This window comes from Cyprinus carpio, chromosome B19 (assembly GCF_018340385.1).
Source record: "Cyprinus carpio isolate SPL01 chromosome B19, ASM1834038v1, whole genome shotgun sequence".
Lineage (NCBI taxonomy): Eukaryota > Metazoa > Chordata > Actinopteri > Cypriniformes > Cyprinidae > Cyprinus > Cyprinus carpio.
Genome location: NC_056615.1, coordinates 4,867,959 through 5,012,137, shown reverse-complemented (window position 1 = coordinate 5,012,137; position 144,179 = coordinate 4,867,959). Strand labels below are relative to the sequence as shown.

Below are 144,179 nucleotides of genomic sequence, written 5' to 3'. Positions count from 1 at the left end.
CACTGAGGAGGAAACACTGAATTTGACAAGGCTGCAGAGGTCAGAGTTCACCCTCACTGACCTGGTAGCGAGTCATGCGGTCCTGCTTCATCTGTTCAAATTTGCGCTTGAGCTCAGTTTGCCGCTCCACTTTCTTCTGAGCACGACCCACATAGATGAGCTTCCCGTTCAGTTCTTTGCCGTTCATCTCATCCACAGCCTGTCAGAAGAGAGCAGAACTATTGTACATGTGCATCCTATGGTCAAGTTTCCGTCAGGAAGTCAGTTACATTAGTTTGACTACATTAAGTCGAACTGACCCTCTGGGCGTCTTCGTGCCTCTCAAAACTCACGAATCCAAAGCCTCTGGACTTTCCATTTTCATCAGTCATGACACGGATGCTCATGGCAGAACCATCAAATAAGGGAAAAAGGTTTGGTAATGTGTACGTTGCTAGAGAATAACAGTGTATAAATTGCAGTACTACAAAGAACTTACCATATTTGCTGAAGATGTCCTTGAGTTTGTCATCATCCATGTCTTCCCCAAAGTTTTTGATGTACACGTTGGTGAATTCTTTGGCTCTTGCGCCGAGCTCAGCCTCCCTCTCCTTGCGAGATTTGAAGCGCCCTACAAACCTGATAGAAATTAGGATTGTTTAATAGAAGAATCTAAAGGATCTCAAAGTAGTTATTTCAAGAGGCTGGTTGACGTAGTTTACATTTTAACAAGACATTTAGGATTTTTCAACAATATACCATTTATCTTTGTAATTAGTCATTAAAAGCCAAACCAAGCCGAAAAAATTTTCTTTAATCGAAATGAACAAGGAAAGCTTTCCACAGTTTATTACTCAAATAACTAGGAAGAATTATTTAACTTGTATAAATCAGGTTTGTTTAGTATATACACTACCATTGAAAAGTCTAGGTAAGATTTTTGAAAGAAATACTTTATTCAGCATGGACATATTAAATTGAATTTGACAGTAAAGACTATAATCTTAAAAAAGATTTTTATTTCAAAAACTTATTTTGAAAAACAATCTATTCATCAAATACTGTTTTTTATATATTTTTTTTGATGATGATGAATAATAAAAAAACAATAACATAATAAAAATTAACCATAAAAAAACTAAACATCACAACCATTTCCAAAATATAACATTACACTTAATACAGGAGATATCAGAATGATTTCTGAAGGATCATGTGACACTGAAGACAGGAGTAATGATGCTGAAAATTCAGCTTTGCATCACAGGAATAAATATATTCAAACAGAAAACATTTTAAAATGCAATAATATTTCACAATATTACTGTTTTTACTGCATTTTTTATACATTTATGCAGCACTGGTGAGTGCACTACATTTAATCATCTTACAGACGTCAAACTTTTGAATGGAAGTGTATATTTTAAATGCACTTCTGTGAACATTTTAGTGATGACAAATTATTGAAATTATTAAATTATTGACAGTGGAGCACAATTTCATACCTAGGATTGTAGACTGTCTGTCATAATGCAGTAATACTTGCATGCAATCTTTAAACAAACGTATATTAGGTGATATAAAAATGGACACCAAAATGTTTTTCAGAATGTCGCTTTAAGGAATCGTTCACCCAAAAATGAAAATTTGCTAAAAACAAACAAAAAAAGAATACTTACCATCAGTGTAATTTTTCAGAAAATTTTTATTCCTGGTTGAACTATTCCTTTAACTTTTATGTTACAACATTTTAATAAAAACACTTTAATGTCACTTAGTCCAACCCTTCCACACACTTCAATTCCAAACCAAGTCTGTTAGTCAAAGCCACTCCTCATGTTAGCTGACAAGGTCTTTTAGCAATTTTCCTTCAACCTAATGCTCAGGTTTGGGACAAAGCTAAAAATCTCACTTACACTTTTCTGTCATTCAGCAACATGCCGTTCATTTTCTCAATGGCTCTTTCAGCGGCCTCCTGGGTCTCAAAGTGCACAAAGCCGTAGCCCTTTGAGCCATTCTCGTCACAAACCACTAAGAAAGGATATCAGGCATAAAATCATGCACCCACTGACCAAAAGAAGCACTCATGCACAAAAAAATCCAACACTCAATCATCAAATCAATGCAAAGCACACTCAAAAGCGTGTATGCGCATTACCTTGCAGGACAGGATGTTGCCAAATGCAGAGAAGGTATCATAAAGTGCTTTATTATCAATAGACTTGTCCAGGTTCTTGATGAAGATGTTCCCAACGCCGCTCTTCCTCAGCGAGGGGTCGCGCTGAGACCACATGATGCGGACCGGTCTACCCTTGATCACGTCAAAGTTCATTGTGTCTAGAGCTCGTTCAGCTGGAAGCAAAAACAATTATGAGGCTACTAAAAAGATCAGCACTTAAGGCAAGGCACTATTGGCAAAACCATTGTCTTTTTATTTCACGCACTCAACAGTTTGAATATTTCTGGATTTTGTTCATCCACGTCTTTTTGTACTACTAGAAAGAAAACCTCCAAAATACATATTTAAATGTTTGTTTTATTACACTACCTATTTGTGTCTATTTATTTAGGATTTAATGCCATATCAGCGGCTATATTCAAGTCAACAGTATTATGATTACAATATTTCAACAAATTGTTTAGAATAATTTAACAACTTTATCTTAAAAACAATCAACATACAAATATAATTAAATTAACAATTATAACAATAGGAACAATAACAAATACATACAATTCCAGAAAAGTTGGGACGTTTTGTGAAATGCCATAAATATCAAGAATATTTTATCTGGTGTTCCTCTTTAACTTTTATTTAATTGACAAAGAAAAAAATATTTTTTTTCACTGACCAACTTAATTTTATTTTGTAAACAGACAAATTTTGATTTGGATGGCTGCAACACACTCCAAAAGAGTTGGGACAGAGGCATGTTTCACCTCAACTTACCTTTTAATTACAATGTTTCATTGTTTGGGAATTGAGGATACTAATTGTTTCAGTTTTGCGAACAAAATTTTTGTCCAATCTCGCTTGATACAAGACTTCAGAAGCTCTGCAGTCTGTGATCGGCGTTGTCTGATTCTCCTTTGCATGACTGGTCAAACATTTTCAATAAGAGTCAGATCTGGACAGCAGGCAGGCCAGTCTAACACATTCACTGTCTCTACGAAACCACGCTGTTGCAGCACATGCAGAATGAGAGCTGGCATCGTCTTGATCTAATAACCATGGACTGCCCATAAAAGACTTCAACTTGGTGGAAGTGTATATCTCTGTATTTGCCTCCATGTCAATAGTATCTTCACACATTTGTCAGTCACCCATGCCGTTTGCACTGATGCAATCATATACCATGACAGATGTTTTCTTTTGCATCAGTCGCTGATGAAAGTCCGGATGGTCCCTTTGATCTTTGGCACTGAGAACTCAACATCATTTTTCTCAGAAACACACTGAAATGTGGACTCATCTGAGCAAAGCACACATTTGCACTGTCTTTTTGTCTATCTGAGATGAGCTCTGGCCCAGAAGCTGATGTATAGCTTTCTCCTCCAGTAACAGAGATTCAAGTTGCATTTCTTGACGCAGTGGCGGACTGTAAAGTGACAGGGGTTTTCCGAAGTACTCCTGAGCCCATGCGGCTATATTTAACATCGCAGCATGACGGTTTCTAAAAGTTAAAAATTATACAAGTTAAAGAGAATTAACAGATCACAGATTCTGGATTTTATTGCATTTTACAAAACGTCCCAACTTTTCTGGAACTGGGGTTGTAGAATGTATGACACTGTATAATAAAACTCTAAAATTATTCCAGGAGAAACCTTTTCAAAAATCTGTTTCTTTAAAATTGTCTCATCGTTCTCATCTCATCAAAGTTCTCATCATTAGTGTTTTCTATTTGAGATTTATATGGACATTTCTATTCATATATTATTTAATTTCATAAAAATATGGCATAAAAAGTTCCAAAAAACCCTCTGTAAAACATTCAACTCTATTGTCGATAAGATTTAACAATGAATTTCAGACCTGTCTTCATCCAATAATCACACTTCTGTTCTGATACAGATACAAACAAGTTCATATTTAATTAGACAGTCGAAATATTTAAAAACATTTCAGAAAACTTAATTCAAAACATCTGTCTTTATGTACGGTTATTAATCAACTAGGGAAGCATCTGCTCAGATCTATTAATTAATATTGTCACCAGTAGTGTTTTGCCTTAAATTTGCAAAAGATGATCCTGACACTGACTGAAAGTGAAGCGAATATTTTTCTCTCATCATAAAAGTGTCCATCTGAATAACCAGATCATAACTACTCCGTGATACATACATTACACAGACACTGCTTAGTCCCTACACTAATTTTTTAGTGCATTTTTTAATGGTTTAATGTCTGAACCATTTTGTGCAACCACCAAAATCCACATATGATATATGCAACCTGAATCCAAAAAAAAAAAAGATAGAAATCTCTGAATGCAAACTGAACATTGACCTAAATTCGAGGAGCTGCACACGTGACACCCCCAAGACCATGTTTAAACCCACAGCATGATATAGCTTCACAATAAAGCAGGGATAATAAACCGCAATAATCAATGCGATCAAGGCATTTTCCGGATAGGGTTATCTGTGCTGCACACTCTCCGCCCACCCACGCCCTAAATATGACAGGCACGCCATGCAGCTCTCATCCTCAACGCTTTATAATTCATAACCAGACGCTTGCGCTGCATGTGGAGGAGATGCATAAGCACGCAACTGACGCGCTACATTTACAATATGTCTTTAGCGTCAATGCCATCATTTACCGTCTGCAGGCTGCTGAAAGTTGACATAGGCATAGCCCAGCGACCGGCGCGTGATCATGTCCCTGCACACCCGGATGGACAGGATGGCACCGGCCGGGCTGAACTTCTCGTAGAGCATGGCTTCAGTCACGTCCTGGTGCAGGTCTCCAACATACAGGGAGGCCATGGGGTAACTGGGAGCGCTGGGGTTCATTTTCTCTTCCCTCGCAGCTGTGAACTCGCGGAATCGAACGCGTTTGGAGGCGCTAGCGCGTGAGCTCAACTACGTCAGAATGTAGCTAATAACGGTAACTGTCAAATTAACCTCAACAGGCTAGTTTTAAAACTGAAAACCGTCGACTAAAAGATGACTTCGCCTGGACGATTAAAGCGTTTCGTTTAAAAATGACGAATATTTAGGGCAACTTAAAAGTTCAAATGCGAAAAATCCAAACCGACGAATCGAGCAAACCGCTAACGGTTAACGGTTAACGGCAGGCCTTCGCGAGCTCGCACACTGTCGTTATCTTTCGGGGTTGTTGAGATGTTTCAAGGCCTCCAGCTCCCACTTCACCGATTTTTAATTAAAATGAAAGAAAAAAAAAAGAAAGAAAATGATTTTTTGGAGTTTTTAAAAGTTTTTAATTTTTTTTTGTATTTTTTTTTATTTTTTATATAATGTGTGCCGAGGCGAGCTCCGGAGCACACGCGCACTCTCACAGCACTAACAGCCGGGGATCGGGAGAGAAGGGGCGGGGCGAGCCATCCCATATATACCTGCCACGACGTCATCCACCGACGCAATGTGACGCAATCAGTTTGGATGGTGATTGGATGAGACGTGTTAGAGCCCGCAGATCTGGCCAATAAGCTTTTAGAATGATGAATAGTTGATTTTTGTAACGCATGTATAAAAGTGAAAATAAATTACTCAGCTTATATATATATTTTTTAACGTTTATTCATTTAATTTAGATTAGGTTATTCACTTAAATATTTAATATGTATACAGTGGTGTCCAAAATTAATAGAGCACTAGTATTTTCACCAGCTACAAATGGTTTTAAGTCAGTTATTTCTATCTTTTGCTGTCTGTGTCAGTAGGAAATATCAGTTTATGTTTCCAAACATTCATTTAGCCATTAATTGTAATAATCCAGTGAGATTTTTGTTTGCTGCACACAGAGATCTGATGAAGAAACAGAGCAAACTGAGACAGACTCAATCCAGAAGAACTGTGGCAGCGTCAGAAGTTGAAAAAAAAAAAATATATATTTTCTGACATTATTTTTGACAGCATCCTCATTTTACAGCATTTAATTTTATAGCTATCATTTGGAAATTACACAGCAACAATAGTTGTTTTATTAATCATGTCAATCAATGTCATATCAATCATGTTCTTTACTGACACTGTTTTCTATTTCACTCAATAATTAATATTTTTTATTATGGATTTTCCTTGGGTCTGGCACAAAGGTACAAGAAACAAAAAACAAGATCAAATCTATAACAGCTATTTGAAAAGTCAACATTTTTCCAATACAGACAGTTTTAATGTGACCTTTATATCACAAAAATATCTTAAATTAATAAATGTTGAATAATAACAAGTCAAAGAACTGTCGATTTCCAAATGTAATTTATCAATAACTGCACTTGGGTCTTTGTAGCCTATATTAGTGATAAATAACCTAATTGCTTTGATCACACAGGATGCTGAGGGGAACCAATACAGTCTGTGATCAGTGTTGTGTTTATTCTCTGTAACAGTCCTCACTGTTCAGTTTCACAACACATGATTAAAACTCATAGTTGATAAACAGCACAGATGTCTGTACTGAAGATCACCAGCAGGGGGAGTCACAGACCTGGAAGAACTGGAAGCTGTCGAAGTCAAGCCAATTAAATAGCAGGGCCATATTTCTGTGACTATTTTCCAGAAAAAAGCACACTGATAGTGGGGCATGTGGTCATAAACTATCTGGATTCTCATTTCTATTGCTATCTAAAACTAGTATAATTGAAAAAAAAAAAATTGAAATAAAATTCTAAAACTAGTGAAAATGTCAAAAAGCACATAAAATTACAGTGAAAATGGAATATATATATATATATAAAGCAACCTCAAAATATGATATTATGCCGGGGTGTGTTGTCACATTCTGCTGTTTATTGCAGTGCTGTAATTGTTAACGAAAATTATTAAACATATTTTTATTTTTGGTAATTGAAATAAAATAAAAAGATTAGATTTAAAAACTGAGGTAAAGAGAGGTATGATTTCTAAGATAAATAGAAATAAAAACTAAAAATGACAAAGCAATATTATATTATGTATTATAATACAACAGAGATAGTTTCAAAGCAGCTTCAGTGTTAAACAGGAAAGGATCAGAATGATTTCACACATGAGGCTATAAAGCAGCTAGACACAATAGTGTCATTATTCAGTTCGGCTCAAGAACTCTGTAAAGTTCATTTATTATAAAACCAGTTCAATTCAGCTATAAGCAGCTCTACTGAAGCTCAATATTGATTCAGTTGAGCTCAATAACAGTGTCAGTGTGCAAAATTCATCAGTTTGATTCAGTAGGGCTATAACGTAGAAGACAATAATGCTGTTATCATCTCAATTCAGTTCAAGTTCTTATTCTCATAGTCTCAACTCAATACTGTCAAATTCATGATTTTCCTAAATATTAAATATAGGTCAAAAGTACTCTGAAAGTAGTCTGATTTGCTTTTGGCTGTGTGTTATAATGCACATGTATTGTCTTTGTCGTTCAACTCAGAGGAGTCTCTCTCTCCCGTCCCTTCCCGCTGATTACTCATCCTCTCTCCACATAAGTACTGTTGTTCAGAGCCGTCTGCCCGTCTCCATGGCAACAGGGCCCATCCCACAGCCTTAGCCCGAGGCCTTCACTGACACACCCCAGCTGAGAGCCTTCCAGAGCTGCTCCACTTCACTTTAAAATACAGGATCGGGTGGACAAAACATGATTCCTGTTTAAATAGGCCTGCAAATCACAATATTAAAATTCAAACATATTTCCAGGGGTATGTATATATATATATATATATATATATATATATATATATATATATATACACACACACAAATATATATATATATATATATTTATTTTACATTTACTAATGCATTGACTAATAGAAGTTGTGCTTGTTAACATTAGTTAATGCACTGTGAGCTAACATGAACGACTGGATTTTCATTAATGTTAACAAAGATGAATAAATACTGTAATCAATGTATTCTTCATCGTTTGTTTATATAAGTTAATACATTAATGGAACCATATTGTAAAGTGTTACCGATTTTCTTAATCCTTATAAATCCTTAAGAATTAAAATCACAATTTTAAAAATCCCTGAAGTTCTCAGGTTTCATTATTATATATATTATCCTTCACATTTTAACCATTAAATTACAATACACTTACTGAACCTGGTTTTTTAAAAGTTATTTCAGTTTTAAAAAGGCAATTTTAATCACATTTGAAGAATTTATTATTTTACATAAATTGTCAGGGACTCACACTTCACAATTTTAAAACGGTCCAGGTCTGTTATTTTACTGTTACTGATGTACTTTTATAGTTTTCTGAGCTTCTCAGCATCTGCCTCAGTCACCTGTCCTTCTCTCCTCGCTCCAGTGAATCTGGTGCAGGACTCAGATGAGTGATACGACCCGGTTCCTGCTCTGCCTGTAAAACAGGTCTGAGAAGACAACCACTTGACCACCAACCCGCTCGAAGCCCAAGCAGCATTAAATCACACGGTTCAGATTGAGAATCTTAACCGACCCTCGTGTTGCTCTAAACTTCATTTTTTCTTTTTTACATTTAGCAGACACTTTAATTCAAATTGACTTGAGGAAGCAATCAAAACCAACAAAAGAGGAATGATATCAAAGTGTTATGACACAGTACACAAGGTTTTTTTTAAAATTTTTTATATAATAAATAAAAAGAACACAAGTAGAATGGAAAAGGAATAGAGGACACAGTGTTGAGAGGGTCTCAACGGCCAGGTTTGAAAAACACCAGAGACCGAACGCAAGGCAAAAAGACCAAGAGATCATGTGGTTTGTGTTTTATCCGTTTTAATTCCACTAACATGAGATCCAGATCCCTCCGCCCACCCTCCATAACAAATAACAATAATGCTGAGTGTTCCGTATGAAAGTTCTAAGACAGTTTCTAGGCAACCCAATCAGCCAACTCCAGTCACCCTGATTAACTACAGCCACATGCAGTTTAGGCAAGTATCAAAAGATTAAACAAAACCAACTAAAAACAGATCGAGTAAGTAGTAGTACAAATAAAACAAAACCAAAACTCCTAATAGAAAACAGTATTAATCAGATAAGCACATGAAATGCATTACTTACTGCTCCGGTAACAAGACTTTTATATCAAAGTTACAGTATAAGCCATGTGTCAAGTCTTTTTGATCTTAGGTCTGTGGTCGACAAAGAGAGATTGTACGCGATATTCACCAATGAGCAATCAAACACTTGACAAGTGAAGTAGAATGTCTTTGCACGAGCCCAATCTGACACAAGTATTCATTCATACTGACTTTTGGTTTATTTCCCATGATTCTTTAGGAAAATGAAGAATTCAGTCTAAGCCACAAGAAACCCATCACTAAATGCTCCCCTAGCAGACTCAGAAAAGGGTTCATACTCTCTCTCTCTCACACATATGCACCTAGAGCAAAGCTGATGTTGGCTTGATGGTGACTGGCATCCCATGAGCACACATCAAGCAAACAAACTACACTGCATTCGCCAATCCACAATTAACACATGTTGAAGACAAACAACCGCTGTTTGCCCTCCAAACAAACACACGTACACAACAACAGTCTCTCCTCCTCTCAAATCCAAACACACACATACATGACGGGCTGGTGAGTATGAAGCTGGAACTGTAAAAGCGTCAGCGTGGTCTCTCGCTGTGCTGACTGAAAAGGTTCTTTGTGGAGTTGGCTTTAGTTTTCCCGGCCCTCCTCTGTGTCCTCACCGTCGGCCTGATTGTCCGAGGTCCACAGCTGAAAACATCAAAGCGGGGGACGTTAAAGCGTGCACATCCATATCTGTCCACTGAAATGTCTATGTATTTTTTTTAAATATGGACAATTCACTAAAATATGTGACCCTGGAGCACAAAACCAGTCTTAAGTCACGGGTATATTTGTAGCAATAGCCAAAAATACATTGTATGGGTCAAAATTATCGATTTTTCTTTTATGCCAAAAATCATTAGAATATCAAGTAAAGATCATGTTCCATGAAGATTTTTTGTAAATTTCCTACCGTAAATATATCAAAACCTATTTTTTAATTAGTTATATGCATGGCCAAGAACTTCATTTGGACAACTTTAAAGGTGATTTTCTCAGTATCTTTTTTTTTGCACCCTCAGATTCAAGATTTTAATATAGTTGTATCTCAGACAAATATTGTCCTAACAAACCATACATCAATGGAAAGCGTATTTATTCAGCTTTCAGATAATGTATAAATCTCAATTTCGAGAAATTGATTCTTATTATTTTTGTTTTGTGGTCCAGGGTCACATATTACTATCCCACAGTTTCTGAACATATCGCGCATATCATGTATGAACGTCTCCGAACGTGTTCATTTAAGGATTTTAACATCTGAATACCTCCTATAGTTTGCTGTATTCCACTAAAGAGCTTTCCAATGACTGTTCAATCTTTACAAGACTCCTATTATGATTCTGACGATATTTTAGTGAGTGTTTTTTAATTAGGAAAGAGTTACAGCGCTAGTAAAATCAGTTGCTTGTATGATAACTGGCAGTGAAAATCTCAGCTGGTTACAAGAACTCACTGTCAGATTGTCTCTAAGTAGCTGCATGATGAGTGTGCTGTCTTTATACGAGTCTTCGGTTAACTGGTCCAGCTCAGCAATGGCATCATCAAAAGCCTACAAAGGAACAAATACACGGATAAATAAATAATACCAAGCTTAATTCTGTGTATGAGCTTTGAGCCCCATGAGCACCCATTCTTACCTTCTTGGCAAGTTCACAGGCCTGCTCTGGAGAGTTCAGGATCTCGTAGTAAAAGACTGAAAAGTTGAGAGCCAGGCCCAGGCGGATGGGATGAGTGGGCTGCATGTTGTCTTTGCTGATGTCAAAGGCGGCCTGGTACCCTTCCTGAGACTTCTGGATGATTTCTGTGTACAAACACACAACATTATTTATGCAAGAATTACTACATACTTTCCCACAGAATAGCACAGATTAAGGCTGACAATATACACTACTGTTAAAAAGCTTGGGGTCAGCAAGCGGGGTTTTTTTTACTTCAGAAAGGATGCATGAAATTGGTCAATAGAAACAGTAAAGATTTCTGTTTCAAATAAATAGATCCTTTGAAACAACACAACTGTTTTCAACACTGGTAGTAATTATACTTATTTCTTGAGCAGCAAATCAGCATCTCAGATTGATTTCTGAAGGATCATGTGACACTAAAGACTGGAGTTATGATGATGGAAATTCAGCTTTCCATTACAAAAATAAATTACATTTTAAAATATATTCAGATAGAAAACAGTTATTTTATTTCTTTTTTTATCAAATAAATGCAGCCCTGGTAAGCATCAGAGACTTTTTAAATCTTACTGACCCCAATCTTTCGAACAGTTGAGCACATAAAACATTTACAATATTTAACTGAAGTTTTGCAACCCATAAAATATTAAATTCTAGAAATCTGATCTTAATGTGCTTTGATATGGCCAGTTAAGTGTCCTAAAGCCTTCATGCGCCTCCTGCCTTGTGTATGACCAATTCAGCATTTCGTTTGAGTCCCTCAAGTTCTGCGAGGCGTGTTACATAAATGAAGAAACATTCCTCCTCACGATTATTTTGAGAAAACTGCCTGTGGAAAATATGCTGTTACTTGAACTAGATTTTTACGCTTTTAAATCCGACATTAAACACTTTAAATGTTTACTGCAGTGGAAAAAATGAAAATAAAGCCATTTCAAAACATGCATTTTACGTTTTTTTTTTTTTTTTTTTTTTTTCTTCTCCACATGGTTGAAATGAGATATAATTTTCTTAGTACTTTGGAGAGCTGTTAGTAATGCTCAATATCATGGTGCATCAAGAGCTTGCGGTTGCCCGCATTGATCCGTGCTCAGAGAGAAACACATAAATATTTGAAAAAGACAGCAGCTCTGTAAAGAGCGTTTGACGAGAGCGCTGTGCCTGATGAGCAGTAATTGTTCATCTGAAGAGCTTCAAGAGCACTGCATATATTACAGCCACCCGCAGGGGCTTCAGCCCAAACCCAGCTGGACGATACACATCATCCAGATGCTGTTACCATGGCGATGATCACGCAGCCAATCACACTGACAGTACAGTAGTAGGTCAGCAGATGCTTACGCTGAAACCGACGAGCAGTGTTCTTTCCCCTTCAGAAATAATCGATGAAACCTGCAGCTTATTTATAATACTACACAAACAGACTGATCTAGGATCTGTGGCACAGCCCGGTCCTGTCCTTTCCACAGATGGCAGCTTCAGTCAGATCATTCGCTCCTGTGCTGCCATAGAAACACACCAGGCTCTTAAAAATTCATCAAACCCTGCAGGGAGAAGCAGCAGCCCTAATAACCTCATGCATCTATCGGAAAGAGTGAGTTATTACTTCCACAGACGGACTTAGACCACATGTGGAGGGAAATCACTCATTAGCCTCGTTAATGTAACCGAGCGATGTGGAGCAGGATAGACTGAACTGCGTGCTGCAGTGCTTCCTGCAAAAACACTCCATCTGCAGCCGAGATGTACGCTTGTGATGAGACAAAGACTGGATGGTGGAAAATAAAGCCACAACATTTCCATTGTGCTCACTGGATGCACACAAACACAACCAAACAGGGATGGGCAATTTTCCCGATTTTATCGATTAATTCAAATGTAATGTTAAAATCAAGGAATCACGATTTTGAATAGAAATACTGCCAAATGTCAGAATTAGACACTTTGACAATATGCCAATGCTACTGTGCAATGATTCAACCACTCACGTGTGACACGCTCATATCACTCAGAATGCGCTTTTGTGTTGACGAAGATGCGACGCGGCAGTGGAATAGGAAAAAAATGCAAGAAGATGGGAGTGTACTTCTTTAAACTTGAGCGCCGTGTTTTTAGAAAACCGTTTCATGCATGAGACAAACGCGTCCATGTTTACATAAATAGAAACTGTGAAAAAGCAGCGCAATCAAATAAAAAAACCTGTAAAAAACTATTACTGTATGTCTGACAGGCTCAAAGCTGCTGTTCACTGTTTTTACAGAATATTTACAGTTGATAAGTCTACTGGTGTTATACCTTCAGTCAATGAGAATTTGAATTACCTTCACTTTTGAGAATCTTTTAAAGCATTTCCCTCGTATTATTTCAGGACATAAAATACGTATCAGACAAGTTTGTACAAGATGTAGTTATAGTAAATAATGTAAAGTTATTTAACAAGTGATTTGTTCAACATTCACATCATGTGTGGTGCAGTTGGAATAAAATTTTCTTTAACTAGAGGGTTAATTTAAAAAAACCCAACCCAAACATAAAATATAAAAATCATCAAAAATAAAATATAAAAAGTGCATTAAAAAAAAAAAAAAATCAAGATTTTTTTTTTTTTTTGCCATATCGCCCTGCCCTACAACCAAATCATTTGATTGAAATTGGTTCTTTGAAATAAAGCAGAGATATGAGCTACGGTGTGGATATTACATGCGGCCATGAAACCGTAACACTGGACGTGCTTAAATTAATCTGCAAGCTGCTTGTGTCTCAAGAGCTTCATGAACTAGGACACAAGACCTTCAGATCTAAACCTCCATCCCTCATCTCCAGATGTATAATTAATGAAAACTCTGAGTCTGTGGCTACTTCACGAGGTTTCTAACTTTATTAAGAGGGTTAATTGATTGAGCTCTTGAGTTCAGAAGTGTCAGCACAGTCAGGTGGTGCTTTTAGGAAACTCTTTTCCAAAATGCTGCCCGCTATTCTAATAGGTGCACAAAGATAAAGAGCATTTTTAATAAGATGGAGCTATTTTCAATCAGTTCTTTGAAGGACTTGATAAAGTATTTATGAAGGAGGATTCCCCTGATGCTTATGGCAATGCATTCTGAGACTGTCTTGTCCATAAGATGCTGTCATATGTTGGCTAAAACGAGGCATCATTCTGCCGCATACTGTTTGGATCAGTGTTTGTGTTGGCGTGCGTGAGAGAGAGCTTCTAGGTAGGCAGCAAGAGCGTTTGGAGCAGGGCCAGTGTACTAGTTCAAGGACAAACAAATGAGTAAAACAACATTACAACCACCACATGAGTTATATTTGCAGTTATGTAAGATTATTCATGTGGACATTATTGTTCTGTTCCAAAACCTAGCGGGCTGTTAATCTGGCCAGCATTTCAAGCATTACTGGCATGCTTTTTAAAATGTAGCCAAAATCTGAGACATAAAAAAAAAAAAAAAAAAAAAAAAAAAAATCACAAAATTAATTATATGCATTTCATTCGACACTGAAAAGTATTGAGTGTTTTACGCAACACTGTGTGCCATGTATTCTATGCTGCATTATTTATGCTTGGAAATGTAAGACTATGTTCTGCGGAAGTACTTTTGACTTAAAGTAATAACAATAATAATTACATTTTAAAATATTTATTAAATTGTTAATGTTTTATGCCATCATTTGATTACCACCAATAGAATTTGGTGAATAAATAAAACATTTAAAGGATCCAAAAAATGTATTTTTTGTTGAACCTATTGTTAAAATTGTTATTAATCTGTAACCGTTTCACGATTAATTAATTAATTAGACATACTTTTTAGTTATCAAAATTTTATTTAACCATTAAGACAATGAAGAGAGAGAGAAAAAAATGTTTTTAGGGAAAAAAATAAAACAGACTTTGGGGGAAAGATGTATAGCTGCAGGTGTGGCTTACATTCTGAACCATAAACCATGTCTGTTTTAAAAGAGAATTTGTGCAACATTCCCTCAATAATCAGCCATTAAGGGTGTGGAAGCACAAGTAAAGACCTGCACCACTGGTAGCTATCACACCAAAAAATACTCTGCATGTGTGTGATGGAGGTGTGGCTGCACAGCCTCCAGCTCAGAGGCACCACGCTGAACACCTAAGACCTGCTAACATTCAGATCTGTTTCTCAAATCAAAATAAAGGATATTAAGAAAAGACAAATAAATCTAATTTAAATGTCTTTTGGGAGACGCTCACCGGTTTTCTCGTCTCCGGTGGCGACCTCAGCCAGGTAGCGGTAATAGTCTCCCTTCATCTTCAGGTAGAACACCTGGCTCTCTGCTGGAGAAGTGGTGCGGATCAGAAACTTGTCCAGGAGATGCTGCGGAAGAGACACACATGAATGTAAACACACACAGTACAAAACAGTAATGTTTTGCACACACTACTGTATGCCCACAAATTTCCATGACTTTTCTATAAAGATTTCCATTTTTATGGAAACGCATCAAACCTCAAGCGGCTCAGAAAACTTGATGTTAAACACCGGCCAATCAAGTTTTGTTCTACACTTTTTGTATAATTTCTTGCCTTATTTTATTTAATTTTTTTAAGTGCTGAACAAGTGACTGGCCTGTAGTATATTCACAGAAAATATTTTTTCTTTATAAATTGATTCATAACCAACATTTATGTAACAGCTTTACTCCCTTGTCTTCCGCCTGTTTTATGGCATTCATTCATATATTGTTGGACTTTCTTCAAGCATACATTCACACTTGATGTGAATAGCATTTAGTTTTGCAATTCACTCGGTTTCATTTCATTTGGATGTGAATCGTCATTTCTCTCTCGTCAGCTTAATTTGGTGAGGAACATCGGGAATACTGGCGAATGCATCTCAAACCTCATGACTTCAACATGCTGCTTTATTGCATCATCTTTTGGGCTTGAAATATTGTCCATGTCAAAGGTTGCTGAGAGGATGTAAGATGTAACATGCAGCTGGTTCTTTCTTTGCAGAAGCCAACTTCAACCCATTACCCTCCTAATGCCAGATTAATCATCACATTCTTCTGGATTCAGTCTAAATAACATCTGGAAAATTTAAGGAATGTCATCAATGCAAAGCATAACATTCCACATGCCACTGTTTAAGACGTCTCAGGCACCAATCCAACTAAAACGGCCCAGTACAAGGAGAGGCAATGGCCTTATCCAGCTGCACACAGTAAGTCTCACCTCCAGTTTCCTGGAAGAAAAAAAACTGTATCCAAAACCACTCCAGAGGAAGAGCTGATATGGTGACCGCTCAAACAAAGGACTCCATTGTTTTGCTTATCTAGATACAAACCAATGACCACTAGCTACTGACTGGCTGAAGCCCTGCGACATTATCTTACAAGAGGACAGCGCTTCAGTAATTAATTATGAAAATCAGTTGGTTCCAGATTTTGTACAAATTGGAACTAGTTCTGAATGAAAACCAGGGGCCGGATTCAGGAAAATTAACTGGAAAAAGAGAAAGAAATTAAGAAATGCCCTACATTTCTGTCTCATTCGAGAAACTCTTCACTCGTATATACGTCGCAATAGAGAAGGAAATGTGATTGATACTTTTGTTTCATGCTGAAATACATAAATTCCAAAAAGATTGTACAAATGTTTCTAAGTGCAACTCTTAAATTCCTAAGAATTTCTCATATTTTTTGACTGTACAGCAATTCGACTTAACTCAATCACTTCAAAGGCCAAAAATAATAAGAAAATAACAGTTCATTCTTAAGAACGTTTCATGAATCTGGTTCCTGCTCTTTATTCCTGACCCTAGGTCTGGGTAAAAACAAAAATAAACACCTTGCCGACAGGACATTTTTCACCATGTCCCATTTAAAACGTCAAGCTCTGCCATGGTTATGACCCCTATCAGTGGTTCTTTCCCTTTCGGAGCTCACCAGAACGTCTTTGCAGATGGCCTTCAGCTCAGACTCGATCTTCTCACGGTACTCTTTAGCCATCTGCTGTTTGTCACTGCCCTCGGTCTTCTGCTCGATGCTGGACACCACCCTCCAGGCGGACCGGCGGGCGCCCACAACATTCTTGTAGGCCACAGAGAGCAGGTTTCTCTCCTCGTCGGTCAGCTCCTCTCCAAGCTCGGTCACTTTCTTCATGGAGTCGGCCATGTCATCGTAGCGCTCGGCCTGCTCCGCCAGTTTGGCCCTCTGCACCTGTTGGCTCTTGTCCATGGCTGCTAGGTTCTACAGGAGAGACAAAATTTCAGTTGCATCATCTTAGAAAGATTAATTAATATGCAAATGTATAATACGTGGTGTACTAAATGCATTGCTAAGTAGAGATCTCAATTAGACCATTAAGTCTAGCTAAAGATCAATCAAATGGCAGCAAAAATGTGCTGAAAACATAGAAAACTCATATTGAATCTGTAATGGGTTTTGAACTAAAGAAAGAGATGACCACTCAAATTTGCTTTACAGTTCAACAGATTTCCCCAGTGCATAACTTATATCTTACTACAGTTACAGCCGCATCTGTAGATGTTGGAAAGTCACACAAAGATTTGTTTTGCATAAAGGCTTGTCCCGAGAGCAAGCGAGTCTCTGTTAAACTTCACTAAATGATTGCACGAGTACAACAAAATAAGAGGGCATAGTTCGTAACATTAAATGTGTTTTATTCTATGTATTAAATGCAAGTTTGAAGTACTACATATAACACTAGGGTTTTTACTTTATTAAAGCTATAAATGTTAATGGACTGTTGTAATGGCGTATAAATGTAAATTTAAATGTATATTTATTTTCATAGCCTTCAAGTTAGTCTGTGGCTAAAGTAAACATGGTAAAATGGCTCCACTTTCTCAACTCTCATTGGCAATAGCCACAATGCATCACTGTTCATCCGCATAAAGTTAAACTCAACTTTGTTAAATCACACATTCTCATACTCTTATCAACTCTCACTAAAAAAAAAATAAATTATTTCACTCAAAAAAAAAAACACAACACAACACAATACAACAAAACAAAAACTACTAATAAATATACAAAAAACAACAAAAAAAAATATTTATTAAATATTTATGTATTTAAAATATTTTTTTTTTTTAAACAGCGCACTGCAGTTTTGTTGTCTGCCACTTCAAATGCTCAATGTCTCCAAAGTCTGGTGGATTCTGTGATTTATTGTATCTATCATTCACCAGCTGGAAAAAACAACAACTATATTTCAACTAGGGGTGTAAGAAAATATCAATACACGTGAGTATCGCAATATTTTGTTTGGCGATACTGTATTGATTCTCAAAAACGAAATATTGATATAAAAAAAAAAAACATAAAAAATCATATTCATGGCAGAAGATTCATCGCAGTTTTTTAGTTCATATCCCAAACCCCAACCGCTAGATAGCAGTTTCTTTGGGCAGTCTTCATCTCTGAACTTAAACAGTCAGTGACAGGAAATCCTAGCATTAGGGTACGCCACTAATGTTAGCATTAATATAGTCTCATGTAGACTGACGGCTGAAGGTCTGGAATCCATGGCAGCTTTCTTTGGCCAAGGCCCATGATGCTGTTTGACTGACATGTCAAACAACCAATCACAGTTCGTTTCATTCAGCGTCACGTTTTGGGGCGTGGAAATGTCACCACAATAACAGAACAGTGTGTAAAACTCTCAGATGTATACAGTTGTAAACACTACGGCTTTCTTCTTTCGTGAAGGGGTTTGGAGCCACGGTATCTTTGTTTCCAGACAGAACATTAAAGAACGCGACACACACGTCTCCCGGAAACCCTGTAGAATTCAACCAATCCGATCACGACTTCGAAACTCCCTAAGTGTTTCCACTTTTGTGTGCCGTATGCATCAGACATCAGTTCAACCAACGGTCCGTGGGCATGACGTCTGAGGCCGAGACTAGTATGGCTGGGTTTTGACACAAATTTCACAATTTGATTCGATTCTCATTCACAAGCTTGTGATTCGATGACCAATTTGATTAGATTCAATATTGATTATTTTGGATATATATCAGGTACAGCTCATGCCAAATTTTCTCAAGGAAAAAACAAATGTCTCAACTAATGCTGTAAAATATACACGAGAGTCAGTTGGTACTGCATTACAATAATACTGAGGGTTAAAATTGACTGATTTGTTAAAACTACAATTACATTTTAAAATAATAAAGTTACAATTACATAATATTTCTACTTCAATTTGTTTTTTTTATAAAAAAAATGGTGGCTGTCAAAGAAACTTGATGGATTTATTCAAACAAATTCAACATTGAAGAACAGTCAAATTTATAATGAATATGTTTTATGATGCATATATTTAGCTGAATGCCCCTCTCTACAGTTTATTATTCTGACTAATGAGTTTATGGTCACCTAATATGTTTGTTTCTGAGGTAAATGTGACGTTATGTGGCATTGTTTACAAGACGTTATATTGATTGTTTATATACGTTATACGTCTCTGCGTGGCTGAAACACTGATTGAGAGATTACATGAGACAGGATACGGATTATAAAGTTGATAAACATGTTTGGTCATGTTTATTGTGCGCTGAAACTGGTATTAATGTGGAGGAGATGATCAGTTCACGTGCGCCTCGCGCTGCAGCGTCTGCTGAACTGAGGCGCTACAGATGTCACTCCATATTAAACAGCGCCAAAACGGCATTTATTGTTTGAATACTGCAATACAATGGATAGAATTTGAAATCTTAGACTTTGTTTCATATTAAAAGTACCAAAGCACAATGCTTATTGCGATATATTGGATGGGAGGTGCCCTTAAATGAAAACAGGCTAGACTAATCGATTCTTGGGATTTAAGAATCAATATCGTTCCATAAAAATGAGAATCGATTAATATTATGATATCTATATTTTTTACCCAGCCCTAGAGACAAGCGTTAATATAGATGAAATAATTGTTCCAGTTCCCGTTTCCGTGTACAAAGCTGAAGTGTGACGTCATTTGGGCTTTTGTAGTGACGTCCGCCCCGGGACCATGGAGCGGGTGGCACCTCGGTTCTGCTGCTTTCTCTCGTAATGGGGACGTTTTGCGCAGTTGGGGCGGTGCTCGCATCGTGGTCTCAGTGATTTTATTTTATTGTTTTACAATTGTTTTACTTTCTTAAGGAATCCTGCAAGCACTTTATTTTTCATTGATATTAAGCAGATGTAATTCTTTTGTTCAGATCAAAATGTTATGACATTGTATGTCACAATTGTAAACTTAAACTGTATATTAAACTGTATATAAACTTAAAATATACATGGTCTAGGCTTGATTGTGTTTATGGGGTGCAGTCTAACATGTGTTCATGCGTCGTTTTTTTAAAAAACGCATTATTTTTCACATAATTTACCTTTATTCCACAACGATCTGTCCTCGATTATTTGCTGTTTTTATGAAGCCCCTCCCTCAGAAATATGTGATGGGCTGAGATTGGTCAGCTGGTTCAGTGTGTTGTGATTCGCTAAACCGCCTCCAGAGCGTGTCTGAACATCCCGTCCCTCAAGCTCAGAATGTGCTCCGGTTGTGTTGTAAATAATGACGTCCTCTATATTGCTTATCAATTTGATCCTGATTGAGATGCAGAGAATAGTAATAAAGAGGATCGTGCAGAACCTGTGCAAGCAAGGCTCTTAATGGTGTGTTTGTTTGTCTCATAATTTTAGATACACTGTTGTTTGTAAATGCTACTGCTTCTGTTAGCTTTTAATATACGGTTTTATTCTGATTAAAGCTTCAATACAGCACAGCAACTGTACGCGCATCCATGTATACCGCTTCTCATTGCTATGTGAAAATAAATGTATAAATGGAACAGTTTGTTTGAGCTGATCTGAGAGAGAGAGAGAGAGAGAGAGAGAGAGAGAGAGAGAGAGAGAGAGAGAGAGAGAGAGAGAGAGAGAGAGAGAGAGAGAGAAAGAGAGCGAGAGAGAGAGAGATGCAGAGCAGGGCGATGCAGGATTGAGAACCACTGATTTAGAACATTGGTTTTCAATCTTATGTATCCATTAGAATCGTTAGAAGACAGAATCACGATTCATATATGAACAGATTTTTACGTGCACCTAGTTTTCTCTTCCTCTTCTCTAAAGCAGCACACCATGGCCTCGCCCCCTTTGTTGCATTTTCATGGGGGGGCGGGGTTTATCTGGGTTTGTGATGTAATGGACCTGGGAAGAAGCTTGTTGTAGTCCTTACCAGCCATTTTTGTAGGCATTTTACTGCCAGAATTTTAAAAGACGATATCTCTGTTTGCATTGAACTTTCAGTGCTGCAACTTAGCAGATATTGTTAATGCTCAAACAGCAACATTACACACTAACGTTAAAAAATGAAATCGCAATCAACCACCCCTTTAACTAAAGAACCCTGCAAGCCCTTGAATTTTCCCCTCTTTACTCGTACTGCACAAATGGATGTTACAGGGACTGGTTATGACAAATGCAGATCCCACTGTGTTCTGGGTAAATAATTTTTATTTATTTATTTTTTTGCTAAGGTATTCTTATGGTTGTGTTTTCTTAATGACAGCTTTCCTAAAAATATATCACTTTCCTAAAATAAGAAAGATCCAAATATATCGCCTTGCTTACGGTATCGCAACCCCATGTATCGTGATTCGTATCGTATCGCCAGATTCTTGCCAATACACAGCCCTAATATCGACTATATTGTTTCTCAGTCTTGTTACTGTTATAGTCGTGGTGTGGACTTCACTATTCTCACAGAATTAGATTATTAAAAGTGAACAGCTATCATTCTTGGTGTGAACAGGCCTTTTACCTAGTAGCCATTTAACTACTAGGATTTAATTACTAAATCAAATCTTAATCCTACCATTTTAACTTAACACAACACAAAACAAGTTTATATATATATATATATATATATTATAGATATATATATATATATATATATATATATATATATATATATACCCGGTATATAGAAAATTTGCAAGTTCACATGCAACCAAGTTTGTGCCAAACCAACCTACATTTTAATTATAGCAAATATGATGTTGGCACATATGCTAATGTGTTTCACATTTGATGTTTTTTTCGTTGAAATAACTACATTTCCTCTAAGTTTTTTTCTAATCAGTTGTGCACATTAGGGTTGTGTGTTACATCTAATGTTTTTTTAAATGGATGTTCATTGCATTATTTCAGTTTCATGCAAGTTACACCATGCCGGTGTGTAGTGTTTGTGTGAATGACACTGTGCACCTTCTATAAACATAGGTATTTTCCTTCTCAGCTTGTGATGAGCTTTGGTTCATCTTGTGACTTTCTCATCACCACCTGACTTTCTGGTGGACACCAGTGTATTACAGAGGGACTACACAGATGTCAGAGCTTCAAAAGGTTGGTGTTTTAACATTATATCAGCTAATGAAATACGGTTTTTAAATGTAAATGTAAGTTAAATCCGTAAAACCTAAAATGTTGCTACGGTACAACTCTGGCAACCACAGCTGCCATTTCTTTCTTAATTTTTTTTTTTTTTTTTACAGTGTTCACACGTGATATGACAGAAAAGCAGTGAAAATGGCCAAAAATGCGGACATGCCTTCGCCGAGACACCGACCACGCCCTGTCCACACAGCAAGCAGCGAACAATGTTCAAACAAGACACCCCATATATCAAAAAAGGGCTGATCTCCTGTCTGATGTCTGTCCGAAATCGCGGTCCATCCGGGAATTTGTGCGTGCGAGCTCCCCCCGCCCTGCGCTCGCGCGTTCCGCTCTTCACCTGACGTTACCTTTTCTAGCGTCCGCTTTGTCTCAATACGAAACCACGCTAAACTGGGTAGCCCGTTTGCCCCCATTTAATCCAACAACAGCCTTTTACACAATGAGAACATATCACATTGTGCTGACAAAGACCAAAACACCTATTCATTTCCATAAGCAAATTCATAATGACACACACACAAGTGACAGGAACTTCACAGTAGCGCTAGGAGAGCAGTGAGGTAAACGCCCTACTCTTTGCCTAATGTTCCCGACATGATCTGGCTTGCCAGATATCATCCAAGACCGAGCCTGAATGCGATAAATCACATTTTCACACTTATATTCTCTCTAACACACGATTAAAGACAGGCGAGGCGATATCTGCGCGCGGAGGAGGAGGACTCATCCTTCCGTTGTCTGGAAAGCTGCAACGGTTGAAGGAGCTAAAACGCGGAAAACAGCGTTTATTAAGTCAAATAACAGCCTAAGCTTCGTTTTAGTAACGTTAGTGAAACTTATCATTCTTGTATCATCCGTGCTGAACCCGCAATCGAGCTATTTTTTAAGAAAAGCGTTGAAGCATCCCTGTGGCAAGCGCTTATTACGAACAAGTTCGAAAGATATAAACAGTTTCGTTGAAACGAGCAGACACGGAACAAAGAAATACTGTTCTTAAGTGTGCAACGGCGCACTGAAGAGCTGAATGAAACGAAAGTGAGCTAACCTGTGAATGAGAGCGGTGTCCTTCTGTACGGCTCAGCTGCCACTCTGCGACTGAGGCGCGCGGCGCAGCGTTCCTCCGCGAGCCACGGGGTCTCCCTCCCACTCACGCTCTGCCGGAGCAGGGGCCGTGACGTCAACCGCTGCCTAGGCAACCGGGTTTTTGATTGGCGTGCGCTGCGTGGATAGCGCGTTCGATTCCCAGGAATCTAATGAGAATGATTGGAACCCTTTAAAGCCCAGAACACTCTATTTATAAAACCCCTAGAGTCTAGAATAGAGTGTAATAGAGTGAGAATATGGCGCTCATGCGCGAGGAGGAATAAAACACGTCACTTTTATTCTGAGGTGCAGAGGCCAAAGAGTAAGATTGATTGCTTGTGTAAAATAATGAAAATCACTCTATACATCTCAGTAATGTCTTAGTAAGATGTTTTATGATCGAAGCTCTTTAGTATTTATTATGAGTGGGAAAACATATGACTGAGAGATGAACAAATAGACATTTCCTCAAAATGATTTTTCAAAAAAAAAAAAAAAAAAAATGACATGGATATGGATAATCAAGTAAGTCCAGTAAGTGTTCATCTTGAAATATTGCTAATAATATAAAATATATTCATACTTTTACTTTATGTGAACCAGTAAAGGCACTTTTTTTTTTTTTTTTTTTTGAATGACACTAAAATGCCTTTTGTTTGCTAATAATTTATGAATTATTAAACAATCAGAAGGCATGTACTGGATTGCATACATGATTTTCAGCAAAGTTTGGATCATGTTGATAGTTTAGGCCTTTGTGTATTCGCATATTAAAAATGATACAGTCAGTGGGCTTCATAGGGTTAATGTAATTTATGCCTTTGACACATTAGATCAAAATGAAAATATTTAATTTTATTAATTAATAAAAATATTTATTTTTTAGTATAAATACTATCTTTTATATTATTTTTTAATTAAAATTAAATTAAAAAAATATATTAATTCCTATTATTATTATTTTTCTTTACTTTATTATGATTTTTTTCCACCTCAGCAGGTTACACCATACAATTACAGATACAGAACTGAAGAATGATAGAATGATTGATAACATGTATATGTACTTATTATACACAAATAAACAACAACAACCACAAAAAATGGCAGTGAATAATAATATAACAACATAATGATAGTAAAATAAAGTTAAATAAATAAATACAAAACCATACCATTATTTTGTGTTGGTATATTATATCTTACTTTTATTTTCTCCCTCCGTTTCTATATTTTTCACACTGATTATTTGCATAAAAAGTGGATGTCGTGCATCAAAGTGTTAATGGAACGGATGCATTGCTCCGTTTAGATTTATTTAACTTTCATCATATGTTGCTTAATTATCTTACTTATACATCCTCAGTTTCACTACAATGGGGTTTGTCATAATGTAGCACAATAGTTGACAATGATACATCAGTGTGTCATACTTCATGCTTTTTGTATAGATGTTGTCACCAAAACAAAAATTAAAAAGCATTACTCATAAAGACAATGAAAGAGCAAGGAAGACAATATTGTCTGCTCAGCTGCATGGTCTGAACACACAGCATCAGAGAGCAGCTCGGCCTCTAAACTGGAGCAGAGGAACCAGATACTAATAAAAGCAGAATCTCAATTATCTCCCATCGAGGTCCATAAAAAGAGAACATGTGCTATTTTTGAACAGGGTCACATTTTCTCGTTGGAACGGCGTGTTAAGATGTTACAACCCAATTTATGGGTACAGTCACACCAGCTTTGTAAGATCTTGATCCTGTTGGCATGGTTTTCGATGCTAAATCGTTTATGTAATTGTTATAATGTGACTCTCTAGAGATAATTGTTGTTGCTCAATAAGCTATACTTTCTCAAACGTAAGATTTTGACTCGTAAAGAGGGATTTTTACCCCACCCGCAGCCACACCTACCTCAACATACTCACCATCACTGTCATCGGTGAGTCACTGATGACACACACTAGGTCATTCACACACATCAGCTCAGTCCAGGCACAATTCATTACAATATGCTGTTACACACAGCCAACAAAGAAACAGAAAAACTGCATTTGAGAAACTAAGTACATGATTAATGAAAAAAAATTACATGATTATGCAGAAGATGCACAAATCCCGAGTTGTTTGTTTTGACAACTACAGTACATTTGATAAACCATTACTTAACCTAGTTTAATTTAAACAGAACATTAAGTCCCGTCTTTAAAATGGTAATTTTGACCTGTCACACCTTAAAGATTTTGACCTTTTCAGGATTATGTCACAATAATCTTGTGAATTTATATTCATTTCATTCTTATAAAAAGCTGTTTTTAATTACAAACTGTTTTAAGAGTTTCAGGTCGTTTTTTTTTTTACCATATTTTTGGGGTAATCATTTCTGGTGAGTGATCTTAAGTATTTTGTATGGTCCTATTTGTTGTAATAGTCTCTCCATCAGAATGCTTTATTGGAGGGTGTGTCAGCAGTCCCGACTCGTCTCAACCTGCAGGGCAACTTCCTGTTGGTCCACTGACTGTCTGCATTCTCCCGAGTGAGACTGGGACAAACAGGGATTGGCTCTGGGAAAAGTAGTGGCATTGTTATCTAGATGTGATACAAGCACCCTGTGGTTAAATGCCAGAGTTCAGGGCGGAAGCGATTATGACAAACTGATAAATAAAATTACCAAGTAAAGCACAAAATCATTTCCTGTAGTGATTGAGCAGTATTCCTTTTAACTACTTTTTTCTTTCCTCTTAATTCATAATAAAACATTCAAATTATTACTCAAAGATACTAGTTACAAAGTGGTTTAGATTTAAATCTGAAAAGGTCTAGTGTTATTTTAGTACTTTCTAGTATTTATTAATATATGTTGAATTAGCTTTTATATATATATATATATATATATATATATATATACACACATATATATATATATATATATATATATATATACATATATACATACATACATACATACACACACAGTTTCAGTCATGTGACCCTTTAAGTTTCAGTCATGTGACCCGGAAAGGATTTCCCTTTTGCTGAAAATGCTAGTTAATGTTGTCACATTGGACTGAATTTGCTCATGCAGGGTATAACAACTTCCCCAAAAAATCTTGAAAGTTTTTTTAGACTTTCAACTGATAATTTTTGTACTTTTGGGGTTTTTTCCTCCTCCACCTTCTTACACACTTGTGGTCAAAAATTACCAGCCTACAAAAACCTATACATTTCTGCACCTTAAAACACATCCCAAAAATTATCCACACAATAAGCTTGGTCTACAACCAATCAGCTCCCAAAAAGAGTTACAACATTTGTGCTAATTAAAAGAAAACAAGTTGGCAAAAAAAGATTAAATCGAAAATTTGGCCAATAACATAGCATATTGAGAGATTAACAAGTCATTTTTAAAAGGTCAATCATTTTTGACAAGGAACACCAAAATAGGTGAAGGATTTTCAGCACAAGGGTTAAACTTAATTATTTCAGTTAGTTGCCAATCCAACAGTTCTAATTTTTAAGTTAACATTTTCCATCTAATATTTATGTTATTTCAGCTTTATTCCAATTTTGAAATATCAGATGACATGGCCGGAGCTCCAGACATGTATAGGTCAAACAGACACAGTCTGATTCTGTCTGCTTCTGCTGTGATTAATGACCTGCTGTGTTGTTGCCAAGGTAATGATGCATAAGCACTGCCCTAGAAACACTGTTCCTAGTTGCCACTGTCAATTCTTTTTCCATTTACACATTGATCCAAGTTTTTAGACTCGTGTTTCTTACCAGATGTGTTGAAGACATGCCTCACAACATCTTAAAGTTCAATTTTATTAAAGAGATATATTACAGTGGTGTGGAAACCAGGCGGCTTGAGCAGGAATATCAAACACTGAGGCGATATTGTTTGAGATCATTCCAAAGAGAAATTACTTTTGCAGCAACATTAAATTAAGAATACAGTAACCTCAGGCACATCCAGTGATTCACAGAAACGCATCAGATTCCAGTTTCAGTGTACAGAACCAGTTTGTTTTGTACTACAAGAGATTGATCGATGGAAAGCAAAATTAGTAAATGAGAAAATCTCAAGTAGTGGGAAGCCACTCCCGTGTCCATTTGCACTCATCTATGACTTATCTACCAAGCAAAAGCAGACAAATATGTCTGTAACTTCCACATTTATGACACTTAGGATCAATTGACGATCACTGGTAGTGTTCTTATTTCTCTCAATCTATTAAATGACACAAGAAAGATGAGAAAAGAAAGCGTGTGAGCGCAGGTTGAGGTATTACACTGATCTGATCGCAGCCAAGGCAAGTGCTCTGAAACAGTGTTGAGAAGGAAGCTAAACGTCATCAGTCTTTGATCCACGGGATTCATGTCTGCAGTGATGGGGAAGATGCCTGTATAAAACTCAGGTAAGAGCGCTGATCGTGTCCTGCTGAATAAAATTTAAGATCAGGACTCTTATTGTGATGTTTTATACAATCATCAACCTCTGGTGTCCGGGCCGTTCACGCCTCCACGCCCTCCAGCTCTGGGGGAAGAGGGCTCTTGGGGTGCTTGCTCTCAAAATGCTGCTTGAAGGTCTTGGGATCTGGCATTTGCGACTGTAAAACAGAAAGGTTTCATGGTTTAGTTCACCATGCTATGGCTCAAGGAATCCAGGTCTGGCTTCATTCTGGTATGAAACAAACACTCTGTGCAATAAACTAATTAACTCCTGAATGATTTTGAGTAACCAAAATCACATTAGGGTTGTCACAGTTTCTGCTTCTCTTGTTTAATTAAGAATAATCATTTTCCATATTGTTATTTTATCCTGCAAGCATTCTGTTCATTTGACATTTCTGTTGTCTTGCATTGCTTGGGGTTGCCAGATCCACCAATCAGATGTTTTTCAATGAATACATTTTTACTAACATATACACACACACACACACACCCACACAGAGTATAACTTCAGTAAAACCAACTCGTTGTTTATTAGTACTTATAAAGCACATATTAATATCTTATTCTGCATTACCATAATTTAGATCCCTTAAACCTACCCCACACCTAAACATCCCAACTACCTTACTAACTATTAATAAGCAGCAAATTAGAAGTTTATTTAGGCAAAAGTCATATTTAATAGTTAATTAATAGTGAAAATCGTTCCCCAAACTAATAGCAGCTGTGGCCTAAATGTTAGAGAGTTGGACTTGTAACCAGATGGTCGCAGGTTCGAGTCTCGGTGCTGGCAGGAGTTGTAGGTGGGAGGGAGTTAATGAACAGCGCTCTCTTCCACTCTCAATACCCATGGCTGAAGTGCCCCTGAGCAAGGCACTGAACCCCCAGTTGCTCCCCGGGCGCTGGATATAGCTGCCCACTGCTCCCGGTGTGTGTTTCACAGTGTGTTCACTTCTCACTGCTGTGTGTGTGCACTTGGATGGGTTAAATGCAGAGCACCAATTCCTAGTATGGGTTACCATACTTGGCAAATGTCACGACTTTCACTTTCATTATATATATATATATATATATATATAGTATAGTAAAATGATTAATCGCAATTAACTGCATCCAAAATAAAAAAAAATTTTTTATATAATGTGTGTGTACTGTTTATTTATTATGTATATATATATATATATATATATATATATATATATATATATATATATATATATATATACACACACACACACACGCCTGTATACATTTAAGCAAATTTTTACATTTAAATATTAAATATTACTTATATATGATATCATTTAGAGCAATATAAATATATACATGGAAATACATGTAAATATTTTCAAAATATATGCTGTATGTGTGTGTATTTACATATACATAATAAATAAACATAGTAGGGGTGCACAATAAATATCGGCCGATAATTAATGCGCAAATATATATATAGATTGTTTCAAATCAGCTCTAAAATTATGAAACGAATTAAATGTAAGCTGTAATGCAGCTCTACAGAAGACAGTGTCATTAATCAGCTCTTTGCAAAGGTCCATAAAACTATGAAAAGCATCGTCAGAATACTCCATCTGCCATCAGTGATTCAACCGTAACGTTATGAAGCGACGAGAATAGTTTTTGTACATGAAGAAAACAAAAATAATGACTTCGTGTACAAAAAGTATTCTCGTCGCTTCATAATGTTACGGTTGAATCACTGATGGCAGATGGAGTATTCTGACGATGCTTTCCTGGACCTTCACACTGTTATTTATTTGGCAGTCTATGGGACAGTCACAAGCCTCTCGGTTTTCATCCAAAATATCTTAATTGTGTTCTGAAGACAAACAAAGCTTTTTTTCGGGTTTGGAACGACATGGGGGTAAGTGATTAATGACAACATTTCCATTTTGGGATGGAGTATCCCTTTAATATTAAACCCTAACTTAACAAGTGAATACTGACAGCAGCGGAGAGAAAAATCTTCCTATTTTAACGAACTCCACTAAGAGATTCTGCTCAAATAAAAGGGTGACAGCCAGTCTGTGTTCCTTCACGAAACCGCTTGTGCTACAATATAAATTCTTTTATCATTTTAATAGAAACAAATGCTAACAATTTGGAGTCATTGCAATCAAGTTCAGGAATTTCACTGTGAATACTTCTTTGAGAGAAGTATTTCATAATGTAGAGAGTGTGTTAATTGTATATAATAAATCAGGAAACTAGACGAGGTCAAACAAACCCTGACATTCTAGTGCAATGTAAAGATTAATTTTTCAAATGAGGACAATCCTAATTAATAACTGTGATCATAGGTCAAATAAGCCTGATTATTTGTTTAGTCATTAATGTGAAGCCCTAAAATACACATACACTGTTATAAAGGTCACATTTACCACTGTCTGGCCACTTTCCAAAGGGATAAACTATTATTTCAACAGGAATCCAGGAGGTGAGGAATGTCACTAAAGATTTCCCCACACAGATTTCACAACAGGTTCAAGTTGGTCATGTCAATTCACCAAATTACCCAATAGAAAGCTGCCTGCTCTGATGATGATTCTCTGTGAGCTATGCTTCGTACATCACCACTCGCTTGACAAAAGACAATGGACTTTTCGTAGGTTCAAGAAACTGAATGCAATGTCTTTTCTGGGAGTGAGTGGACTGGTTTATAAACAGCAACAAATGCATGTGTACAGCTATACATTGTAATTATGAAAGTGATATATTCACAACTTTTGCAAATTTCATTCACTGAACAGTATGTGGCTCCGCAGTCATAAAAACACACAAAACTACAGGTAAAATGGGTTGCCAACATCATTTGATGTTTTGTGCCCATGAATCTCATGTGTGGCTCTCAGTTACTGGTAACTGGTTGAAGGTGTACTGACAAGTCAGATTTGTTACCTGCAGTGAATAACTTTCAGAGTCAGAAACAAGTTACAGCTTGAGAACGTAATTTCCCAACACATTCATTGTCTACACACACCCATATATAAAATCAGCTTTATATCTACAGCATGCACAGGTTCTTTTCTTTGGGCCGTGTTCAGAAAATGTCCAAAGTGTACGCAATTAAGTTCAAAAAGCATAAAAAGTGCAATCTGTCATAAGTGGGTATTGAAATTTAGTTGAAAAAGAACCTTTAGGGATGATCAGTCGGGGTAAAAATAACCGGCTATAATTACCACTGACCCTGCAGACGGCACACGTGAACACCAGCGCCGCTTTCGCCGCGGTCTTCTGATCGTGGCCTTTGGATTTCTTGATCTCTGCCTGCTTCTTGGCGTTCTTCTGCTGGGACTGGATTTTCTGGTGTCCACGAGCCATGCTGCTGGATGGAAGACAAACTGACGTCAGCAACAGTGAAGTATGAGTCACACAGACTATGGATTTACATACTCGGCTATCAAGAACAAACAAGGCACAGGATCAACTGCAAAACAGCACCATTATATCTGAGTGTGTGTGTGTGTGTGACATTTATCTAGCAATGAACCAAACTCCACATCATTTACTGTGCTAATAAACATTCAGTCAGATAAAACTCCGCCAGGATGTGTCTCGTCTCCTATAGAGGACATCTGAGGCTTATCTAACACTTAGTGTGTAGACCATGTTCTGCCTTTGGCTCAGTTTAAAACAGTAACAGTGTGAGGCAGCTGATGTTGCTGCTGGATACAGAAACCACAGAGTGATCAGGAGACACAAGCTGCTGCTCATTAATATCACAGTAGAATAAAGCTATTCCAGTATGTCATACTTCCCAAGTAAAGAATAATATATTAGCACACAATAAGGGCGAGTTTTAATGTTCAGTGTTAGCTGTCAATGCTCATTAAGGTTCGTTAGCACATTAGCTCGACAGTTAGCACTATTTCACATCACAGCGTCCGCGTATGTCGATAACCAAAGGTTAAAAAGACGTCCAGGAGCTGAAAACGAAAGATCAAATATTTAAAACCTCGCACGACTTAAGAGTTTATGTAGATTAGCGAGTAAACACACTGGGCTTAGTTAACAACATATGGTTAGCCAGCTAGCATGCTAAGCGCACTAACAAACCCAGACCTGTCGATAACACCGACATTCCCGCAAACCGCGTGAATACGGGTTGATGAAACAGGACTAAATGTTATTTTCTATCTAGAGCTAGGTATTTTGGGCATACCTGGCGAACAGATGAGATCCGTTGGCGGCTCTGAGCTTGTTCAGTGTGCTCCCGCGGGCTTCTGACAGCTGCGCGCTCCTGTAGTTCCTGCACTGACCGCAGCGACGCCGAGCGCTAGAGAGCCGCAGTATTGTGCTCTGAATGAAAAAGTCTTGCTGATTCCTTGTGTAAATTAAAATAAGATCATGACTCATCTGTGAACAAGGGATACAGTGTTTAGATGAGGTTTCCTACCCCCCACTTGATTCAAAACGAAAAGTAAACATTTTTATTTTTGATCTATTTATGTATTATCATTATTTAGTTTTTATATAATTATTATTTATATGTATTTTTTTATGTTTATCTTGTTAACACTCTAAATCCCTCGCATCAGGTTGTTTGTTCTCACTGTTAAATCTGATTGTTACTGTAGCTTAACAGTCTGTTTTCTAATTTCAAATGTTACCTGCAAAATGTTAATAAAAAGGTACTTTTTTTTTTTTTTTTGCAGTTTTAGAACAAAGCACATACAAGGGCAATAACATATAAATGACATCAAAACAAATACAATAATAAATGAAAACAATAAAAAAATTAAATAAATGAAATAGGAAAAGCAATAAGAAAATCAGATGTCCGTAAACTAGTACAAATAATTACAAATTATTAAAAATAATTTAAGTTTTTTTCCCGCTTTGTTATTTCTTGTTTATTTTAACGTATACAGGTAGTGACCTTTTTTTATTTTAAAATGAGTAAAAAAAAAAAATTTTTACAGAATGTGTATTGATTAACACTTTGATATTATTTTATTTTATTATAACTCTAACTCCCATATTCAATATATTGTTAATCTTTTTATTATACTTGCCAAATGTTATGTTATGTACTTAATTTTTTTGTTTTTTTATTTTAATTTCTTCCTTGTATTATTTTTGAGATATTTTGTCCCCTATTGTTCTTGATATTGTGTAGTCTTGTAGGCTACTTGTTAGAAAATATTTTGGCATTAATTGAAAAACAAACAGAGGGAGCAGCCAGCCAGAAACACTCTCTAGCTGACAAAAATTTTTTTTATGTTGTAGTACAAAACTTTAAAGTTACCAAGCGTGTTAACAGCAGACCAGACCTTAGATTGAAAACCTACTTTTCTAAAAAAACAAAACAAAAAAAAACAGGAAATGTAAAATCCAATCATCAGAGACGACTCTGATAGAATAATTATTTAAACCCATTCTCCCCAGTCATTTTCCACATTTATAGAATCTCATATTTAATTCCATAACTGCAATTTCAAGCTGCCTATTTCAGTATTTATTCTATTTCCAGAAAGCAATCACTTGTGATCTCTTCTGCCACACACTGGAATTAATTATTATTGCACTGCTTATGATTATTGCACTAATAATCATCCAAAACGCATGCCCGGCCAGAGACTTTTTTTCTAGTAAAGGTTAAATTGAAGCATTAATGTAAAAATAATGTAATTTTTACAAACAGCATCTTGACAAAACTTAAAAACGAGACCGTTTAGTCCATAACACAGAGAAAAAGCATGCATAAACTAGTCCCCCCCCCCCATGTTTTATCTGACGTGCTTTTGTATCTAGATTTTACAGTCCAATAAAACAAATTAACATTAAACCATATTCTTAAATCATTATTGTAATAACAATTCTGTTAAAAGTAAATCAAATTAAACCACAAAAACCAGCATCCCGTTGCTTTTATTGTGTTTTAATAGCTGGTTCAGTTCCATGTAAGATTTGTTTCTCCCCTCTGTCACGATACTTTTGACAGATGAAGTCTATTTTTTGGCTCCACCAGTAGGTGGCAGTATTAATCTTCAATAACCCTTTTGGCCTCACCTCACTGTCAACTAAATAAGGGGAAATAAACACACAGCTTAATTTGGAAGCATTCATTCAATAGATTTATTTGTAGACTGACAAGATAATATTCTCCTTGTACAGTTATAAGTTAAATGCGAATGTTTATGCATAGATTGAATTCAAAGGAATAGTATTGAATAGGAAATTCTTCTTATTTTTTTGCCATGTAGTATATAGTGAATGGGGTCTAAAGATTTCAAGCTTCAACAAGGACACAAATCAATACCTGTGTGCAAATCTTTAGTGGCATGAAGGCATGTGATGACACGACTTTTATTTTTGGGTAAACTATTCCTTTATTTTCCCCTCTGGTACAAATCTGTCCACAAATACTGACATAAAAACCACATTTCTACTTGAAGTTAATGAAACTGAAATCAGCCGTTAGCACAAATATAACTTGTGCATCAACCAGTGGATAAACACAAACCTTTTCAGTTCCAGCTCAAAGAAAGAAAATGTTGAGAAGGAAATTCGTTAGCCTTCCGTGCTACTGCACGTCTGAATATGCAAAACACTCTCACTCAACTATAGCTCAAGGCTATGACTGCAAAATGTAAGTAAACATATACATGTCATGTTTTATTCTTTCTATGGGAAACTGTGAGAAACATATCCTGTAAATGGTGTTATGATTCTGAACACTAAACATTCTCCATGAGGACATATGTCTGGTATGAGACTTTGAGGAAATCATTCTCTAAATCAGCCCAGCTGTCGTTCTTTAAACAAATATACATATATATAGAGTTTATCAGTTTTGTATCAAACACCAAACATCATAATTTTGCATGAAGTTTGGCTGCAGTTTCGACCGTGCTTGGGTGGAGATGTCCTGCCTGAGGGTTTCTGAAAGGAAATCTCTCAAGTGTCAGACCCTCAATAGCAACAGGAGAATTATAACAGTCTGTCCTTTGTCCTTTTCCACAGACATCCCAGAGAATTTCCATCTTAGACACTGCGTTTCTTTATTAAGCCATTCAGGGGATATAAAAAGCATTTGTCACTTCACTAAACAAACATAGCATTGCCAAATTATTTTTGTTTTCTGAACAAAATGTGTTATTGCTATGCAAAAAGTTATTGCTATGTCTGTGTTTTTTTTTTTTTTTTTAGTGTGCTTGTTGCTAGGGTGTTTTGTGTGGTTTACCTCTAGTGCAGTATATTAATTTGTCTATGGAAAAGAAATATACTTTTAAAAATAAAGGTTCTTCTTTGGAACTTTTAACATTTATGGAAACTTTGTAACGCACAAAAGGCTCTTTGTAGTGAAAAAAAATGTTCTTTAGATTATTAATAGATGTCTTATAGTTCTTTCTTCATCATGGAAACATTATGAGTACGTTCTTTCTTTAAGTAAAGTTTCTATATTGTCATCTGTGGTTCCATGCAGAACCTTTAATAATCAAGGAGACTTTCCATTCATAAAACGCTCTTCATAGTGGAAAAATGTTCCCTGCAATCATGCTCCATGCTGGCTTTTTGCGGGCACAGTGGGTTAGGGCCAGCCCACACCAAACCTAAACAGGCCCAGTGCAGGCTTGCCCAGGCGAGGCCTACAGCTTTGGGCTCACCATGGGCTCTCTGTGAGCAGCTCACACTATGGCAGTGGTTCCCAACCCTGGTCCTTGAGGCACCCCAAAACTGCACATTTTGAGTGCATCCTTAATCAAACACACCTGATTCAGGTCATCAGCTCATTAGTGGAGACTCCAATCCTGCGTTTCATTCGGAAGGGCTCATCCAATTCCTGGAGGGCCACAGCTGCAGAGTTTAGCTCCAAATCACACCTGCAAGGAAGCTTCTAGTGATCCTGAAGACCTTGATTTGCTGGATCAGGTGCGTTTGATTAGGGTTGGAGCAAAACTTCTAAGACTAAATGATGACAGAAATGCTTTTCACTTGAATGTGGGTGTAGCATGAGTTGTAATAAGTAGCTATAATATCTTCTCTGCTCTTAAGAACTTTGATCAAGTCTCGACAAAGCTGTGTTGAAATTCTTGTGTGTAAATGTGTTTTAATGCACACTAATTGCGTCTCTCAACATGAACGTCGATCAGTACATTAAAACATTCTCAGATGTGGGGGAGGAACCCGAGCTTGACACAAGAGGAAGTTGTTTTGATCCATCCTGTCAGTCACTTCCTCTGTTTTCCACTGATATCCAACCATGCTGAAAGAAAATTAGTGTCAACGGACAGGTTCCATGTTCACCACAATGGCAGAAGTACCGACAAATGCACCAGTGACCCCTGTGACAAAAAAAATAAAAAATACTTACCTGCATTGAAAGCACACTTGTGTACTTCAAATCTTAGAATTATATTTAAAAAAACATATATTTGCAGATGATATAATATCAATGAAATAAAAGGCCACTTAAAGAAAGATACTTTCATGACTGTTTCTTTACACACTTAAGTACTCTTTTAAAAAGAGCACTTTGTAATAATGTCAAATGTCAAACTTTATGTTTTAATAATCTTTTGTTGTGCTTTAAAGAAGTGCACTTATGTTGACTAACATACTAAAGCACATCTAAAGTACATGATTATGATTTGAACTGTAGTGTGCTTTTCAGTGTTTAAAGTTAATATCTTGTATTTAAATGACTAAACTGCAACTTCATCTTTAAAAATGTGCAAAAGCAAATATATTTAAATACAATTTCCAATAGAAATTACATTACAGTATAGTTTAGTTTATCATAAATGCTTGTCAGTACATTCAGCATATATTTAAAAAAACAATAGAAGTAATTCTGAAATTACATGTGAAGATTAAGTCCTGCTTAAGTGGGTCCAAAAACACTAAAATTCAGCTAATTGCATTTAATATAAATTTAAACTATAATAGGCCTACATTTAATTTGATTGCAATTAACAAGAAATTAACTGTCTGAAAAAATTACATTGTTATATCCATAATGTACTATTTTTCAAAAGTTTGCACAAGTGCACTTCTTTGTTTATAAGGTCTGTCAAAGCCAAAAAAACAAAACAAACAAACGTTATTGACTCATTTCATTCTCCTGAGAGCTTCCTATGAAGTACAACTGAAGCATGACATGCTTCTGCCAATGCAAATGCCTGCGAACAGTGTTGTGTAATACAGATTCATCATTGTTGACTGCAGAGCCGCAGAGACAGGTTTATGGTGCTGATGCAAAGAGAATCATCCCCTTCACCCAACCTGTTCAGCAGCTTCCCACAGGACAAGTTTGGAGTCAAGACATCCTGGCATGTGAAGAGAAAACGCTGCTGTCCCTTTAAGTGCCACTGGAATGTGCATGTCCCCTTCACCACCCCCTAAAAAGCTGGCGGAGCGCTGATTGCACACCTGTGCAAGAGCTGTCCGGGGCCTCCACCTACTGCATTCCTGCCCCTACAGACCCACAGTCCCACTGCATGCTGGGACGTACCTGCCAAACAAGAACACAGCAGCAGTCTGGCAGGTCCTAACAGGCATCCTATTCCCATCTCAGAAATCCCTGGTATGTGGCATACCTCCCTGTCTTTCTCATGTGCTTTCAGAGGAATGCGATGGACAGAAAAAATCGTAACACCCTGCACACTTCATGCCTGAACCTGCCTCACACTGTCAGGTTACCACTTCAGCTGTCAAAGCAATGTAGACACCAACAGCAAAAAGATATAGGCCTACACTTTAAGATACTTTTAAAAAGAGTACATATTAAGAAAATAATACACTCAATACACTCAATTGAATGCATTGTTTTTAGTTACTTAACTGCATGTTATTTACAATGCAGTAAAAAATTATTATAGTTTTTACATTTATCATTATAGATACCCCCCCACACACATATATATATATATATATATATATATATATATATATATATGTGTGTGTTGTCCAATGATTAATCGCGATTGATTGCATCAAAATGAAAGTTTTTGTTTACATAATATACGTGTGTGTACTGTGCAGACATCCCAAGTCTCCCGGAAGTCCCGGGAGTCTCCCGCATATTGATAGCGGCTCCCTGATGCCCGCAAATTAGTTAAAATCTCCCGGAATCTAGAGCGAGCGAGCAAGAGCGCGCAAAGAAGAGACTGTGTTTTCAAAATCGTGTAGCGCGCGCACGGCAGAGAGGGAGAGGGAGCGAGAGACCTTGCGTGTGTGTGCTAGTGTGCGTGTGTGCGAAGCGCACGTAAGACAGAGAGCATCCTGATTGGCCTGTTTCGGCAAATCAACCAATCAATTGTCAGTGTGGGCGGGCTTTTAACTCTTCTCCCGAACCAAATTAATCAGTTATGTCTATCTAGAAACAGGAGCACCATGGCAGAGGGAGAGTGCAACGGAAAATAAATAAAAGCAGTTTACATAAATAGTATAAGCAGCTTATATAAATAGTAAAAGTAATCTACATATTTAAAACATAATTAACGAATAATTGCACAGGCCTATAGCTTATAGAAATAATATTTTATGCTTTTATATTTTTTAGTAAAGTCATGTTCTGTGGTGAAATGTCATATCCTTGTCCTCCTTCCCCCTTTTTTTTTTTGGGGGGGGGGGGGGGTTGGCTTCGGGATACCTCCCTGAAATGACTTTTTGCAGGTTGGGATGTCTGACTGTGTATATTTATTATGTATATATAAAGACACACACATACAGCATATACTTAAAAAAAATTACATGTATTTATATGTATATATTTATATTCATAAAAATTATATAATATATAAATGTATGAAATATATAAACGTAAAATCTTTCTTAAAAATATACATGCATACGTCTGTATTTAGGAAGCTAGTGTAATAGGAAGCTAGTGTAAGTTAAAAAAAATAAATAGATAAAGTAGAATTAAAATAGAATAGAAAGTGCTAGAGTTAGAGGGTCAAATAAAGATGGAACAGATGTGTTTAAACAATAATGGCTTGAATTTTATGCGAGCAACTGTTGGTAGCCAGTGCAAATTGATAAACAGCGGTGTGAAGTGTGTTCTGTTCGGCTCATTACAGATTAATCTTGCAGCGGCATTTTGGATTAATTGTAGAGGTTTGATAGAATTGGCTGGAAGACCTGCCAAGAGAGTGTTGCAATAGTCCAGTCTGGACAGAACAAGAGCTTGAACAAGGAGTTGTGTTGCATGTCCTGAAAGAAAGGGCCTGATCTTCCTAATGCTGTATAAAGCAAATCTGCAGGACCGGGTAGTCTTAGCAATGTGGTCTGAGAAATTCAGCTTATCATCAATCACAACTCCAAGGTTTCTAGCTGTTTTTGAAGGAGTTATGGTTGATGAGCCTAATTGGATGGTGAAATTTTGATAAAGTGATGGGTTTGTTTGAACCACAAGCAGTCTGTCTTGGCAAGGTTGAGTAGAAAGTGATGGTCCTTCATTCAGCAAGAAATGTCTGTTAGACAAGCTGAGATGCGAGCAGCTACTGTCAGATCATCAGGATGGAATGAGAGGTAGAGTTGAGTGTCATCAGCCTAGCAGTGGTATGAAAAGCCATGTTTCTGAATGACAGAACCTAGTGATGCCATGTAGACAGAGAAGAGAAGTGGTCCAAGAACTGAGCCCTGAGGCACCCCAGTAGCTATAAATGTATAAATGTTAAGGGGAAAACACTAGTGTGAAGTGGACTGTTAACCATGTGAGTGCAGGTATAACTCCAGGAGAAATGACTTGAAGGAGATTAGATGGAATAGGATCAAGTGGACAAGTAGTATGATGATTGGAAAGAATGCGTTTAGAGACTTCTGCCTCTTAAAAAATTAAGTTGTTTTAAGTAATGATTAATGCAGTTGTGACCCTGGAACCAGTTTATATTATCTTTTATTTTCATATATTATATTAATTATATTATATTATATTAATCAAACTTAAGATTGTTTTTGACCCACTTAGGACTTAAGTATATCTTAAGTTATTTATTTATTTATTTTTTAAATTTCAGAATTGCTTTTGATGTCATTCAAACATGGTTAAAGCACTGCTGAATGCACTGACAAGCATTTATGGTAAACTAAAATATATTTTAATGGCGTTTAATAAACTTGTATGTCATGGATTTATATATGTCTGTAATGATAAAGTTGCAATTTAGTACTTTTAAAATATTAACTTTAAATCTAATATTGAATTACACATTACAGTTAAAATTATAATCAAGCACTTTACATGTTCTTTAATATGTTAGTCAACACATCAAAATAAGTATACTTTAAAGCACAACAAAAGATTATTAAAACTGATTTAAAATGTATTTCAAAAAACTTTTAATTTGACTTTATCACTAAGTGCACTTATTAAAAGTTGACTTAAGTGTGTTAACAAACAGCTATGAAAGTATCTCTCTTTAAGTACACTTAAGTGGCCTTTTATTTCATTTCAGTTTAAAAATATACTTTTAACATTCAAAGTCACTTCTATTGCAATACTTCTTTTTTACAAGGGTTGGCTGGGGACGTTTAGATTTATTAAGAACAAGCTAAATAGTACCCTGATTTAAACTAGCAGAAGTTTCAATAGAGGGCCTTGACTTTTGTTATGGGTTTCAAAAGTTTGCGTAAGTAATCATAAAGGAGCCCTGGCTGCTATAGGTTTCTCTTGTGTGTACATACAGTCTATAATCCAGTCCTATTGTTGCGTTCTGGCTCTCTGTACATCCTGTCCTTTTACTGTGGGCAGTCCAGGCATGGTGAGACAGGCTTATTCGCAATGTTGCGGTTTTTCTGCATTAGCCATAAGACTTTCGGCAAAGCTCGGAGAATATCATTTTGAGACCCCACCTGTATTTATTTAGCCTCTTCATTTGCACGCAGTAGTGAAAACACCAGGTGCTCTCTAAGTGAGATTAGAAAAGATGGGCTGTAATCATGAAGACATGCTAAACACTCATATCAAGACCAAAACATGGTCTAAGTGGATCTACAGTACTGTGATGCTTGATCTAACATTTTATCTATTTAGTCCATGCTAATGTTGCCAACAGCCATTTCATTAGTGGTGTTTGCCAAGCCAAGGATCACTGTTATTATTGCTTATACACTTAAGGTTAGTGATTTGAACCACTAAACCTATTCAACTTTGGCACATGACTCATCTCTTACCTTTGCGCTACGGACATGAATGATAAATAATGTTTAAAAAAGCACAATTTAACAGTTAGCATTTAGCATAGCAAAAGCCCTGGCAACTTTTGCATGGACCAAATGTTCTTACAAATGTAAAATTTAGGCTATATTGCAGTGTAGTTACTGTTACCTGAAAAACTAAAGCTGTTCGGTCTGAAAATACTAAATCATTTTTCGTCATTGAAATGAAATAGAATATAAGTGAAATTTAGAAAGTGAAAAGTTTAAGTTACTAAAATACCATTTGTCCATATCCTGTAATTTTTATTTAAGTTTTCATAATTTTGTTGTGTGCTTTTGTTATTTTTATTCGTTTTTTTTAAATATTAATTTAGCTTTAATACATTTATTTCAATTGAAATTTTTATGATTTTAGGGTGACCAAAAGTCCTCTTTTTACCAGACATTTCCTGGACATTTGTCCATGTCCTGTAATTTTAGTTACAAGTTTGAATAATTTTGTCATGTGCTTTTGTCATTTTTAGTATTTTTTATTTTTTTTGTATTTATTTAGCTTTAATATATATTTTTTTTAATTTATTTTAGTTTTCGTTTTAGTATATATTAATAAAGCTTTAATTAATTTTTTATTCAATTTTTTTTTATTTTTTTATTTAGGGTGACCATAAGTCCTCTTTTTACTAGATATTTCCTGGACATTTGTCCATGTCCATGACCTGTAATTTTAGTTTAAATTTGAGTAATTTTGTCATGTGCTTTTGTCATTTTTATAAGTTTTTTATTTATTTATTTATTTAGCTTTAATAAAAAACAAAATTATTTTAGTTTTTGTTTTAGTAATTTCAAGGTGACCATACGTCCTAATTTTCCTGGACATATCCTGGACATTTGACCATGTCCTGTAATTTTAGTTTTAGTTTTAGTAATTTTGTCATGTGCTTTTCTTTTCGGTTTTTTTTTAAAAAAATTTTTTTACATTTATTTAGCTTTAATTAAATTTTTATTTTAGTTTTCATTTCAGTAATTTTAAGGTGACCATATGTGCTCGTTTTCCTGGACATATCCTGGACTATTGTCCATGTCCTGTAGTTTTAGTTTAAGTTTAAGTCATTTTGTCATGTGCTTTTGTCATTTTTATTCTTTTTTTTTAATATTTATTTAGCTTTAACTTTTTATTTCAGCTTTTGTTTTAGTAATTTTAAGGTGATGATACATCCTCTTTTTCCTGGACATATCCTGGACATTTGTCCATATCCTGTAATTTAAGTTTACGTTTCATTAATTTTGTCATGTGCTGTTGACATTTTTTTTTTTTACTTTTGATTTTTTTCCCATATTTATTTAGCTTTAATACATTTTTTTTTCTTTTTTACATCCATACATCCTCTTTTTCCCTGCCAAGGATTTCTAAATTACCTAAAATGTCCAGGAATTCAATACAGTCCTCATACATTATATATATATATATATATATAATATATATATATATATATAGATATATATATATATATATATATATAGATTGTCTTTTAATTGAAAAATAATTTTCTTATGTATATGTGTGTGTGTTTGTGTGTATATATAAAAAGCACATAACAAATTACAACTTTAACTAAAATGAAACTATAAAAACCTATAAAACTATAAAAGAAAATATAAAAATAATTCAAAATCAAAATATTAGTGAAATAATAGTATAGAACTAATACTAAAATATCACTTATACACTGTAAATATGCCTCCTGTTTACTTTCATACGGTTCAGTCTAATAACAGCTCAGAAATACCATTATCACATCTCTTTGAGAGAGTCTTGCATTTAAATGACATAGAAGCCAAACTTTGCTTCATTGTCCTAATGTACAGTTAGGAGTCTGAGTGGTCCTTTGTGAGCAGCCAGAGAGCATGAGGTCAGGTCAGGGGTCTTCAGAGAGGGCAGAGCGTGGAGGAGATGTTATCAGACTCACTCCAGTACCCTTCACTATCTGACCCCCTCTCCTTAAAGCAGGGAGCCCTTGTCTCTGACCCAGGCTTTTTATTGCTTCTCTTGAATGGCTGAGCTATGCTCAAAACAAAGGCCTGTTTGCTTGCCCAAGGTGTCAAGGTGTCTTCAAACTCCATCTCAGTGGATGCCCAGTGTTTACACTTCAGTGAACTGAGGTTTACCAAAGCTGCCGCAAATTGGTTTGTTTAGAAGGGGTAATGGCAAACATTACATTTTCTCACAATAGGGTCATTAATGTGACAATAACCTTAGGTAAACAAGTTATTATGCTCTCCCTATAGTGCCCCACTATCATGATCTCTCTGTATAGTCTCAGAAACATTGAGCAGGCTATATTGTGCATTTCAATAAAGAAAAGGTACACTAGTGGCCAAACGTTTGGAATAATTAAGATTTTTGAATGTTTTTAAAAGAAGTATGCTGTGCACACCAAGGCTTCATTCAAAAAAATTCAGTATAAACAGTAATATTGTGAAATATTATTGCAATTTAAATGAACTGTTTTCTATGTAAAAATATTTCAAAATGTAATTTATTCCTGTGATCAAAGCTGAATTTTCAGCATCATTACTCCAGTCTTCAGTGTCACATGATCCTTTAGAAATCATTCTAATATTCTGATTTACTGCTCAAGAAACATTTCTGATTATTATCAATGTTGAAAACAGTTGTGCTGTGTAGAAACTGTGATACACTACTGTTCAAAAGTTTGGGGTGAGTTTGAAAAGAAAGAGAAACAAAGGTAAGAATGCATGAAATGGTTTAAAAGTGACAGTAAATACATTTATGATGTTACACGAATCAAAAATATGAAAAATATACAAAAATATGAAGCAGCACAACTGTTTTCAACATTAGAAATAATGAAAAATGTTTTTGAGCAGCAGTCATCTTATTATTATCAATGTTTTTAGCATTGATTATAATAAGAAATGTTTCTTGAGTAAAAGTAATATCACTCCTTTCCTCAAAAATCTGCGCAGTTTGATGTATTATTTATGTCCATATCACAAACATGTAGGATGATACTACACTTTTGCAATAAAGTTTTATGTCAGAAAATATAATAGTAGCATAATAAAAGTAAGAGCAATAGTGACCAGTACTAATAATATTCGGGTAATACCATATCCCTCCTCACATCATCTTTGGTATCAGTGTTGCAAACTCTCTGTTGTGTTTTCAGGTTGTATGAGTAGTTTCTTATTTCCCATGTTTTGTCATCGAGTGATGTCACTGTGTATCTACATGTTCACACCTGACACTTTGGAACAAAAGTGTCCATTTTCCAGGGCCTGGAGACCACAAAATTGCAACTAACTTTTTAAGGAACTAATATCGACCGACTACTATTTGACTTCTGCGCATGTCAGGTCTTGATGATTTGAATTTGTGAAGAATCAACATAGGATGTGTATTATTTCTTGTGGTATTACCCAACTGTACACCACTCTTTATAATATTAACACGTAAGTCAAAGTAAAATTCATTTTATTGTGAACTGAAAACCTTTTTGATTTCCAGCTTCTCTGGGAGAGTCCATTACCATTGCACCTGAATAATAATAATCAGGCCTTTTGTGGTTAAGAAAAGAGCCACAACTAACACTTCAATCAGTATTTCACAATAAAGGTGCTTCAGAAGGTTCTTCACAGCGATGCCATAGAAGAACCATCTCTTTCTTACCTTTTCATACTCTGAAGAACCTTCTTTCGACACAAAGAAACAGAAAGGTTCTTCAGATGTTAAACGTTCTTTATGGAACCATTCAGACAGAAAGGTTCTTCTAAGGCATCGTGAACCACATTTATTTTTTAAGAGTGTATTTGCATTCGGTCCCTCTCTGTTCTAAATATTTCGTTACAGACTTGTACCAAACACCAAGGTTTTAGTTTCCACTGAGAAAAAAAAGGATAAATAACAAATAACTCGTTTCCAGAGATCACACAAAGGCTTTCTCCATTCTCCCCTTCATTTCTAATGCAAAGTCTATGGCTACAGGTGAGGTGGGTCTTCTAACCTGTCTTCTGACGCGCCAGCCAATCAGCGAGCGACATTTTCGCCCCCCGACCAATCAGAGCGCCGACCCGCCCCTACTTGAACCCAAATACTTTACACAGAAAAAAAGCCGTCAAAGTTTACCTATAGGTCTATACGCAAACAATAAAAATAATAAAAGTAGATATGACATGTTTTGAATTTTTTTTTTTTTTTTAAATATATAGATTTTTTATTTATTTATAAAGCACAGGTTTAAATCTTCGGGAAGGACGGCACGGGCGTGCTCAGGTGTTTCCTACCTGCTCCTTCAGCCCTTGACAATAATCCGAGAGGGAAAAGTCGATTTACCTGTAGCCCGGGTTCTGGCATCTCTCACTCGCGCGCTGTCTTCTGTTACCTGCACCGACTTGAAAGTCCAGTTTCACAAGGAAGAATTAACGCGGAGGAAGAGGAATATGTCACAGGAGACAGACAGGTAAGAGTCAGGACTGCGACACAGTCCTCCGTGACCTCAGCACGAGTATCTGAACGCCACCGAGTGCCATTCTGCATTTTTACTTTCAGAAATGTTTCATGTTTTACTCATACAAAACCTTATTTCATGGTTGCATTTATCACGTTAACGGCGTATAATGTTATACAGGTTTAGTGTGGTTTTTATTCATAAATACCACCGCATGAGGAAAGCTGTTTTTGCGGTCAAAACGCCATTTTTCACGCAGGAAACACCTCGAATATAAGCTGCCTGGAATTCATTCCTATTCATTTACACCTCAGAGGAAAGGTTTATTTGCTACATGGCATGTTTTTACTAAAAATATAGATTTTGTTTATTTGTTTGTTTATTTTTGGGCTGTGTTATTTCGTTATTGTTTACAGCGTAGAAGCGTCACAATACTACGTTTTTGTTTTAGTTTTAAAACACAGTGTGTGTCTTATGCAAGGTTTGAAAAGATTGTTTTAGGTCGATTGTTTTAATCTATGCTGTTTTCAGATCGACTGTGTCCTTCACAGTAACAACCAGTTTATTAACGTGTGTGGTAATTAAACCACATTTTTGTTTATTAAATAGAAAAGGTACTGTACATGGACTGAATTGCTGTCTCTTAAGGGTTGTTGGTCATAATAAGGGTCTTGCACCTCTCAGACATCTAATTTCTATTTGTCAAAGAATTACATGGTACTTAATTCATGTGCTATTCCAATTAAATAGGGTGAATGCATTTTTAAGATGATTTAGCTATAGTAAATACTTAATCACCTACACTGTACAGAAATATTAAATACAAAAAGTGTCAGAATACATCACAAATTATTTTGCTCCTTTGTGACCTCAACATGAATATGTACCTTGTTTTACACTGCATTCCAAATAACAAAAATGATGTCTAAGGACACTATTTAATGTCATCACATATCCTGATTTTTTTTTAATAATGCTAAAGATGGATAAACTCAATTGTCTCACTTTACCTGTATTATACCCATTCTTTCCAGTGAAAGAGCCCACAGGAGCACATGCTCTGTGTTCACTGCTTGTGTGTACGTCTCGTGTGTTTACCAACGAATGACTGTTGTGTTGTGAAGTCACTACTAGGACAAGTACATTTCTAGAACATTCTCAGTAAACTAAAGTGAACCCAACTCAGATTCTGTGAATATATTTATACCGCAAAATTTAAAATCGTGCATTTCTCGCACACTACTGAGGTAAAGAAAGTTCGACAGCTTACTTTGTAACTGAACACTAACAGACAAATTGAAACAACAGAATCTGAATTTCATTACGGATCTTCTGAATTGAATTTGCACAAATTTAAACATTAAATAAAATAAATTACAATCACAGTAAACAATTAAGACAATAGACAAGAAACATCTTATATGAAATAAAAATAAATAAAACTCAGAACTGTTCAGATGAAAATTCAGTATTAATTTAAAAAGTATAGTGCATAGCTATTCACTAAATATGTTTAGTGACATCATTTGTTATAATGCTTGTGTTATTACATTTTTATTGTGGCCTCGATTTTATTTCTTTTTAGGTGTGGCAATAAAACATTTTTTGGCCACTGTATGTTGCTGAAAGCAGCCAGATATAGATTCGATATCGTGTGATATGAGATAGGGGCACTAGAGCCAGCAGTGGCACTTCCTCATGTCACGTGTCACTGCATTGTAGCTGAAGTTGTCTGTCAGGCTGTAGAATGCAGAAGGACTTCTGTCAGCGTTTGGTTGGTTAGATATGTATCACACTCACAAAAGGCGCAGTGTGCAGGTTTGTTTTCATCAGTATGCAAAATAGAGCTTTTACATGAAGCTTTATCATTTGTGTCTGTGTTTCTGTTTGCTAGTGTGCTGATATACTGTTTTGTGTGTGTGTCCCAGTAAGAGGCTGGTTGTAGTGGTGCCCAATGAGCCGTCCTTCCACCCGCGCCGGGCCTACACCAGTGAGGACGAGGCCTGGAGGTCTTACCTGGAGAATCCTCTTACTGCGGCTACAAAGGCCATGATGAGCATCAATGGAGACGAAGACAGTGCTGCCGCCCTGGGGCTCCTTTATGAGTACTACAAGGTCAGGGACATCAGCCGAGTCTCTCACCGTCTTCTCATTAATCATGTTTTCATGTCACATCATCATTCATTCACCTTAAAGGTGTTCAAAACTTTTCTTTCTTGGATGGAACACAAAAAGAGAAGTTTAGCAGAATGTTCAAGCCGCTCTTTTCCATACAGTGAAAGCGGATAGTAACTGGGGCTACAGTGTCAAGCTCCCAAAATAACCATTAAAGCACTATATAGTCAAAAAGATTTATGCATTTTAACTACAAAATTTCCATCCATTTGGATTAGAGTTTTAACATAATAAACATATAAACTATAAAATGTGACCCTGGACCACAAAACCAGTCGTTAAGTGTCAGTTTTTCAAAATTAAGATTTATACATCATCTGATTCAGCTGAATAAATAAGCTCTCCATTGATGTGTGGTTTGTTAGGACAGTATTTGGCTGAGATACAACTATTTGAAAATCTGGAATCTGAGGGTGCAAAAAAAATAAAAATATTGAGAAAATCACCTTTAAAGTTGTCCAAATGAAGTTCTTAGCAATGCATATTACTAACTAAAAATTAAGTTTTGATATATTTACGGTAAGAAAGTTACAAAATATCTTCATGCAACATGATCTTTACTTAATATCCTAATGATTTTTGGCATAAAAGAAAAATCAATAATGTTGACCCATACAATGTATTTTTGGCTATTGCTACAAATATACCCCAGCGACTTGAGACTGGTTTGTGCTCAAGGGTCACAAATATTAGTCACGCATAATCGAGTTGCATAAGAATGAGAATTAAGTAATAGTACTAATAACCATGTTTGTGTATTTTTCATCAATAACCCAATTTATTACATGTAAACCAGTCTGAATCATTTTAACTAATTGAATTTTGCTTGTTCCACAGTTCCTACTTTTTCATTTGAATTTGAATGAATACATTTTGAAATGCATTTGAATACATTTTGAAAACATGATTAAATAAAATCAAACGAATGCAAAAATGTATATATATATCCATAATAAACTATGCCATGATTCATCCTTATAATGATTTATTTTTGATTAAGATGCAAGTTTTTGATAATGATAGCAGTTTTCAGTACATTTATGTCCCAGTGAAATTATTCCTTTTGGTATTTTGGCTAAAATGAATGTAGCAGCATTTAGAGATGTCAACATGCCACATGGTTACTTTTACAATTATATTTTCCAAAGTTTTTCATCCACAGTTTCTTGACTAATGAACAAAAACATAATTATATAATTGCCAGTGCAACCAAGATACAACTTTATAGTTTAAACCTCATTAGCCAAAACATACAAGCACAGTAAGGACATGATGAAATTATGCTTCTTCGCTGATCCGATATGAAAGTTACATGGCGGAAGACAATCAGGAAGTTTTCAGTTTATCTCTACGTAGTGCTAAATCTCCATTCAAGCAATTATGAGTGAAACAGTGCCTATGCTGCTATCAGTGCTGCTGTATTTTGATGTATTATATTCTACAGGTGCCCAAAGATAAGAGAGTTTTGCCCATCAGTAAAGTGGTTGAAATGTCAGAGGAACCAGAAAAGAGGTCAGCGAAATGATTAAAGCAATGGTGAATATGGAGTTGAATAAATGGACTTATTTCAGCTTTCATCTCTTATGCTTTCATACTGCCTCAGAAACACTCCAGTGGGAAACAGCAGTCAGATGGAGCCGGAGACCGTGGATAATCACGTCCAGGTCCTGAAATCAGTGCCTGTTAATCTGTCGCTCAACACGGATCACCAGGACAGCAAACGGGAGCAGTACAGCGTGTCTGCGGGAGAGAGCGGGAACGCTGCGGTGGTGAAGGCTGAGGTGTACACTCCTGTTTTCATGGCTTCGGGGGTTCACTACAGGACAGAAGGAGAGGAACCGATGAGTGTCATCTGTGAGCAGACCCACTCGTTCGACACCTCGGCCGTGTGTCACAGTGGATACGGGAAGGATGACCATCGGAGTAGCCCAGATAGCACCTATGAGGAAGACAGCAATGAAGTGAGAGCAGACTGATTTTTGGTGCTTATGAAACATTCGTTATAAAACTTGGATTTAATCGATGGCTGATTGTTTCTTTGATGCAGAAGTACCGACCATCATCGCTCGGAGCTGATGACTTCATATTTGACCAGTCGGAGATGTTGTAAGTGCTTGTTTGTTTGTTTGTTTGTTTGTTTGTTTGTTTGTTGTTTCCAAGTGAGCTATATGGAAATAACATACACTACCAGCCAAATGTTTCTGAACAGTAAGATTTTTAATGTTTTCTGAAGAAGCCTCTTCTGCTCACCAAGCCTGCATTTATTTGATCCAAAGTACAGCAAAGGCAGTAACATTTTGAAATATCTTTTACTGTTTAAAATAACTGTTTTCTATTTGAATAAATATCACAAAATACAACATAAACCATTCAAATAAAATCATAATCTTCACAAAAAACACTCAATACTTCAGTGTCACATGATCCTTCAGAAATCATTCTAATATGCTGATTTGCTGCTCAAAAAACATTTATTATTATTATTATTATTATGTTGAAAACATCTGAGTAGAATTGTTTCACGTTTCTTCGATGAATAGAAAGTTCAGAAAAAACAGCATTTATCTGAAATAGAAATCTTTTTTAACATTATAAATGTCTTTATCATCACTTTTGATCAATTTAAATCATCCTTGATAAGTAAAAGTATTAATTTCTATACCCCCCCCCCCCAAAAAAAAAAATATTTTACTGACTACAAGCTTTTGAATGGTACAGTGTATAATGTTATAAAAATATTTTTATTTCAGATTAAATGATGATCTTTGGATCTTTCTATTCATTAAAGAATCCTGAAAGAAAAAAATTACTCAGCTGTTTTAAATATTGATAATAATAATAATAATAGTCTCTTGAGCAGTAAATCAGTATATTAGAATGATTTCTGAAGAATCATGTGACACTGACGACTGGAGTAATGATGCTGAAAATTCAACTTTGATCATTGGAATAAATGACATTTTAAATAGTAAAAATATTTCACAATATTACTGCTTTTGCTGCTTTTGCTGTATTTTGGATCAAATCAACGCAGCCTTGAGTAGAAGACAATTCTTTAAAAAAACATCTCTTGTTCAAAATCTATTGACTGGTAGTGTACACCATTAGGCTTGTATGTTATGATGAATCAGCTCTCACATACAGTACCTGAAAAACACGCTGTTCAACAGAGACACCTTCCAGTACACACTCGAGGCCAGCAGGTCGTTGCGGCAGAAGCAGAGTGAAGGGCCTATGACCTACCTGAACAAAGGCCAGTTCTATGCTATTACACTGAACGAGACAAGTGCCAATAAACGCCTCCGACATCCCATCAGCAAAGTGAGGGTGAGTGTGTAGGCCTGCCTTCTTCTATCAAACCGGAAAATCGAAGGAGCTTGACATTGTATAATTGAATTTGGGAGCTTTGATGACTAATTGGCATATGTAATTCATTTTTATCAAATATTTTAAGTGATTTTTAACTCTAAATGAATTTGTAGATTAAACTATGATAGTTCAAAAGTTTGGTGTCAGTATGATTTTGTTACAAAATGAATGATTTTATTCAGCAAGACAAGAACATTCAATTACTCGAAAGGAACAGTAAAGACATCTATAATGTAAAAGATTTCTATGTAAAACAAATGCTGTTCTTTTGAATTTCCTATTCATCAAATAATCTGGAAAAAATGCATCAGGAATAAATTACTTTTTAAAATATATTAAACAAGAAAAGATATGTTAATCTGTAATAATATATTTCACAATAATACTGTTTTTACTATGTTTTTGATCAAATTAATGCAGCTTTGGTGAAGACCTTGAGACTTTTCATCAAAACACTTCCAGACTTTTGAACAGCAAGGCCATATGTCCAACAAAGTGTATTTTTTCCAAAGCTAGCATATTAAAAAAAAATTGTTTTCAATGTTTTTTTTTTTTTAAATGCCAGCAGCGTGACGAGCGCTGAGTGTATTTTTCATGCTGAATGCTCGGGTGCTTTTCTCTCGGTGCGGTGAGTTGAAGAATGTTCAACTTTGGATAAACTGTAATCACTGTCACTTTTTAGTCAGCCGTCCAATCACAGTGGAGGAGGGGCGGGACTAATTGCACACTGACCAACTGTCACACATTACTACAACTATACAACAGTGGAGGAGACATTAATATTTCTTGTCTCTAAAGATTCATGTCTGTACCAGATTCCCAGACTATTGTGAATATTGATAAAAAAAAAAAATAATGTTTGTAACATTTAATTCACGATGCATCTGCCACATTACTTCTGTGAATATTCCATATCATAGCAAGAGTGCCTGGTGTTTTCAGCTGGCTTAAAACGCTTTGGTGGACACACAGCCTAATGCATGACTACATCTTCCATTCTTGTTATGGTAATAACAATGCTAGTCAGCTCTTGATGTTTTGGAACAGGCATGAAGTAATTGAGTGGACTGTGATAACCTCAGTTAACCTCCTTTCTCTTATTTCCTCTATCAGAGTGTCATCATGGTTGTATTCAGTGAAGATAAGAACCCTGATGAGCAGCTCAAGTACTGGAAGTATTGGCACTCTCGCCAGCACACGGCAAAGCAGAGGGTTCTGGACATCGGTGAGGTTTCCTCTCCATTACTGAGGTCAAAGTTCAGGCTTGATCTTGGATCAGGCATTGCCAATTTACTCTAGTTCATTTAACCCAGGGGTGTCTAATCCTGCATAAGAACTATAAGAAAATAACACACTTGCCTGGAAGTTTCTAGTAATCCTTGATTAGCTAGTTTGGGTGTGTTTGATAAGGACTGGAGCTAAACTCTGCAGGACAGTGGCAACCAGGTGAAGGATTGGACAGCCCTGCATTAAACAGAACAGGTTGCTATAGCTAAAAGTATATTAGCAGCAAGATTATCTTCAGAGGCGATGCGTAAGATTGAGTTTGCATAGATAAAAGCATTTGTGTTCTTGTGCTTATGTAGATTATGTATCATTTCTTCCCCAAAAATCATTAACCAAGCTACTACTCAACACACTGTGGTCTGAATCAATTTATGTTGAAAGTACTTCTTGTCTTTAAAATTGTTCATTGTGCATCCACTGCTAGTTTGAAGACTGGTGGTGCCTTGCATCCCAGAAGCCCTCAGGGCTCTCAGGAGATTGGTTCCTCTTGGTTTCCCTCCGCTCAGCTAATGGGTACTAGGTTGTTAATGGCTATACATAATTTAACTAGAGAGTCTGCCCTGAGATTTTTTTTTTCAGATAGATACAGGGGCCAGCTGCATAAACATAGTCAACATAGTAACTAGCAGTTTACCAAGCGGTAATCAGTCTAACTTTTCAGATTCAAATTAGACCAACCTGTGTTTTTATCCAAACTGACTTTAAAAAGTTATGACCACTAAACTGATATACTTAAAGTCTGCTAAATTGTAACAACTAATTTTGTACTTTATGCACTTTAATTGTGCGGAAGTAGTGCTGAGGTCCAACTAAAGAAATACGGAAGTATATTTGATTGTGCTAAAGTGAAACTATTGCAAGTATACTTGAGGTACACTTTAAAGACCAATTCAAGATCATACAGTCCTCATCAATAGTGACATTAAAATACATTTTAGGCTTAATATTAAGAAATCTACATTGTGCACAGGTAGTTTTCTAAATAATAATTATTTTTATATCAGTAAGCCTCAAGCGATATGTCAGTAAATAGATTTAAACTATACTTAGTATGAAATAAACTTTTCAAATATATATATATATATATATATATATATATATATATATATATATATATATATATATATATATATATATATATATATATATATATATTTTTTTTTTTTTTTTGTCTAGAGTAATCTTGAAGAAAAAATAATTAGATGACTAACTTTCAAGACTAAACATGCAACCAGCCACAGATCTCTTTACAGAGGTTTTTTTTGACATTTGGACAGATTCCTTTCCTTACTGAATCTGTGGTGTTAGTAAGTTATTAATTAGTTAATAGTTTCTTATCCCTTGAGAACCCAAACTTTTTACTTTCCTTTTTTTTTTTTTACTTTTTACTTTAAAATTCTAAAACAGTATGCTATCTTCATGTGCAATGAGTCAGAAAATAATTGGCTTTTTTTTATATAAATTAAAGTTCTTGACCATTACTGTGTTCTGGGTTGCGTTTTTATTTAACACATTAACAAAATAATCTTCAAACTTGAAAACTGGACTGTAATAAATATATTCTTATGAGTCTCTTTGTGACACTGGGTTTCACAGTTTTTACTCAAGGGACTTCTTTGAGCACACACAAATGCATGCATGCATCCTCCTCCCATGTTTTTATCAAAAATGATCCCAATCTCCTCTTTTGCTGTATACTCCTTCTTCGGCATGTCCATGTGTTTGTTTTTCTAATGATTTTTTTTTGCGTTCCAAACTCCATCCTGTTGCGTTCTGTAATTCTTTGTTAAAATTCTTCCTTTTATGCACTTACTGTGGGAAATCAGGGCATAACCGTAAAAAGCCATATATTGCTAAAAAGCGCATGTTGTCCTACTGTCAGGAGCAATTTTTAAAGATATTTTCATGGTGCAAATGGTTGAAGAGTTATGGTAACATGAATACAGCTTGGTTGGATGTGTTGACGATGGCACAGCTACTTTAAGAAGGTTATCCACAGCTGCACGCTTTTTTACAAGTTGGTGTTAAGTAAGGTGCAATAGTGTTAGTAGATCCCAATTATTCTTCAGCTGCATGAGTCACCCCACCTGGGATTTGTACTTGCCCAGCTTCTGATTCAAGTTAAATGAAAGAAGAAAAAAAAAACCTTAAGACCCAAAATTGTTAGAGTCCACCTGATGTGGGGCAGCTATGAGTCCAAACAATTCACGTCTTATTCTCGGTCTTGTCACACCTTGAGAGAACAGTCATCCTGAGCTTGTTGCTTCTTGTCCTCCCCTCATCTCCAGTAATCAGACGCTCTGCTATGCCCTTTGTCGAGATTTGGCCCCAAGACTTTCACAGCCTGGGAGCACCCTGAGGGAATATCTGAGTCTTGATGGCAGCTATCCTTGTCTTAAACCCTGCTCTCTTAGATGGGGCAAAAATAGAGGAATGTTTTGTTGATGCACATCAAGGAGAGCTTTGCGAAGATATTGATGGGAGATTGGTGAAGTGGAGAGACCTTTGGGCCCATGGTATATGGCAGTATGCTGAAGCCAGGTAGAGGAGACAGTGACTGAAACCTGACACCTGCACAGTTGGGATTTGAATAGCAGTTGAGGCTGAGAATTGTTCCTCAGGCTTGGGGCCATGTCACTAGAGCTGGGATTTGAATGGGGCTATTTAACGGGGGCATCGTTGGGAGTGCTTGGTAAACCACCCAAAGGAGACCCATTGGGAAGGGTTTTGGCCTTCTTAATCCCCAAGTTACCCCAAAGTAAGACAGGTGTTGGGTTTACTTCACATAGACATAACAGCCCCTGTAATGACAGCTTATTAAATTACAAAGAACTTTGGAACTGAAGAAAGAAAGAAAGAATAATTAACATAGGAAATCACCACTAAAAACTACCACTCATACCTAGGGTTAAGGATTTGGACAGATTTTGTTTTGAGTCACAACAGTCTATTAAAAATTGAAAATGCAGTTGACGAGCACACCTTTTCTATGATGAGCATGTGTGTTACCTGTTGTATGACAATGAATGACACCTTAAATCATGTGGCTAGTTTGATTTCTAAGTAAACTAATACTTTAGTAGGGCTACCCCCCAATAGTCGACTAGGTTAGTTGACGAAAAAAGGCTTAGTTGACAAAAATTGTATTAGGTTAGTCGCAGAAAAAAATGGTCTGTGTCTGTGATGGACTGATCGTTAATGACTGGTCCTTCAGGTAATTACAGTATATTCAAAATGTTTGCTATTGAAACATCATTGATACAAGTAGTAGCAACTTGCCACTGCTGCTCACTTTAACTTAGATAAATGTGTGTTATTAGGTGCATATCCAAGTGTTTGTGTGGAGTGTGGATGATGTTAGTGAGCTACTGCATGACATGGAGGCGCTGGTGGAAACAACTTAAGATACGCTGTCATTTTTGTTCATGCAGACAAGAGTAATACATCATTCAAAACTGTAAAGGTTTTTACTTTTATATCAATATCAATAAAGGTTGTGCTTTTGTAAAATAAAGAAGACAAACAGGATGCACTTTCTGCCGTCTCGGTCTCTGTGAACTGGAGCATGTCACAAAAATGAACTGAAACTCAGTGTATGGGCTTCTTGCCTCACAGACATGAGAAATATATCTATAGAAAGCTTGAAATGTCTACTTTTAAACAAACCAATTCAAAATTAGAAAACAAATATTCTCTCATTATGTAATCCGTATGAAAGGTGCATTTCTTTCTGAAGGCACGTCACTGTATATCTTCATCTTTGCCGCCGACACACTGACTCAGAAAACACTAGTATAGTAATAAACAATTAAAATATCTCCTTGCTATTTTTTACAGACACATTCATGTCATTACTTTTGCAGGAGCTTTGTAGCAAGCTTTATATGTCCGCTTGAAAGCGGAACAGGCTATAGCCCTTATTAAAGGCCTTCTAAGTATATATTTAAGTAATTAAAGTAATAAACATTTGATTAGTCGACTAATGGCTTAAATCTGGGGCATAACCATCATTTCAGAAGTAAGGGGGACGGAAATGTCAAATGTATGTATTTTTTTCTTTCTTTTTTGTCTAAATGACAGTTTATATTTTATCTCTTTTATTCTATAATAATTTTTCCTATATTTTTCTAATGACAATTTTATAATTGGCGTACATACTACAAACATTTTTTTCCCCATAAAAAAGAAAAATATATTTTATAGTTTTAATCCAGCTTTTTTACCCATAAGTGTGTTCCCTGAAATCCGGCCATTTGCAAATATTATGGGTCTGGCTTCCGGTGTCATTGACGTCCAGCTATTTTTAGCTGTACAAAACAGCTCGTTTTGCTGCTTGATATTGCAAATTGGTGTCTTACCATATTATTTTAACGTATTATTGTAATCATGAACACACTGGTTTGTAGTGCAAACAGTTTTACCATTTACTGCACATTGTTATTTTTTTAATTATTTTCCTACAGCGACTAATGAACCGAAAGTCTTGTCTATAGGCTTACTTCAGTGTTGAAGAGTAAGGTAGATAGGCTTCTGTAATGGCACTGCATTTTTCATATACTTTATTTATTTATTACCTGGAGATGACTTGAAAAACACACATAAACCATATATTGTTGCAATCATAAAAACGTTTCTGCTTTCTGCTTTTTATTCAACTTCGCAACAGTGACAGCTGTATGCCTTTGTTTGGATTTTTAGTTGTTACTTCTATGAGTCTGTTTTGGACTGTGCGAGAGCGGCCTCTGGCTTCGAGTAAGAATGAAACATGGGAGTGTTTAGAGCTCTGTGATGTTCACATTACCTCATTTTTGATATGAATAAAACATGAGGTCATGCATAGACTATCTTGTCTCTTTGCATTAAAATCTAGATTTATACACACTGACTATTAAAAACCTCAATGTGAACACACTTGCATGAAAACATGTGAGGGTTAGATTTATGTTTTATTAAAAGCACGTATTCTATGCCCATGTCTTAAATGAACTACTATTAATTGACTAGAAAAATCTTTACTAAGGGGCAACCCAGACTTTTACCCTGGTGGACATCAAAACAGACACTTAGAAAGTGCCAGTAAAGAATTTAAAGTTAACAGCCGTAGCTAAACTAGCATAGACAGGCTGACTCCAGCCATCAAAACTGTTATGAGATCACCCATCCTTAACGTAAATCTATAAAGTAATGACGTTTAGGCAGAATCACAGACATGCTTAAAGTATGAGTGGTCATAAATGGCCTATCAAGCGGCTACTAAAAAAGCTAGTGTTTGTTTACATAAACAGATAAGCGTTATCTAATGTGGAAGGGTGCTGTTTTATGTACACTCAGCTTATCAGTCTTAAAACCACTTGCACTGGCAGACACTGTTTTAATTTCGCCATTCCCAGACACTCGCCAGAGCAGTTCGTACATTACTCCCAAAATGTAATCGTACACCATATAAATTGTACATGTCTCTACTGCTGCAAGCATCAGTCTGTAGGTGAATTGCATGCTGGTCTGGACTGGTTTACACAGTTGTGGTCTAGTGCTATTGGTGCATAGTTGAAAACTTAGTATCTTTAAAGTATCTGGTTTGCTTTGTTTTTATTTCCACCAAGTTCGAGAACTGACTTTTCCTGTTTTCTCTACAGCTGACTACAAAGAGAGCTATAACACAATTGGGAATATTGAAGAAATCGCTTACAATGCCGTGTCCTTCACCTGGGACGTGAATGAGGAGGCCAAGGTAAGTCATCCAGCACTAAGACTGTGTGCTCATAGTTTTGATGTGGCACTGCCAATTCACAATCAGTACCTCCTCCAGTGTGTGTTTTGGGTTTATGGACATCCTGCTTGCATTAATGGTCATCGTGGATGATGAAGTGGCAGGTGTAGTTGTTTAACTCCGACTACCGACTACATCAGTGCATCTATGATTTTTTTTCTCTCATTTAGGTGCACTACCACCATTGTGTGTGATACACAAAATGTTATTGAGACACAGGGTGGAGTGTTACGATATCTGATATGTGTATTTTACACGCCTGTTGTTGAACACGCCCCAAGAGCCTTGTATAGCCTGATGTTTGATTCACAATACCCTGGTGCATCTTCCCCAGTCCCATCTATTAATTTAAACCTCTATTTTCTCCTGGGTTTTGGGTTTCATCTGTATACTACTGAAAGTAGTAAATAGCCCAGGTCTGTGTACCAAATGCACACAAACCCGTGTCCAGATCCTCCCAGCCTCACAGGCAAAGTCCTGTTCTCCTATTGTGGCTCTTCTGTTGCAATACAGCTCAGTTCAAACACTCGCCTCTGGAGTATATTCAACTAAAGCTCTCTGCGCAAACATTTGCTTTTTATCGGGCCAACTCACTCTGGTAAAACCTATTAATGTGGACTATGTGATGTCTCAATGCAGCCGCCCTTGAAAGGATGTTTAAGTGTTTTTTTTTTTTTTTTTAAGCATGCATTGGGGTGTGAAATGCTCTCGGTTTGATCTGATAAGCATCTGATTCTCTGACCTAACATACTCTTGACTTTTATTACAAGTCCCTTCAAAGCTCTTCTCATCAGGCTGGAGTGAGGGAAGCCATAAACTGAGTCTCCATGAGCCATTGATCTGTGAGGTGGAAATTACGTCTTGTTGCAATGTTGAAGGGCTCAGTTTATTTTATGAGAGGTCCACAGCTGTACAAATCATTTTGGCTTTGAGCCTACAATGTGTGTACACTATCTTTTAAAACTTTCTAAAAGACTCTTATGCTGCCTGAGGAAAAACAGTAATATTGTGAAATATTATTACAATTTCAAAAAAGTGTTTTCTATTTGAATATTTTTTTAAAAGTAATTTATTCCTGTGATCAAAGCTGAATTTTCAGCATCATTACTCCAGTCTTCAGTGTCACAGGATCCTTCAGAAATCATTCTAATATATTGATTTGCTGCTCAAGAAAATTTTTTATTATCAATGCTGAAAACAGTTTCAGACATGCTTCATATTTTTGTGTAAACCATATATTTTTTCAGTATTCTTTGACGAATTTAAAATTTAATTTACAGTATTATTTGACTCAGAAATCTGTTATGTATTTACTGACTACTAATCAATTTAATCCATTCTTGCTAGATAAAAGTATTAATAAAAAAATATAAAATTAAAAAAAATTAATCGGACTGTCCCAAACATTTCAACAGCAGTGACAGCGCAGTGAATGCCAAATCTAAACCAATCAGAATGAGCCCAGTTAGATTTCTAGCAGTGTTAAATGTTTTGCACAAAAAATTAATTTACGCTTTGCATGATTAGTCATTGCTACTTAGAAAGTTCTCTGGTGGCATCTTAGAAATTAAAGGGTTTCCTATGCCTTGTGAGAGTATTATTCATATAAAGTGCTCCAATTTAGTTTACATGCATGCTTCACCTAACGATGGCCTCCTCCTTGTCCTCTGGCATTGGTAATGGTTGATTATACGAAACTGTTAATAACAAACCACATAAATATTTAGGGAGCAAGACTCAGAGTCAGAGGCTGAAAACTGACTTGGACTTGAAAATAAAAGATGACATTTAAGATTAAAACTTGGTCTTACATTAATATAAAACTATTTCCTTTAACGGGAACATTTAGTGTTCTGTGCAGATAAAACTGTGTAGTTGTTAGTGTGCAGTCTGAGCATTGCTTTCTGTAGAAGTCAGTGGCACAGACAGACGTGTCGAGGCAGGCACCTGTTTTGCGTGTGTAGGTGGGTGGTGGGTGAAAAACAAGGTGCACTTTCAACGGTCAGGAGGAATGCGTAGGTCAAACCGGAACAAGCTTATAGAAAATATGAATAGGGCCGTTCTTATGCAACATGTGCATCTAGATAGCTATATTATCATAACAATCTCCCACAGCACCCCAGTGGCAGAGTTTCGCTCTGACAGACACCACTATAACATGCTTGTTTTCTTTACGGGAATCTTCATGTGGAGCTGTTTTTGTCTTGTTCTCTGATTTGTAGATCTTCATCACGGTGAACTGTCTGAGCACAGATTTCTCCTCTCAGAAGGGGGTGAAGGGTCTTCCTCTGATGATACAGATCGACACCTTCAGCTACAACAACCGCAGCAACAAACCCCTGCACAGAGCCTACTGTCAGATCAAGGTCTTCTGTGATAAGGTGAACCTTGACCTTTAACCTTTGAACCAATGCATGTAGTATTCCAACATATGTGGTGCGTCCGAAATCGCATACTGAGAAGGTACTACATTTGAACCTGAATTTACTTCGTTATTTTATTTTTTTTATATATAATATGAATATGGGTAGTAAGAATAAATTCGGATGTACTGCACCCACCATGTTGTTACTGTCACATGACCAACCCACATCAGTTGCGTAGCTTCACAGTCATTCATAAATCCTCTCCCGTGGCCTCATGGGATAGTAAAGTATCCGCTGAATACACACTTAAGATTTAAGGCGGAAGAAGTAGGTCACCCAGTACTTTTCGCCTGCTGTTTTTCGAATACTATGAATTTGGACATACTACTCTCCTCTCCTTTTAAAAAATTTGTAAACATTACAAGGGGTATTACTGATGTATTTTCTGTCTTACAATAAAACCGTTTTTCTCTAGACCTTAAAACCCATTGAAAATCCCATTGACTTCAGGCCGATGTAACCAGTAGAGCTAAAATGATTGAATGATAAAATGTTTCTGGGTTTTGGCCTACAAAAATGCATCATCCCTGCAGCACTCTATATGCATTATCACTTATTGTTATAAGCAGTGAAGGGCTGTTAGTGGGCTATTATGCATTTCTGGTCTGCAAACCCAGTAACTGTAGCGCCACCTTGTGGTTATTCATTATTGTTACTTTTCACAGTCCTCAGACTTTCTTTAGTGTTTCTAATTTCTCTTTTCCCTGTTTCCCTGTCTGTGTTTGTGCGGCTCAGGGAGCGGAGAGGAAGATCAGAGATGAGGAGAGGAAACAGAACCGCAAGAAGACAAAAGGTCTGACTGAAGCACCGAAAGTGTCTCCAATTCATAAAAATAAGATGGTGTGATTGCTAGTGGCAAGTGGTATTGGGTAGCATTTGATTGGACAGAAACCAGCATGAGTCACCTTTATTATCATCAATAACAGTAATTCTTACATGTGCAACTGACATCATCTCATCAGGAAAGGATGGAGGCGTCGGGGCGGTCTCTGTCCCGAAAAAATGTGACGCCACCCTCTTTAAAAGGATGACTGATCTGGATGCCCAGCCGGTTCTCTTCATCCCGGATGTGCACTTTGGGAACTTACAGAGGGCAGGCCAGGTATGAGTCAGTCTGAAACACTCTCAGTGACCAGATCACAAGCTGGATCACGCCTGTAATTGCGGTCACATAGCGTTTGCTTCCTCAAATCTCAAAAAGGCTGTAGAGGCTCATTAAAGAACTGTCATGAAGACCTTAGAGGTCCATTGAGTGTCTAACAAGACTGAAACTTATTCGAGAGCGACTGACCTTTCAGAACCCGACAGGAAAGGTCACGCTTGCCTTCCTGGGTGACATTTGTTTATCAGGAGGGATATCTGCTGAACTGGTCACTGGAGTGTTTATTTTTAAGCTCGTTCTGAATGTTACAGAGATGTTCGATTATGAAATAAAACTACAGACTTTTGTGCACAACTCTTCGCAGGTGTTTGCATTTAATACAGAGGAGATGGAACGCGAAGGGTGAGTTTGAGCTCTCTTATTAATATTAATAAGATAATCTTATAACTAACATCACCACATAATTAAGTACTATCACTGATGGGATCCTCAAGAATATTTCTTATTAAAAGTTACAATCAACACTCATGTCTGATTAAAAAAAAAAGATTAATTGTAAAATTGTAGTGGTATTACCTCCATAACACGAATCCTGTTTAATTGCTGGTAATTATACTTATATACTTATAATAATTATAATTTAAAATATTTTGAGATACTGTTGATTCAGTGTTTTTGGCTGAAAACAAAACTTTTATGCACTTTGGCCATTCATTTACATGACAGCCCTGTTTTGGGGATTTGTAAATGCAAACTTTTGTAAACGGGTTTCAAAGTGCACTTTTTAAAAAATGCTAAAGTGAACTAGTTCATGTAAGTGCGTTCAGGTGTAGCTGGGCTGCTGAGAGGGATCTGATCATGTGATTGGTCAGTTGTCGCTGTGTTTGTGGTAGGAGTGTGCTGGTGAAGAGGATGTTCCGGTCGTCTGAGGAGGACTTCTGTCCACCGCCCCATAAACAGCTCCGAGAGGAGACACAGAAGAGAGGTCAGACACATCTATAGCTGAAGAGTGTGTTCCCCAACCCCGTCTCACAGGAGAATATAACTCTTTCACAAGGTGGCCATTTGTTATGAATCTGTACGATGAGAATTTTACGAAACATTTTTAGACAAAAAGTAAACATGAACATAATGTTCACATGAGATTGTACAGATTCATATGAATTAGCCACCAATAGCTGAGATTATTAAAGGATTTTCAGCTCTATTTCACAGAACTGAAAAAAATAAGAACAGTTTCAAGACAAGTCATACATAATTCTTGAGAAAGCAAGAAATTGTTTTCCAAAAAATTATAAAAATAATATATATATAATATATTATATATATATATATATATATATATATATATATATATATATATATATATTATTTTTTTTTTTTTTTTTTTTTTTTTTTTTTTAACGAAAAACCAAATTTGCCTTGATCTTTTGGAATATATGAGTTAAAGGGGTCATGAAATGAGAAACCAAATTTGCCTTGATCTTTTGGAATATATGAGGTCTTTGTACCATTAAAACGTCCTGCAAGTTTCATAGCTTAAGACGCCCTCCCCATTATAAACGAGCCATTTATTTAATCAAGCTCTAAATACAGTTCGTTCTGGATCCATGGTAAGAAGTGACGTCACGGTGCGAAGTGACGTTCCAACCATTTGCATATGACCGCCTCCAGCACAAGACAACTACGCTCATTTCGTATCGTTGTCGCGCCGCGCGCCTCACAAGTGTTCAGTCGACGGACAGCGAGTGGGTCTGTGTACAGGAAAATTACAATGCCACGCAGATGTGCTCAAACATATAAGGTTTTATCATTGCAAGAGCCATCGCTTCGAATGCATCACCCGCTACTAAACAGTTACGCTCAATCCACAAATGTTCTGGCTGGGGGTGTTAATAATTGATCCATAGGCACTGTCGTTAGCCAATCATAACAGCGGGCATTAACACTGAACTCTTAAAGGGGAAACAACCCAAAAACAGACTGTTTGAATCAAAGGATGAGAAACAGGGTGGGAAAATGTCATAATTCACTACATTTAAAAAGATTTTAAAAAAAAAAACTGATAGTAATACTATAATTGCACCTAGGGGACCATAATAATAAAATAAAAAAACCCATGTCATGACCCCTTTAAAAATTTGGTCTATTTGGTGCTGGTTGTAGCTAAATAAATAAATAAATAATTATATATACAAATTCTCAGTTTCTTTGGATTAACGATTTATATTTATGTATTTGAATAAAACGTAATTTTTTTATTCTGTAAACTACCGATGACAGTTCTTCCAAATTTTAAATCAAAATGTCATTTAGAGCATTTTTCTTTTGCATAAAATGTCAATTAATTGAAATACTAAAAAATATGTCATGTTTTCAGACATGTTTATATTCATCTTTAGACAACACAATAACAATGTTTTAACTTCAGAAGAGTTAAGAAATCAATATTTGGTGGAATAACCCTGATTTACAATCACAACAAATATATATATATATATATATATATATATATATATATATATATATATATATATATTTTATTTCATAAAAAATATTTACAATATTTCAAACTATTTGTGAACTATATTTTAAATAAATACAGCTATGGAAAAAAAATAAGAGGCCACTTGAAAATTCTCAGTTTCTTTGGATTTATGATTTATATTCATGTTTTTGAATAAAAAAGTATTTTTTTATTTTGTAAACTACTGATGACATTTAGAGCATTTTTTTTTTTTGCATAAAATGACAATTAATTAAAATAAGAAAAAAAAAGTATATTCATCTTCAGACAACACAATAACAAAGTTTGAGCTTCAGAAGAGTTAATAAATCAATATTTGGTGGAATAACCCTGATTCTCAGTCACAACAAATGAAAACATTTGTTTATTTTTTATTTTTTGACCAATTGTCATTTTCTGCAAAATTAAAAAAAAAAGCTCCAATATTTTTATTTGAAATTGGGAAGAAATGTTAACAGACCTTTAGAGAATAAAACAAATATGAAGATTTTACTCAAACCCATACCTAGTAAATCCAGTAAATCCAGAAAAACTGAGAATCCTCTTCATTTTTTCCAAAGCTGTATCAGGTGATTTATTTTCATGTGCAGCAGCTCTGAATTCCCACTGCTGATCACATCCTAAAGACTTCATAGAATTTGAACACAGTGTGGAATTAAATTAAAACAAACTATGACCTAGTTAAATCCAGCTGCTTTGACACTAAGCAGAGGTTGTGTTTCCAGTGCTCCTGTATGTGAGGAAGGAGTCGGACGAGGTGTTTGACGCTCTGATGCTGCGGTCGCCCACTCTCACAGGACTCATGGATGCAGTGAGTATCTGCCGCTAAATTACTGACTAATAGAGGTGTAAAATGAAATTACAGTTCAGATGTAAAAATAAAATCAAAATGGATTTCAAATGATTAGCACCAAAGTAATGAAATCTAAGTGAATACTGAACACATTTCCAAAGATTTTTAGATTTATTGTATATAAGCACAATCAAATCATTGCTAATGTGATGACTGATGTATGATTTCTTTTATATCAACAGATTTCAGAGAAGTACGGTGTTCCTATTGACAGAATGGCCAAGATTTACAAGAAGAGCAAGAAAGGGTAAGTGATTTCTTGAAAAAAAAAAAAAAAAAAAAAATATTTACATCATGAGAGGGCATGTTAGATTCAGCTAATAAGCCTGTTTATTCTCTCCGTTGCAGGATCCTGGTGAACATGGACGACAATATCATCGAGCACTACTCTAACGAGGACACGTTTATCCTGAGTATCGAGAGCTACGCAGATGCTTACAAAATCACATTAACGGAAATATGAACGCCAGCACATGCCTTTCTACATTCAGTATGTTTAAGCTAAAAGACTTCAGCCTGGTCAGATTCAACATCAGCTGTCCAGAAATTGAATTGACATCAGCTAAAGCTGACATACCTCATTTTTAAGAGACCTTAAGTATGATTTTTAACGGTCAATAGAGTTTCAGTGCATCCCAAACATGTTCACATGTGGATGGAAAGACTTTTGCTATCATCAGCTTCACTTTTAAGGACCAAAGTACAGACTATTTCACATTTCACTTGATTTTGGAGACCACCGTCGGATTCCTGCCTGAAATTTCAACTGTTTCTTCCAAAGGATTTCACTGGAGCGGAGTGAGATGAATTACATGATCTCTTCATCACATCAAAATGCTGTGAATACAGTATGTATATTCATCAAAAGCAAGCATATTTTGGAATTATAATGCTAAGATATATTTGCTTGCATCAAAAATATGAATTTTGGACTTTTCTCTAGAGTTTAGGACTCTGCAGAGCGACTTATCTGTGAAAAGTGTCCAATACTGTCAATGTTATTTGTGTGTGTGTGTGTGTATTATGTTGCCATTAATATTATTGTTAATGTTAGCTTGGTAGATATGATTCAGCTTCTTACTGACTTTTTTCCTGATGCGAAAAGAAAGCTATTTTTATGAGACTGTGCCATTTCAAGTTTTTTTGTATGCTTAATAGAGCAAAGCAGGAAATATGTATAAATACTGTAATGTTTAACTGTACAGTACCGAGTTTGATAAAAGTTCCATTGGATTCAAATGCAAAAGATTGCATGACCTTTTGGAGATCTAAACATGTATCTTCACATCAAAACATGAGCGTCTCTCACAGTTTTTGTCATTATTTTTGAAATAACTATGCAGTCTTAAAGCCTGGTTGATTTCTAGTGTTTGTGTATAACATTAACTGTGTAGTGCAGATTCAGTTTATCAGCACCATTGAAAATCATTGTCTTCCAAACCAAATAATGTAAAAGGGCACTTCAGAAATAATCATTTGTATGTAAATAAATGCATTTTTATCAAGATTTTATTGTTTTTTTTCACACTACAATTAAAGGGATTGTTCACCCCAAATTTGCTGAAAATTTACATTATATCACATACATAGATATTTACATAAATATCCATTACTTTCAGCTAAAATATGAGTCCATAATCCATAATAACACTGCCTCCAGTGAAAAAGTTCATCCATTGTTGTAGTTCTCTCACATCAAAATCAACAAACATATTTGTTTAGAGCTGTTAGGGCTTGTAAATGGTGTTTGACCTGTGCAGATTTCTCTCCCGATTCAGACGAGACCATATTTTAAGCAATATTAAGAATAGAGTACTAATTTTTATTTAGTTTTAAGTTAAAAATGTGTTAAAGATGGATTTGCTTCCCACAAACATGCAGCTTTTCACTTTGCAAGACTTTAATTGATGGACTGGAGTGGTGTGGATTATTGTGACTCTCATTCTGACGGCACCCATTCACTCCAATGGAACCATTACTCCAAATCTTTTCAGATGAAGAAATAAACCCAACTACATCTTGGATGGCCTGAGGGAGAGGACTTTTCCAGCAAAGTTTCATTTTTGGGTGAACTATTCCTTTATCCCTCAGTTATGATTGACCCTGGATTAATAACTTCTTATATTCACATAAATTCACTTTTAATATTCATGTAAGACCATCAGACTCCAAAACAGTTTTCTTTCTTAAGATTTTTATTTATGATATAACCAAAACAGATGCCTGCGTTCATAATATCTACACTCACACAATGTACAGGTTACCATATAAAATCTACAAAATGATAATGACATATAGTTTGACAGATAACAGTTGTACAGCAAACACTGATAGAACACTGTTTGTTTTGCCATTTATATTAATCTGTGTTTGGCACTTGACCACATGCTGCTGTCTCTTCTGTGGTTCAGAAATGAAATGCCAGATGCTAAATTGTTTTCATGAAGGAGAATCTACAAATCGAAATGATCAGTTTTGAATTCAAGCTCCTTCATGAGCTGGTCTTATCAGCATGTGGCTGAGGAAAGTTTGATCATTACAACATTGACTTCACTGAAAATAAAACCGCAGAGAGTTTCCGATGGCTATCCATCTCTCATGTGGCCTCAGATATGATGTGGTTTGCATGTGAGCGAGTGTTTGTGCATTTATAAATGGACTACAGATAAAAAGCATATGCTGTCCATTTACACAGTCCCTTGCATTTAAAACCCTGAGGTTGTGTAGAAATCTTCTTACACATTAACAAGTGCTGACCCAAACGTACAGTATGCATAGACAAACGCTGAATAAACACACAAGTACTCAAAAAGCATCACATACACACATATTCATCCTGAAATGTACAGAATGTCCCAGTAGATGCAGAGAATACATTCAGTTTGAGGTGTACAACGTGCAAAATTATTTGAGACGGATATAAAAATAAAGACCTGAACCGAATACTAAGGCTAAGATTCAGTCAGATATGAATAGTAGTTGAACTAGTCGCTCGTGCTAAGCTGTAGTATTGGTTCACAGCTGACGGTGTGGGCAGAAGATGGATTGAATCGAGGTCTGGAGTGAGTAGAAGGTGTCTGGAAGCTGAGGTGAATGTGTTGGATGGTGTCTGGCAGTAATGGTCCGTCGTGCATGTGCAGTCCTACATACATATGCTTTTACTGTACAAATGATTATTTGAATCAAAAGAAAATGTCATATTTCAAAAATAACAGACATTTAGAAGAAAAACTTTTTTTTTTTTTTTTGTGGTGTGATAAATTTTCACTTAGCCATCAAGTTAAACCATAAATTATATCTACAATTTTTTTTTTGTCTAATACTTTTTAATGTTTCTTCTCTTTTGAAGCAGCAAGATCAATATTATTGTTGTCCCTATGCAAATATTTCTTTGTTTTATGAAATTTTCCAACTATTTGGTTACTGTCAGTCCTATGCAGCGAGTATTAATGTTTAAATTAAATGTTTTTTTTTTTTTCATCACGATAAAACTTAACCCCAACCGCCCTTTTAAGAATCTAGCACAGGCTCTGACATCATAATGCAATAAAAAAAAAAAAAAAATTCACGTAAAAAAACTGATATGTCGCCTAAGTGACTCTCTTTTAAATAGATGTATGTGATGAATGGAATTGAAATACTAGGAACACTAGGAATAACGTTTGTCAAAGTTTGTGTAAAATTATTGAATTTATTAAATTCTTAAAAATAATTCTTAAATAAACTATATTTAGCTGTTTCTTAAGTTTGACAAAGTGTCACATTATCTGGTGCATTTTGCACACTTGGAAAATTTTGCTTCGACTCCCTCTCTATTATTATTTAAAGCTCTTTTCGAAGGGGTTTATTTCAGTACCAAAAGCTTACAACAGGATGTGATGTCACCCGTTGTGTTAAATTGCAAATAGCCTTATATGAGGAATTCAAAATCCAGAGAGACATGGACACAAGCTTCTTGTGTATGATCTCTGTATGTCCGGTGCTCACCGTTACCTGATCTGTGTCTGTGGGGAAATAATGTTCTCATGCGTGGTGTTCAGCGGGAAACCCACAGACACTGAGATAGGCCTGTGGTTTTGGAGTCCATGCTCTGCTGATATTTGAAGGAGAGCAAACACAGAAAGACTTGAGGAAGAGAGGTTATGACTGCTGATTCACTGTCCCGCACTGCTGGGGTCGCACTGCAACAGTCGCACGATGGATGGGTCGCTCTTTGCACCCTCTACAAACTCTTCGAGTGACAGCTTACCTGAGGGACAACAAAGAGTCAAAGGTCAAAAATGACCAGGATTTGGCTGATTAGCATGGATTAGCCATTTGAAAGCACTTGCATATTTAAAGCAGTTTTTTTTCGCGAAATGCAAACATTTATTTATTTATTTTTTTTACCAATGCATAAAGTTTAGGAGGCCTCTTAAACTTAAATGTCAATATAATTATCCTTGTAGAAGTACACTGTAACATACTTTTAAAAAGAGTACTTATTATTTTGTAACATTCAATAGAATCAATTAAATGAAAAGTATTATAGTTTAAATTTATATTAAATGCAATTAGTGTTTTCTGACCCACTTATATAGGGCTTAAGTACATATTTATATCATTTCATAATTAATTTTATTGTCTTAGAAATATGGTACTGACATATCTCATGGCAGTTCGTACATATTTTACGCAGTGGCTAATTCGTACGAATTTGTACAAATTCATACAAATTTTGCTAAATTGTACGTATTTTACAAGTTGCACAATTCGTATGAATTTGTACGAATGACCTACACCTAACCCCGCCCCTTAACCTAGGTGTAGACAAATCGTACAAAATCTTACGAGTGAGATTGTACGAATTTGCCACCTCATAAAATATGTACGAATTGGTCATTGGCATATCTGTGTGTTGTACAAAACAAATTTAATTAAACACATGGAATGATGAATTCGCAATATAGTGCATTTAAAATACTGTATAGAAACCTTAAATGTAATTATATCAAATAACTCACTACAGTGAAAATGATAGTTTATATGTACTTTAGTATGCTAGCCAACACATCAAAATAAGTGTTTCTTTAAAACATATTCTAAAAGTAAAACCTTTAATTTGATATTATGACAAAGTGCACTTTTTAAAAGACTATTCGAGTGTGTTAAAAACATGGAAGTGTCTCTCTTTAAGTACACTTAAGTGAATTATTTCATTAATATTAAATTATCTGCAAGAACAGTTTTTTCTTTAAGTGCACATTCTATACAGTTAAGCACAGTTCTTTTTCACAAGAGTAAAGGAAGCTCACCATCACGATTGGTGTCCATCTGGCGGAAGATCTTATCCGTGCGCTTCTCAGGTGTAGACTCGTCCTCTGGCATCTTCATCACTGAAGAAACCATTTTATAGATGGCCTGAGGAAGACAACATCAAAGATCAGCTTTAGAAAAGGTATTACCTCGCAAAAAACACAATTTTACTCATACAGAATAAGATTCTCTGTTCCACAACCTAGTGAGGCTTCCTTCTTGTTTACTGCTGTGAGCTTTTGAACAAGAGATTCGACTCTTGGTTTATTTCATTTGGCTTTAGCATGTCGCTAAGCTAACAACACACAGTACTTTAAGCATAACTACAAACTGAAAATAATGCATGCAGTGCTGCTTTAGAATCTTCTAGCAGTTGGGTTTTAGAATTCTGGTTTAGAACTTTTGGTTTGGGAGTGCAGCTAAGATGCTGTTAAGGTCTAAGCAGGCGGTAAATCTTATTAGAGAAAATTAGAGGACTCTGGGTATGATTTGGAATTGGAGCTGTCACTTCCTAACTATTTCAAAGTAACCATAGCAACTGCTCTTCCAAGAGAACTGAATGAACTGAAAAGAAAATTACAGCCATTTGCTTGCTCTCAGCTGTCAGATTCAGAGAGTGCACTTGGGAAGTTGACGCATTTCACCAATTACTCCAAGAGCGTGAAATTTACCTAAATATGAGCAAAAGGTAATTGCCTGCTGCACTCAGCTCTCCCTAATTGAGCCAAAACATCATGCACAACTGAAAACTGATCATTTTCTGGTCTAAAAAACACGATAATAAGGCACAAGCCTAAAACCAGACATTTCCTGGAAGCATTTCGATAGTATTGATTTGCCATATTATTCACTGAAATATATTAATATACACTATAAGGTTGGAAATATCTTCTCTATAAGTATAAAGTCAAAAGAAATGTGTTTTTGTACACAATGGTTGATTGATAGCGATATGATTTCAGGTTTGGAACTTCTTTTTAGGTACTATTTCAACAAGCTTGTGGTATAACATTGAAAGTTAGTTTATTTAAACCGGCATAATCTACACTTGTATTCAAAACATTAAACATCTAAACATGATCTAACCAAGCAGAAAGTTTTTGTTTCCAGTGTTACATTTTTAAACCAATCAGAGAGCTGGATTTTGAACCAATCAGATTTGTGTGTGGGAGAAACTACAATCAAAATAGACTTTGGATGGTTTGGACATAACCACAGATTAACACTAAATTACGGCGCAGCCTCTGTGTTGCCAGATCCAGCTATTATAAGCGTTTATGGACTTGTTTGTTCCACTTAATTTGGCACTTTAGAAACTTAATAAAGTTTTTACGATATAATCCATGAATGATTCCCTGGAATGCACCAAGAATCATTCATCTTTTCATCCTCAAATCCTCATGTCTCTTTCCAGGTTTGTTTTCACACGGATGCTGTAAAATGTAATTGCTACGATATATAGACATATATTACTACAATGATATTTAACACATCCTTAATATTGCTGCGGACAGAAGGAGGATCTTTGTTAATGCTTTTACCCTTTTACATTTCCTTTTAATGAAAATGCTTATTATTGCATTCATAGAACGAACCATTTGCTAATTGTTTACAGTGTAAACGGAAGTTAATTTAATCCATAATTTGTGTGGAAAATGGTGGATAGTAGTTACATTTTCACAAAGTCATGCTAAAATTATTCATAAGAGCGCTAGACAAAGTTATAATCTATATAGCAATGGTTATTAACGAAAACTATAACACTAATATATATTGTTGCATGAATAATAAACAACTGTTAAAACGATCCACCCCTAACCTATTGTATAACATATATCTGTGCTGTAACCGAGAGAGACACACTCACACACCTGTACGATCTCCAGCATCTCCGCCTTGCTTATGTATCCGTTGCCATCCAGATCGTACATACTGAAGGCCCACTTCAGCTTCTGATCCAGACGGCCACGTGACGTGACGCTCAGGGCGATAATGAACTCTCTGAAATCTATTGTTCCGTCTCCGTTGGCGTCGAAGGTTCGGAAGACGTGCTCCGCAAACTTTGATGCATCTCCATAGGGGAAGAAGTTGCCGTAGATCTTCTTGAATTCCTCCATGCTGAGCGCGCCGCTGGGACAGTCCCGCAGGAAGCCCTTGTACCACTCCTGGATCTCATGCTCAGTGAAGTCTGTGTTCTCCAACAGGTCCTGTATCACCTCGGGACGGAGCTTGCTGTTCTGCTTTCCCATGCTGATGGTGTGGTTTCAACTAGAGGTGAAGGAGAAGAAGAGAAGAACTCTTAGTTAAAGGTCTCAATAGCCTACTCTTATTTGAACTCACTCATAGTAAATATGAAATAGGTTTAACTCGATCACATTTAATGCAAGATTAAAATCAGAATTCATAGCAAAGAAATAACCTACACGCACTTAAAAACTAATTAGCTGATTGAGTTTCCCAAAAGAAGCTTTTGGTGAACGAAGAACCATTTTTTTAACACTTTTACTACCATTTTTTACATCCTACTAGTCTTAAGAACATTTTTCGAAGCCAAGTCCATGTCTAAAAATCAAACTTTTAAAATTAGGCTACCTTGCACATCCAAGACCGTGGAAATCCTGTTTCTTCCGAAACAAATGGGTGTTGAGGAGGTAAAATAAAATGAGAAATAAATGGATTTTTAGTAGCTCATTTTAGTACTTATTTTGTCTTAAGTCATCTTAAAGCTTGCCAAAACCCTGACGGGACGAGTCCCTCACTCTGAACGTACTATTATGAATGCAAAGCACACATATCTGCCACGTTTCTTAAATTTCTCTTCCTTTTCCCATCTGTAAACTAAACTTTCCATTGGTAGACCACAGCGATGCTCTCACCTGCTGCAGTGTGTGTGTGTGTGTGTGTGCAGCTGCACCCGAATCATTTCCTGATGCAAATCTCTCATAAATTCCCACGTGCTTGCAGCCCTACACACATATGATCTCGAGAGCGTATATTAAGGTAATTCTATAAAATGGGTGCTTTTCCTGGTTGACTTTAACACAGCAAGGAGAAACTAAAAATTGCATTAAATATTCATAATAAAAGTAATTTTTATATGCATTATAAATATAGACACAAATGTTAAATTGACTCTTTATTCTCAACCATATCCACTGAAAGTGATGGGGGACACAAAATAACATTGGGGAGATTAAGAGATGGAGAAACTGAACTCCTCTTGTAAACAGGAAGCAGTCCATCAATTTGCCGTTCACTGCTCCTCACGTAGCGCATGTGTCCATCCAGCTCCACGCTATTTATACAGCGTGCTTATTTAACAAAATGATGTGAAAGGAGTCAAATAATAAAAAGAAGAAAAAAAATATACATATATAAAAAAATCTTTAAAGTTCGTCTCACATTTCCGTCATCCGTGCCACATCTGTTTCACTGTCAGTATGTGCTTGTAGTAAATGATTTTTGCTATAAAAGAAAAATCTATAATTTTGACCCTTGTTGGCTATTTCTACAAATATACCCGTGCTACCTATGACTGGTTTTGTATTCCAGGGTCACATATGTAAATAATATAACTACAAATAATGACCTTAGCTTGACATTCATTGTGGTCACTTGCATGATTAAACACTGCTGTTTAAAAGTTTGGTGTTCAGGCAGTTTTCTCCTATTCATACTTTTATTCAGTAAATAAGTATTTTTTAGATCAAAAGTAGCAGTAAAGACATTAATAATGTTACGAGACAATTCTATTTCAAATAAATTCTGTTCTTTTGAATGTTTAAGAATTATATTTAAAAAAAACTGTATCATGGTTTCCACAAAAATGTGAAGCAGCACAATTGTTCTAAGCATTGATAATAAACAGAAATGTTTCTTGAGCAGCAAATCAGAATATTAGAATGGTTTCTGAAGAATCATGTGACACTGAAGACTGGAGTAATGATGCTGAAAATACAGCTTTGATCACAGGAATAAATTATATTTTAAAATACAGGTCCTTCTCAAAAAATTAGCATATTGTGAAAAAGTTCATTATTTTCCATAATGTAATGATAAAAATTAAACTTTCATATATTTTAGATTCATTGCACACCAACTGAAATATTTCAGGTCTTTTATTGTTTTAATACTGATGATTTTGGCATACAGCTCATGAAAACCCAAAATTCCTATCTCAAAAAAATTAGCATATTTCATCCGACCAATAAAAGAAAAGTGTTTTTTTGATACAAAAAAAGTCAACCTTCAAATAATTATGTTCAGTTATGCACTCAATACTTGGTCGGGAATCCTTTTGCAGAAATGACTGCTTCAATGCGGCGTGGCATGGAGGCAATCAGCCTGTGGCACTGCTGAGGTGTTATGGAGGCCCAGGATGCTTCGATAGCGGCCTTAAGCTCATCCAGAGTGTTGGGTCTTGCGTCTCTCAACTTTCTCTTCACAATATCCCACAGATTCTCTATGGGGTTCAGGTCAGGAGAGTTGGCAGGCCAATTGAGCACAGTAATACCATGGTCAGTAAACCATTTACCAGTGGTTTTGGCACTGAGAGCAGGTGCCAGGTCGTGCTGAAAAACGAAATCTTCATCTCCATAAAACTTTTCAGCAGATGGAAGCATGAAGTGCTCCAAAAAATCTCCTGATAGCTAGCTGCATTGACCCTGCCCTTGATAAAACACAGTGGACCAACACCAGCAGCTGACATGGCACCCCAGACCATCACTGACTGTGGGTACTTGACACTGGACTTCAGGCATTTTGGCATTTCCTTCTCCCCAGTCTTCCTCCAGACTCTGGCACCTTGATTTCCGAATGACATGCAAAATTTGCTTTCATCCGAAAAAAGTACTTTGGACCACTGAGCAACAGTCCAGTGCTGCTTCTCTGTAGCCCAGGTCAGGCGCTTCTGCCGCTGTTTCTGGTTCAAAAGCACACGCCTGTGCACGGTGGCTCTGGATGTTTCTACTCCAGACTCAGTCCACTGCTTCCGCAGGTCCCCCAAGGTCTGGAATCGGTCCTTCTCCACAATCTTCCTCAGGGTCCGGTCACCTCTTCTCGTTGTGCAGCGTTTTTTGCCACACTTTTCCTTCCCACAGACTTCCCACTGAGGTGCCTTGATACAGCACTCTGGGAACAGCCTATTCGTTCAGAAATTTCTTTCTGTGTCTTACCCTCTCGCTTGAGGGTGTCAATGATGGCCTTCTGGACAGCAGTCAGGTCGGCAGTCTTACTCATGACCGCGGTTTTTTGAGTAATGAACCAGGCTGGGAGTTTTTAAAAGCCTCAGGAATCTTTTGCAGGTGTTTAGAGTTAATTAGTTGATTCAGATGATTAGGTTAATAGCTCGTTTTGAGAACCTTTTCATGATATGCTAATTTTTTTGAGATAGGAATTTTGGGTTTTCATGAGCTGTATGCCAAAATCATCAGTATTAAAACACTAAAAGACCTGAAATATTTCAGTTGGTGTGCAATGAATCTAAAATATATGAAAGTTTAATTTTTATCATTACATTATGGAAAATAATGAACTTTTTCACAATATGCTAATTTTTTGAGAAGGACCTGTATATATAATATTGCACAATATTACTGTTTCCACAGAATTTTCTGATGAAATAAATACATCCTTCCCGAGCATAATATACTATTTTCAAAAAGGAAGAAAAAAGAAGAAAAAAGTAGTGTACAGTAGTGTGTATTAAAAAAATAAGTTAAAATAAAACATTTAATTATATGGCCCTGCATGGGAACCTGAAAGAAAATTGTATTGCTCAGTGCTTCTTATTTTTCTAACTTATTTAATGGAAATATCAGCTTTCTCATAGATGTTTCTCCAAACAAAATTTGACCATTTATGTTGAACACCTTCTCTGAACAATTGCTGTATTCTCCCATGATCCTCTGAGGCCTGATCAAGCCCAGTGCTCATCCTCATCAGCCCCTGCTGACTACTGTATCCCCTTTCTACAAACCAGCACACACACACACACACACACACACACACACACACACACACACACACACACACACACACACAAACACACACACACACACACACACACACACACACACACTTCCTCCACCCATCCAGTCTGAGCACCAAAGCACAACAGAGCAATCTGTCCACAGCAGACTTTTGTGTCGTACCTGTGGATAAAAGCACTGTGATCAATCAGAGTTTAATTGCTTAATGGATATGCATCATTTGTATTACATTCCACCCGTTGCCACGGTGACAGACAGCCTAATCTCACTGTTAGTGAAGCACAAAACAGTCGCATTTGAAGCGACTTTGCATTAAAAACATGCCTTCAACAATGGGATTTATATATGAATCAAACGATAGGATGTTTCTTTTGGAAGAGAAATGAACAAAATACATTATCTGAAGTTAAAGTCGTCACATTGCCTAAAGTTGAATGCTCATGTCAGGGTTTGGTCCAGAGACGTGTCTGTCAGTGACATCACTTCTGATCCTCCTCAGGACGGGCCGTGTTATGGCGCCCCTGAGCTTAGCCTGTGTTTTTAAAGCAGAGCCGCTGGCTCACAGATCTCTGATGTTCTTGGACTCCAGGGTCAACAGCTCAAAGATCTCTTTCTCAAATTAACCCTAAGACTCTTAGAGCCTCCAATCGCCCTGCAGAGACGTCACGCTTATATAACGCCAGACACAGACACAGGTGAACACAAGGCACTGATGTCCCGGGACAATCAACAATCTGTTTTCATCAGCACAACTATGTTTAGAGAATAATACTTCTCAAACAAGAATATCAAACAAGATGAGACTGGTTAAAAATAACCAGTTGAACTATATATATATATATATATATATATATATATATATATATATATATATATATGTATACACACACACACTCATACAGTAGTGTTTATTGTATTAAACAGTGGTATTTGAAATTAAGCTGAAATAATATATATAGCCTATATATATATTTAATATATATATAACTAAAAATAAAAGGTAATTAAAAATATAAATAAATACTACTGTGGAAATAATACTAAAAGAATACTTTCTGCCAGTGGTATAAAAAAATTAAATCATGATATACTATCCGAAAATGTCACAGAATACACTAATTAGTTATTTTAGTTTTAGTATATACAGTAGTCAACATTTGAAGTGGATCAAAAAAATTAATCTAAATTGTTCTAAAACAAAAACGGGAATTGTTTTGGTGAAACTTTGATGAAAGGTTTTGATCCACTTCAAATATTGACTATTGTATATAGTCAGTATAATTATTTTAATGAACAACTCAAATAATAAAAAAGAAAAAATAAATAAATTCATTCATTTGGTCATTGCATAAATAAATAAATAAATAAATAAATAAATAAATAAATAAATAAATGGACAAAATTGTTAGAGGTTGAGAAAATCCTTTTAAAATTATTCGAGGAACAAACAAACAAACAAACAGAGAAAAGGGATTAAATGTTGCAAGCTGAAATCAAACTCTGTCAACAAATCAATCAAAAATGAGCATTAGAGCTCAGCTATTTTCATTTTCACCTTTGATGCATTCAGCAATGAACCGAATGACTTGTGCATGTGACTTGTGTTGACAGACTTACAGAAGCATGAGCCATCAAAAAGATAGAAATGATTATTTCACTCGAGTGGCAATGGAACAAGGCACAGGAAGGTGCAGGTCATGTGATACAAAAGTTGATACCTCCCCTCCATTTCCTCCACCCTTCAAAACCACAGAGGCCAAATAAAACCACACGCTCCGAAACTGAAGTATGACTGTGGAAAATGGCAGTGCTGTGTTCGTCTTTGTGAGGGGGCTACGAAATTCAAACTCATCAAATGCTCTCAAAGTTTTCTTGTTCTTTCCCAGGCTCACCAAAATAAACATACAGCGCTGTGTAAGAACAGCATTTCTGTTATCACGGGCACATCTAGTGACATTAGTCAATGCGGAAATTTCCTTCACATCAGCAGTCATCGAAAATTTACACTGCTGTGTTCAATAAGTGTATGCTAAAATTACAATCAAGGGGAAAAATCAAGTGAGCATTAGCAGACTGTTGGTTGATAGCTAGCATGCGCACTATGAAAACGAATCAAAAAACATCTAAAGACTCTTTTTTTTCACCAGCACTTGACCGACTAATACTAGCACTTACCTTTTCTTTTCTTGTCTATCCTATTCGTGAAAAAAAAAAGAAAAACCTTGCTATAAGTTCTGTGCTAGACTAACTGAGGCTTGTCATGGCACTTGTATACTGTTGTTGTTCTCTCCTTGGTCTGATTGCTTCTATTGTTCTCGTTTGTAAGTCGCTTTGGATAAAAGCGTCTGCTAAATGATTAAATGTAAATGTAAATGTAAATGAATCAGTGATTAATGTTTAGTTGTGAATTTCATGTACCTCACACATAGGTATTTACAGTATGCCAACCCTTGCACTACTGTCGGTTTCTGTGGCTCATTGCTGGCAACTTTTCACCTCAATCTGCACTTGACATCTGTGCTCTGCTATCACCTAATTCATGCCACATCAATATCAATTTATGTCTCATTTATAAACATTTAATTTTGGTTTCAACTGTGTTTCCAGTGTTAGGACATGATTTCACAGGTTTTAAAATGTAAACTTAAGAATAACTTTGGAAAAAATTAAATATTAGCATGAAACAATAAATAATAAATTAAATAAATTATTAAAACAGTCTCTGTACATTAAGCTTTTGATCTTGTTTTAAGAATTTATATACAACAAAATGCTGATTAAGAAAAGGATAAATTATTAATTTTTACAGTGCTCAGTTTGCATAATCAGATGATCGCTCATGATTTGTTTCACGCTGGGCCTCTATGAGTTCAATTAAGACTGTAATGCTGTCACACATAGGGCCAGAAATGAATAAGCAATTAGGGTAAATAAATCACACCAAGACGAATAAAAGTGTCTCGGAAATTCAAGAAATGGGGCAAAAATGCTTTTTTTTTTAGTTTTTGTTTTTTATATTTATAACCATATCACATAAAGAGGAGGAATGCTGGTTTTCCTGAATATGATATTTCATGTAACAGTTATTAAACAAAAAAAGCATAAAAGTTATTTATATTCTAGACACAATATTTTCAATATTGCCTCTTTTTGTTCTGTTTCTCCAACAAAAATAATTTAATACAAAGCTACAGCTAAACCAAGCGACAGAGTGGTGTTTCATTCCTGAATCTGGATTTTTTTTTAAAATGAATCGGTTGAGTGACCAATTCAATGACACGTTCATAAAAACAATCACGCATTCAAGAGATTTGTTGACGGAAAAAATAACATTGGTTGATAACCATAAACATTCACCGCACTAGATTCTGGAATTTCGGTCAGATACAGGCTTATTTCACTCTTCATAATACATACAATATGCTTCAAATGATTGTAGGCATCACTTTAACAACAAGACAAGGTGATGCAGTTGTCGTGGAAAAAAGCTTATAAAGAATAGCATCGGCAGCTGCAATCATTGTCCCCTCCACAATGCATAAAGTTTCATCTTAAATCTCTGAATTTCCCAGTAGTAAATATGACTTGAGAGGCTGTTCATGTCCAATGTCTGATTAGAAAACTAATCTTTACGATAATTCCAATAGCACTTGAAGGCAGCATAAAGCGTGCACTTTAAAACGTAAAGTGCAGTGTGAGTGCACCCTAAATCTAAAGATGCAATCACTTTTCTGTGAAATCTATTGGGTTCATTGTCTATTGTTAATAGTGTACTGATGTATGAAACACTAAAGCCACTTTCAAACCAAGCATCTTTCTGGTGGTCAACACGGCAAATTAGTGTGAACAACATGAACCCGTTGTGAAATCTGCATGGGGAAATTCCTATTGAAGTTACTGAAAATTCACCAACCAACAGCAAAAGTGAAACACACCACAAGAATTCCACACATTCAAATTCATTTTATAAGGTTGGAGAAAAAAATGTTTTTATTAAAGGAACAAATTCCCTATAGTGGGCAAATCACATTTAGCAAAACCTGCCCATAAGTGATAAAGCCAATAAATACTAATATTGAAATATTAAATCTGAAATCTAATTAAATTTAGGTATTATGTGGGATAAGGGATTTAAAATATTGTCAGAATAAATGTGCTTTGTAATACTAAAAAACACCCAATTTGCAAGTAATATGCATGCTAATAAACAACTTGTTAACAGTGTGAATTGGTCCCTAAACTAAAGTGGTACTCTAAAATCTGATTGCACAAAATGCATCAAAAACTTTCCTTTAATTTCACATGTTTAATTTCCTTTAGCTAACTAGCTGACAAATCTGCTTTCCCTCACAATCTCTCTCTCTGTGTGTGTCTTTGTACCTGCAGGATTAACTCGATGTTCTGCAGGGCTAATCTGAAGCAGTAGGGTATAAATATAGACTCGTGTCTGTTATGTAAGGGCCACTAAATATCTTATACCAGGTCTTGGTGATAAAGAATACAGCAGGTATACTGATTCCACTGGAAATGCCTAAAACACAACAGTGTGCTTTTGTAAGTTAAAATCACAAATGCTTTGAGACATTCATTACTGTGCATAAATCTGCAACCTCAACACCACCCAATGGTGCACATATGAAATAAAATATGCATTGTAAAATGAACCTTTTATAATTAAAAGTATAAAAGTATTATTTATAAAATAAGCTGGAATTCTGCATGCATGTACTATAGAAAGTCTGTGATTGTTATATGAGGTTTTAAATGGTGACCTTTTCTCTTGGAGTGACTTCTGCTGAGATCTTTGCCTTTACCAAATGTTTCAAAAACTAATGTATGGAACTTGAAATAAGAGAAACATGTCAGATTAACATTTGTGCAGTCGAAAGCTAAAGGAAAGTGACCTCCTAAATGTTTCGCTTGTATGAGAAAAATTCAGTGAATGTACTTGAAAGTAGTTATAAATATCACACACTCTCGGCTGACAGTACTGAGGTCGTTAAAGGTCCATATTTCCTGTCTGAAGAAACAGCAACTCTATATTAATACCCAGAGTTTTGACGTAAAGCATTTTTGTCTAGTTCAAATGTAAACGTCCAGCCATCAATCTAAAATTGTTAACTGCTTGTAAACTATCCTTGCTTGACCTCGACACAACCCTCCATCCATCTGTGAGAACAGCATCAGACGCCATTGCCAGCCGCGCTCGACAATTCCCGCACATGCTCTTAGTCTAAATATTTGCAGAGGCCCTATTTCTGGAAACATTTTTTCGTAGCGTTTACAGTTTGAAATCACGGTCAATTACAGCAATAGAGGCTTCACATGATGAACACAAACAGGAAATGCCTTTACATGACAGCCTCAATGCACACAAATTGAATGTAGAGGAACTCAAGTGTAAAATCACTATCGCTCGACACCACGGCTCATTACAAAGTGCCATTACCATTCTGTCATCGTGAATGTGCGTGCTTGAGCTGAACATTACAGTCATAACTGTACACTCAGTATCATTAAAATACACCGCCACATTCACATGCTCCATCATGCTCCACTGAGACTCATAACGTTCTCTGGGTCTAATGAAGCATTTTATCAGTGAGACAAGTCACAGTGTATGCTTTTACCACCTTTATACTGAAGCTGAAACTCAGAGAAGTGGATGCTTCATATTTACACTCTTAAACATAAGACATTAATGGACAGCATCAGTCATAACACTCTGATCCAACTCTCTGCAACCAGCCTACATGATTTAGACATCTAATACAAAAATAATATGTCCTTGATTTTTTTATTTAATTTAATTTTAAAATCTAGATAAGAAGGCGGCATAGATATATTCAGTATACGTCAGATTTCCATAATATGTCAAATAATAGGCTATGTTGTTGGATTGTTAACATCAAGATATAGTAATTATATATATATATATATATATATATATATATATATATATATATATATATATATATATAAAAATTTTATAAGATTGACAGACAAACAGAAATAAATATAGATATTGATATTTGATGACTCTTTTTGCTGTTTACTTCAATATTTAATTTTTACAAAACACTAAGCTAATATCAAGTCTCAGATAGTATATTATACAATAAGTTATACAATAAATTATACAATAAATTTAAATCAAGCACAGTACATCACAATACATGACATGACTCTATTGTTACACTCTTAAAGGTAAAGGTTGTTTTTTTATCATCTATACTTCCTTGAAGAAGCGTTAACATCCTTGGAACCTTCCCATTCCATTTCCTGGTTCTCTACAGTGGAATAAAGATGGTTCTTCACACTAAGAGAACATGGTTCTTTCTGTTCACTGAAAGGTTTTTTTAAAGGTTCTTTTCCCAAATGATTCTTCAATGGAATTGCTATGAAAACTCCTTTTTGGAACGTTTATTTTTAACAGTGTACTGTCTGAAATGTCATGCCAACTACCCACAAACTGTTTGAATTGAATAGATTTACGTAGCTTTTTCATTATACATACTGTTCCAAGGCAGCTTTACAGAAAAGTGCCCTACGAGCCAAACAGAGCCAAAGCTGACAGTAGCAAGAAAAACATTCACCTTCTGACCTACCTTGATGTAAATGATGCACTTCAGTTTCACCTGTAGGACCTTGTGATGTCGCCAGCTTTCTTTCCTCCTCTCTTCCCTCTCTATATCAGCTCTGTATGTCTGCAGCTCTTCACAGGAAACTCTCAGAACAGACACTCCCCTCTCCCTTTCTACATTTCCTTCTCGATCTCTCTTTATTTCTCTCCCTCTCTCTGGGGCTTTACTAAACTCTCTCACAAAGCCGAGCGTCTCTGTTTCCACATCCCCGCAGACCGTCACATTTTTCCAAGCGCCCACTTGAGTCTTCTCACAAACCCTCTCGGAGAAGTACGTGTGCTTTCTGAACAGCCTGTCAGATCTCAAACATGAACGTCACCGTGTAACCTACATGCATGCCACAACAATGCAAAAGAGAAAAAAAGAGCGCCACAACAACTTCCTGCAACCTGAGATGTTTTCTTAAGTGTTCTGAGAGCAAGTTCGCTTCTTCTTAGCCCGAGTTCCCAACTGCCTTTATCTGATTCCTCTTCTATTTTTCAGTGTACCAGTGACCAACCACTCAATAACGAGAATTAAGTCATTTAGAGCAAAAGGCTTATTTCCTCTTTCACACAAATCCATGTGACTTTGACACAATAGAGTTGTTATAACTGCAGTGTGACGACTTCACACATGCATTAAAAGGAAACACTTTAGTATAGGGGCCAATTCTCACTATTAACTAGTTGTTAATTAGCATGTCTATTGCTGCTTCTACACCATTATTTCCCCAGTGTATGTGTCAAAGCTATTTCTCTAAAAAAACTATACATTAGTAGTATATATATATATACACTAGTAGTATATACTACTGTCTACATGGCACTTTAAAGTGCATGCAATGTAGCTCAGAACTCAGATCTGGTCTTGTTCAGGTGATCAGATGTTCCTCTTGTGAAATCAGGTAGTGTCCCTCCTCTAAGCCTTATGTTCCAGGATTTATCCAAAGCCAAATGGTCTGAAATCCACTCAGGTCAGTCACCTTCCGGCACTCTTGTCAGTTCCAGGGTGGATAAAGGAGGGATAAAACCGAACCTTCATTCTCCACACAGAGATGTCTTCATCCTAACAGTTCATATAGCTGCATCCTGTTCACGTAACCTCACAGGATACAGAGAAACTCGGCTGTCTCTTTTCAATTTCACGTCCACTAACAGTGCATCTGTGCATGGCCAGCACATACCAGACTTCACCTGCAAGAAAAACAGCAAAACAATAGCACAAAAATGACAGAACTCACCTCAGGTGGTTGTTCTGGTGCTGTGCCGTGAGATTTTAGATGGCCATAACCCGGGGAGCTCGGCAGGGAAGAGGCGTTGTGTGGCCTCAGTGCTGATATGCAGCCACAGGTATCAGGAACAAGCTTTGATGCAACCGGCAGCTCCAACGAGAAACTCCACAAGACTCACCCGCAGCTTAGTTCAGAGCATCAACCTGCCTCCCACAGTGACGTCAAAGCTGCTGGTCACATGACCTGCCTAAAAAGCCTATGAGAGCCACCGTTGCCCTGGCAACAAGAACACAGCATTGACTCTTGCTGTCACTATTTGAGTACTTCTTAAAAAGTCAGAAAATACTACTACACTGAAAAATGATTCATTGAATTTACTACATTTTTTGAAAGGTTTAAAATTTTAGCTACATTTAAATTATAAATGTATAAAAAAATATATTATTTGCAACCCCTCACCTTAAAAGATTTGGTATCATTATTTTTCAGTGAATATAGATAAAATAAAAATAATATGAAGGAACCAAATGAATATATATATATATATATATACTGAAAAATTATTCATTGAATTTACTAAATTTTTTAAGATAAGTGGTTGCAATCAATTTAATCTAAATAAAATTAAATAAACAAATTTAGCTGACAGACTTTCAACATGTTTTTTTTAAATGTAGCTAAAATAAATCGTTTGCAACCACTTACCTTAAAAAATAATTATTTTCAGCGTGTGTATATATATATATATATATATATATATATATATATATATATATATATATATATATATATATATATATATATATACAATATACTGTATATGCATACATATGAAGAATTATAGAGCTATTTCATGCAGAAACACATGCACTTGTTGCATGTATGAAAGTGTATGTGTTTGGTTATCAAGGAACAATTTTCTTTTCTGCAAGGACTTTGTTGTCATGATCACATTGTGATGCACAGGACAGGAGGAGAGGGTTAGCGTTAAGAGCAGACGTCCCTCACATTGGAGGCCATGCTTTACTTAAGCTGATTAAAGGGAAGTCAAAGCCTCCTCACATTAGCCTTAATGTACAGACACTTTTTAAGGCTACTTGCTGAGTCAGTCATCTGCATGGCACTCGAACGCATTATAACAAAACACGGGTGCACATGCAAAATACAGGCGATTGCATCTCACGCAGACATCCGCAGTGTGATTTGCATTCGCAATCTGTGAAACATAATATGTCATAAAACTTGCATAACCAGCGCATGTGCATGATCATATCCTGGTGCTGATACAGTATATGGAAAAGGATTGTATTGCTCAGAGGATGCTCTTTCATAGCTCAGAAGACTTAATAATTGAGTTCTGTTGTTTCATATAAGAATCAGCTTTGATTGATGTCAGATGTTTGAAATGATGAAGAATATAATGAGAAATAGTTTAGGTCATAGTAAAATTCTTGCATGGCAGACTTTCTTGGCACAATGTTGAGGGTTTTTTTCATTGGGAGAAAAATCTGAGAAACAGGAGGCTTATTGTAAGCAAAAGTCTCCATTTGATTTCCATTGCATCTCTTGCAAGAAAAACAAATGAGAAACGAGATCAGTAAAAAAGATCTGATTTGTGATTTTTGCTTTTCTATGGGTTTGAATGACTTTGAAAAGTCATTTGACTTCATATTGAGCTCTTTGACTTTTGATTGCAGACTTTGGGGTCAAGACAAATCTAAGCCCCATTTGAGAGCTTGCTGAGATCTGTTATGATACTCTAGAGCAGCTTCTTTCGTATGAGTAGATGGTTCTCCAGCTAACAGGTTGATGTTCGCTTGGCTCTGAGCCGCAGCTCCATCAGCCGGTCCATGCACATCCACGGGCTCTTATCTTTAGATTACGTCAGCTTTAGCATGGATAATGAGAGCTGTATGGGATGATTATCTGTTACCTAACCCCACAGGCATGCTCCGGAGGAGCTGCTATTTCAGTCAGAGGTGAAGAGTAGTCCAGGCTGCTCTCCTGCTGCCATTGCTCTGTGTGTGTGCAGGTTTGTCCTTTACTCGCTTTCCTCCAAAGACAAGGCTTTAGGGTTTATCCTGTCAACACATTGGAAGACTTCAGTTCATGTGAGTTTTGCAATGTCAGCAAAAAGGTTATGGTGAGATGGTTTCCTCTTAATATCAAACTTATTAATATCACAATGAACTCAGAATGTGGTTTTCATTTATAGATGGTCAGCAGTTCCTAAATATTACATTTAGGCTACAAATAATAGCCTAGTCTACAGTAAATAGAGTGCTGTAGGCATAGAGCAAAAGTTAAGGTTTTTTGAATGGGTTTTGGTTAAATGTCTAAAATAAGGGTCTGTGGTGAACACAAGCTCAAGATATTTTCGTTTTATTCTGTGTTAACTAGCCTATAATTAGACTTCAAAATGTATAAAAGTCGTGCTCATCTGTGAAGATTATCATGATGAACACAGCACTTTTTTTTTGGGCAAAAATCCAAAAGCCAATGGAAGATTGAGTTTTTGTTGAAGGTGATGTGAACTTTCAGGATGGCCTACGGAAATACATCACTGCAGGACTCTATTAAAGTCAAAAGTAGCAAAGTGGAACATGCTAGAAACAGGAATGATACCTCAGATCACGTGGCCTACTGAGGACATCTGTGCTATTATTTTTCTAAACAGTTGGTTTGAAGCTATCACCAAAAACTTGCCACACCTTAAAAGTCCACAAGCACTAGTGCCTAAACCATAATAATCCAATTTCTTACATTTATTTGCACATTTCTGTGAAAGCAACCCCCCACATTATCAGAAAATAGTAGTTTCAAGGTGTCTAAACACACCTCTAATGCCTCAAAATGTGTTTCTCACAAATGCAGCTCTGTTCATGATCACACTTTTGTAGAAATAAGGTGATTCAGTAAAAAGAACAATGTCCTGCAGTCGAAGGTCACTGCTGCTGCGTGCTGAGAGTTAAGGCTGATAGTCAGAGAGAGCGAGAAGCTGCCAAAAAAAAAAAAAAAGTGCTCACAAGTGTGCAGGATTAGATTGAGTGAGCTAAGAGATGCTTGCAGGTGTGTGTGTGTGTGTGTGAGCAGACAGGTGGAGCTATTAGAAACACATCTTGGCCTCTGTGTGCACAGGCTACTTCAAACCTTATAATAAATAGTAATAATAACATTAAAAAAGCAGATTAAGTTTTTTTTTTTTTTTGTCATGTTTTCAGTAAGTACACTTATTCTAATGTGTTGACTAACACACTAAATCACATGTGAAGTACTTGATTATAATTTTACCAATAGTGTAATTAGATTTTTTCTTTAGAATAGACATATAATTTATTTTCAATGTGCTAAACGTTTAGTATAATTCGTCTGTCTATGGAAATAAAAAGATTTTGAATGTACATGTAATGAGTAATTTCATAAAATTTTCCACAGGCACTCAACAGTTTTCATAATTTCCACTCTCATTTCAACAACCCCATTCAACACATTGTGCACATGATATGATTATATTTCACTGTATGCATGCAAATTTACATTTCATTTACATTTCTGACATATTACAGCAGAAATTATTTGGATGTGTGTGTTTGTGGTCTGTTAACACTGATTGAATTATTGTGTTGGTACATTGTGACTGATGTAAGGAAATAATCAAATGTGGCGTTACAGCGCTGGTGAATGTGAACAGAGGGGTTTTGTTCTTACCTCTGAAGTCAGGCCATTATCTAATGCTCTATAGATAGCACACAGGTGAAGTCTGGCTAATAAAGTCCCTTTGATTCTTCTTCAGACACACACACACACACACACACACACACACACACACACACACACACACACACACACACACACACACACACACACACACACACACTCCAGGACAGCAGCAGACTCTGAATGCAAATGCACAAGCAGAGAACGTTTTAAATCATTAAACTGAACATTTGTGAGAACAAATGTTTGTAGCGTGACTCTGATCCAGAACTGGACTACAATCAATGATGTTAACTGGCACATAATCAGCTCTAATGTTCGTGACCCTTGGAGATACAGTACATGCACCATTTCACATCCTAAAAACATCTTTGCTTTAGTTTAATAAACAGATTGCCTTGTGGAAAACCAGTCTTTATGAAACTCATAGATTTGTGTTGATTGGTACAACTTTCTAAAATAAATTTAATAAAAAACTAAATAAATAAACAAATATTATTTAAACTAAAACCATAAAACAGATAAAATATTAACTACAATACAATTTAGCTGACAAAACAACACTTTCTTTTATTTTAACTTGATGTGAGCCTACTAAAATTACTAAGACTAAACCCGAAATAAAAACGGATAAAAAAACAATATCTAATAAAAATAGCACAACACACACTGAAATGACTGAAACTGATAAAAAAAGTAATTCAAAATCTTAAAAAAAGTATTATATGTAACAACAATAGTATCTTATTGACACTAAAATAACACTGCAAAATACTAGGTAAAACATTAATATAAAAACATTCATGTTAAATGTATTCGACTTTCACAAAGAGTTTCACTCGAAACATTTCAAAGTGTTTTGCTTGTAGCTCTTACTGACTGAGAGCTTTATGAGAGCGCTTGGATGAAGCCGATGAGTTGATTGATTTCTTGCATTCAGTGATAATTATATTGTCATGAGTATCATCTTCAGACTGATGTTTATACTGAGTTGAAATATCTCAAGATATTTAGACAGATAACAAAGACAGGTTGTATTTTTGTGGATAATTCTCTGTAAAGAAGATATATTTGAGCACTTCACTTACAGAGTGGAGAGGTAATATGAAATAGAGAAGAAAAAAGAACCACTGGAACTGTTTGGTTTGTATTATATATATGTATGCATACACACACACACACACACACACACACACACACACACAAAACTGAAAGACTAAGCACATGATTTTCAATATATATATATATATATATATATATATATATGGGGTGCCAAAGGTTCAGTATCACACTGAAAGACTAAGCACATGATTTTCATTCATTTTTTATATCTAGCGTCATCTTGTGGTCATTCATGTAATCAGTGAATTGAGCTTTAGCAGCGAGTTTCTAATTAAACTATTTTATTATGAATTTTTGTTGGTTTGTTTTAGGTAAGGTTATTTTAACAAAATGACTATCACTATTTAAGCATATTGGCATTTAGCCTAAGTGTATTTCAATATATTTGAAAAGAAAATCACAAAGTGTTACAAAGCGTAAAGTGTACATCAGTATTTAATAATAACAATAAACGTCGTGATTTTATTATTATTATTATTATTATTATTATTATTATTATTATTATTATTATTATTATTATAATTATTATTAGCTTAAAACGTTAAATTTGCTTGAGAAAGGGCTTTTATTTTGACACCTGTGACACCTAACACAATAAATTATTTCTTAGGTCAATTAAGGTTTGATAAAGATAATGTTATCTTTAAATATGCTACCATGCTTTGCTTCTGATTAACTGATTAATGTAGACATCACAAATTAATAGTTTTGTTTGTTTTTGGTCAGGCATTAGGGTGTCCCGGTGAGGCGTGACGCAGTAATGTCAGGTCCTTTTCCCACAGCGAGGGACATTTTGAAAGTAAAAATCACTACGGATCCACTGCAATTCATCTAGATTTACTTTAAATCCGACATAAACCGTATTAAAAATGTTCACTGCGTCGGGAGATGTCGTCCCTTCTTTTAAAGGCTTTCTCTTACTCTGTCTTACCTTAAAGCACGTTCTATGGCATCGTGAAGCACCTTTATTTTTAAGAGTGTAGTGGTCGACCGAAATGGATTTATTTTTATCTTAGAGCAGGGTTTTTAAAATCCTTTAGATGCCGTGAACCCCCAAATATGTTCATCTTCATGCATGGGACCCCATCCTAAAATTTAAAAGGCGGCTATTTATTTTTTTTCCCCGTTAATAATACTATATATATGGTCCCCAGTTTGAAAACCCCCTCAGGTGGCCGATATGAAGGCGATAAATGGACCATTTCATTAAAATATAATTTAATTTAAACATTAATATTTACTAAAATTTATTTTAATCTGATTTTGAAAATGAATCAATATGAAAAATACTTGATAAAAAAATTACTTGTAATACTTTTTCATATACCATTTACTTAATTTGTTTAACATTTCTTTCTAATAGTTGATTTGTCAAATAATAATAATAACAAAAAATAAAAACACTAATGCCAATTGAGAACCAGAGCTCCTGTGCATTCTCAGGAAAAATGAATTGTTACGACCCATGAGGTCTGTGTGTGTGTTTTGTGTGTTGTTGTGGGTGTTTTCTGTCTCTCTTATGCAGGTGTCCAGTATTTTGATATTGGCGAGGTGAGAATCCCGCAGCTGAAGCAGATCAGTGGCAATTAGTGGGGGTGTATAAAGTGAGCCAGTGAAGTGCTCTCAATGGTTTTTTTCCCCTTCCTTCCTTCCTTTCCCTTTTCTCCCTGAGCAGCTCGCGGCAGACTGTGTGAACTACAGGTCATCCTCACAAAATTAGCATATAGTGAAAAAGTTCATTCTATTTTCCATAATCTAATGATAAAAATTAAACTTTCATATATTTTAGATTCATTGCACACCAACTGAAATATTTCAGGTCTTTTATTGTTTTAATACTGATGATTTTGGCATACAGCTCATGAAAACCCAAATTCCTATTCCTATCTACCAGGGTTCCTGATCAGCTGGAAGTCAGCGTGGTGAGCGGCAGGCAATCTCTGCGTGCGTTTCAGTAACGCGGTGGGAGCCGTGGAGACTACATATTGTGTTGCACTTTTTCACTGAGTTTTTTTTTTCTTTTTGTAGTTTACTGTATATAAGGCTGAAATAAATAAATTAACTTGACACATGTTTTGAGTTATCCTTGGTTTTTCCACCCTGGGTATATATTTGTTTGTTAGTCCCACACCCCTAGACAAGCCGGGGACCTAACAAAATAAATAATTAAACCAAAGTCCTGGTACAGTCAAAATAAAAGCTGCTTCTGATGCTTATCGGTCTGCGATGATTATTTTTAAAAATCTAAACTTCGGCTGTTATATCAGTTGCCCACTTAAACAGTTTCTTTATTTCAGTTGCACATGACTCTTTGCTATTTCCTGCTCATGGGTAATCAAATACTGAGGACAGAGAAGATACATGTACATAAATGCCATGTATTTCTGCTACACAAAAGTATTTGGACATGCAAGCCACACACTAAAATTGTATAAATGTCAATGGGTAGCACATTTTTCAACCGATACATTTAATGTAAATATGTTTTAAAGCATAAAACAATTTAATAATCAAAATCAAAAAGTGTTGTGCCACTTACGAACCTACAGTAAGTGGATGATAACTGATGTGATTCTTTGCGCTGGTGGTTCCTCTGTTAGGACACCTGTGTAAAGATGAGAACTTCATACGTCCACTAAAAATCACCCAATAATACCTAGTGGTTTAAGTATTTTAGTGTTACTAGCATTTTGGGGATAAGGCATTACAAGTAACGCAAGTTACATAATTAGATTACTTTTTTGAAGTAACTAGTAAAGTAATGCATTTCTTTTAAATTTACCACTAAATATCTGAGTTACTTTTTCAAATAAGTAATGCAAGTTACTTTGTTTTCCCATTTATTCACTGGCACCTCTCTTTTGGTGAAATCAGGAGTGAGGTGAAGAGGCACTTCCTTCAGCCTGAGGCTACGTTTACACGACAACGATGTAGTCAAAAACAGAAAAGTTTTTCCCTTGCGTTTTTAACATTTTTTTATGTATACACGACAACATTTTCAAAACGATTCACGCTTGCACATATCTGCGAAAATGGCCAGAAATGCTGTATTATGTATGCTAGGCCAGTAGATGGTGCTGTCACCTTGTTAGTAAAAACAGTACCTGTAGGGAAGTGATGATTATATGTTGTATATGATGCGTCTCCGCTGTTGGTTGTAATATTGGTGAAGTAAATCGACACTTTGCTGATGAAGCGTTAGCAAACTCTTGAGCAGCAACAACAGTACCATGTACTCTGCAATTGTTGTGTATGTTTGTTCGCACTTGCTTTTAAAATCGACATGTACTGCGCATGTCTACATACCGAACACGTACTACGCACAAGCATGACGTCACTGTTTTCAAAGATTCCAGTATTGGTTGTTACACTGAAATGATAACGGTGGCGTTTTCAAAAACTTGCACCTTGCACAAATTATGCGCTTTCAGTTCTCAAAATGCTGTTGTCATATATATAAAACAAAACAACAAGCCCAGTCAAGGGAACAAAAAGTAACACAAAGGTAATGTAACGCATTACTTTCCACAAAGCATAACTAAGTAATGCAATTAGTTCTTTTTTTTTTAAGGAGTAATGCAATATTCTAATGCATATTTTAATTCCCTTTACACAGACTGATAAACCGGCATAAATCAATCAGTTCTGTCAAATCTATAATTGTGAATCCGGCCAGTGGAGTTTTTTTGTCTGGTCAGCTGCACAGAGGACATCTCTATGGCAGTAATGCTGATGTTCTGCTCAGAAGGAGACAACATCCCTGATGCGTTTGCTCTCGTTTACCCTCTCAACGACTGGCTCCATCTGCTGGAAAAACCTGCAAGTGTGAGGAAATCTGAATAATGATTTGAAACTGAGCTTTCAGAACTGGTTTGTCCAGAATGGCACGTTACCTTAGAAGTATGTGGTTACAGAATTTCAGAAGTGAACGTTTTTCTGTCTAGACTGAACGTTGTTGTTTTCTTTCAGATGCAGGGTTCGGTGCAGTGGCGGGTTCCTCCCTCGTGGATGCTGCTGTTTGGCAGCGGTCTCCCACCTCTTCTCTTCTGAAGCATCATGCTTGCATATGGATATGCCTGATCCATCTCTGCAGATGTGACAGTTTTAAACATGAATGAGAAATCATTAAAGGACTGATGGTTGAGCGGTCAAACTGCACAAAGCGCTGAATTCACATTTTGCTTGTAAATAAGTGAAATAGTACAGAAATAATAAGCTGTAGCATTATTTTTGCCAAATCGTGTGTCCCGTGTCGTTTTTTCTTTATAACGCTAGTCATGCTGATAGTTCAGTTTTCATCTCTCTCCACCCAGCTGTGGATGTCTCTGGCTCTCTGCCACATGAGTTTCCCAGCAGAGTAGCACTTCTTGTAATGTGACGTAGCTCTGAACCTGCTGGGACCAGTTGTGTGTGACGTTCTTGTGGGAAGAAAGTGAAAACATTTAAAGCCTCTTCTGCATAGCTTGGCCATTTTTTCCATTGTTGGTGCACCAAAAATGACTATGTTAGCAGTGTCAACTCATGTCCCATCACGGCTGTCTGAAATCTTCACAGCACAGAGTGACACAAATGAAATATCAAGCGCTGAATCAAACAAAAACAACCAAGAAATGTCCACATCATATACCACCTTTTGGGGTTAGTAAGATTTTAAGGGGTTCTAGCGTGTAGCTTGTTAGAATGGCAAAGGATCAGCAATCTCTCCACATAAAACTGATGATGCAGATCAAACCATAAGTCGTCGAGACTTGAAACTTGGAGGGATGGTAGTAATCACACCGTCTACAACATGACCAAGGCTCGTCCCAATCGGCCTGATGGGGGCGCTACAGCGATCAAAAGTACAAAATCACTCATTAACTCCTAATACTTTAGTTGTAGTTTAAAGGACAAAAATCACACGTATTTTGGATTTTTTTTTTTTAAACCTAGGTTTTTCGCCTGTTCACAACCAAACCAGTGCAGAGAGATTGTCTGGAGAGTGACCATCAATAATTATCAAACAAGTTGAACTTTTGACTCACCTCGCAAAGGGATGCCAAAATATTTGAAATGGGCCGGACCACTTTTACTATCATGGCTATCATTTACAAGCCCAAGCCGTTTCATGCTGAAGTCAACATGAAACATTAGCATATTGCGCTTCCACTAGTTGGTCTTTTTGCATTGGTCTGAATGAAAATGCAAATTCATTCTTTGCCACTAGGTGCCGCTTTTGGAGCAGAAAAAATAACGGTTTCCCCAGTGCGCTGTACACAAAGCACCACTGCGCTCAAAAACGTGCTTTATCAGGCATCACAGGCTCAAGATGAAATGAAAATGAGACCAGTTGGACCAATCACAGCAGATTAGCATCACGCAAAGGAGCAGTTTGGAAAAATTTATCATTCAGCGAATCGTTTGGGAGTCGTTGAGCAAGTAAGGTAAAAAACAAATGCATATTATAAGACAATAAAAGTGTTTTTTGACCTTGCATGCATGTCAACCTGTTGTTGGGGACTCCCAAAACCAAAATATGAACTTTTCATTACCTAAAATAGGGGCACTTTAAACATTTACAATAGCCCAAGCATTCCTATATACAGTGCCTAAAGAATGTTGCATCAAACAAATCTGAATTTGAATGTAAATAATAAACCAACTCCATACTGGATTCTGAGTGATCAAGGGCAAAGGATGTTCAGGTTCAGCCCATTGCAAGGGTTCTTTTAGTAGTGGGCACTCCTGCAACTTTATCAATGACGTTCATCTGAGTAAATGAGACGGAGGGAAGTTAGCGAGTGAAGGGCATAAAAACATGGACTGAAACACAGCCCTAATCCATATGATTATATAATCATCCTCATTCAAAACAACTTTGCCTCTAGTACATCTAATAATCCCAAAAGAAATGTATTGCGGTTTCCACCAAAATCCAGAAAAAAACTTTTCAACATCGGTAATAATCAGAAATATTTTTTTTGAGCAGCAAATCAGCATATTAGAATGATTTCTGAAATATCATGTGACATTGAAGACTGGAGTAATGATGCTGAAAATTCATCTTCACATCACAGGAATAAATTATTAAAAAAATGTAAATCAAATAAATGTAGCCTTGGTGAGCAGAAGCGAATTTTCATTAAAAATATTTCCAACCCAAAATTTTTGAACGGTAGTACATTTCACTCCTAAACAAGAACTATTCTTCATGATAAAATCTATTCATGGTAGTATTTTACAAAATTTGTGGGTTATAGTAAAAAAAAAAAAAAAATAATAATATATATATATATATATATATATATATATATATATATATATATATATATATATATATATATATATATATATATATATATATAATAATCTGTGCATGTATTACAGTAAATGTGCTTAACTGTAATGAAAATAGCCAAAAAGTGCATAAAGCTCTCAACCATGGTCTTATTTTGTGGTGAATTATGAACTGGACATGTCTCGTGAGATTTAAATTGTAATATTATACAGTATGACTAGTTTAGTCTGCAGAGACATTTAAATTAGTCATCTTTTAGCCTGGCGTGTGACTGTTCGGAAGAAGTGAATGAAACAACACATTGTTACAGAAACTAAATGATAGCGGTTTTATTCATGGATCCTACTCTTGGATAAAGAAAAGTAAGACTCTTCAGCACTCAGACACTGCTGCTTTGTTCAGTGGGTCTCAACCAAATGCAATGTCTTCATCATTTTTGTACAAGCACATTTTTTTTTTTTTACATCTCAAAGTACACTATGTACACAATGTGAGCACTCTAAGATGTCATCTAACAATCTCACAAACTGGATTTGAGCCTAAAGCCCTGTAGATATGATAGGAAATTTCAAGTAATTTCATATAAAAATAGAGCATTTCATTTTGCCTCTGAAAAAAAGTTGTCTAAAAATACAATGTGTTAACAGCATTAGAAATGCATAGACCTACTTCAGATCCTGCTGCTTTTTCCAACAAAACAAAAAGCAAAATAAAAAAAGACAAAAAATAGGTCCAACGAAATTAAAACCAATCCAAACCATGGCGATGTGCTGTTCTGGTGATATTACGGCATTTCATCCACAGATACAGTGCTGGTGTGTGCCGTTGTTCGGAGTGGAGAAACCTTCTCGAGGAGTTCATACTGTAAACGACTTCTGAAAACACAGGGGTGGATGGGAGAGCATTATGGGATGAAGATCTCTTGCTGAGGTTGCCATGGAGTTAGGAGTCACTGGTTGTTCTCGCTCTGTCAATACAATCACAAATCACAGTCAGATATCTAATATTACAATCACAATGTTAAAGGGCTACCTCACACAAAAAACATTCACTTGCCCTCATTTGGTTCTAAACCTGCAGGACTGACACTCTTCTATGAACACGCAGCAGAATTGCTGACGTTCCCTAATAGAGACATGGGCTGTTGAGCTCCAAAACACAAGTGGGAACTGAAGCAATTCTTGCTGGTACCTCGTGAACAGCTGTGTTAAACATAACAGACAATGAAGGCATTTTTTGAGAGGCCTAGGAATGAGGCTGAATATCGCCAACCCCCTCATGATTCAAAAATGCACAATGCAATTCGATTCTCAGTTTATGCCACTTCAAAGCCATGCTAAAATACATCTACTCTGACTCATCAATAGAAATAGAACAAGCAGGTTTAATATCCCAGTATTAGAGGTAACTTTGCATTCTCATTTGCATGCATTTAACTTTAATGCATCCTGTGCAAATACATTTCTCCTGCATCTGTGCTGCATGAATGTTAACTTTTTGGGTGATCCCTTTAAGTGGCACATTTGCACAGTTTTTCTTTTATTATTAGGGATAATAGGTAGTTAATGTCCCACCATGCAGCAGGGACATTAACGACCAATACGGACCAAGCTCTTATGATTACTGTGGCAAAATGGCATTCAGTATTGGTATATTGTTCTCTACCCCTTATTCGCTCCTTTGCCTTCAGTGGTTAAAATGTTGGGTTAAAAACTATGAGTGAGTTTAGAGCAGTGGTTCTCAACCTTTTTGATCCCCTTTGTCTGAGAATGCATCGAAAGGCTTTCCTATCTGGGCTGATGTATACTTCTGTTGTAATAAAAATAAAATCTATGATGTCAGTTTAATGTTGTACTTTTTTTTTTTTAAGTTGCTTTTGTTGAGAAGCACTTGTTTAGATTATTTTGTCCATCTTTATTCACCTGACTGATACAAATATTTATCCATCCGCATTTCTGAGTTGCAAACATGAAATAATAACAAAAGTACTGGGATAAGTGTTTATATAGACTCTGATGTTGCGGCAGCCGCAATCAATGGGTGTTTGAAAGTAATGATACACTGCAAATAATGATCGTATATGTTGCTTTATGCCAGTAGGTGGCGAACAGTGACTGTTAAATGTATTTGATGTCTGAATCATTCATTCAAGAGATTCAAAATGAAACAAGTCTTCATTTATTTATTTCAAATGATTTTTTCTCTCTCACATATTAAGGCTAATCCGTTTAAACTAATACAATTTTTTTAAATAAACTTTGTCAGAAACTCAAGTAAATTACATATTTTGTTTGGTTGTCTGTTTTGTTTTCAGAATCATGGGTGAATCATAGCTTAAAAATACATAGGCTAATATATCTGGCATCTAACTAATACCTAAAAACTAGTACTGTTTCTAATATTAAAATTAGTTCTGCAACCCCCACCCAACCAACATACCTCCCAGGACCCCCCCCCTTTTGTGTTCGTTCCACGATCCTTGCACACACACACACACACACACACACACACACACACACACACACACACACACACACACACACACACACACACACACACACACACACACACACACACACACACACACACACACACAAAAACACAAACACAAACACAGAGACACAATTCAAGTATTACTGCTGAGGCTGTGCCAAGAGCTAAAAATTTCTGCCATCATCAGGTTTAAGCTCAGCACAAATCTACACCCCTACACTTAGCTTTTTTGTTTAAATTAGTCATTGTGATCACGATTTAATCTCATTCAATTAGAGAGAGCAAATTTCTACATCTGTGGGGGAAAAAAAGAAGCAAAACAGCACACCATGCTGAAGCTTAGTCTTAAAACGCCAACAGCCACGGTCATGAGAACAGCAGCAAGCTCCAAAGCAGCACATCATCACAGCACACAAGGCCCGTGTCTGACTCTCACGTACAGCCTGAGGATTTTGAGAAGCCCGGACAAGCTCGTCTTTACAAAAACCCCGCAGATGTGCCTTTGCTGCCTCAATGGGTTTCCCAACAGGGCAGCACTCGCTGTGTCACGTACAGCAAATACAGCCCAGACTGCAACCACAACACAAGACACAATTACACAGACCCTCAACACAAGGCTGACCTGACACAACTCACTGACCAAATGTAACATGACCTCCGTTTTCAAAATCACTGAAGGATCGATCTCATAAAAATGGCTGGCTCATAGATAAAAATAAGACATCACATAGGCCCAAAAACTAAAGAAAATTAGGATTATTTTTAAAACAATTTCCCCCCAAAATTCTCATTAGTGTAATGTAAAAATAAAACTCACTGTAACAAGCAAGTAATGACATTTAAATTAACATCATTTGTAAAGTACAATTGTACAGAACAGCAGTATTTGCTTTACTGAAATTATTATCATTATTATTTTTTTTTTTTAAGAAATCACCGTATACAGCAATGAGCATAAAGGGGAAAAATAAGCTTTTCATGAAAATGTCACAATGCAAAAAATCTTCTAAAAAGCTCTGAAATAGGCCATCAAAGCGATGATCACCCTTACTATCATCCCACTAACCAACTCAAAGCAACTTGATTTAGATCAGGGGTGTCACACCTACGGACCGTTTTCTCAAATCTGCCCTCTGTCTGTCACATGCACCAGTTAAGATCACTTGTGATGGGGGATACTGTAAGCATATCCAAAATAATTATTTGCCATTGTACTGGACAAAAACATTTAAACAAAGTTTATTTAATAATCAATTAATCAAGTTTAATAGTCAACAAATAATTAATATATATATATATATATATATATATATATATATATATATATATATATATATATATATATATATATATATATATATATACACACACATAAAATATATATAGCAAAATGCTCCTCTGATATAACTGACTCACAATGCAACAGTCCGAGCAAAGCAAGAAACACTAGTATAGTGGTTGGACAAAATAATGTGAAGAAGATCCAATTATTATAGGGCTTAATATCATTTGTGCAGGCTACAGTAAAAAGACTGTATATTCTCAAGGTTGTAAAATAAGCTGTGTTGAGACAACAGTCTATACAATTATGACTGCGTACACAAAGTATGACAAGACTTCATCAGCAAAGTGATAGCAAACCTTAATAATATCCACTTTGAAGACCCCGTTTCCACCAAAACTGATGACAGAGAACTTCGCAAAGCCAACATCCGTGAAAGAGCTGCAACTGCTCATACTTATTCACAGACACCACTGATAAAATGCAAATAATATGGAGTCATGAATAAAACCTACACTGTTTTGTAGCACAAAGATGAACTTCAATATCTGCTATAAACAGACAAATCACCTGACAATCAGCTAACTTAAATATCATCAAACCCACTGTGGATTAGTTTTGGAGAGTGGAGTGAGAAGCCCATTCCCTCTTTCAACAGCGGGAAGATGTTTTTATAGACAACATTCAAATGGAGACTATTCAGAATTTTTTTTAAAGTTGTATTACGTGCAAATGGCAGAAAAACCCTTTAATAAAGAAATATTGCCTGTTTTCCAAGTGTACACATTATTTTATCCAACCCCTGTATACCCTGACGACACGAGTCCGCAAATGGCTTGATCTCTAAATAACCCAAAGACTAAATAGTAACTATACAGTAGTGAGGCACGGGCATCTTAGATACTAAATGCCAAGTGGCATTATGAGAACTGAGTGGGTTGAGGCATCTGTGGCATTGTACGACACTACACACACATGAACAGACATGTTGAAATGATTCACTGCGTCAATGAGGAGTAGAACACAATAAAAAAACAACACATTCCATCCACACAGACCAGACAGTTTCACCTTTTTCTTTTCTTATCAGGGTCGTTGATCCTGGGTTTTGTCTGCTTCTGAGTCTTCTGTGTGGGGTTGGACATTTTCTCATCTCGGTGTCTTTTGCGAGCACTGGAGAAAAAGAAAATAAAAAAAGTGTATATAAGCTGAAAATCGAATACTCTAACACATAGTTCTAACAAGGTCTCATTTCCAGTAAAAAGTTATTTTCCTATATGTCATCACTAAATGCAAAACTCTGCCCAAACGGAAATAAAAAAAAAAATGAAGCAAAGTGACAGAAACAAAAAATAAAACAAAGCGAGTGACAGAATGTCTTGTTGCATATTGCTTCTGTGGTTTGTTGGGACAAAACCTCAGATGAACATGGAAGAGATAAGACTTCAGGGTGCAGATGGTTAGAACATGGTGTTAGCCTTGATAAGCAGACACCATGGAAAATGTTTTGATCTATTAATGACACAAATTGGGTAAATCTAATTGCAACATATAACCCCAAAAGCAAATCAAAAGCAAATAACAAAACAATAAGAAAAAATATTTTGCATTAAAAAAAAATCAAGGTCTTTTGCATGGTGACATTATTTTCTTGTCAGTTAAGCACATTTCTTCCCAAACTTTCATGATCATAATGCCTCTAGATATTGTAGCTTTTATTCTAAAAAATATTGTTTCATATATTCTTATAGTAAAACAAGATTACTGTAATACACATTTAAATCTGAATATTTTTAAGTAATACAAGCATGCTTTAAAAAAAACAAAACAAATCACATTACTGTAATGTAATGTAATGTAATGAGTTGTTTGTTTCAAATGTGTGGTAAAAAAAAACAATGCAAAAATGTAAATATTACTTCTTTTCTTAAAACTTCATGATATTTCTTAGTCTATTTTGTATGGTGTAGCATGACAAATTGACACTCATTTAATTGAGATTCATCTCATTCTTGAAGCAAATCAGTAATCCAACAGTTTTAAAACATGCCAACAACAAATGTTAAAATAATACTGTGACCGGTTTCATAAACTGCTTAGACTAGTCTTACAAGCAAGTCATCTCATTTGTTTTGACTTGTCATTACTTTTTATAGTCATTTGCATAAAACGCAAACTGGCTTAATCTAAATTTGAAAAGTAAGACGATCACCCCTTGGGGTTAAGTGCTAGTTGGTCGGACTAGTTCTTAAGACACAGTCTTAACATAGTAGCGATGTTAGTGCGAGTCAGTGGCAGCCAGAATTCACTTGGCAACTAAATCCAGCATCTGAAATCATGCTTGATGAATGCTGATTCCTTACTGGCCACATGCACTTTTGGAAACAGCCAATTTAACATATATAGTGTCTTGCCACATACTTTATTCCAGCATCTCTGTCTGATTCTTTGTTGGGGGTCTCCAGGCCTGTTTTCTTTCCTGTCTTCGGGTCCATCCCGTCCTCCAGACGAGACAGTTTGCTGCCGTTGTAGCGTTCTGTGCATTTGGGAGGCTGTGGCGGCGGGGGAGACTCGGACAGGGGCTCTTGGTCCTCTCTGGAGAGCTCTCGCCACTGTTTCTGCACACACATGAATAACCAAATCAATATCTTCAGCATAAACACAAACACAGTACATTTAGTCCAGTGTCCGGTTAAGAATAATTCTGTTGAAAATACTCTGGTGATGACATGCCTGCACAGAGGAGTCTCCCATAATGTACTTGGCACCTTCCAGCACAGCCATGTACGAGAAACGCAGCTGGTCGGGGGTCTGAATCAAACCCATCCGATACTTCCTCATGTCTAGGAGAATCTTTCTGATGTCCACCGCCAGTGGGTCTTTCCTTTTGTCCATCTGAACACATCAGTCATAGCAGAAAAGAAAAGCAGTGGTTAATTACTGAGTGGGTGACAGACAGAAAAAAACAAAAAAAAAACAAGTGCTAAACCTCATGACAACACTGGGTATATGTAGTCTAATCACTTGAGACTGTAGTAATATCGCTGTCTAGCTCAACTATGTTTGTCCCAGATGGTGTACTTTTTTGGAAACACTCAATATTTAATAATATTACCTTATCTTATCTTTGAACACACTTGTCTGGATGTTGATATAAAGGCTAAAATGCTTAAAATCAGACATAACAAAAAGCTTAGGAAGTAATTATATTGTTTTTTCTTTAACTAAAAATCTGACTTTCAGTGACCTACAGTCCATAGCAAAACTGAAAATTGCTTTGATAAGAATTAAAACGTTTCTGAAAAAGTTTTAGTAATCCAACTCACCAAAACGAGACAAGTGTCGACCAGAGAGAACGTTCCCGATCGGCCGATTCCTGCACTGCAGTGGACCACTGCTGGACCTTGGTCCATCCCAAGTGAGCCCGACTCCCGCACCTTAAACAGGAAATTCAGGAAGCTGGCAGGGGATTCTGGGACGCCAAAGTCAGGCCATGTGGTATAGTGAAAGTGATAGATCTGTCTCGTCTCCCCCGTCTGAGTGGATAAATTCATAACAATTAAAAAAAGAACAGACAAGATTTGTATATAATATTAATATCGCTGCAGCATAGGATTGCAATTAAAATCTGCGTGAGAAGACATCAGATGGCATTCTGTGAGCAAGAACGTGACTTTCAGTGGTCAATGTGTGAAACTTACATTTGCATTCTGGAGTTCCAGCACTCTGGTGGTGTAATATGACTTTACGTCCTCTGACACTAGTGTCACCACAAAGCGGGTGTCACGGAACGACATCTCTCGTTCTTCTTGTGTCGGCCAATATTGTGCACACTTTTCCTGCAGCAAGGTATGTGTATAAACAATGAAAAGTAGAACAAAAAAATTATTTTCCTTTGTTTAAAACTCATCTGTAAAAGCTAACAACTTCCTGATCTTTCCTGAATGTTGTATTAAAACCCAAAGGCTGGTAAAGATGTTGTAAATTTAGATACAACAGCCTGCATTGATGGTGTTGAGGTCAGTGCATAATTAAGATGAAAGATTCAGAAAACAAAGATCCTGCATAGAGTCATTAGATGCTTTACTTACATTCTGTGATAGTCTTATGACTACAAATAAGAGGGTCAGTCTACAATGTCCAAAAACACATGACTGTCTGAAAACACTGGTTGGTTATTTTAATTTAACTGTCCAACCTATTTTTTACCCAAACAGTTTCAAGTACACCCACTAGTGGAATTTGTCACCACATATGCAATGATAACTGGGTCGATGATAAATAAAGATGATGTGAGATGTTGAAGATAAAGAAAGATAATCTTAGAAAGATGATCTTTGCAAAAAAGGGAAAATACCCTTGACAAATATATATAAACTGCATTTATGTATTTGTTTTAATTATTTGAATTCGCTTTTATTTTTAGATTTCATTTATTCACATCAATTCACAAAGTACTTTTAAAGTAATTAAATATATCTATTTAGCTTTATTTCAGCTTTAGTTTGAGTAATTTTAGCACTTTTCAAGCAGTTTTAGTAATTCTATGTTTATTATTATGGAAGGTTTCCCCATCTATGTTATTTTAAGTTTTTTTTTTTTTTTTAATTAAATTTACTATTTTTAATAGTCATCAAGAACAACACTGCACTTCCACAAATATATTAGTTCTTTAATGATATTTTACTTACATAGACTACCTAAGGCACTGCTGAGCTCTGTAATATGAACTAAGAGACAGTTTTTACATTTCACTGTAGTATGAATGAGTGAGGAGGCTGAAAGCTCTTAGAATGATGCTTTTAAGGAGAAAAGGTTTGGATTAATGACGCCTACCGAGCCTTTCTCTATTACTCTGTTGAGCATGATAACAGCTTTGGTCTTCTGCTCCCAGATCATCAGCCAAAAGTGACCACAGGTGTTTCTCAGAGGACCCTGACAATACAGAAACACACACACACACAAAAAGTGAAGAATTAGTTGGGATGGGCCACAATAGTCACAAGAATGTGTCTTTTGAATGTGGAAATTTGAACCGAACTCCAGACTAATTCGTCAGAGCTTTCGTAAGACAGATGAGCCGACTATCACTGGTTGATTTTGAAAAACACGTCTCACGCCATCTCTGGCAGTTACCTATGCAAAAATCATGTAACGCCAAAAAGTCTAGCACACCTACACAATTGTTGAAAAATATCAAACCAAAACTGCATCTCAAATCGCTGACTAATGTTTTTGAGAGCGTGTGACCTTCGAAATGCTACCCACACAGTTTGGTTGTAACAGACATTTGTAAAACCTACCTGCTGCCTACATCATCCTGTAGTAACATCTCTGTAAAGTAACTGCCAGAGATGGAGCAAAGGTAACTTGATGGTGCTGATAAAGGTTTAACTAAAAGGTGCCAAGTTGTTTACAGTCCTGAGCAAAGCCCTTCCACAACAGGTTTCTATGAGGGGACCGTCCCTGGAATTAGTCCACTGAAAATAACTTCAGACAAAAAAAATGCCTGCTTAAGGCATCTTAGTCACACGTCAAAACAAAACCTTTCTAGCCCTGAAAACAATGAAAATATTTATTGAAGTCCTATGACTGTTTCTTCCCCCGGTCCCTCACATTCATATGAGAGCTAGTGTCATAGTTTTGGTGTCAAGCTGTTTTTCCACGCGTTTTCAAAAAAGGCACGAAATACACCAAATTATCTGTTTTTTTTGCAGTTTCTGCAGTTTTTAAAATCAGACTTAAGACTTTCTAAAACTTTTTAAAAGCCTACATTTTCACAGAATATGTACACACGTACTGAAATGGGTTTATGTACTAATATATCAATAAATGCAATTCAGAAGTGGATCAGCATTGGATTTTGATGATGCAATAATGATGTTTTTAAAAAAAGGCTATAAACAGATTATTGTGCAGGAAAAATATATACACTGAATGTATTAAATACGTTCTTTCATGAAACGGGAAAAGATAAGCTACAAGTATTTACTTCATATTTAATTTCAGATACAGTTTATTGTGTAAACAAAACACCAAAAACATCCAAAAACAACTCTGACCTAACAGAACCGCATTTTGACTTTGAACATGCAACACTCACATTTATTTTATTTGATCACAGCCTTATTAAGTTTAATAATCACATTAGGCCATATCATGATTCATGTTTTTCTCTTAAAATTAGCATTTTAACGAAATTGGAAACAATGAAACTCTTTCAAACTGCACTTATGGCATTTTTAGGACCCGCTCACCTGAGTAAGTATATATCTTCTCTGGGCTTCTTCCATCACCACCAGGCTGGCATTGATGTAGTCATTTTCTGTGTTTTCTAATTTCACCCGACTGTGGTCAACTGATACGTTTGGAATAAGTTAAACAGTGTCAAACGCAACATTACAGAGCAGTTGCATTACAATGACAAGAGATGAATCCTAATCTGCCGTTACTTACACGGGCTCACGTCTCTGTATCGGTTCCGATTGCGATTCTCTGGATACTTGGCCACCTTGAAAGCACATTCGTGTGACTGGTTGCGGATTTCCTGGAAAAGAAACACATTCAAACACCGGGTATTTCCTGGAAAAGAGCTTGGAAACAACAGGTCATTACTGATGCATTATGTACATCAAGTTTAATTTCAGTTAACTGCCCAAGCCCATGCCTGCAAACACAGGACAGGAAGAACACATTTAAAAGAAATTAGATGATCATGTCAGCTTCCAGAAGTAGTAACGTAATATTACTGGAAACATAATTCAAGGTGTTTATTCATGTTGTTTATTTAGTTACAGACAAACTCACTCAACACAATTTTGAATGAGGCCTATAAGTATATGCTTATTTTTGCACTATAAGAGTAAACAATTTAATAGACTACTTTTTAAGTAGTAGTATATTTTTATTTAATGCCATGTCGGCATCTTAGGCTATGGCAAACACAATAAAAAAGAATGCAAGTATAATAAATACAATAAAAACCAGCAAACAAACACAAGTTATATTACACAAGATTTTTAAGTGCACACTGTTTAAGTGTGTAGGATACAAAATGTAAAGAAGACTGCAGGGAAGTTTTAATGCTGTCCTGTTGTTTTCAGTGCGATATTTAGTCAACGATAATACAAAAACGTAACATTTTCTGTTTATAGTAATAAACCTGTCAGTCAGAAATAGCGAACAGCTGTTATTCGTATAAACGGAGGGGATGTGTTGCATGTTGTCATAAGAAGTCTAGTGTGTTGCCTTCAAAATCAGTCTTTTTAGCCATTAATGTCACGTTAAAATATTGTTTACTGTAAGCAGTTACGATACATTACGATTTCGATCTCAATTTCAACTCGGACTGTGTCAGTGTGCTTTCTCTTGTTATGACAAAACAACAAGTAACGTTAAAATAATACATAAAGTTAAAGTTAAGCAGACTACAATGCTCAAACATGTTTTCTGTGTAGCGTTAGTTGGGTCACTCGGTTACAGTTTCACTCACAACACTGGAGTTTACAACAGAACTAACGTACCACAATAACATCCCGGCTTCACAGCTTCACTTTCAGTTTAACCAAGTTCAACAGCAGTCAAAAGGAGAACAGTGCCGGCACACGGAATTAAAGTTTGTAAAGACACAAGGAGATAAAAAGAGATCTCTCTCACGGCTAAATGTAGATTGCGTGGCTCATTAGCATGCTAGCTGTCTTAGCTTTACTTACTAAATAAAGGTTCTGCCAGCGGCCCTCTGAGTCTATGTCCTCAAACTCCTGCTCCATGTCTCCGTCAGTTCTTGCGGCTTTAAGCGTGTTGTTTTTTTTATTGAGGATGAACGTCACAGCTGTAGAAATCGCTCATTTCTCGTCCTCGCACTGAACCGCTGAGAGTGTCTGTCAGTGTTTGTCCGTGTCGCTGACATTTGCGACGAGAAGCTCAGTTCGCTGCGCATGCGCGGTGAGGAGAGCGGCGCTCGTCTGCGCATGCGCAATGAAAGAGCGCCTTCAAGACGTCAGAGCAGAGCGAACATGTCAAACATCTGTTGGACATGCATTTAGTTATTTATTATTTCATATAAGATTATTTGGTGTTATAGTGTGATATTCACTTCTCAAATGTAATTTTGCAATGATTTACATTTAATGGACGAGAGAAAAATGTAATTGTCAAAACAGATTATGGAGGCTTTTCTGCATTTATAGAATTTTTTTTTTTTTTGTATCAGCACCACTATTACTATATAATAAGACTAAATTAGCCTATACACTTAATTTGGTACCGAGTTTATAAATTATATATAATATATATATATATATATATATATATATATATATATATATATATATATATATATATATATATATATATATATATATATATATTCTGATACACTTTTATTATGATATTAATTTGTTATTAGTATGTTTATAGGTTATGCAAATTTGGTTACTGTATGCAAATACTTTTAATTGACAGTATTGAACTGCTGAATAAGAAATATGAACTATAACCGTTTGGGGATTTTTTTTCCCTCCCCTATACCTCGAGCACTGCATCATCGTGTGGGGCGCAGCCAGTTCAGATTAAAATAAATATGAGTGATTCAGTTCACTAGTGCAGTATTGTCATTATGTTCTGCTGTAGGTGTGTCTGGGGGAACACAGGGAACACAGTGTACTTACATTTAATAAAGCAATGCGAATATAGTGGATTTTGGATTTATCAAGTCCAATTTTTCTTTCTTTTTAATTAAAACGCGCCTCTGGGTGGGTCCACAACGCCGCATTCACTTTGCTTATTACACAGAGGCACGCGCAGCTCTGTTTCATCTCTGGAGACGCGTTGTAAAATAGCAAAACCGTCTTGACACGAGCGCAACTGCTTCTTAAAGGCAATTGGAGATGAAACTTTGATTGGTTTATTGCACGTTACGCCCAAAAAATACCTATAACTCATTAAGGGAATAGGGACAACCCGTTAAGACCATGCATGCGCGCGTTTTCCCGTCATTAAACTAGCAAAAGTGGATTATCACACCCTGAGTGCACCGGCGCCGTGCGCTCAGATCGTTCAAATAGGGCCCTACGTCTTATTGTGTGGGTGCTTTTGCCTGAAGAGCAGCCTCCTGCCTTAAGTAAACGTTTATTATGTCCATCTGGAGGTAAAATCAGTACACTTGCTTCATTTTCTCCCGATAACCTCCTCACATACATTAAAGCATAGCAACAATTGACAGTAATCAGTTGCAAAGTGTATTTTTTTTATTCTACAAACTTCGAAGTAGGATATACCAAGCCAAAAGTGTAAAAAAACAAAAACCACATAAAAAAAAAAAAAACTGTCAGCAAACGTGAGCATATTCCATACTTAACAGAGTGCACTGATTGATAGGATGTGGTTTCATACTGTCAGTGACGTCAAGACGTATCAGAAACAAAAGGACTTTGTCGTACAGCTGGGTTAGAATATGCTACAAATGTTGTTTCCCTCCTTTTTTTTGTAACATTTTAAAGATGAGGTTTCTGAACATTAAGTGGTGCTTTACAAGAGCTCTGTTCAGCTTCTGTATTTAGAGATATTCAGACGCATCTCTGTATTCATCCTCCATTAATGAAGATCTTTCACGAGGGGTTGATGAACTTTGAGCAGGATTCTCAATTTCCACTTGTTCAGCTTCAGGTTCTTTGCTTCCTGATGCTTGGTGGCTACACCTTCTACATCCAATTATAAATAGGGGCAGAGAGCTCAGACACAGCATGACCAGTGCCACTATCTGAAGCGAAAAATTGTGTTATATACCATTTAAAGCATATATGACAAAATCATTGGTATATTTAATTTGATGAATCTCATCTTCATCCACATCAACAGAATTAAATCATCTCATTCACTCACCTGCGAAGTATTTCGAAAGCCAAAAAATGCCATTTGCTTTTCAGGGATGTTTTCAGAACTGATCAAAGGCTGACACCATGTTGTTGAAGCAGATATATCCGTGTGGACCGTCAGTCCTTCCCAGGAGGTTTTTGCACAGGCAAAATACTGTCCATCAAAGAACAGCAGCATGATCCAAACAACAGCTGGAACGATGCAGGTTACTGTGGAGAGCAGACACTTTGTTTTGCACTGTGGGCTTTGAATAAAAAACATGAGTGCGCTGGAGAACAGAGCAGGAATTAAAAAATAAGCTGCAGAAAACACCATGTTCATCTTTGGATCACAAGGACATGCAAAGTCCATCTCTACAAGTTTCTCAAGTCCCACCATTAAAAAGCCAATAATTGCATTTGAATAAAAAGGACTCTTCTTCAGCTCTTTTTTAAAGCATGCTATCCATTCCTTGCTCATTGTCTGTGTTGTTAAAATTGTGAGATGCGCAGACTAAAACTGAAATGTGCAGACTTTCACATTCATATGTCTCTGAGACTCTTTTTTGGGAAGCTTTGTGGTTGTGATGGAAAATGTCTTCTTTGTGTGTTCAGCAGAAGAAAGAAAGTCATTCAGGTTTGTAACAGCACAATGGTGAGAAAATGATGACAGAATTGTTCTTTTCAGGTAACAAAGCAGGATCAGATGCTTCACATGATTTTCTTTCACATGGTTTAAACTCTCATTATTATTATTTAATCTTTAATAATCCAAAACAGATTATTGGATTTCATTCCTTAGAAAACTGTGATCTGTGGAATGAGTCTTCAAGTCTGTGCATCATAGTCTTTTTGGCATACTTTTAAATAGCATGTTAAATGATTCATGAGGTTGTTTGTTGCACATCATGATAATTTACAAATGAAGTGATGCTAAAAAGATAATGTTATGTAATCATAATCTGTGTGAACAAAAGTTATTGGTGTTTTACTACCTCATTTCCCTGCACTTAACCTGAAAGAACAAGAAAAACACAAACAACTTTTATTCACATAAATTGTGATTAAAAGGCAGATTTTCAGTGAATAATCAATGCATTACTGCAGTTTCCAGGTATTCATTTAATCTGCAGTGAATGCGTGTATAGGTACATTTTTGCAGTTTTGTAGTTTAGGACGAGGGAGAAGGCGACAGGTACACAATTTACCGAGGATAGAATCCATTGCTATTTGCACTTATTTACACTAAGTGCAAATAGCAATGAATTCTTTTTAGCCTACACTAGTGAAAATAGAAATATTTTCTTAACGAATTTGCTATTAACACTAAGTGCAAATAGCGGTAGATTCTGCTATTTATACTTATTGCAAATAGTAGCAAATATCTGCCCCTCAGTATTGTAGTACAGTATAAAGGATGCAGTAATAACATATTGAGTGTAAATGATCATTTTTATTAGAATTATTAAATGGATGCTGCCTTATTGGGTTAATAAAGCCCTCCCTACCTACCCTAACCCTACCCAATATTTTATTTTAAACCTTTTGATTATTTCCTCCATTTTCTTTCTTTTTTTTTTTTTAAATAAATGCCTTTCCAATGTGATAAGAGATGGTAAAAGGGAGAAGAAAGAGTTTGGCAATAGGAGGATTCAAACTCAGGTTGTTCACATCATAAATAATGTGTTAAATGCTTTATCATATGCTACACTGAAGCCGTCAATTGATGACCATCATGTTGTCCAGTCCAACCACACGTTGGTGGGTGGAATTAGTGCCAACAAGGCGGGCTATTGGCACTAAAATAGACACTACATTTTCTTAAACTGTTTAGCATTAAATCATACTGGAATGTTTGCTAAAATTTTTGGATGAGATACAGCCCTATCTATAAAATTTTACACCAGCCAACACTGGTTATAACATTCAAATATGAGCGACTACATATGTGTCAGTGTCATGACAAAGGCTTTGTCAATTTATAAAAGGTTTCAATATACAATTATATATATATATATATATATATATATATATATATATATATATATAATATATAGATATATATATATATATAAAACTATATATAATATTCTGCTGTCGATTGACCAGAGTTATAATGAAGAGGGATCATGTCAATGAGGAAAGCAATTTCTTTTGATATTTTGACACATTGTAGAATGTTACACAAGAACTCAGAACTCAAAACTTCCTCTGCAGTTAAAAAAGCACATTTATTTTTTACACTCTCCCTTTAAAATCACATCCTTATAATAAACACTATAAAGTTATAAAATATCAAATGAGTTGAAAAAGAAATCGTATACCATCATAATTTTTGAATTTATTTTAATTTCGATATTTTAAAGTCAAATCAACAGACAAAAACCCTTAACTATAATTAATGCCACATTTAGCTTGGTTGTTGTTTAAATGCATTCAGCTGCAGATGTTAAAAATACTGTAATGTAAATATTAAAAACCACTAGTTTGTCATAAACTTCGGTACAAAGGTAAAGCAGAGATGTGTATGAACACGTTGTTTAAACACTTTGTATGTGTATGAAAATGTTGTAAATTTTTGTATTTTTATTGCATGTCCAGTTTTAATTCAACTAAATAACTGGTCTTCCATCACTTGTAATATCATTAGAGTTTTTTGAGTGCCGTGTGCTTACTGTGATAAAAACACAGCACCAGTCATCATGTCGTTATACCTACTCAGTATGGCAGAAAAAACTCCCAGATATATTAGACACTAAGATGTTTTATGTGCCTTCAGTTTATTTTAATAAATAACTCACTTTATAAATAAGATTGAAAAAATTCAAATTATTTAATCTCCACAAATGTTATAACATTTACTAAATTCAAAAATGAGAAACATAATTTATAATGGAGAAATTTAATGTATCAGGGAGTTTTCATCAATTTATTTGTTTGTATGAATGAAATAAAATAAAAAATAAAAAATAAAAATCATTAAATCTCCTAAATTCAATCCATCTAAATCCATGTTCAGCTATTCAGAAATGAGAAATGATGAAATCATGGTGCTTCCATCATTTTATTTTATTAAAGTATTATAATATAACTCACTGTATATGAAAACCAAACCAAACCAAACAAAGAAAAATACAAAAACAAAACCAATCATTAAATCTCCATAAATGTTCACAATTTATTTGAATATATAATATTACCCACCGTATAAATGAAATTGAAAAAAAAAAAAAATACAAATCATTAAATCTCCAGATGTTCAGCTATAGTATTTACTGAATTGATGGAGCTTCCATCAATTTATTTTACTGCAGTATATAATATAACTCATTGTATATGAAAAATAAAAATCATTAAATCTTCATAGACCTTCAGCTATAGTATATTGAATTCAAAAATCAGAAACTTAATTAGTAATGGAAAAACTTAATTTATCATGGAGCTTGCACTCGCAATATGTCTATATCGGCAGAATGTCTGGATCATTTATTTAGTAATTTTACTGATGTACGTGATATAAAGTTGGCCATATAAGTAATTGGAAAGCCAATTCTAATTCCCGGATAGAGAGGCTGAGTGAATGTGGTCTGGACTCTGTGGAGGAGGGTTATTGTGTCAGAGACGCTGTAGAAGGACAGAATTCCTGCGCTCTGATCCACATACACTCCTATTCTAGAGCCATCATACTTTGTAAGGAGTTTAGTCTGTTTGTTATTGTGACAGAATAGGTAACCGGAGCGATTACAGTCTAAGCTCCAGGATTCAGTGTTATATCCAAATTTACACTCATCACCCCGTCCCTTCCTTCTGATGCTCTTGTATGACACTGACACACCCACATCATGAGTCCCATCCCACTCCACCTCCCAGTAACAGCGTTCACATATACTCTCAGCACACAACACCTGCCACCAATAATCAAATCTGTCTGGATGATCAAGATAGGGCTGATCTACGTTAGTGTTGGCAATCACTCTGTTCTTCTTAGACAGCTGGAGGTTTTCATGCACTGTGTTTAGATCCACATTTAAACGACAGAAATCTGATGGAGACAAAATACATTATGTTACTTTTAACTGTTAGTTTGATGACTGTTGATTTCCACAGGGAGATGTATTTATACAATTTAAAAAAGCTAAAGTCTGTTTGCGTTTGACAAATAGAAATTAAGTAATTACAGTAGAGAATGAATCAAAGCTGTAACTAGTTAAAGGAATGATTCTGGGAGCTCTAGGTCCAAGGGGCCCACAACAAAATTAAAAGGGCCAGATCAATATATGGAGGACGGGTTTATTATCATCAGCCATGAGAGTGTCCTCTGGGGTACTAATTAGAACATTTTGATTATTAGATGTGTTTTATACTCTACGAAATTTGCAAATTATCTGAAACCAATGTTATTAGTTAAAAATCTATTATTAGGTGTACAGTATGTAATGACTATATAGCAAAAATTGCTTGAAAATAGCCTTTGGCTAAATTTGGTACATTTACAGAAATGTTTTATTAATGTACAATGTACAATGAATTATATGAAAGTTAGCATTTCATGTACAGTTTAGAAACACATATAAAATGAAAAATAGATTGATATGTGAAAAAGCGTAATTAGAAGTTGAACTTTGCACTTTATTTTACAGTAAGTGGACTTACCTGTACTTGTATTTAGTACTGATATTATAAGGTAACTACATGAGTTGGTTAGATTTAGGGGTGGGTTCAAGGTTAGTACTTACCCAGTTATTGCAATTACCAAAAAGTACTAACAAGTACAAAGTATGAACATGCAGAACAGGACTGTAAAATAAAGTCCCATGACTCATATACATGATGGTTTTATACATGAAGGTATACAACTTGGCTATGGGTTACATGCAAAAGAGTCAAAACGTTTATAGTGTATAGTGTGCACCTTAAAAAAAAAGTAATCTCTTGCTTTCTCTGTGTGTTTGTCTGTGTTCATATATTCCTAGTAACTTACACTTCAGGAGCTCTTTTCTGCTCTCAAATTCCGAGGTGGCAGCAGTCGGAATGCATCTCCCTGGAAATCAACAGATCTCTTAAGTGTAAAATAATTGAATCCACTGTATATCTGTTGCATATTTATTTGAATGCATATATTTTCATTTTATACTGTATTTCATTGTTACAATAAGAACAAATATGTTTCCAGCACTTCTCCAGTCTCAATTACCTTTTCCAGACATTTTTTCAATCTCCTTTCTGCAGAAATTATCCAGTTTTTGTCTCAGTTGAGAGACAGATTCTCGTACATCATCATAGGAACTGACGGTGATGCTGAAAACGTCTAGAGAGTCAGGAGGATCATACAGAAACGGTAATCTCTACACAGACACAATGACAAACAACAGTAAAAGAATTAGAAAGATAGAGAACCATGTCACAGAAAATCAATACTGATCAGTAAAGTCAGTAAACCCTCTCTGTACCCAGAGGAATTGGGAGTCATCGTCTGTGTGTGAAAGCTGCTCCAGCTCAGTGTTTCTTCTCCTCAGTTCATCAATCTCCTGCTCCAGTCGCTCCATAAGTCCTTCAGCTTGACTCACTACAGTCTTTTCTCGGTCTCTGATCATCTGTGTGATCTCAGAGCGTCTTTTCTCTATGGACTGGATGAGTTCAGTAAAGATCCTCTCACTGTCCTCCACTGCTGTCTGTGCAGAGCGCTGTAGGACACACATTACAAACAGCTCTTACTGCTGCTCACACAGTCTGCTGTGCTTCAGAGGGACTGGAAATCTCCCTCAATAACCATCTGAAGAAGTGTCTGAAACCAGCGCTGCTGCTTCTTCTTCTTCAGAACTCACCTTCTGAGACTCCACAGCCTCTTTCAGCTCCCAAAGCTTCACCTCCCTCTCCTGGATTTGCTGCTTAAATTTTCCCCGTGTCTCATCCAATTTTTTCTGTTGGACAAAACAATGTAAATGACATAAATATATAATTAGTGAAACTAAAGGTAAAAAAAGGATTTTGAGTGAATTCAGCCTTTGTGTTTCATGTGGATGGATTGCATTATTAACCACACCAAAACCAACTATAAACACCAGTACTCAGGGCAGTTTCTAATTATGACTGTATATACAGTAGCTGATCTATTTCTTTTTATATTAGTTTAATCCAGTTTACTTCTAAGTCATTTTCATTTGTAAAACTCATGCGTTTTCAAACAAGTCTGTACCTGTTTCTCAGTCCTCTCTGCTGCAGTTGATACAGTCTCATGATTTATGTGTTTTTCCACCACACAGAACACACAAATACACTGCTGGTCAGTGCGGCAGTAAATCTCAAGCGGTTTACCATGTTGATGACACATCATCTTCTGAGGTTGTCCAGTGGCGTTCATCAAGTTATGTCTATTAACTTTTAAGAGATTCTCATGTTGTTCAGCAGGAACAGCAGTTTGAATTATCACCTTTGGTTTCTCCACCACTTCAGCTAGCATGGTGTTTTTATTTATTGCAGGTCTTGGTCTGAAGGTCTGTCTGCACTGGGGGCAGCTATAGACTCTCTTCTGATCCTCTTGATTCCAGTGGTCTGTAATGCAGCTCATACAGTAACTGTGTCCACAGGGAATGGTCACTAGATCTTTCAGTAGATCCAGACACAATGGACAGCAGAACTGGTCCTGAAAAAATCCGGCTTCAGCCATTTCAGTGCATGCACTTTCAGATAGACAGAGACAAAGCAAGCTGAACAGCACTAATGTTTTCCTTTTCCTGAACTGGAGTGTTTGAATATATTCCTGGTTGTGTGTTTAAGAAATTTTTGCAAAAGAGGTGTGTCAATAAACTGGTTTTTCTTGTATGATCTTTCGTAATGCAACCATCCAATAATACAAACTAAAGTGTAACTGTTATGTCTCCAAGGGTGATTCAGAATGCAAGAGTGGCTTCAACACACTCTGCATATGAAGGAAAATGCGATGTGCTTGAGCGATTGTCCACAGACACATTGGTCATTTACTCAGTTATGTTGTACAAAGTTTAAGCTAAAGTCTGAGCCTTTTGGTAGCTTCACGTGCCATGTTCATGCTGGCTGGGAACTGGTGTGGTGTCCATGACGGCTGAAGTCTCTGATGTGGTGTCCAATACGGCTGGAGACTCTGGAGCCATGATGGGCGAGGCTTTGGACTTGGGACCACTGGACACAGAAGCACTAATTTCATTCTAGCTTCAAGCATTATTTTCTCTATCTTGAGCAAAAAGCTTAAATGAACCCATTCGTTCTCAGTTGCCTGGGGGAAAGATTCATTGGTCACTGGAACAATACATTGACTTTGCATTACGGTTGAGTGGGTCTACTTTTACTGTGGGTGTCATGGAGGAGGAACATGGCACTTCCCCAAAGCCTGCTCATCTCATGCCTGCTAAGGCAAGGTCTGCTCACGTTGCTCTGTTATGCCAAAGTCCACTAACATCATGTCTGCTACCCCAGGGTTTGCTCACGTCATGCCCACCAAGCCAGCGCCTGTTCACGTCATGTCTGCTACAGCAAGTCCTCTTCACATCACGTCTACCAAGCCAGAGCCTGCTCACATCACGCCTGAGTCCCCGGCCAAGATGGCTGCCATGCCTGAGTCCCCGGCTAAGATGTCACAGAAACTGTTCCCTTGACCTCAGTGCTTCCTGTAATGGCGATCGCCATTTTGAGCGTGTGGGCTGCACACTGCGCTCAAGAAGCCTCTCCTGTCCACGAGTCTGCTCCAGAGGCCTCTCCTGCCCATGAATCTGCTCCTGAGGCCTCTCTTGTCTACGATTCCACTGCGGAACCTCCAGAGGAGGTGGCATCCACTACAGAACCTCCCGAGGTGGTGGCGCCCACAATTGAACTCTCTGCCTGTCCTGTCATGGCCAAGGAGGCCATTCATGAACTCACTGTCTGTCTTGCCACGGCCAAGGAGGCTGTTCATGAACTCTCTGTCTGTCCTGTTATGGCCAAGGAGGCCGTTCATGAACTCACTGTCTGTCTTGCCATGGCCAAGGAGTCCGTTCATGAACTCCCTGTCTGTCCTGTCACGGCCACAGGGGCCGATCATGAGGATGCCCCCTACGGCCACGGAGTCCACTCATGAAATCACTGTCTGTCCTGCCACGGCCATGGAGGCCATTCATGAACACCCTGTCTGTCCTGTCATGGCAATGGAGGCCGCTCATGAACTCACTGTCTGTCTTGCCACGGCCAAGGAGGCCATTCATGAACACCCTGTCTGTCCTGTCATGGCAATGCAGGCAGCTCATGAACTCACTGTCTGTCTTGCCACAGCCAAGAAGGCCGTTCATGAACTCCCTGTCTGTCCTGTCATGGCCACGGAGGCCACTCATGAACTCACTGTCTGACCTGCCACAGCCATGGAGGCCGTTCATGAACTCCCTGTCTGTCCTGCCACAGCCATGGAGGCCGCTCATGAACTCACTGTCTGTCTTGCCATGGCCAAGGAGGCCGCTCACGAACTCACTGTCTGTCCTGCCATGGCAATGGAGGCAGCTCATGAACTCACTGTCTGTCTTGCCACAGCCAAGAAGGCCGTTCATGAACTCCCTGTCTGTCTTGCCACGGCTAAGAAGGCCGTTCATGAACTCCCTGTCTGTCTTGCCACGGCTAAGAAGGCCGTTCATGAACTCCCTGTCTGTCTTGCCACGGCCAAGGAGGCAGTTCATGAACTTCATGTCTGTCCTATCACGGCCACGGAGGCCATTCATGAACTCCCTGTCTGTCCTGTCACAGCCACGGAGGCCGCTCATGAACTTACTGTCTGTCCCGTCATGGCCAATTGGTCTGTCCATGTCTCTGCTCCGCCATGGCTTCCTCCTCTGTGGGCACCGCCTGGCCACCCCGCTAGGCCTGCTCCACCATGTCTCCATACTGCCCTGGATCTGCTCCACGGCCCAGGACCCCTCTGCTCCATTGACTGCCACTGCTCCATGGCCCAGGTCCCCCTCTGCTTCATTGTCTGTCACTACTCCACGGCCCAGGACCTCCAGTGTATCACTGTCCACCACTGCTCCACGGCCCAGGTCCCCCTCTACTCCATTGTCTGTCAATGCTCCACGGCCCAGGTCCCCCCCTGCTCCATTGTCTGCCACTGCTCCACGGCCCAGGTCCTCCAGTGTATCACTGTCCACCACTGCACCACGTCCCAGGTCCCCCTTTTCTCCATTGTCTGTCACTGCTCCACAGCCCAGGTCCTCCAGTGTATCACTGTCCACAACTGCTCCACGGCCCAGGTCCCCCTCTGCTCCACTGTCTGTCAATGCTCCACCGCCTAGGTCCCCCTCTGCTCCATTGTCTTTCAATACTCCAAGGTCCAGGTCCCCCTCTGCTCCATTGTCTGCCACTGCTCCTCGGCCCAGGTCCCCCTCTACTCCATTGTCTGTCACTGCTCCATGGCCCAGGTCCCCCTCTGCTCCACTGTCTGTCTCTGCTCCACAGTCTAGACCTGCCTCTGTTTCACAGGCCTGGCCCTCCATCCCTCCCCCTGTTCCGCCTCCGCTCCACCACACTCCTGAACTTCTTGGGTTTTGTTGGTTTGGGCATCTGGAGCCGCCCTTAGAGGGGGGGAAATGTAATGTGGGTTTGGTTTCATGTTTTGGGTTTTGTTATGTTCATGTTTTCATGTCTTTTATTCTGTTATTGTTTGATGCTGTTTGTGTCATGCTTCCCTTGCCCTCTTGTCTTCATGCTATTGGTTCCTCTTGTTTATTGTGTCATGTTCTGATTGGTTTATTGTCATGTCATGTGATTATCAGTTCTGTTTGCTCATTGGTTTGTTCATGTCATGTGACCCTCTCTGTTCACTATAAGTAGCCATGTCATTGCCTTGTTCCCTGTCATGTATTAATGTTGTAACCTGCTGTCGGTGAGTCTAGTCTGTTCATGCCACGTCAAGTTTGTTCATGTCAAGTCTGTTTATGCCTCATCAAATCTAGTTATGTTTGGATATCTGGATCACTTGTAAATAAACTGCACTTGGGTTCTCACTACGCTCGCCTTCAGTGGACTCGTTACACAAACCAAAAAAAGTTCATGCAACTGTACAATAAAATGTGATGTGACCATCACAGGTTGAATTTTTAGGACATAATAATTCTCACTGTCATGTTACCCTAAAGTGTAAAGTGATATTTATCACAATAAATATCAGTGCACATAAGCGGACCTGTCTTGTAAGCATGTTTATGTTATCTATGAGAATCCTTGTGTGTGTGTGTGCGTGTGTGTGTGTGTGTGTGTGTTTCTATTTCCCCAGTAACTCACACTGTATGAAGTAATTTCTGCATTCATATTCTGGGATGGGAACAATGTGGATACATCTCACTGTGAAAACAACAGACATCTTTAGTGTAAAATAATTTATGAATTATTTTAACAAACTGGTTTAAACAATATTTTTCTCCTCCCATTTTTTTTTGTAGCAGTTAGGGACTTAATTTCAGTCCTCCCAATTTTGCATTTGTGAAGTTACATCAATTTTGTTCTTAACTCATGAAATGTGTCACTAGGGGAACATCTCCATTTGTGACTATTGTCTGAAGCTTGTAAAGAAGAAGGTGCTGACACAACTCTTCTAAGGCACTGCATCACTAGTGTCTCACAAAAAAATTCCCATTACATAATGTCCCATTCCTCAGGCCAGCTATAAAGCATTTGTGCTGTATTCATTGGACCAAGGTTACATATATTTTTTAATAGTCCTGCCATTATATATATTTCAAAGATGCACCTTTCAATAGGATCTGAAAAGATGCCACGCACCTGGTAGAGTGCACTCTAACACCTAGAGGCAAAGTCAAACCTCACAACTCATAGGTTAGAGCAATCACATCTCTTATGCAGACAGTGTGATGTTCTTTGTTGTGTAGTACAATCTCTCTATGGCGAACACCAAAACAAAGATTTGAAAACTGATTTGATTTATAAGGACAAGCTCAAACCAGCTTAAACCAGCTGCCATCCCTTACCAAAAAGTAGTATTCTTCAAGTTAATTTTATTAAGTATACTTAAGTAAAGTTCAAGTATATTTTGACTTTTTGTAAGTATAAGTCAAGTATACTTAATTGTCATTATAAGTATATATCTTAGAAGTACATAAAGCCCATTTCTGAGAAGTACATAAAAAGTAAACTAAAAGTATACTTTCCTATTTTTTAGTTTAAAATAAGTATACTAATAGCACACTTGAATAAACTTCTTTTTTGTAAGGGATGCTTTAAAATATACCTAACCATAGCATATGCTGTTTTTTCAACAGAGTGAGGGTGCCTCCAATCTCAAGAAATTAGTTCCTGCCTGAAGAAGAAATCCACTTCTAAATTCTCCAGTCATGGAGTATGTAACACTTTCAAGGACAGAAACTTGTCATGAATCTCCATATTTTGGGTGATTTGGGTAGGGAACTATAGTTGTGTTGTCCCTTCTGATGAAACCCTGAACATACTGTGATTCTTGAACAAATTTCTTGAGTTTTGACTCACCAGTATAATGGTATCATACTGTATGAAGCCTGAGCAGGCAGAAACAAGAGGCTAATCCAGCCTTAAGGGGGTCACACACCAGACGACAAGTGCAATCTTTATTAAAATTAGTTTTCTATGAGTGTACAGTAAAAGAGAGACAGCAGAGAGCAGACGTAACACCTACACAGAACGGCATGATCTTTACTTGCAGCAATTGCAATAAAGCATGCTCTTCAAGAATTGGACTGTACAGTCACAGCAGGTGCTGTAACTCCGCAAACTCAGCTGTAACTCAGAAGGATCTTGAAGGATATGAGTGTACAGTACACACACCGGCGGCACCACCAGCAACTGTGTGCAGACAATTTCTCATCTCATTTTTTTGTTTCCGATCACTGTAAACTCATTGACACCACCTGCTCAGTCTTGAAGTGAAGTTTTGACTGAGGAATAGTTTTGGACTGCCATCTTGAACTGAATGCGATGCGTCCAGTGTGTGATATTTGTTGCCCTTCTCATCCAGTGTGTGACCGCAACAAAACAGCACAGCGAGAGTGACTGATATTACCAAAATAAAATAGCAAAATTTAAGTCGAATACAAATCCTTATTATGTAAATGTCCTCACTTAAGTTTTTTCTGGCTTTCCATCGTGGCGTGAATAATAGCTAGTTAGTTTATCAGCGTATACAAATTATGAATTGCTTAAAATAAATTTCTTTTATTAAAAAGATAATTTTTTAAAACCCCTAGCCCTAAACTAGAGAAATAGCATTCCAGGGGGAAATACACGCTTGTTTGGAAGGGTTCCCTCGTAAAATCTGCATTCCAGGGCCTAAATATCATGTTATTGGGATCGCTTCAACCCGTGGACATGAAAAACAACCCACTGCAGCAGTGTTAAAGTATCTAAATTCTGCGAGAAAACGGCAGACTTGGCAACACTGCAAGTACTTTACCTTGACCAGACAGCATTTTAATTTAATCTTTGCAAATATTCTCAAGTTTCTGTCTCAGATGAAGGACAGATTTTCCTACATCATCAGATGAACCGTCAGTGATACTAGGAATGTCTGGAGATCCAGGAGGGACAGAGAGAGATGAGAAATTCTACAAAGACACAACAATAACCAGAAAATAAATATTTCATTGACAAGTACTACTTATGAGTTTAATTAAAATAAGTAAAAGCGGTCATGATACAACACCAAGGAAATTGATGTGATCATGTGTCTGTGAAAGATGTTGTAGTTCAGCATCTCACCTCCTTAGTTGAAAGTGAAGTGAAAGTCGTGACATTTTCCAAGTATGGTAACCCAAACTCAGAATTGGTGCTCTGCATTTAACCCATCCAAGTGCACACACACAGCAGTTTGAAGTGAACACACTGTGAACACACACCGGGAGCAGTGGGCAGCTATATCCAGCACACGGGGAGCAACTGGGGGTTCAGTGCCTTGCTCAGGGGCACTTCAGCCATGGGTATTATTGAGGGTGGAAGAGAGCGCTGTTCATTCACTCCCTCCCACCTACAACTCCTGCCAGCACCGAGACTTGAACCTGCGACCTTTGGGTTACAAGTCCAACTCCAGGTCCAGCAGGAACAGCAGTTTGGAGTTTACTCTTCTCCATTTTCTCCACCACTTCAGCCAGCATGGTGCTTTTCTTTAAAACGGGTCTTGGTCTGAAGGTCTGTCTGCATTCTGGGCAGCTGTAGACTCTCTTCTGATTCTCTTGATTCCAGCATCAAAACGCAGCTGCCAGAATCCTGACAAGTTCCAGGACAAGTGAGCGCATCTCTCCAGTCTTGGAGTCCTTGGACTGGCTTCCGGTCAGGTTTCGCGTTGATTTTAAAATTCTTATACCTACAAGGCCCTGCATGGTTTAGCTCCAGAATATCTGACTGAACTTTTAACTGTCTACACCCCAAGGCGTAATCTTCACTCATCGGATTCTGGCTTTTTAACTGTTGCTGTAACTCGTTTACGCTCTATGGGTGACCGGGCCTTCTCTTCTGTGGCACCTAAACTCTGGAACTCTCTCCCTACTGAAATTAGACAGGCTGAATCCCTTAGTATTTTTAAATCTTCTCTTAAAACTTTTTTTTTTTTCCGGTTAGAATATATGTGATATGTTTCTCTGATGGTCAATCTCAATGTATTTTTTATTTTTTTTGTATGCCTTGGTAAAGCGCTTTGAGATGTAACTTTTAAAGGTGCTATAGAAAATAAAGTTTATTATTTTTATTATTATTGTTTAATGCAGCTCATACAGTAACTGTGTCCACAGGGAATAGTCACTGGATCTTTCAGTAGATCCAGACACACTGGACATCTGAACTGCTCTGCTGAAACACTGGCTTCAGCCATTTCACTACATGCCGTTTCACGCACATATAGAGACACAACACAGCTAAATGGCACTATTTCCTGATTCTGTGTTTGAGAGAAAAGCAAAAACTAGTCTTTGAAGATAATTTTTTAAATGCCCACTAGATGTCAGTCTCATTAAAAAACACAGATGTTTTGCAGTAGTGTGGTGATTTAGTACAGTGGTTCTCAGCCCCAAATTTTCACATTTTGCATATCTTCTTAAACACATCTGATTCGATTTATGAACTCATTAGTAAAGACTCTAAGAACTGAAATTGTTCTAAAGATAAAGGAGACATGCAAAATGTGCAGTGTTGGGGGTCCTCAATGAACACTGAGAAACACTGGTCTAGCAGACTGTGCTGTTCGATTATCGTGCCTTACTACACGATTCTGCAGTACTGAACTTTAACACACACACAAACACTTCTTATGGTCTATTCAGATGTACCTTTTTACATTTACTAAGCCACCAGCACTTCAAAAATACAGACAATGAGTGTTAACCAAATAGAAGAGTAATGAAAGAGATGTTGCAACAGCTCATTCCACCAAGTAATATAGAAAATAGATATATAGATATCTAATTATAGAAAGTCTAATAACAAAGAAAGTCTAATAACCAAATGGATAATAATCAACCAGGTGTCATCACTCTGAAAATCTCGACCCATGATCTTTTTAAATCAAATTATTATTTTAGCATCTCTGGTTATTTGTTAAAATTGCTTTTCTAAAGTAGTCCTAGGTTTTTTACCCAACAAAATCAGAGCAGAAAGATTCTTAAGAGTTTCTAGGTCAACAGCTTAACTCTGTATTCATTATATCTGTTCCAGGACAGTAAAGTAATTATGGAAGTGGCCATTGTGATCAGAATTTCTGCACAAAACTCCTGCTGAACAGAATGGCTTTCTGTGAAATATTGTATTAGGTAGGACTGGGGTGGATTGAATCTATAAGCGAGGTAAGCGGCCCTTTAGGGCCCCGGGTAATCAGGGGGACCCATCTGATATTTAAGAAACATATTTACAGCGTTGAACAATGAAGCCAATCATAGACATATCTGTTAATTTCTTGAACGCAATGACCAGAAGTGTTTATGTTAGAATCTACTCTCCGCTCAAAATGCCGAGTTTGAGTTCTGCAAGCTCGGAAATCCTCTTATTATAACAAAGTGTAGATACAATGTAAACAATTGATTCATTGTGCAGTGTAGAGAGCTTATAATTGGAACATTGTGAGATCGCAATGAACTGAAGTGAGTCAGCTTTTGGTGATTATATGAAGGAGCACACTTTGCGTGCATTCTAGACTGTCTCAGAACAGAGATATTCACCTCAGTAAAGAAAGTTTTGTGCTTTAAGTCATAATTTTATTTGTCTTGATGTTTCAAAATTACTCTCTTGTGTGCTTTTCCTTGGCAAGCTGGCGTAAACTGCGTCGCACTCATAGCCTATAAAATTCACGAATAAATGCACGAATGCGATGAATGGAGATTTTTGCTTAATAATAGATTACATTTTCAATTTGTTTCTCAGCAAACCCTAACCCGTATGCCTTCAGAACACAAGGACTATGGAATGCGTTGCATGGGATAATATAATCTTTTATTGAAAAAGTTTACTATTTATTAAATCGACAAGAGCAAGCATTTTTTTTATCTTCTTTTGTGATCCGAAAAAAAAGGGTAGGCTAATTTAGCTTTAGAACAGCATCAGGTTGACATTACTGGTTGTGAAGGGACAAAATAAACTATGAGAGTGAGCAAGCAAAATAGGCGTAGAAGAGCATATAGTTATTGTGTTGGGGCCCATACTTGAAATCACAAGTCCACCCCTGGGTAGTGCGATACATGAAACAAGAGTTTAACTGTCTTTTACAAGTTTTCAAATCCTTGAGTAATTTTTCTTGATTACTGTACTTAAGCATTGTTTTAGGGGATTTGCAGTTCACTCAAGTGCTATTTTAACTGTTCATCTTAAGAAAGAAATTCACATATTTGATGGCATGAGGTTATAAAGAATTGAGTATCCCTTTAAGGGGATTGTATTAAGTATTTTTGTTTCACTCTGCTGCATTTTAATTGTTGTTGTATGCACTAGAGAAATGCTTTGGCCATTGCGCTTTTTTCCCCTTTTTTAACCAAACCTTTATATGTCTGTCTGACTAAATGTTTCATGCAATTTATTTTAATTTGCATTGAAAAGATAATTCAATAGGATGAAACAAGAATCTCTCATTTCAATTTTTAATAGGTTACTGCTACTTTAATTCTTAAGAACAATTTAAAGTTGTGTTTTTTAATTTTTACTCATGTATGTTTTTGACCAGTTCCTTGTACTTTTAACTGAGTAAAGTTTTTAATCAGTATCTGTACTGTCACTTAATGTAACAAATGGCCCACTGAAGGCGAGTTTAAGTGAGAACCCAAGTGCAGTTTATTTACATAGAGATAAAATATTATCCAAAACACTTGACTGGAACAGACTTGACTAGGCATGAACAGACTTGAATCATACAGAATTGGCATAAACAGACTCACCAACAGCAGGGTTACAGCATCAAAGCTTGACCAAGGGCAAAGGCAACATGAGGGCTATTTATAGCAAACAATGAGGGTCACATGACAAGAACAAACCAATGAGAAACAAGACACATGACTCAGAAAATCAATGAGAACATGACACATGAACCAAGGAACCAATCAGAACATAACACAGACAAGAGAATCACATGACAGAACATGACTGTAGCATGATAAATACGACATGAAAACAATGAGCAAGAAACATACACCAGAGCCCCATGTTACCCTCCTCTAAGGGTGGCTCCAGATGCCCTAATCACACAGAACAAACCCCAAAACCCAAAAAGTCCAGGAGGGTGGTGGATCGGAGGGGGGGACAGGAGGGTGGCAGGGGAACAGGACCTGGATCATGGCATGGCATCGGAGGTGTGGAACAGGGGGAGGGAAGGAGGGCCAGGGCCATGGAACAGATCCATAGGAGCATGGAGCATGGAGCCATGGCGAAGCATAGACATAGACAGACCACTTGACCGTGATAGAACAGGCAAAGAGTTCTTGAGAATCTTCCATAGCTGTAACAGGACAGGCAGAAAGTTCATGAGTGGCCTCCTTGGCCGTGACGGGACAGACAGTGAGCGGCCTCCTTGGCCGTGACATGACAGACAGAGAGTTCATGAGCGTCTTCTTTGGCCGTGATGGGACAGACAGTGAGTTCATGAGTGGCCTCCTTGGCTGTGACGGGACAGACAGTGAGTTCATGAGCATCTTCTTTGGCCGTGACGGGACAGACAGTGAGTTCATGAGCGGCCTCCTTGGTTGTGACGGGACAGACAGTGAGTTCATGTGCGGCCTCCCAGTCAGTTAATGAACAGCCTCCTTGGCTGTGACGGGACAGACAGTGAGTTCATGAGTGGCCTCCTTGGTTGTGACAGGACAGGCAGTTAGTTCCGAAGCGAATGCTGCCACCTATGAGCGGGCCTCAAGGTGCCTCGTACGGAATCACAGGCATGAGGCCTCCTTGGTTGTGACAGGACAGGCAGTTAGTTCCGAAGCGAATGCTGCCACCTATGGAGGCACTGGAGTGGATTGTTGGAAATGAGAGGCCTCTGGGGCAGATTCATGGACAGGAGAGGCCTCTGGAAGGCAGTGTGCAGCCCAAAGAATCAAAATGGCTTCCGCCATGACGGGCAGCGCAGAAGACAGTGGCATGCCTGCCGCGCTTCAGTGTGTTGAGGCTGTGAGGCTTGCAAGTATAAAGTCCACTTAGATGCCAGCTGCATGCACCAACATCAGTGGTGGATCCTCCACACTGGCAATCAGTCTATTCAGTCCTTCCCCAAGCTTCACATCCCCAGGAGCTTGGGTACTATAGCCCCCCCCACCCCTCCATTGTATTTTTCACTTTAAAGCTAAAGTGCTACTAAGGAACTACTAGTGATCTGGATCATTATTTTAACATGTTATTTAACATATTTTATATCTGACACATACTGTACAGTCCTACATTTGTGTGAAACTAGTGATATTTTAACACTAGGTCTTTTGGAGTGGGATACATATTGAACTGACATGAAACAATCATGAGCTTGTCAGCATCACTTCCTAATTATTACAATTTTTAAGTGAATTATCATTTTTATTATTATTCTATGTTTGAGTTTGAAATAAACAGAGAACATCCATCCTTTGGTAAGAGTAGTAGTCACAATTTTAAAATGTTGCCTACTTATTTAGAGGGATATCAAATTCACAAATCAGTTTCCACAAATAACCCAATTGTTCACTTTTAAGACGTTACTGTTGTGGTTAGTAATAAATTGGTTATTCTTTATTAACAGGTCATAGTTTGCAAGTAGTTCTCAATGAGGATATTTTTATTTTCATAATTATCAAATATCTAATAAGGAACTATGTTTGTCCTAAATTTGCTAATACTTGTTTAGTTAATCTTGCTTATCTGTTAGTTAATAGTATTAAGTTAAATGTTAATTAAGAAGTTTTACTACAAGTTTTACAGCAGTGATATCATCAAACGCTCATTGCCTTTTGTCGGTTTTCGTAATAGATTGCGAAATACCGTGTTTCTGGTGATGCGAGTTTCGAATGAGAAAAGCGTATGGCAAGCCGTTGTTTTGACTATCCATAAATATAATTTTGGATAGTCACAATTGTAATTCAAGATATCTATATTGCAGTTATGACTCGTTGTAATTGGAATTAAGATATCTACAATGTGATTATGACTAATCATAATATGCATTGAAGATATGTACAATGTAATTTTGACTGGTCATAATACATTTCCAGATATCTACAATATTATTGTGACTAGTCATAATCTTCCATTGATTTCCATTGAAAAATATTTTCATATAACTTCTAATTAGTTTTGACTAGTCATAATTCCAATTCAAGATATGTTTAAATATTTGACTAGTCAAAATACAATTTAAGATATCTTTAATTCAAAAATTTTAAAGATATCCAAAATACATTTGTAGATATCTGCAATTAATTTATGACTAGTCAAATTACAGTTGTAGATATATTGAATTGGAATTTTGAGTAGGCAAATCATATTTAAAGATATCTTGAATTGGAATTATTACTTGTCAAAACTCATTTTAAGATATCTGCAATTTAATTATGAATATCCCAATCAGATTTTTGACTAGGAAAAACTATATTTGGTGATATCTGCATTTTAGCCCACCTTGTTTACACTATCCGCCCACCAATGTGTGATTAGGATAGTCAACACTGAAAAACTAGATTAAACAGCATCAATTGCAGTGGAGTAGCGGTTTAAAGGGGTGCTATTATGTTTTTTTTTTAACTTTTTCAACTTTAGTTAGTCTGTAATGTTGAATTTTGAGCATAAAAAAGATCTGCAAAGTTACAAAGCTCAAAGTCAAATTCAAAGGGAGATATTTTATTTAACAGAAATTACTTTTCAAAAACTACAACAAACGACTCATTTGGACTACAATGCATATTTTCCGGGATTTGTGATATCACAGATATCGACGAATGGGACGAGACATGGTTGAGCTGCACTAGAGAAGGCAGCGAGTGTTATCACTATGCTGGAGACACGCTAGCTTTCCCAAGTCAGACAAACTTAGAGTGGTTACAATCATTCGGGTTTAAATCACACTCAAATTGATTTGATTTTGATGCAATATTTACAACTGAAGCTCGCAGCAGGCGACTATGGTAAGGGGCATGACATTTCCCGACCAGGCGCCGAGTGCTGTCAATCACAACACACACTATCCCAGCTAACCAATCACAACACACTGGCCCAGTTAACCAATCATAAGCACATTTCGTATTTCAGAAAGTGGGCCAGATTGGAGAAAGAGGTGTTGTAATAATGTAAAATATGTGAAAAATAATGTGTTTTTCGAACAACCTAGTATGAGAGACTGTTCTAGTACACCCTCAAAACAAAATCAAGACCTTGTAAAAGAGCATAATAGGACCCCTTTAAGAATCAGATTCAGAATCAGAATGAGCTTTATTGCCAGGTATGTTTACACATACGAGAAATTTGTTTTTGTGACGGAAGCTTCCGCTGTGCAACAGAATGACAGCGACAGAACAAAAAACACACAATGAAAGAATAAAAAATACAAATAAGTAGGTAAGGAATAACAATATACAAACTGACAATTGTATGTGCAGGTATATTACAATAGGCAGTTTTGTATGTACAGGTATACTATTATGTGCAAATTTGAAATGTAGACTAAGTATGTGTGTTAGATAAATAAGTGTATGTGTGTATAAATAGTGTTGTGTGTTCCACAGTTATTATCAAGTGTTCATTAGATGGATTGCCTGGGGGAAGAAACTGTTCCTGTGTCTGGTCGTTCTGGTGCTCAGAACTCTGTAGCGTCGACCAGATGGAATCAGTTCAAAGAGGAAGTGTGCTGGATGTGAGGGGTCCAGAGTGATTTTGCCAGCCCTTTTGCTCAATCTGGATAAGTACAGTTCTTGAATAGAAGGGAGGGTTGTACCGATGATTCGCTCAGCAGTCCGGACTACGCTCTGTAGTCTTCTGAGGTCAGATTTGATAGCTGAGCTGAACCAGACAGTTACTGAAGTGCAGAGGATGGATTCAATGATGGCGGAGTAGAACTGTTTCAGCAGTTCTTGTGGTAGGTTGAATTTCCTCAGCTGGCAAAGGAAGTACAACCTCTGCTGGGCCTTTTTCACAGTGGAGTCAATGTGAATGTCCCACTTCAGGTCCTGAGAGATTGTGGTGCCCAGGAACTTGAATGACTCCACTTCAGTCACAGTGCTGTTCATGATGGTGAGTGGGGGGAGAGCAGGGGGGTTTCTCCTGAAGTCCAGGATCATCTCCACTGTTTTGAGTGTGTTGAGTTCCAGGTTGTTGAGACTGCACCAGATAGCCAGCTCTTTAACCTCCTGTCTGTAAGCAGACTCGTCACTGTCCTAAATGAGGCCGATCAGTGTGGTGTCGTCTGCAAACTTCAGGAGCTTGACAGAAGGTCCTTTAGAGGTGCAGTCATTGATGTAGAGGGAGAAAAGCAGCGGGGAGAGAACGCAGCCCTGAGGAGCTCCAGTGCTGGTTATACGGGTGCTGGATGTGTATTTTCCCAGCCTCACTAGCTGCTGCCTGTCTGTCAGGAAGCTGTTGATCCACTGACAGATGGAGGTGGGCACGGAGAGCTGAGTTAGTTTGGTCAGGAGAAGGTTTGGGATGATAGTGTTAAAGGCCGAGCTGAAATCCACAAACAGGATCCTCACATAAGTCCCCGGTCTGTCTAGATCAGGCCTATTCAATTACAAAATCAGTTGGGCCAGATTTTCAAACCAAGAAGGTTTGCTGGGCCAGTTATTTCAGCGGCGAAGCAACTCGTAATGACACATTTTAAAACCAACACAAGTTTATTGAATACATGTAAGGTTTATTCATTGTTTCTCTTTTAACTTTGGTCAGTTTGCACATCAAAAGGTGCATAAAAATACTATAAAAGAGCTAACTGAACAGAAACTGAGGTAGCCCCTAATTTTTCCACTTACAAAAGAAAAGAAAAAAACTGACCTAGGCAACTTGCCTAGGCCTGCCTAGGCAACATATCTCACCTATCTGATCACAAAGTGCATAAAACAAAATAGTGCACAGTAGTAGATAAGCAATAACATTAAGTTTCTTTTGAAACAAAATAAACATCTTGCTCACATTTGACCCAGGAACATCTCAAACATAATAAAAAACACCACATTATTCACAACTAGGCTATAACTAACACATGAATACAAGGTGGACTACAGCACATATTGCACATACTGAGGGAACATATTTTAAATCACCACATTGTGATTAGGCATGCCTTTGTTACACATCCAACATTATATTGATGTAGGCTACAGTTACCCAGCTAATTTAGTGGGAGAAGTGACATTTTTTGTTTTGAACGAGAGCAGTAACTTTAGGCTCGTAAGTTGTCAATGCAATCCGAAGGCATTGGTGGAGAGTACGGTCAGTCAGGGAGCAACGAGAGTTGCTTTTTATGGAGTTCATGTGTGAAAAGCTTGACTCACATGTGTAAGTTGAACCAAACATACTGAGCATGACGATCGCTACTTTCTTAATGTTAGGGAACTGATGTACGTTGACATTAGTCCAAAACATTGTAGGCCCGTTAGTGCAAAGCTCCTGTGCCATGGTTACAGATGACCGCATGTAAACAAGTTCGAGTGTGAATTTCCCCTCGTCAATGGAAGGAACCACTTGTTTTGCTCTGGCGGATAAGTCCCCTTCTATTGCAACAGTGAACGGGTCTCTGACAAAAACAGCCACCTCTGTGGGCAGAACAAGTCCATCCAATCGACCAGCAAAGTTCATTTTCAACCTCGCAATAAAATCTGTCATCACATTCGTGATTTGTGCGGGGGATGAGATGCATTTGCGGAGTGTCGGAAAATGCAGCATTCGGCCTGTGCTCAAATCAGTTGCGAAAAGGTCCAGTTTAACTGGGAATGCGTGCATCTGTTCCACAAGGTCGATGACAGTTTTGTCTCTGCCTTGTAGTGCCAAATTGAGATCATTCAGGTGCTGCGGAGGAAAGTTATGATCTCCTTTCTGAGACCACAGAAACGCTCCAGTGCTTTGCCTTTGGACAGCCACCTCACGTCATTATGCAAAAGCAGGTCGTGGTGCTCAGCAGACATTTCTGACAGCAGCATGCGGAACAAGCGGTGTTGGAGGCTTGCTGTAGAGCGAATAAAATTAATTGTAGCCGTCACGTTGTCCATGGTCGTTTTGAGCGCCCCACTTAGTTTTGCGCACAACACCGCCTGATGCACAATGCAGTGTAAGGAGATCAACTGAGGTGCAACAGCGGACCATCGTGCTGCCAAACCATTCACTTTCCCTGTCATGGATGGAGCCCCATCTGTCACAAGCATGCACACACGCATCATATCCAGACCATTGTCTCTAAAAAAAGCGGAAATTTTCCCAAAGTCTATATCGCCCGTTGTGTGACCTTCTAACGGCAGTAAGCAGAGCAGCTCCTCTCTGAAGCATTTGCTGTCAAAAAAACGGACATATATGCACAACTGAGCAGTATCAGTTTTGTCTGTGGACTCATCCACTGCTATAGACATAGTATCAGCTTTCATCAGGTCTCCTAACAGTGTTTCATACACAGCTGCAGCAAGAATTTCAACCCTACGAATGTTGGAAGTATCTGACAGTGGAACGTTTTTTATAGCAGATGCCACGCTCATTTTAATTTTATCGTCATTTATCACCTCATCCACGACGGCCAGCATACAGTCCTTCACGGTTTCAGAGTCTGTGAATGGGCTTTTCTTTTTTGCCAATATCCAGGAAACACGAAGTGATGCTGCGGTATCTCTAATTGGGCTGTGAATGACCGCACAATGGTAGTACTGCTCCGTTTGTAAGATGCAATCAAACTCTGCACTTTTGCTACCCTCTCTTGAGATCCCTCGGGAAAATTGGTGCGGAAAGTCTGATGTTTCTCACTGTGGTGCCTCCGCACATTGTAATCCTTAAATACTGCAACGCACTCATTACAAATTAAACACATCGGTTTGGCGTTTGGATGTGGCGGTAAAATAAACAAGTATTTGTTAGTCCAGGCAGGGTTAAACTGAAGGTTTTCTCCGGCAATTTTACGTTTCAGTGTTGAGAAAGACATATTGATTGTAATCTAGGCTACTACCGGCACGCTCTGCATTGTTTGCGTTGTTGCTAGGCTACGTGGTCTGTACTACTGTATGAATTTACGTAGGGATGTGCGTTTTTGGCGGGACCACAGGCTGGGCCATTTGGAGGTTGCTTCCGGGTCGCATTATAACCTATTTACTCAAACTCAATACACAACGTCTAGATGTTGCAGAACATAATGCAGTCCAGTGTTTACTGCATCTTCAACAGACCTGTTTGCTCTGTAGGCAATCAGAAGAGGATCCAGTAAGGGTCCAGTAATGTCCTTCAGGTGGGCCAGCACCAGTTTTTCAAATGACTTCACGAACACAGGGTGCCTGGTGCTTTTTTTTCCTTTTCTGCGTCCGGAAGACCTGGCGCACCTCCTCTTTGCTGATCTGAATTGCAGGTGTGGGGGAGAGGGGGGTTGCAGGAGGTGTGAATGGTGTGAGCGATTGTTTGGAGAGTTGTTCAGGGCGGGTTGCAAGAGGTGTAAATGGTATGAACGGTTGTGTGGAGAGTTGTTCAGGGCAGGTGATGGGTGTTCTTTCAAACCTGCAGTAAAACTCATTCAGATCGTCTGCCAGTTGATGATTCTCCACAGTGCTGGGGGATGGTGTCTTATAATTGGTGATCTCCTTCAGACTTTTCCACACTGCTGGAAGTGAACTGAGTCCTTATTTTTTTTAGAATAATTCCTCTTTGCCACTCGAATCTCCTTTTCCAGTGTGTATTTAGCCTGTTTATACAAGAATTTGTCCCCCTTCCTGTAAGCATCTTCTTTGGCCTGACGGGACTGTCTGAGTTTTGCAGTGAACCACGGTTTGTTATTGTTGTAAGTTAGATGAGTCCTGGTAGGAATACAGATATCCCGAAAGAAAATGATATAAGATGTTACAGTCTCTGTGAGCTCATCCAGATCGGTGGCAGCAGCTTCAAAAACACTCCAATCAGTGAGGTCAAAACAAGATCGTAAATCCTGCTCTGCTTCATTAGTCCATCTTTTTGCAGTCCTTAATACAGGTTTATCTGATTTTAGTTTCTGCCTGTAGGTCGGTATAAGATGAACCAAACAGTGATCAGAGCGCCCCGTTGATTTTGCATCGCGGTCCGCTCTGAACAGCTGAAAGCCCAGCAGATGGAGCACGCTGTCTGGAATGGCGTCGTTTAGCCAAGTTTCCATGAAAAACAGAGCAGCAGAGTGTGAGAAATCCTTATTTGTCTGGGAGAGCAGAAGGAGTTCATCCGTTTTGTTGAGTATAAAGCGGAGATTTGCCAGATGGATGCTAGGCAACAGCGTTCGAAATGCGCGTTTTCTGAGTTTCACAAGCGTGCCTGCTCTCTTTCCCCGTCTTCACGTCTTGAAGCTCGTGATCAGCGCAGTTGTTCCGCCAACGAAAATGTTCAGCAAAACATCAGAATAGTTGAAAACCGGTAACATATCGGGAGATGTGTGGTGCCGAATGTCCAGCAATTCGTCCCTGGTGAAACTGATTGCAGGGATATAACTAAAGACAAAACAAACTAACAAAAACACAAAAACAACTGCAGAGCACGTCACGGAGGCAGCCATCCTGTATCGGCGCCAGCGTCAACTCAACAAGTGTGTGCTTTTGAAGCGATCGACCCGAGTTCGCATCCGCCTTTTGCAGAACATTTTTTCTCCCTTTTCAAATCTCATATTGTATTGGAAAGGCATTTAATTTCAATAAAAATGAAGGAAATAATTAAAAAGCTGAAAATAAATATTGGGTAGGGGTAGGTGTAGGGAGGGCTTTGTTCTTGAGGCATTGTTCTTGTCCGTCATGCATTTATTTGTTCTATTTTTCATGTGTGTGTGTGTGTGTGTGTGTGTGTGTGTGTGTGTGTGTGTTTGTTGGTATAATTCCATTGTTTTTCATTATGTCCAAATATACAATAAATAAATTTAGATGAGCAGTTTGTGGTTTTCTGCCTTTATTGAACATTACACAGCATTTGGTCCATTTGGCAGCGAAACAAGCTGCCATAATGACACAAATGAACCTGAATTCATACACAACGTAATGTAACCTACTTATAAATGTCATAAATGTCAGTTAAACTTTCATTAAATTGTAATCTTTTTAAAATTGGCCTTGACCTTTTTTGACTGCATCTGAATAGGCATTGTTCTTGTCCGTCATGCATTTATTTGTACTATTTTTTTTAATAATTCCATTGTTTTTCATTATGTCTAAATATATATAATAAATAAATTCAGACGAGCAGTTAAATACAACCAATCAGAAGAAGTTTATTGAAACATGATTCAATTAAAACACAGATTTATTTAATAATCCATGAAGCACTTTATCCAGGAGCTTTTTTCTCTGTGACAACAAAAACAAGACTTTTATTATGTTGTTAGCAGTAAGTAGAGTAGGCAGAGGAGCTGAGTAAATTTATTCTGACGTCACACAACAGCAATTTGAATTGGAGCAATTGCAATTCAGATATCTTAAACTATAATTGTAACTAGTCGAAATTTAATTAGAGATATCTCTAATTACATTTGCGGATGTATGACGCATCTGTTGAAGATATCTATAATGTAATTACAGATATCTTAAATAGAGTTTTGACTAGTCATGAAGTATTTATAGATAGCCTATCTCTAATCCGATTTCTTACTACTGCAATTATAATTGCAAATATCTCTAATTGTCATTGTGACTAGTCAAATTCTAATTATGACTATACAAATTACAATTGTGACTATCCAAAATGATATTTATGGATGGTCAAATCCAAGTTTTAAATGCTAAAACGACTTGCCATAAAAGTGCGCCTCCACGGAGTGGATCTGGATGGTATTTTCAACATTTAACAACTTTAATTTTGTACTGCTCCTCGCACTAAACTATTATATTCTGCCAGAGAGGACTGCGAAGGCAACATATCGGCATTTGGACTACTACTGCTCTGACATTTTTGCAATAAATTATTGTGATAACACGTGTCTGTTACTTTTCTCTTATTGACTTTATACACTCTTTATTGGTTGATTTGTTCTTAATAAAAATAAAATATTTTTAATTAAATAAAATATATTATTTTGTTACATTTTAAAACATAAAATAAAATATTTTAATGCAATACATTTTTAATTAAATATTAAAAATAAAACATATTTAATGCAATATTTTTTTTAATTGTAAATATATATTTTTTAATGCAATCAGTTTTTAATTAAATATTAAAAATAAAACATTTTAATGCAATCAGTTTTTTTTATTAAATTTTAAAAATAAAATTAAAACATTTGAATTCAATAAAATGTTTTATTAAATGTTAAAAATAAAACAAAAAAATCAATTTTAATGCAATACATTTTTGTTACATTTTTAAAATAAAACACAAAACACAAAAATAAAACATTTAATGCAATATTTTTTTATTAAATTTTAAAATTAAAACATAAAAATATTTTTTAAAGCAATACATTTTTTTTTATAAAGTTTTAAAAATAAAACACTTTAATGTGTTTTTTTTTAATAAAATTTAAAAAATAAAACAAAAATATATATTTTTTTAATGCAATACATTTTTTTATTACATTTGAAAAATAAAATATAAAAATACATTTCTTTTTAATGCAATTCATTTTATAAATTTTTGGCATAGTTTATTGTCACAGTTTATGTTTCGTTACCAAAACATTACACAAAATGAATAATGGCAATTATAGTAATGCACAATGCAATAATATCAAATGTTAAGATTCTGTATTGGGTCTGGATTCTATAAGGCTCAGGTGTGGGTCAGATTTAAGTGCCCCTTTTAGGGGGCATTAGGGCAATGAAAGGTTTTGGTTTTGGTTTTGGGAGTCCCTATAGGGGCACTTTAAGGTTGAGAATTGGTACCAATGCTAAATCCTATTCAGGCCCATTGAAGGGACACTTATGGGCTATTAATTGGCTGACTCGGGGCCACTCCAGGGCCGTCAATCTTTGTGGTAGGCCTATGTACTGTAGGCAGAGGAAAAAGTGGTTGTGTGGACCGGAGCTAGGCCAGAAAAAAATGCTATGTGGGTCACTGTGGAAACCAACAGACGTTTTCAATATAGAATTTTTTTTAATGTATATGAATTCAGATATATTTTTAAAGCAGTTTTACATTATATTTCATTTTGCATCATGTTTACATTATATTTTTAACTTATTTTTACAAGTACACAAGGCCGGCCCGTGGCATAGGCGGAATAGGCGAATGCTAGGGGTACCGCCAAAAAGTTTTTTTTTTTTTTTTTTTTTTTTTTTTTTTTTTTTATACAAATACCACCTCAATTCTATTAATTTAAAATGTAAAAAAAAAAAGCATCGTCCCTCAGAAACATTTTATTGCTCTCCCGGCTCATCCCCGTTTTGAAGCATGATCAGTATTCCCCTGCACAGCTGCACTTCCACATGATATATGTTCACTAATAAATTACTGCTATGTCAAAAAGACCGAAGCATTCTGGTGCCCAGGGAAGAAGAAAAGAAGAAGAAAACGGGATAAAGACAGAGTTATATAAATAAACTAGATGAGGTAAACAACAAACTTTATGTTGGCCTAGTCTAGAAAGCCTAGTCTAAACATTTAAAATAGCGTAATAACAATGTTTTTAGTATTCGGGTATTTATGGTATTTAAATGTTTTATTTGAATTGGCAAATTTAATAATGTTTGTATATAACTGGGCTTATTAAAAATAGCAACATTTTATGTAAAATCCTCTATGTTTTTCAGTTTAATTTGTGGTGACGTTAGAAAGGGCTATCGTTTAGTCGAACATTGCTGCCATCTACTGGAAATTAAACACTTCAAATTAATTTTTATGATAAACAGTAACGGATGCTAGAGAAGTGTTCAAACATGACTGTATTAGTTTTGTGCAGGAAACGATTTAAAATAAGGTTATTTTTCCATATGTAACATTAAGAAAAATATTAAATACTGTTACAAATGTACTGTTCATTGTTAGCTCAAGTTAGTTAATATATTCACTAATGTTAACAAATGATACCTTACTGTGTTACCATTTTACTATCATCAGCTTTTTAATAGTATTAAGTTAAGTTTTATTGTAGTACTACCTATTTCCTCCTGCATAGTTACTTGGCAACGGACCATTATTCCAAAGTGTTACCAAACAGTCTTTTCCCACCCAAAGGGAAACAAAATATTTTACTTAAGAAAAAATGAGCATACGCTGTGTCAAAAGAGGGTACAGCACATATACTTATTATTAGTACTCAAATATTATACTTTAGTGTAATGTGGGGTTCTGGGGTTTGTTTCTTGTTCATTGTTTTCATGTATTTTATTTTCTAGTTTGGCCACAGTCATGTGATTCTCTTGTCTGTATGTTATATTCTGATTGGTTCCTTGGTTCATGTTTCTTCTTCTCATTGGTTGCCTTAGTCATGTGTCTTGTTTCTCATTGGTTGGTTCTTGTCATGTGACCCTCATTGTTTGATATATATAGCCCTTATGTTGCCTTTTTTCTTGGTTTAGCTTTGATGTTGTAACCCTGCTGTTGGTGAGTCTGTTTATGCCGAGCCGAGTCTGTTCCAGTCAAGTCTTTTGGATTATGTTTTGTCTCTATGTAAATAAACTGCACTTGAGTTCTCACTTCAACTCGCCTTTAGTGGGCCATTTGTTACAGAAAGCTAGACCACACTATGGACCCAGCAGTTTCTCACCTCCTCTGCCTTTGCCAGTGTGACTGACCTAATGAGGATTATGTAGAGGAGATTTAGTGATACAGCTCTTAAAGACATTTTTCGTTTTGGCCTGTCTAATGAGATCTCATGTTTAATGCCATCACGTACTCCACACTGGACTCTTAAAAAATACATAGACTTTGCCTTATTATTAAGAGGCTTTGCTTTTACTGTGGTGATTGTGGATGAGGGACCTCGAGATCCTGCAGTAACTCCTATGCCAAAGACACGTCATGTAATGTCTCTAAAGCCACAGCCTGCATATGTCATGTCTGCCAATCCAGCTCCTGCTCACGTCATGCCTGTCAAGCAGGAACCTGCTCACGTCATGCCAGTTAAGTCAAAGTCTACTCATGTCATGTCCACCAAGTTAAAGACTGATCACTTCATGTCTGCCAACCCTTACGAAAAATAAGTTTATTCAAGTGTGCTATTAGTATACTTCTTTTAAACTAAAAATAGGAAAGTATGCTTTTAGTTTACTTTTTATGTACTTCTCAGAAATGGGCTTAATGTACTTCTCAGAAATATACTTAAAATGACATATAAGTATACTTGACTTATACTTACAAAAAGTCTAAATGTACTTGAACTATACTTGTGCTCCTAGAATCTGTGTTTTCATTATTATACGGTAGAGGGCACTAGTACACATCTTCTGTACAGAATTTCCAAAAAAACACAAGTGAAGAAAAAGAAAAAACAGATACTAACAAATGTAATCTAACATGGTCATCTGACATGAAACAGCATCAAAACTGCAACGTTATGGAATAAAATATCAACGCTGAAGAGGTAATAATTAGGTCAATCTCTGGGGTGTTGATCTACTCCATCTACAGTCGTGGCCAAACGTTTTGAGAATTACATAAATATTGGAAATTGGAAAAGTTGCTGCTTAAGTTTTTATAATAGCAATTTGCATATACTCCAGAATGTTATGAAGAGTGATCAGATGAATTGCATAGTCCTTCTTTGCCATGAAAATTAACTTAATCCCCCAAAAAAAACCTTTCCACTGCATTTCATTGCTGTCATTAAAGGACCTGCTGAGATCATTTCAGTACTCATCTTGTTAACTCAGGTGAGAATGTTGACGAGCACAAGGCTGGAGATCATTATGTCAGGCTGATTGGGTTAGAATGGCAGACTTGACATGTTAAAAGGAGGGTGATGGTTGAAATCATTGTTCTTCCATTGTTAACCATGGTGACCTGCAAAGAAACGCGTGCAGCCATCATTGCGTTGCATAAAAATGGCTTCACAGGCAAGGATATTGTGGCTTGGAAGATGGCCTGGTGTCAAGAAGGGCAGCAAAGAAGCCACTTCTCTCCAAAAAAAACATCAGGGACAGATTGATCTTCTGCAGAAAGTATAGTGAATGGACTGCTGAGGACTGGGGCAAAGTCATATTCTCCGATTAAGCCCCTTTCCGATTGTTTGGGGCATCTGGAAAAAGGCTTGTCCGGAGAAGAAAAGGTGAGCGCTACCATCAGTCCTGTGTCATGCCAACAGTAAAGCATCCTGACACCATTCATGTGTGGGGTTGCTTCTCATCCAAGGGAGTGGGCTCACTCACAATTCTGCCCAAAAACACAGCCATGAATAAAGAATGGTACCAAAACACCCTCCAACAGCAACATCTTCCAACAACCCAACAACAGTTTGGTGAAGAACTATGCATTTTCCAGCACGATGGAGCATCGTGCCATAAGGCAAAAGTGATAACTAAGTGGCTCGGGGACCAGAATGTTGAAATTTTGGGTCCATGGCCTCGAAACTCCCCAGATCTTAATCCCATTGAGAACTTGTGGTCAATCCTCAAGAGGCGGGTGGACAAACAAAAATAAACCCACTAATTCTGACAAACTCCAAGAAGTTATTATGAAAGAATGGGTTGCTATCAGTCAGGATTTGGCCCAGAAGTTGATTGAGAGCATGCCCAGTCGAATTGCAGAGGTCCTGAAAAAAGAGAGGGCCAACACTGCAAATACTCACTCTTTGCATAAATGTCATGTAATTGTCGATAAAAGCCCTTTGAAACGTATGTGAAGTGCTTGTAATTATATTTCAGTACATCACAGAAACAACTGAAACAAAGATCTAAAAGCAGTTTAGCAGCAAACTTTTTGAAAACTAATATTTATGTAATTCTCAAAACTTTTGGCCACGACTGTACATTTTGATTATTATTCTGAATCCAATTCATAGTGTTTTTTCAGCTTTTTGTTTAAAATGTTTATTTTATTTTTTTTAAACTTACCCACATTAAAGTGTTTTAAAAAAAGAATGCATGAAGCTAGAATAAAATGTTTTTGTTTACAAGCAGATACCCTGTTCTTTCTTTGGATGTTTTTTTTTTATGTTCAGATATTCATATAACAAAATGTATACAAATTAAAACCTAAATAGGGACATAGTAGTACACTTAAAGTATAATGTAAAGTTCACTTAAAGAAAACTTATGAGTATACTTGCAGTATAAAACTACTAAACTAGTAGTTTACTGAGACTATATTTCAAAGTGTACAAAGTATTTATTTAGTGAACTTTCATTATACCTATAAGTTCACTTTTAGTATAATTGCAGTACAAACTACAAACATAGAGGTAAACTAGTTGTGAACTCAAAAGTTTGCTACTGTTTTACTTAAAGTATACTTTTATATACTAGAAAGTGGGCCAGTTTATTCCCAAGGAGTATTAAAACAGTACACTTACAAGTATACTACTAGAACACTGATATTTGTATACTTGCTACATAAAGTATACTTAAAAATATACTTGAACTTTACTTAAGTATACTTAATAAAATAAACTTGAAGTATACTACTTTTTGGTAAGGGTAGTTTTCTGACAGGATCACGGAGTTTGCCAAAAACCAGTTGATATTTGCTCTGGAATTATTAAAGAGGTTATTTGAGAAAAACACAGACTTGGCAGATTCGGGCTAAACATGGGAAACCAGGAAACAAGAGCAACCAGGTGACACAAGAATATGGGCATCTACAGGAAACAATGACTGACAAATTAACAATGGAAACACAGGGGAATATATACACGAGTTAATCAGGGCTGACAAGGAACAGGCGTGGGTGATTAGTTGGCATGGTAGCTAATAAGAGTTGCTATGGTAACAAACAAAGCAGACAGAGAAACAATGGACAACAGAAAACACTTCAAAACAACTGCTTATAAACACAAAACCAAGATAGGAGAACACAGACTGGGATCATGACAAGTTTACAGTTGGAGATCTGTTGCTCGCGTCAAACTGCATCCAGAGTAAACAGAATAACTGCATATAAGGAGTTTTATTGTCTTTATTTGCATTGCGCTGGTGACGTCCAGTGTAGACACATTGTAAGAACAGATATGGTTACCTGAATGTGGTAAGGGCTGTTATGCAGAAACATATATTAGGGAGGCAGGACTCCCATATCACTTTTTTTTTTGCCTGTGGAAATTCCCATAAGTAAGACACCTCACTCATGTCATCAGAAAACAATGATTAGATAAATAAACTAAAGCTATATTCATGCACTTGATCAGTGGTTCCCAATCCTGGTCTTCACTAATGAGCTGATGAGTTGAATCAGGTGTGTTTGAATAGGGAGACATCTAAAAACTACACATTTGGGGTTCTCCAGGACCAGGATTGGGAACCACTGCACTAGATTATCCAGGTATTGTATTCATTCAGAAAATTTGCATAGTGCAGAGGTAGATTTAAAATTAAATTAAATTTACTGCTCAAAGGTGATTTAGTTACCTTACCAATACACATTACCACAGTTCCAAAACAACAACAAAATCTTTATAATTATGTGAATACATTTCATATTATACAGCAGTTTAAACATACATACTGTACAGCTCAGAACTTTATTTAAATACTAATAAGCTCATTAAATACAATATCCAAGGGAAAAATGTAAATTTGAGATATGAGATTGTTTTTTTAGAAAAGTTTTGAAGGGAATTTTACATACAAAAACAACTTTCATATAAAATGAACAAACAATAAAAGCACAAAACATTAACTCTTTACCTTTTTTTAAAAAAAGTTGCAAGCCACTGCCAGGCTTTTTGATTTTTTTTCACAACAATTTCATGGCTCCCTGAATATTTTGTTGTATGAATATCTGAACATCAAAATATAGAACAGAACCTCTACTTTTTAACTTTAAATCCATTTAATTCTAGCTTCAAGCATTCTTTTCTCTATTTTGAGCAAAAAGCTGAGAAAATCTCTATTTTTAAATCAAATACTATATCTGGAGCATATTCAGTAAGATGATCAAAGCAAAGATGCAGTACATCGCTTCAATCAACACCCCCAAACCTTTATAACTTCCTGGATCGACATTTCACTCTGTAAATTTAGGCAGTTTTCATTAATATGCTGTTAATTGTCACTGATCGCATTATTTTTTATATGCATATGCTTACATATGAGATTGTTCTGCGTTTTCCTCGCCTGTGTTTTTGATCGGGAGATTCTAGGCTCATTAAGGAGATGCGTAATAGCACCCACGAATCCAGTAATATTCAGTGTTTGGCTGAGAAAGATTAAACAGTTATGTGATATTTCTTACATGTGTGTGCCCACATGAATGGTAGAGCTCTAATGAAGATACATGGTAGATGGTAGATGCATATCACAAGCTTTTTATTTATTTATTTATTTATTTATTTATTTATTTTTTTATATTGTTGTTTTATCACAAGTGTATGTCATCACTAAGCAACAGCATTCTTGTTAAACCCTGTTAACTATTTTTAGCACAATACTAAATTATTTGCAGAATCTCTGGCCTTGTATTTTTATATCACACATTTTCACTGTTGAAATTTCAACCAATCCAAATAATGATTTTAATCTTATATTTAAGGTATCTGGGAAAATTAACCTAAACCCTGGATAAAGAGGCTGAGTGAATGTGGTCTGGACTCTGTGGATGAGGCTTATTGTGTCAGAGTTCCTTCACTGTGATCTACATACACTCCTATTCTAGAGGAGCTGCACATTACAGAGAGTTCAGTCTGTTTGTTGTTGTGCCAGAATGAGAAACTGGAGGGAGAGCAGACCAAACTCCAGGACTGATGGTTATATCCAAATCCACACTCATCACCCCACCCCTTCCTGCCGATGCTCTTATATGCCACTGATACATACACAAGACAAAGCCCACTCCACTCCACCTCCCAGTAACAGCGTCCACACACACTCTCTCTACACAACGCCTGAACAACGCCTATGTTGGTGTAAGTCAGTGTTTCCATCAGACAAACAGAGGCGCTAATCTGCTGTGTTTGGATCCAGAGTGAAATGATATAAATCTGATGGAGACAAAACATCATCACTAAAAACAAAAGACATTTATAGAATTTATTGGTTATTTTACCAAATTGGTTCAAACATAGTTTTTCTTCTCCCATTTTTTTTTTATTTGTATCTGTTAGGGATTTAAGTTCACTTCTCTCTCCCATTTTTTTTATTTGCAAAGTTATTCCAAATTCTTCCAATTTTTATCTCAACTCTTGAAATGTGACACTGGGGGAACATCTCCAGTTGTGACTATTGTCTGAAACTTGTATAGAAAATGGTGCTGACACAACTCTTCTAAGGCACTGCATCACTAGTGTCTCATAACAAAATTGCCATTACATAATGTCCCATTCCTCAGACCAACTATGCAGCATTTGTGCTGTATTCATTGGACCAAGGTTACATATGTTTCCTTCATAGGTTCTGTCCTGCCGTTATATATCTTTCAAAAATGCACCTTTCAATAGCACCTGAAAAGTGGCCACACACTTGGTAGAGTGCACTCTAATGCCTAGAGCCAAAGTCTCTTACTCAGTGTGACATTCTTTGTTTTGTAAACACAAGCCCCCTGTAGTGAACACCAAAACTAATAAATAAATAAATAAATAAACAATTGCTTTGATTTATGCCACTGGCTTGAGTGGTCAGAGTAAATCTTCACTGCCCTCAC

General features: G+C 36.7%; 7 protein-coding genes and 1 non-coding gene across 12 annotated transcripts in view; 1 reads left to right on the top strand and 7 right to left on the bottom strand.

Annotated features, from left to right (window-relative positions):
• Positions 1 to 36, bottom strand: part of LOC122140891 — a 135-nt gene extending 99 nt beyond the window's left edge. The window contains exon 1 of the small nucleolar RNA XR_006157433.1: positions 1 to 36. This exon is cut by the window's left edge and continues 99 nt beyond it. This is a non-coding gene — a small nucleolar RNA (small nucleolar RNA SNORA5).
• LOC109055785 (polyadenylate-binding protein 1A) overlaps positions 1 to 5,545 on the bottom strand; it is an 11,037-nt gene extending 5,492 nt beyond the window's left edge. The window contains exons 1-6 of the mRNA XM_019072969.2: positions 4,806 to 5,545; positions 2,138 to 2,331; positions 1,896 to 2,011; positions 479 to 618; positions 300 to 394; positions 62 to 199 (exon numbers count right to left, since the gene is read on the bottom strand). Coding sequence (XP_018928514.2) covers positions 62 to 199; positions 300 to 394; positions 479 to 618; positions 1,896 to 2,011; positions 2,138 to 2,331; positions 4,806 to 4,998 — 876 coding nt within the window. The 5' untranslated portion in view covers positions 4,999 to 5,545. The remainder of the gene's footprint in view (positions 1 to 61; positions 200 to 299; positions 395 to 478; positions 619 to 1,895; positions 2,012 to 2,137; positions 2,332 to 4,805) is intronic.
• Positions 5,546 to 8,893: 3,348 nt separating this feature from the next.
• LOC109055786 (14-3-3 protein beta/alpha-A-like) lies at positions 8,894 to 23,537 on the bottom strand. The gene is made up of 6 exons (XM_042746022.1): positions 23,382 to 23,537; positions 16,823 to 17,125; positions 15,126 to 15,249; positions 10,856 to 11,019; positions 10,672 to 10,767; positions 8,894 to 9,863 (listed from the first exon to the last, which is right to left on the bottom strand). The coding sequence occupies exons 2-6, from the start codon at positions 17,111 to 17,113 to the stop codon at positions 9,804 to 9,806; spliced, it is 735 nt and encodes a 244-aa protein (XP_042601956.1). The 5' UTR covers positions 17,114 to 17,125; positions 23,382 to 23,537; the 3' UTR covers positions 8,894 to 9,803.
• Positions 23,538 to 27,232: 3,695 nt separating this feature from the next.
• On the bottom strand, positions 27,233 to 32,215 carry LOC109111414 (zinc finger protein 706-like). Of its 2 annotated transcripts, none has more exons than XM_019124351.2 (3): positions 32,060 to 32,215; positions 31,084 to 31,219; positions 27,233 to 28,031 (listed from the first exon to the last, which is right to left on the bottom strand). In XM_019124351.2, the coding sequence occupies exons 2-3, from the start codon at positions 31,216 to 31,218 to the stop codon at positions 27,936 to 27,938; spliced, it is 231 nt and encodes a 76-aa protein (XP_018979896.1). In that variant the 5' UTR covers position 31,219; positions 32,060 to 32,215; the 3' UTR covers positions 27,233 to 27,935. The 2 variants fall into 2 exon arrangements, with proteins under 2 accessions (XP_018979896.1, XP_018979897.1); XM_019124352.2 differs by having other exon boundaries at positions 31,084 to 31,222; positions 32,060 to 32,209.
• A 12,931-nt stretch (positions 32,216 to 45,146) lies between these two features.
• On the top strand, positions 45,147 to 66,489 carry grhl2b (grainyhead-like transcription factor 2b). Of its 2 annotated transcripts, XM_042745313.1 has the most exons (16): positions 45,149 to 45,485; positions 47,402 to 47,588; positions 49,093 to 49,160; positions 49,252 to 49,609; positions 49,696 to 49,754; positions 50,819 to 50,975; positions 52,131 to 52,242; positions 57,941 to 58,035; positions 60,297 to 60,455; positions 61,236 to 61,293; positions 61,463 to 61,602; positions 61,967 to 62,004; positions 62,496 to 62,587; positions 64,855 to 64,940; positions 65,165 to 65,229; positions 65,331 to 66,489. In XM_042745313.1, the coding sequence occupies exons 1-16, from the start codon at positions 45,466 to 45,468 to the stop codon at positions 65,443 to 65,445; spliced, it is 1,809 nt and encodes a 602-aa protein (XP_042601247.1). In that variant the 5' UTR covers positions 45,149 to 45,465; the 3' UTR covers positions 65,446 to 66,489. The 2 variants fall into 2 exon arrangements, 1 of the variants encoding a protein (XP_042601247.1); XR_006157275.1 differs by lacking the exon at positions 65,331 to 66,489 and having other exon boundaries at positions 45,147 to 45,485; positions 62,496 to 62,659; positions 65,165 to 65,197.
• A 670-nt stretch (positions 66,490 to 67,159) lies between these two features.
• LOC109061662 (neurocalcin-delta B-like) lies at positions 67,160 to 84,316 on the bottom strand. 3 transcript variants are annotated; one of them, XM_019078759.2, is made up of 4 exons: positions 84,134 to 84,316; positions 72,149 to 72,545; positions 70,277 to 70,382; positions 67,160 to 69,231 (listed from the first exon to the last, which is right to left on the bottom strand). In XM_019078759.2, the coding sequence occupies exons 2-4, from the start codon at positions 72,524 to 72,526 to the stop codon at positions 69,137 to 69,139; spliced, it is 579 nt and encodes a 192-aa protein (XP_018934304.2). In that variant the 5' UTR covers positions 72,527 to 72,545; positions 84,134 to 84,316; the 3' UTR covers positions 67,160 to 69,136. The 3 variants fall into 3 exon arrangements, with proteins under 3 accessions (XP_018934304.2, XP_042601027.1, XP_042601028.1); XM_042745093.1 differs by lacking the exon at positions 84,134 to 84,316 and adding an exon at positions 82,876 to 83,487; XM_042745094.1 differs by lacking the exon at positions 84,134 to 84,316 and adding an exon at positions 72,870 to 73,350.
• Positions 84,317 to 95,544: 11,228 nt separating this feature from the next.
• Positions 95,545 to 106,966, bottom strand: LOC109061663 (tyrosine-protein phosphatase non-receptor type 2-like). The gene is made up of 10 exons (XM_019078763.2): positions 106,728 to 106,966; positions 105,472 to 105,562; positions 105,273 to 105,373; positions 103,852 to 103,950; positions 102,717 to 102,854; positions 102,342 to 102,551; positions 101,749 to 101,910; positions 101,437 to 101,633; positions 100,087 to 100,188; positions 95,545 to 96,207 (listed from the first exon to the last, which is right to left on the bottom strand). Exons 1-10 carry the CDS (start codon positions 106,782 to 106,784, stop codon positions 96,183 to 96,185), a joined length of 1,182 nt encoding a protein of 393 aa, XP_018934308.1. The 5' UTR covers positions 106,785 to 106,966; the 3' UTR covers positions 95,545 to 96,182.
• Positions 106,967 to 111,901: 4,935 nt separating this feature from the next.
• On the bottom strand, positions 111,902 to 116,089 carry LOC109061664 (tripartite motif-containing protein 65-like). The gene is made up of 6 exons (XM_019078764.2): positions 115,066 to 116,089; positions 114,695 to 114,790; positions 114,320 to 114,553; positions 114,064 to 114,214; positions 113,851 to 113,910; positions 111,902 to 112,911 (listed from the first exon to the last, which is right to left on the bottom strand). The coding sequence occupies exons 1-6, from the start codon at positions 115,534 to 115,536 to the stop codon at positions 112,352 to 112,354; spliced, it is 1,572 nt and encodes a 523-aa protein (XP_018934309.1). The 5' UTR covers positions 115,537 to 116,089; the 3' UTR covers positions 111,902 to 112,351.
• Positions 116,090 to 144,179: the final 28,090 nt, after the last annotated feature.

What these genes read in the sequence shown, in the direction of transcription:
- LOC109061662 (XM_019078759.2), bottom strand. Translation starts at nt 72,526, where the DNA reads ATGGGAAAGCAGAACAGCAAGCTCCGTCCCGAGGTGATACAGGACCTG. An exon ending in AGATGCTGGAGATCGTACAG is followed by an intron (nt 70,383 to 72,148) that starts GTGTGTGAGTGT and finishes TGTCTTCCTCAG; the next exon opens with GCCATCTATAAAATGGTTTC. An exon ending in GATGGACACCAATCGTGATG is followed by an intron (nt 69,232 to 70,276) that starts GTGAGCTTCCTT and finishes GTTGTCCCTCAG; the next exon opens with GTAAGCTGTCACTCGAAGAG.
- LOC109061664 (XM_019078764.2), bottom strand. Translation starts at nt 115,536, where the DNA reads ATGGCTGAAGCCGGATTTTTTCAGGACCAGTTCTGCTGTCCATTGTGT. An exon ending in ATGACTCCCAATTCCTCTGG is followed by an intron (nt 114,215 to 114,319) that starts GTACAGAGAGGG and finishes GTGTCTGTGTAG; the next exon opens with AGATTACCGTTTCTGTATGA. An exon ending in CAGAAAAGAGCTCCTGAAGT is followed by an intron (nt 112,912 to 113,850) that starts GTAAGTTACTAG and finishes TGTCTCCATCAG; the next exon opens with ATTTCTGTCGTTTAAATGTG.
- LOC109111414 (XM_019124351.2), bottom strand. Translation starts at nt 31,218, where the DNA reads ATGGCTCGTGGACACCAGAAAATCCAGTCCCAGCAGAAGAACGCCAAG. An exon ending in TCACGTGTGCCGTCTGCAGG is followed by an intron (nt 28,032 to 31,083) that starts GTCAGTGGTAAT and finishes TCTGTTTTACAG; the next exon opens with TCGCAAATGCCAGATCCCAA.
- LOC109061663 (XM_019078763.2), bottom strand. Translation starts at nt 106,784, where the DNA reads ATGGAGCAGGAGTTTGAGGACATAGACTCAGAGGGCCGCTGGCAGAAC. An exon ending in TGGAACTCCAGAATGCAAAT is followed by an intron (nt 102,552 to 102,716) that starts GTAAGTTTCACA and finishes TTATCCACTCAG; the next exon opens with ACGGGGGAGACGAGACAGAT. An exon ending in TCGACACTTGTCTCGTTTTG is followed by an intron (nt 101,911 to 102,341) that starts GTGAGTTGGATT and finishes TGATGTGTTCAG; the next exon opens with ATGGACAAAAGGAAAGACCC.
- LOC109055786 (XM_042746022.1), bottom strand. Translation starts at nt 17,113, where the DNA reads ATGGACAAGAGCCAACAGGTGCAGAGGGCCAAACTGGCGGAGCAGGCC. An exon ending in CACCGGAGACGAGAAAACCG is followed by an intron (nt 11,020 to 15,125) that starts GTGAGCGTCTCC and finishes GTTTGTACACAG; the next exon opens with AAATCATCCAGAAGTCTCAG. An exon ending in TACTTAGAGACAATCTGACA is followed by an intron (nt 9,864 to 10,671) that starts GTGAGTTCTTGT and finishes TGATGTTTTCAG; the next exon opens with CTGTGGACCTCGGACAATCA.
- grhl2b (XM_042745313.1), top strand. Translation starts at nt 45,466, where the DNA reads ATGTCACAGGAGACAGACAG. An exon ending in ATGTCACAGGAGACAGACAG is followed by an intron (nt 45,486 to 47,401) that starts GTAAGAGTCAGG and finishes TGTGTGTCCCAG; the next exon opens with TAAGAGGCTGGTTGTAGTGG. An exon ending in ACGTGAATGAGGAGGCCAAG is followed by an intron (nt 58,036 to 60,296) that starts GTAAGTCATCCA and finishes TCTGATTTGTAG; the next exon opens with ATCTTCATCACGGTGAACTG.